Source organism: Carcharodon carcharias, chromosome 14, assembly GCF_017639515.1.
Source record: "Carcharodon carcharias isolate sCarCar2 chromosome 14, sCarCar2.pri, whole genome shotgun sequence".
NCBI lineage: Eukaryota > Metazoa > Chordata > Chondrichthyes > Lamniformes > Lamnidae > Carcharodon > Carcharodon carcharias.
Window position 1 is genome coordinate 39,729,552 of NC_054480.1, and position 144,179 is coordinate 39,873,730.

The 144,179-nt window shown below is 43.1% G+C and overlaps 1 protein-coding gene and 1 long non-coding RNA gene across 3 annotated transcripts; one reads left to right on the plus strand and one right to left on the minus strand.

Moving 5' to 3' along the window:
- Window positions 1-8,894: 8,894 nt before the first annotated feature.
- Window positions 8,895-9,620, minus strand: LOC121287021. The gene is made up of 3 exons (XR_005945143.1): window positions 9,551-9,620; window positions 9,224-9,389; window positions 8,895-9,037 (listed from the first exon to the last, which is right to left on the minus strand). It is a non-coding gene; the product is annotated as an uncharacterized LOC121287021 (long non-coding RNA).
- Window positions 9,621-18,605: 8,985 nt separating this feature from the next.
- Window positions 18,606-104,145, plus strand: ptgis (prostaglandin I2 (prostacyclin) synthase). Of its 2 annotated transcripts, XM_041204456.1 has the most exons (11): window positions 18,606-18,811; window positions 51,449-51,572; window positions 58,852-59,146; window positions 60,142-60,320; window positions 64,550-64,693; window positions 67,292-67,440; window positions 67,671-67,852; window positions 89,294-89,447; window positions 97,204-97,385; window positions 100,580-100,731; window positions 103,606-104,145. In XM_041204456.1, exons 2-11 carry the CDS (start codon window positions 51,556-51,558, stop codon window positions 103,751-103,753), a joined length of 1,602 nt encoding a protein of 533 aa, XP_041060390.1. In that variant the 5' UTR covers window positions 18,606-18,811; window positions 51,449-51,555; the 3' UTR covers window positions 103,754-104,145. The 2 variants fall into 2 exon arrangements, with proteins under 2 accessions (XP_041060390.1, XP_041060391.1); XM_041204457.1 differs by lacking the exon at window positions 58,852-59,146.
- The last annotated feature ends 40,034 nt before the right edge of the window (window positions 104,146-144,179 follow it).

Below are 144,179 nucleotides of genomic sequence, written 5' to 3' on the forward strand. Positions count from 1 at the left end.
AACACCTTGGCCAATCAGAGTCAACTTGCTAACTAATCAGCACACTTTTCTCCTGTGGTATAAATTGTTGTGATCATTTGAAATTTAGCATTCTTGCATTTGCTTTGATGAGTGCAAGGTAAAAAGCTGTGGCACCATGATTCTCTTTTCAGTAATATTCAAGTTCTGCCAATATTCCATATATACCATATATTCTACCAAGCAACTGTATTTAGTTAAAGAGAACAGGCTGATAACACACAAGACATCCCAAATTTCTCGTGTGACCTGCTGGGTTGGCAGCTAAAAATTGTGATATCGACCTTCGTTATCTAAATTGGCTAATTTCCCCTAGCATTCTGGAGTCCTTTGTCACAAGGCCCACCAGCAATCTTTGATTATTTGATTTATTGCTGTCCCAAACAGCAGACTGCCTGAAGAGACTCAACCACAAAAATTGATAGAGTCTTCCACTGATGCCATTTAGCAAGGGGATTGGTCAGCTCAAGTAATGCCCTCCCAATGTACGCTCCACACCAAAATTAAGGTAAGGGCCTACCTGCTTCAATTCAGTTTTTACTAAAGATAATAATAAAGATTTCACAAGAAGATGAGATTAAAAAGAATTTTAAGATGGTTGGGAAAAAAGGGAAAGCTTAATTGGCAAACTAGCAAAACTAAAAGAGGATAAAAGTCTAGGAATCCATGCAAATTCAAGGAAACCAAAGAGGAGATGGTAGAGACCTGGGGCTGGATTTTACAGGGGCAGGTGACGCATTGCTCACTAATCAACTGACTTAAAAAAAGGCCACCCTGCAGTAATAACATGCTGCCGGCAGCCTAAACAGCAGAGAGTGGGACTTCTGCCCCTCAGTGGGAGGAAGTCCCGCCCTCAAGAGCTACTGGCCAATCTGATTGGCCAGAAGCTCTAGCAGTCCCACTGGCATGAGAGCTCAGCAGTGGGCACTGCAAGCAGGCCAACAATAAAGAAAGCAATGTATCCTGGAGGATATGGACTTGGGTACATCCAGGATTTTTGGGTGGGCTGTGATCAGGTATCCTTGGGAGGGAGGGTTGAGAATGCAGGGTTTGGAGGCCAGGTTGGGAGACACAAAGGGGGATATCATCCCGAGGGATGGTGGGTGCCCCTGATGTGCATGGGGCAGCCTCCCACTGGATGTATCCCCCCTCCTTCCCACGTCTTCACCTCACTATCACCCGCCTGCCCATGCCAACTGCATTATGGCATGGCAGTGTAATATTCGGGTCAATTGGCTTGTTAATAAGTTCAGTTGCCCTTCATTCTTTTTTAAATGGCAGGTAGGCTGCCGATTTCGTTGCCCACCCACTCACCACATTATGGAAAACCGGCATCTTGACGATTGGTTTGCAACCCAACATCATCATATTGAATTCTGCACATGTGCAGAACAGCAGCAGTCCCAATTTGCAAATGTAAGATCCTGATCCTAGGCCAGGACTTGTTGCTGAGCAGGCAGACGCGCACCTGACCGGCTCAAGCGTAAAGTGACGTGCGATGATGTCAGGTGAGCATTCTGCGTCATCGCGCACATATTTGAGTCAGCGCACACACATGGGAGTCGGCAGCATGCCTGCCGACAATTTACTGACCTATTAAGGCCATTAAAGTAATAATTAAATGCAGTTTTTCACTGCCCGTCCTTGGCAGACAGGCGAATCAGCCAGGCGGCCTTTGAATTTTTTATGAAACCTCATCCATGGGCAGGATGAGGTTTCCAACAGGAATTAAAAATAAAATAAAAATGTTTAAATCTCATTTATAACATGTCCTTGCTCATGTGACAGACTCACAAGAGGGGACATTTTTAAATTCTTTATTTACATTTAAAAAATTTTTTTTACATTTTAAAATTTCAGTGCAAGCACCTGTGCGCATGCGCAAACGTCCACGCTCGCCCTCTTCCCATTCCCACCCCCCCGCCACCACTCTGGCAGTGCCCAGTGTTGCAGCGCGCGGTTGATGTTGGCTGGCCTTTAGTTGGCCAGATAGCATTAAATGGCAGTTGGGGCCCGATCGCAGGCCAGCGGTCAGTTTTCTGACCACTCCTGGGCCCACCACACCTGCCCAACAAGATAAAAACCCTGCCCCTAATATTTTTAAGATGCAGACAGCTAATGGTGTTCCTGTCTGTCCAAAGACAGATGGCACAAATCCTTGGAAGGTGTGACTTGTCAAATTAACATCAGTGATTGCATATATTCCAGGATATTTCCTAAAATGGCAGAAGGGTATCTAAAGATGGAAAATACGATAGTCAGCAAGGATTTCAATAGTATAATTCATGCTTAACTAATCTAATAGAATTCCTTTGAAGCAGGAATGGAAAGAGTAGTTAAGGGTACTGTATTAGGTGGCATATACAAAAAGCCTTCGCTAAAATATCACAGTGTAAGCTTGTGGCAAAGGTTAGGGAATGTAGAGTCAGGGCACAAATAGCTGAATGGATAGCAAATTGGTAAAAAAAAAATCAGACTAGGGATAAAGTGCATTTATTCAATTTGGAGGAAGGTAGAAATCATTGTAGGATCAATGTTGGATCACTGTTATTCATAACGTATGTTAATGGTTTGGATTTATGAACAATCAAAATTTGCAGATGATAGCAAACTGTGGGAATTAACTAACACCAGAAAATCATCATAATGCAAGAACGTGTTCAAAAGCATGTGGACTGGGAAGTTAAGTGGCAAATGAACTTTAACATAAATAAATATGAGGTGATTCATTTTAATACAAAAAAATAGAAGCATCACCTGCACCTTAGAAAATAAGTTATATAGGGCAGAAGAGCAAAGGGATCTAGGGATATAGGTGAACAAATCAATAAAAGCAGCATCACGGACCGGCAAAGCAATTGAAATGCTAGCAAAGTACTGGGACTTATTTCTATGCGTATAAAATTCAAAAGTACTGAAGCTATGTTAAACTTGTTGAGGACTGTGGACAGGCTTGTAACATTGCTGCTAAACAATAGACCAACTATCTATCCATTTTTATTTATTCTGAATTTATTACTTCTCTAACAGTTCAAGAGTGCTTAAGAATTACTCTATTATCTTCTTCTTAAAGGTTTGGAATGCAGCCATATTTGATATTGTGGCTGCCTAAAGGGCTGAGTTCTTGCTCACTGGTCTTGTCGTCAGTGTGCCTTGTTCTGTCAATGTACTTTTGTGTGGCCATTTGTGGTAACCTGATGTGTAATATACCTTTAAGAAGAATGTTATAATGGAACATCACATGATCTTAGTATCCAATAGCAGAGTAGTGTGGGCTACCTTAGTAGTCAGTAGTCTAGACTTAGAGTCTGAAATGTAGAGACAGAGTTTGAGTTGTAAGCACATAAGTGTTTCTGCTGAGTTCCTTTGTAAATAAATAGAATGTGTTCTACATAAGAACTGCCTGCTGATCTACTCGGTCTATGGTGCCAACTCGGTCATCCTGAAACAAGCGTGCAACCCGGATCCAATAGTCCAACTAAACTAAGGACCAGGATCCAACACATTGCTTTCCCTTCTCTTCTGTCTCATGTCTACACCTTGTACCTTTGCAGAATCTCATTCTCACTACTTTCATGCTACTGTTGCTTCTTTACCACCATCAGCTTCAATCTATGCGATTCAATCTCACAGTGAATATCTTATGGTTTGCAGTTGTAATGAAGGCTATGCACCCAAAGCATGAACTTCCCTTTACTCTGGCTGATCTGCTGTTGATTTCCAACTTTTTTCTGATTTTAATTTTATCTCGAATACCATTCCTCAGTGATTGTTGACTCTCCTCTGCTAGCAGTCTCGCCCTGTGTTTTTATAAGAAATCCAGCACCCATAGCCCAGTACCAGAATTATAGATCCAAGAAAAACTGGAAATATGAGTTGGCTGCCAGAGATGTGTGAGAACTGGACTTAACAATACAAATGATGGGAACTGCCTCACTGACATCAGTATCCTGAAATCCAAATTGAAATGCAGCCGTACAACAGGCTTAGATTTAAGAAATAAAAACAAAAAAACTGCGGATGCTGGAAATCCAAAACAAAAACTGAATTACCTGGAAAAACTCAGCAAGTCTGGCAGCATCGGCGGAGAAGAAAAGAGTTGACGTTTCGAGTCCTCATGACCCTTCAACAGAACTAGGTGAATCCAAGGAAGGGGTGAAATATAAGCTGGTTTAAGGTGTTGGGGGGGGGGGGTGCGCGGTGTTGGGGGAGAGAAGTGGAGGGGGATGGTGTGGTTGTAGGGACAAATAAGCAATGATAGAAGCAGATCATCAAAAGATGTCACAGACAACAGAACAAAAGAACACATAGGTGTTGAAGTTGGTGATATTATCTAAACGAATGTGCTAATTAAGAATGGATGGTAGGGCACTCAAGGTATAGCTCTAGTGGGGGTGCGGGGAGCATAAAAGATTTAAAAATATTTAAAAATAATGGAAATAGGTGGGAAAAGAAAAATCTATATAATTTATTGGAAAAAACAAAAGGAAGGGGGAAGAAACAGAAAGGGGGTGGGGATGGAGGAGGGAGCTCAAGACCTAAAGTTGTTGAATTTAATATTCAGTCCGGAAGGCTGTAAAGTGCCTAGTCGGAAGATGAGGTGTTGTTCCTCCAGTTTACGTTGGGCTTCACTGGAACAATGCAGCAAGCCAAGGACAGACATGAGGGCAAGAGACCAGGGTGGAGTATAATTTTATAGTATTTTAGTATTTTAAGTATAATGACAGGGTGTCGCTGTCGCTTGCCATTTTAACACTCCACCCTGCTCTCTTGCCCACATGTCTGTCCTTGGCTTGCTGCATTGTTCCAGTGAAGCCCAACGCAAACTGGAGGAACAACACCTCATCTTCCGACTAGGCACTTTACAGCCTTCCGGACTGAATATTGAATTCAACAACTTTAGGTCTTGAGCTCCCTCCTCCATCCCCACCCCCTTTCTGTTTCCCCCTTCCTTTTTTTTCCCAATAAATTATATAGATTTTTCTTTTCCCACCTATTTCCATTATTTTTAAATCTTTTATGCTCCCCCCATCCCCACTAGAGCTATACCTTGAGTGCCCTACCATCCATTCTTAATTAGCACATTCGTTTAGATAATATCACCAACTTCAACACCACGTGTTCTTTTGTTCTGTTGTCTGTGACATCTTTTGATGATCTGCTTCTATCACTGCTTATTTATCCCTACAACCACACCCCTCTACTTCTCTCCCCCAAACCCACCCCCCCCCCCCCAACCCCCCACCACACACACACACCTTAAACCAGCTTATATTTCACCCCTTCCTTGGATTCACCTAGTTCTGTTGAAGGGTCATGAGGACTCGAAACGTCAACTCTTTTCTTCTCCGCCGATGCTGCCAGACCTGCTGAGTTTTTCCAGGTAATTCTGTTTTTGTTTTAGATTTAAGAAAGTGAGTGGCGTTCATCCTAGGCCTGGGTTACAACAGCTTTTAAGTATAATGACAAACCTAACAGGATGAACCTCTAGTACTTTTCACAATGGATTTAAAATAAACAATAAAAAATGAATAATTGTCAGAATTTATGATGCTAATGCTAAACTTAATCACATTACCAATGATTTTCCATCCAGCTTAATGGATGGAAGTTGTGTGGGAGCACTCTCAACAGGTGAAACTCCACAACATTAGTGTGTATTCATAAAGTTACCCCATTATAGCTCACTCTTTTCAGGCATTAAATATAATCATCCAGGACAAACAGTCTATTTGCTTGGCAGCCTACCACCAGCTTAAACATCCAGCCCCTGCACAACTGGTGTGCTATTGCTGCTGTGTGTACTATCCACTGTATGCACAGCAGCAAGTCAACACGGTTTCTTCAGCAACAACTCTCGAACCCATAACGCCAACCACTGAGAAGGGCAAGGCAGCAGATGTATGGGAACATAACTTGCTCCATGTCACATACCATCCCAGCTTGGTTATATATCCTCTCACCATGCCTTCATTGACACTGCAGCAAACAAGTTGTACTAGTATCTTCACCATGGGAAGAATTTTCTCTCTGTTGAGTGGGTGGGCTGGTCGGAAGCAGGCGGGAACGGACCCGATCGCCGCCCGTGATCTGCTGCACGCCGCCATTTTATGTGGGCAGGCTAATTTCGTGCGCATGCGCCCGTGGATGAGGTTTCATGAAAAACTCGAAGGCCGCCTGGGCACTTCACCTGCCCGCCAACCTTAAGGTTGTATGGGCAGCATTGACAATCGGTTTAATTGGTTTATTAATAGCCTTAACAGGTTTTATGTAATTTGGCGGGCGCGCAGCCACCTCCAAATGAAAGATCTGAATGACATGCAGGTGATGTCAGGACACACGCTCGACATCACCACACGTCATTTTACACGTCCCGCACGCCCACATGAAAATTCTCCCGCCATGAAGATTGTGTTGGATTTTTGGATGGATTCCAATTGAAATCAACCCAATTCACCAGTAATTCATTTTAACACTCAGGTTCCAAACGAGACTTTAAACCCACAAGACAAGGCGTGACTCTTTAAATAAAACTTCTTTGAATTCACTATCTAAAGAAGAAGAAAAAATATTACTGAGTTGTAATGAAGAATTATGGAATTATAAGACAGAAGTAGTTAGATCAAAATATCTAGGACTCATACATCCATACAATTAAACATTTTCACAAGTCTTTCTTTGACTTCTTTCTACACTGAACTAATTCAAATACATAAGCCAAAAGGGTAAAAGCATACTCATGATATCCAAAAGACTTGTACGACTTTTAATGAGTGATCAGTTCCCCAAAAGTGTGTAGCTTCTTATCTTCAGTCTGAATGTAGGTAGCTAACGGTGTTTCTGGAAATGGGATTTTTAACTCTTAGAGAGGGTTCAGGACCCTCTCTCTCCACATGTTAATGGGGCCTTGTCACCCGTTGATTGGCTGACATATTCCTTAATTTAGCTTAATTGATCTTAGCCTTTGTGCGTAATTAAGCTTGATAATAGAACCATGAGCTTGTTCAGTGTGTTCTTTTAATCTTATTTCTGACATGAGACTTTATATTTTGCACAACTTTGGTTTCTATTTTGTATAGCTGGTTTCTAAACTTTCTTCTAATCTGATATAAAATTGCTCTGTAGCCATTTTGTGTCATTCATATGAGTTGATGCATCAAGGTCTCAGCTGTCCTTATCTATTTTTTGCTAGCTAAATACACTCCAATAGTGCAGACCTGTCTTGTTTGTTTTAAAACTACAAAAGTAATTCTAGCGAGTTAATTGATTAAGATCTTAATTAAAAATGTAAAGACTAAGAAAGTAGCATACCACAGCCAAAGTTATATAGAGGGTGAACTAAAAATGCCAGTTCTCTTAATGATCCAGGGTTAAATCTTTGATTGTTATTAAAAGACAAACTGCTTGTAATTTTGATGTTACTGGCACACGTTTCTATACATTGTGATACATTGTATCATTGTAGGGTATACACTGCAATAATCTTGAATGCTGACAGAAGTTTTCAATATTACAGTGTCATGCATTTTGATAAAAGACTTCCTTTTAAATAAGTAAGTCAAGCCTTTTAAAATGACTATTGATCCATTCTAATGTTCTTCAAAATTGAGGCTCAGTATCTTAAAATCATCAGTTGCTGGCTTGTCTAATTCATTATCAGTATAACAATATCTAAAGTGATTACCATTAAGGAATCACATGTTACTTCTAAGATGGCTTCCTTCGGGCCCTGTTAGTTTATTTAGTCTGAGAATGATTGACTTTTACTAAAAATCACTATCTTATTTTACATACAATTGCAACACTTCAAGAAGAAGGCCCACCACCACCTTTTTTAGGGTACCTAGGGATTGACAATACAATGTCAGCTTTGCCAACAATGCCCATATCCTAAGAATATTTTTATTAGAAAGCAGGGCCCAATGGAATCACTTCATTATCCTTTGTGTGTTATCTTTCCTTTTTATGCTGAAACCTTGTGCCGGAAGAGATGATCCACAAATTATTATGGGGTGTGTTAGCTCCCATTAAGATGGGAGCGGGGAGAGGTGCAACACAAAAATGTCTAAACCACGCAAAGCATGGATGACTGACAGCTATGCAAACTGATCCGTTTGATGTATGAGCAGCAGCTACAATTTAGATTGAGCTGGAAAGACTACACCGCACATGTGAAGGGGAATCCTAGATCAGCTTTCAAGGCTTTGCATAATAGATAGTTCTAAATAGCAAGCAGTATGACTGAAAATGGCAAATACTGAGCACTGTTATTTCAGTATGAATCCTGTTTAATGTAATTAATGAGAACAAAAAACTTTAAATGTAAAAGTCTTTGAGTAAACCCACACAGAAAGTTTCCACCTGAGGTCTGGCAAATAATTAAATTGTAAGTTTATAACAAACTGCTGTTTGAATTAAAAGCAAAGGATAAGACTGAAATGTAGTACCTCAGCTTGTCTCAAATGCTGTAGTGCTTTAAACCTTAGCTCAGTATTTGTGTTCCTCCTTCTGAGACTTAATATTATGGGTTTAGGCCCCATTCCAAAAACTTGAGCCTGTAATCTAAGCAACCAGATATGCCTGTACTGGCTCTTTGAAAGAGCAGTTGTGCTGAGTCCAAAAGCCAGTGTTGTTTATCCGTAACCCTTTAAGTTCTTCATCCACAAGTACCTGTCCAAGTCCCTTTTAATATTACTTATAGAATCCATTTCCACTAAATTTTCAAAATTCAGAAAGCTACAACTGCCGATCCTAGAATTGGTGCAAATCTAGTCCTAAGGAATTGTCAATGGAGGTCAACAAACTGTTATCGATCCTCACCATACACTGCTTTGTATGTATTCCTGTCGCAGCCTCAAATCAACAACTTGGCCTTTGCATAACATATTAATTTAATTTGGGGCTACATACAGTTAGACAAACTTTCCAACATCAAACGTTTTTAAATTGTTCAGCGTGATCAGGGAAAATCATGGACAATGAACCAATAATTCTTCCATACCACTTCTTTCTTGTAGGACTGAAAGTGGAAAGAAAGGAAATTACCTTATAGTCATAGAACATAATTGGATCCATGATTAAAAATAGCTTCCCTGCAACTTAAAATAACAAATGACATAACTATCAGAGATCTTTCAGAAAGGAAATCAGTGTAAATGTCTCCTGGATTCTTTGAGGCCATTATTCATTTGAGCCATTGACTCACCCTTCAACTTTGTCCTGTAGCTTCGGTGGAATATTGGTGGAATCCCTGAAGAAATGAAGTAAATGGTTCATTGGTAGTCATTTCTGCTGTCTGTTTGAAAGTTTCACTGATCCTTTGCCAGAAAATGTACATGGGAATTCCAGGCAGCTATTTTTTTCACAATATCCTGTTCAGGGGAAATTTTCACAGAAGATTATTTTCTAGAAGCCAGAATTTGTTACTACAGTACTATTTAAAATACTCCTACTATCCTATCGACTATGTTTATTGTAACTTGGTGGATTGCTGATTGGTTTACTCGCAGGTAAGCCAAGCACTAATTTGAACCTTTTCTGTGCCTGGCAGGAACTGGCCAATTTCAAGTTGGATGTCCATTTTACAGCTCACCCGATTTTACTCTCCACTGATCTGTCTGGCAGCTTGAGATTTAAAAAATTACAGGACTCAGGGCGTAATAGTTGTGATCCTGTTTCCCTCCAAGTAAACAGTATCATGAATATCATGCCCTGAAGCCTGTACTTTTAACTTAACTTTTTCTTGACAAGAGTATTAGTATATGAATAAAAAGAAATTTTAAAAAGCTGCAAATGGTGGAATCTGAAATTAAAATAGAAAATTATGGAAAATTCATTAGGTTTAAGAGTACATGTCGATAGAAAAGTTAATTAATGTTTGAGCATGGGGATCTTTCATTAGAATTGAAAACTGGAAGTAAAGCACGCTTTTATTTGGGACAAAACAAAAGAGGAGGGAAGAACAACAGATCCCCTTATCACTTTGTAAGTCTTCATCACGATGCCAAGCATGCAGCAAGTTGCACGTAGCATCAGAGTGGTAATACATTAAGGAATATGGGAGGTATTGTGGAGCTTAGCACAGGCATGCTGAAGCAGTGTTTGAGTTTCATTGTTTTGTATGCTTCAGAAGTGTGTTGCTATACAGTCCAGTCAACAGGAGTAAGATCATAATTCTTCACAATTTTACAACCAGAAGAGATTTATGCAGCTAGCTGGGAGATTTATAACTCTCTGGGTGAGTAGGAGGAAGAGGAGGCATCTTACGTAAAGATAGCTGACGTGCAGGCAGACAAAGGAAAGTGGAACACTCTGATTGTCAGTTATGTTTTGTAAAGGGCAGCTTTTGCCATAATGCAGCTGTGGTTTGTCATGAAAGCAAAATATTAAAACCACAGTAAGATAATTGAACCTGAATTGCCTGTTTTTACCACATACTGTCATGAAGAGCTTTTCAACCTCCCATATCGCTCACAGTACTTCACCTTGCCAGAAATATTTGATAAAGTGTGGTGAAGTTCCAAAAGGTGCACAGATAAAATCCCTCAAGCGAGTGGGGAACCGTAAACACACACCTGCTGATCCCTACCAAAATCTCTGGTGTCTGCCCATCCATGGGAGGTGTGTTGCCCAGTATTCCCACAATCCTCACAGTAGCTATATTGGTTCCCTGAGCAAATGGACTTACCTATGATGTTTTTTAAAAAATCTATTTGGGTGTCCAGGCTGATTGCCTGGCCTAAACCCAGTACAACATAGGGATTTTTGGAGGTCTTTCCATACACTTGGCATGCTGGCCACTATTGTAAAATTGGGCCTTGACTGATGCTATTTTTGGAACCCTGGCTTAGGGCTTCTCTGGCTTTGGTTTCACCCTTGGCCATCCCAAAGGGGTAGAAGCACCTCCTGACTTGTACAAGCTCCCTAAAACAGCAGCAATCCAACATTACTGGGTTTTATTCATTTTCCTGGGTCGGTCTTCTACCAGAGCTAGGACTAGAAACCAAGGGAGGTGTTTCAGGACCATTCTTATGGACAGGAGGGTGGTTAATTTAAACAGCACTAATTTCTCCTCACACCACCCGTCCGTAAACAGAAAGTGTTTTGGATTTGCTTTTCCCTTTATAAGCATATTTCCTGATCCCTCATTTTTAGTATAATCCAATTTCTATTAATAACTCCAAAGCAAACTTGAGATAGGATGAACTCAAAAGATTAGTTTGTCTGCACACACTCAAACATGGGAGGAGGGTTGTAACTTTGCCTCCTTTGCACTCATACATCAAAAGAAGGGTAGAGAAAAGAAGCATTTACAGTGCAGGGAACACAGAGGAAAGAAATAGGGCAGGATTTTCGGATCGGTGGGCCCGGAAGCAGCCAGGGAACGGATGGCTGACCGCGATTGGCCCCCAACCGCAATTTCACGCTGGCTGGCTAATTAACGGCCAGGCAACGTGAAGCACCCACTGAAAAGCTCAGTGCTGCCAGGGTGGGGGTGGGAGGAGTGCGAGCGCTGAAATCAGCGCAGGCACATGGGAGTGCGGAATGAAAGCTCCCTGAAGGCAGAGAGCTGCCTCAGGAAGCTGAAGAATTTAAACTCAATGAAAATAGATTTAAACATCCGGAAAACATGCCCAGGCTTCAGAATGAATCACCTAAACATACGGATGCTGAAATTTGTGTCCAAACATTTTTACCCTTTTTAAATTAATCTCAGAAACCTCTTCCCACCCTTGGATGAGGTTTCCTCAAAAACGCAAAGACCGCCTGGCTAATTCACATACCCACCAACTATAACATTGGACAGGCAGTGAAAAATCCCTGCTAATTGAAACTTTAATGGCCTTAATAGGCCTCTTAATTGTCGGTGGGCATGTTGCCGACTCCCGCACGCTCCGCTGACTGAAATATCACGCGAGTGTGCAATGACATCAGGACACTCACCTGACATCATCGCACACTATTTTATGCCTGATCGGATCAGACACATGCCTGCCTGCGGGAGTAAAATTCTGCCCATAGCATTTCACATGGGTTTCAGGGTCCAGGATCAAAGTCCAGTGAGGCATCCTTCATGTAAGTCGGCAGGTTGAAAACCGATGCTGTATAATTCACTTTTCTGGTGGTGTTGACTTCACACGGTGAGATGGGCATGCAGAGATAGGAAGTAAAGAAATATGCCTTAATTCTCTCATTCACACCCCATTACACACAGTTAGCAGAGGAAAAGACAGTTCCCTGCTGCATTTTCCTTTTTTGGAGGTTTAAATCTGGGTTAGTGCATCAGTAAGCACATTGTCTGGTCCTGGGATGTGAAGTGTTCAGGTGACCTGGGAAGTCTATGGAGAAGTCTATTCGGAGCTAGAGTTCTGAATTTTCCTTTGTTGGGGATCAGGCCTAACCAAAGCCCTTGGTTTCAGATCTCTTCCTGTCCAACTCCTGATTAAGTATCCTCTAAAGGGTCTGGGGTTTTACAGGGTGGTTAGCACTCAGGGGATGAGTGATGATCAAGCTATCTGTAGGGAAATACTGGGTATCTCACTCTGTGAGTGTCAGGCCCTTCAGTCATAGGACTGAGCTGCTCGGGTCCAGCTTGGCTTCTCCCTGGAGGCTTGGCCTAAATAGCCAAGTGGTTATGGTACTGGGTTTGTAACCCTGAGATCAAGAGTTCAAATCTCACAATGGCAAACTATGAAACAATGTAACTTCATCTGAAACAGATGGAAACGGGTTTGTACTTGAAAGAGTTACAGATGCTGCCAGACCTGCAGGAGTTAGGAGGCTGGTAAAAAGACCTTGGCTTCTCCCTGTCCACCTTGGTAATCAGTGGGTTCAGCTGTTCAAATTCAGGGACAGTCGTTAGGCTGATTGTCAGGAGATTGGGGTGTTTTAATGGGTCTTTGGCCTCTTTAGGGGATTCTGGTTCAATGTCCAGATCATGCGCTAGCACTGCTGAGGTGTTCCAGTTTCAGTTGTTGGGTGTTTTAGGTTGGCATGGCAACAGGGGGGTAGGCTGCTGCTGAACCTGGGCCTGTCTTTCTGGGCCCAGATGATAGGAAGATTGCCTTCTAGAAGAGGTCTCTCCCCCACCAATACCTGATGGGGCTACAGTGCTGTAGCCTGAGGGGTTGTTATGGATCATTTTAAATGCAATGGGCAAACCTGTCAGGTTGCCTTGTGATTCTGCATTGAGGTGATTGGGTATGGGATCTAATCTGGTTGGGACTCCTCTGCTAGACAGTTGGGTAGTAGGCTCCATGTCTTTCAGAACATTACCACCAGTAGATAGCCAGCTCTCACTGTGCCTCCTGGTGGCTTTTCAACTAAGTGAGGCATCACCCTCATTCTTTTTGGGCCAATTTGGGAACTTTCCTGGCCCTATTTAAATTCGCAATAAAGCTACTGGCCAGAACAATCAATGGCTTCTCAGCTGGGGCCTTTGGACTGGGTGCGGGCACTCTCCTAACTTGTTCCATGTTCCCTGGAACCTCACTGCTCTTGAGTAGAGGGGCAGAGCCAGCTATACTCCTTTGTGGCTTTTCAGCCATGGGAGGTATCTCACTCCCTATATGCTCATCTATTTGGGAACTCCCTTTGTCCCTAATTAGTATCAGGAATATGGTTTCTGGCAGCCATGCTTCTGGCAATTTTTGAAACTTTGTCTTTCCTGGTTTAATAGCTTGCTTTCCTTCAGGCTCTTGGACTACGTGGGGCATCTCCCTCACTATTTCTTTCTCTGCTCTAGGACTTGCCTGGTCCCTGTTTAATTCAGGGATGTTCTGTTAGGCTGTTTCCTCTTTTAAATTTACTGGCCAGGCTTCGGCTTTGCTAATTTGAGCAGCCCTCACTCAATATTTAGGGGAGCTATTTCACCTTTTTTGGGCCTCTGGACCTTCCCCAGCTTCCTGCTTGCATGCAAATGTCTGCTGGTTGATGTTGGCTTCTTTTCTTTTGCTGACTAAAACCTTGCTGCCAACCAAATTGCTTCCAAGGAGGAAATCAATTCCTGCTACTGCTAGTTCAGGGGCAATTCTTACCATGACAGGGCCTGAAACGAGGTCACACTACAGGTGGACCCCAGGGAGGGTGCAAACACAGATCTTTCTCCCACTTCACTGATCAGGGCTTTGGCCTTCAGGGAGGACTCGGTGGGGTTGGGGGGTTGCGGATAGGCTTACATTTCCCTCCAACATCAAGGACTGAGTGGCCCATGTGTCCTGGAGCAGTACAACAGACTTGCTCACATTTTGGGATGGGTAGGGGGACACCAATCCTGAAAGGACAAAACTCCAGAAGCTCTCTGGGAGTTTGTCTGGCTCAGACACACATATTGTCATGCCCTCCAAGGGGTAAGTTTCTGTAGTGAGAGTCTCTGCCTGCTCTGCTGCACTATCCATTGGGACATCCTTCGGGGGACTAGTCATATAGAGCTTGATGATGCCAACAGGCCTCCCACACCAGCTCCAGCACTCAGGTCTGAAATGGCCCATTTTATGACAATGAGAACACATTTGTCTCCAGGGGTTATCCTTTGGACTGCAGGGGTGGGGGGTGGGGGTGGTGGGGGGGTCCTCACACACACTCCTTTGGGCTTCCTTTACTGGGTAGGGGGGGTGGTCTTTCTTATCTAGATTGCCCCGCTTATCTTTCCAATGCTCATGGGAATGGTTTGGAAAGGGTCTGTCTGAGTTTCCAGGCCCATGGAACTCATAGCTGTCTACTATGACTGCTGCACCCCTGGCTGTGAGGATTTTCAGCTCCTCCAATCTAGAGTCTGCAGGTTGGAGGGTAAGCAATTTTTAAATTCCTCTAACAATACCAACTCACACTGTGCCTTATAAATGATTGGGATTCTTTGGGACCTTGCCCATCGGTCAAACAAGATTTGCTTCAGCCTTTCAAACTTGATCTAGGTTTGTGTGGGCTTCTTACAAGCATTCTGGAATTGGTGCTGATATGCCTCTGGGGCTAACTCTAGGGACTTGGGATGGCAGCCTTGGTCTGCTCATAATTTATGGACACATCATGAGTCAGCAGTGAGCAGACCTCTTGGACTCCCCCTGATAGCTGCCCTTGAATTAAAAATGTCCAGATATCTGATGGACATTTTAGCTGTCCTGCTACTTCATCAAAATTGGCAAAAAAAAAGCCTCCATGTCACTCTCTTCAAATTTGGGAATGAACCTGGCATACTTGAGTGCCTCAGAAAGTGGTTCTGGGTTAGGACGATAGGGGGTGCTGCTGGGTAGCAAGAGATTTTCCCTCGCAGCTGCCAGCTGTTTGGTCTCTTTCTCCCTTTGAGCTGCTAGCTCCAATTCCAATTTTCAGAGGTGGAATTCTCTTTCCTTTTCCTGTTCCTTCTCCTGTGCTTCTCTTTATCTCTCTCTTTTGTATCCCCTTGCTCTCTCTTTCTCTTTCTTGCTCCCTCTCCTGAAAATCTTCAGAGATAACGGGGTGTGAGTTTCATTGATGCTGCCAGGTAGCTCCCTTTGTTTGAGGGTTACAAACAGGCATTTTTGGTGTTTGAGAGACGCACTTACTCATACAAGAACATTAAGTGCTTACAATAAGTGAAGACAGCCTGAGGAAAACAGATCATTCTGAGGACTGACACTGAGCCAACACGAGCAGAGTTGGAGTTGACCTTTTGCGTTTTGTTTAAGTATTTTTCAGAAGTCAATTATTGTATATTTAAATATTTGAATTTGACTGGCCTGAGTAGCTTACTCAACATGTGTTGATAAGTTGTTTATCAACAATGGCTGCCTCACTGATGAGAGTTGTAAGTCATTTTTAGGCCAGTTTTAAGCTAATTCACTTACCTTTCAATGACTTATGTCAACACAGCTAGAAACAATCATCTTAATTTCAGCCAATGACATGGAGGACAACATAGAATGGATTTTTGTATTTCTGTGGGTCAGCAAAACAATACACACCCTTAATATTTAATGTAATTAGCTGTGGAAACAATGTAGATATTGTAGTAGCATCCGCAGTTTTTTGCTTTTATCTTTTTGTAGTAGAAGTATCTGGTACGTAAAGGGTTAACATGAGACTGAGTACAATACTGCCTACATGGTGATGTAAGAAGGCAATGACCTAGAGCTGGGGCCAGTCTAGAGATGTGCAGCAATATATAAGGAACTAGTATGGAGTCCTCTCCATGCCAACTGTAAAGATGTACATAGTTCAGTATTGTTAAAAAGGATGTCCTTGTAACTTATTCAAGACTACTTCATGATGTCCAAGCAGCATCCTTCATGTGTAGTGATAACAGAATATATCATGGTAAGAAGGGTAGAATCTATCAGATATATGTGTACCTATAACTGTGATACCATGTAAAATGTGCCAGAAGAAACAGAGTAATTGAAAGCAGTGTACTTTGGCGGCAAACTGAGAAATTAACCCTAATTAGCAGAACTGACACTGCATTCAAACTTTTACACTTAAATTAAGTTTTATTTCACCTTTTTAAGTTCTACACTCAGGATAGAATGGTTTCTAAAGACTTATATACTCCTTATAGAATAATTTCATGTTGTATTCAGTGTAATAAGCTAACAAGGTCAAAGCACCACCTCCCGCTTGCCGAACTCAATATCCTGCCCATTGTTCTTTCAAGAGAAGATGTACATAGGTAGTCAAACTGCAATTGCAACAAACTAATAATTAAATTAACAAATTATGAAATTACACAGACATGCCCAGGTTTTTGTGGCTAGGTTGGGAGCACAGAATTGGGTGATTTACCAACTTAACGAACCAGACATTTAAAAATGGCCCACCGTAGATGGGATTTTTGGTTGGGTGAGGTGGGCTAAAATAGGAGTCAGGGCAGGTGGCTCAGAATGAATCCACAGGCTGCCAGGCACGGAGGAGGGCTGGGTGTATGGCCTACCTCTGTGCCCCAGAACTGTATTTAAATAAATAAAATAATAATAAAACAAAAAACATCCCTCCAGACCTCACCCCTCACCACCAGCCCCATCCTCCTACACACTCCCTATGCTCAACCCATGTCAACCCATGCCCCCGCCCACCCTTCAAAGCACCTAGGCAAACTTAGTTAGCCTCTATCCACCCCCCTTGGCCCCTCATACCCCATTGCCAACTTAATGTTCCTCTATCTACCCCATTGCCTCATACCTCCTTTGCCAACTTAATGCCAACCCATGCACCCACCACCCTTTGTCCTTACCCCTCCATGTCAACTCACCTAGTATCCTTGAACCGTTTCTTTGACAGCTTTTACATTCCTAGGTCAGAATCTTGGGTCAGCAACCTGGTATGGGTCCCGCTCGCTGACGCGTAAAATGAGGCACGGCGTCTTTGGGCGTGCGGCCTGACTTCACCATGCGTCATTCAGATCTTGAATTCTGCAGGCGCGTACCGGAGTCGGCTGCGTGCCTGACGATCTGTCAAAGGCCTATTAAAGCCATTTAAACAGCAATTAAAATAAATAACTGAGCTGCCTGTCCAACCTTAAGGTTGATGGGCAGGCAAGCAGCCCAAGCGGCCTTCGCATTTATCATGAAACCTCATCCACAGGCGGGATGAGGTTTCATGAAGGTTTTTAAACTTTAATAAAAACTTTCAAAAAAATTCATAGACACTGTCACATGAGAGGACATATCTTAAATTTTTTTCCCCCATTATTTAAATTTTAAAATATCAAACTGATCTCCCTGAGACAGATTTCTGCGCTATTTTACGCATGCGCAAACGAGCGCAGGCCCCAACTCAGCCTACTCCCCCGCCCATAAAGGGAGCGGTGGCGCTTCCAGGTGCATGTCACGCTGGGAGGACCTTAGTTGGCCCGCCCACATAAAATGGCACCGCACAGCTGATCGCAGGTGGTGATCGGCTGCATGCCCACTCCCACCCAAAGCCCCCAACGAGGAGAAAATTCTCCCCCTGGATAGCTTTGATAGGTTTGACATTTCCTGGCTTGCTTTGACAGATTTGACAGCTGGACCTTGCCTGGACAGCTGACATCTGAACAGTTTCTGGACACCTGGGCATCTCTTGGACAGCTGGACATTTCCTGGATGGACCGACAGTTCCTGGACAGCTAGCCATCTTCTCCACAGCTGGATGTCTCCTGGACATCTAGAACTTAGAAAACAAAGTTGTTGAAACCTAATTTTCTCTATATTTGAATATCAAACATTGATTGATATAATCACCCAAACAGAAGTTCATACTTATTATTTATAGTTTTCTCAGCTTTTCTCAGCTGATGTAAATTATAATATTTTAGAATTACATGATTCTGATACCTTTACTAGCCATCTCATAGTTGGCGTAATCTGTACAGATTTTTTTACAGGTCAGGAACTGCAAGTTTTTTTTTAACTAAATCCTCTATCTCTGAGTTGCCTCTTCAGGGAAATATCCAAAATTAGCAGATTAGTTCTGGTTTGTACGTCATGTAACAAGACTTTTCATATTTTTTTTAAAAAACTTGAATCTTACAGCATGTCAATTTAAAAGGGGAGGGCTCAAGTAATGGAAAGATGCCATATTCTGAAGTTAAAAATCTCTGTTATAAAGGCTGCGTCATTTTGCCCTGTGCCACTTTGACTGTCTGAAAGTCACAAGGCAAGTCAAACCTGTTGCTGTTTGGGTTATCAACCTTTAGATTTAAACCAGTTCTTATAATTGGAATTCAAAAATCCCACACAAAGAAGTGAAGAAGGCATTTTTGTGGGACAAGAATGCAGTGGTACACTTTGTTCTTTGCAGCTATTCTGTTAGTTATACTCTACTTTAAACGGCAGAGGGTCAGGTAAGATGAATAACAATAAATAAATGTTCTATTTCCTTTTGTAGGAAAAGGAGAGTAGCAGGTGAATGTTTGAATTGGAACTTAAATTCCAGGGCACGTATCTTTTCTCATGTAATTTAATCTGTTGATAAACCCACTGATGTTTTTGTATTTTGATTATCCAGTTTAGAAAAAAATTAAATAGTTACAAGTACTGCAATGTGATTCAAAGCTCTAAAAATTAATAAAAGTTTTCTGGTACGCTGTTGCAAGTTTTCGTGATAGTCAAGTATATAAATATATATGTGGTGCGGAGTTATTGCATGCATTAGGCTTAAGGTGGTCTATTTTTTTTCAAGATTCTCAATAATTAATGGGACTCTGACCTGGCAATAACTACTGTGAGGAGAGTTTCCTTCCATATGTTTTCGTCACTTAGTTCAACTACTTGAAATAACAGGATTTGATATGTTTGAAATGATAAGCATCACAGTGATCTGTGTCGGTATTTCTTCATAAAGTAAAGCAAATCCTCCTGAGTAACACATTGCATTTCTTAATTCCAGGGATGGTTCCTCGTTTTTACTGTTATGACACAGCAGTTGGTAAAGGCTGTGTTGTTTAAATCCCAGAGGGAAACTTGAATAACCTTCATAATCTATATTTTCAATCAGTATGTTTGAGAAGCAGAGATAAAAACAAAAAAACTGCGGATGCTGGAAATCCAAAACAAAAACAGAATTACCTGGAAAAACTCAGCAGGTCTGGCAGCATCGGCGGAGAAGAAATGAGTTGACGTTTCGAGTCCTCATGACCCTTCGACAGAACTTGAGTGAGTCCAAGAAAGGGGTGAAATATAAGCTGGTTTAAGGTGTGTTGGGTGGGGGGGTGGGGTGGGGGGGGGTGTGGTTTGGGTGGGGGGAGAGAGAGAGAAGTGGAGGGGGTTGGTGTGGTTGTATATTTCACCCCTTTCTTGGACTCACTCAAGTTCTGTCGAAGGGTCATGAGGACTCGAAATGTCAACTCTTTTCTTCTCCGCCAATGCTGCCAGCCCTGCTGAGTTTTTCCAGGTAATTCTGTTTTTGTTTGAGAAGCAGCTCTGAATTCAGGAATAAGGCCGTTGAGCCTCGAAAGGTTTTTTATATAAAACTAAATCAAGCATGTATTAATTTAACAACAAATCAAACACGTAGGCCAGAAATTTCCCCCCCGTCTGGGGGGTTGTGCGGGGGCAGGCGTGAATCCAATTGGCACCCCCGATTGGGTCCGTGCCGCCATTTTACGTGGGTGGACCAATTACTCTTTTCCTTTTTAATTACGTAGAAATTCTTGCCACCCGTTTTTACATTTCTAGCTAGCTTCCTCTCATACTCTCATTTCTTTCTCCTGGTTAACCTTTAAGCGATTCTCTGTCATTTTTTATATCTGTCTACAATATTTCCACATTCATATTCTTCAGGACTTCATCAGAGAAATGGCATTATTCTGTTGACCAAAATAAAATGATAAAAATGTATATACAAAAACTATATGGGGTGAAATTTTCATATGGCATGCGGGCACGGAGCCAATTGCAGCCCGCAATCGGCTGCGCCCAGCCATTTTATGCTGGAGGGCCAATTAAGGCCCGCCTAGTGTAACCCACGCCCGGTAGTGCTTCAGCATGCCAGGCGCCATTTTTAAAGTCCAGCCACACGCACACCTCTCGGTGCTTCCAGCCCATGGCTGCTGCGGGGAGGACATGGCCCTGGGGGGCAGGGGGACTGCAGCCCCCAGGTTCAATGACATGTCCGTCAATCGCCTTTTGGGCATAGTGGAGGCTTGCCGTGGTGTCCTTTATCACCGCTCTGGCTGCGGGGTGGGTGGCAGCCTCGTTAGTCCAGCTTGGGAGGCAGTGGTCAGGGCCAATACCCTGCAGGGGAGGACAGCCGCTACAGGATGAATGGTCTCATTGAGTTGATTGTTCTCATCACTCTCAAGTCACACGTTCACAAGTGCATCACATAGCCACAGGGAGCTCACACTTTAATGTCACTAACTGGAGATGTGAGGGTGTGTGTGAGAGTTAGTGGCATTGTCCCTTGAGGTGTGAGCTCTGTCAAGTGACCGATCCCTCACCCAGCCAGTCCCTCAGTTCCATCCACATCCTCACCTCCAGCCAAGAGGACGCCTCAGTAATCAAGGGGCAAAATGGGGGGAGGAAATAAATACAATAACTATCACTAGAGAAAAAGTACTATGGAAACTAATGGGGCTAAAGGCTGAAAAGTTCCCTGGACCTGATGGGTTGCATCCTAGGATATTAAAGGAAGTAGCTACAGAGATATTGGATGCACTCATAGCAATCCCTTAGGTTCTGGAAATGTCCCAGAGGATGAGAGAAGGGCCAATGTAACACCCTTATTGAAAATGTGAGGGAGACAAAAAACAGGTCATTATAGATCAGTTAGCTTAACATCTGTCATTGGGAAAATGTTGGAGTCTATTATAAAGGATGTAATAGCAGACCATTTAGAAATACATTATCTAATCAAGCAGAGTCAGCATTGCTTCATGAAGGGGAAATCATTTCCAACAAATTTATTAGAATTCTTTTAGGAGCTAACAAGCAGGATAGATAAAAGGGAACCAGTAGATGTAATATATTTGGATTTCCAAAGGGCATTCGATAAGGTAAGGTACATAAGGCAATTTAATAAGATAAGAGCCCGTGGTGTTGGGGCAGTATATTAGCATGGACGGAGGACTGGCTAACTGATAGAAGACAGAGAGTTGGGATAAGGGGGGCATTTTCAGGATGGCAATCTGTAATTAGTGGAGTGCCACAGGGATCAGTGCTGGGGCCTCAATTATTTACAATATATATTAATGACTTAAATGAGGGATGTGAACGTACTATCACCAAGTTTGTTGATGACACAAAAATAGGTGGGAAGGCAAATAGTGAGGATGACACAAGAATTCTACAGAGGGATATCGACAGGTTAAATGGGTGGGCAAAAAGTTAGCAGATGGAATATAATGTGGGAAAGTGTGAGGTTATGCACTTTGGCAGGAAGAATAGAGGAGCAGAAGGCTGTAGCACAGAGGGACTTGGGAGTCCTTGTGCATGAATCCCAAAAAGGTAACATACAAGTTCAATAGGTAATAGGGAAGGCAAATGGAATGTTGGCCTTTATTTCAAAGGGAGTAGAGTATAAAAATAGGGAAGTCTTGCTAAAACTATACAAAGCACTAGTTAGACCACACCTAGAATACTGTGAACAATTTTGGTCCCCTTATCTAAAGAAAATTTTACTGGCGTTGGAGGCAGTCCAGAGAAGGTTCACTAGGTTGATCCCAGATATGGAGGGATTTTCTTATGAGGAGAGGTTGAAAAGGTTGGGCCTGTACTCATTGGAGTTTAGAAGAATGAGAGGCGACCTTATTGAAACATATAAGATTGTTAGGGAGCTTGACATTGTAGTTGCTGAAAGGTTGTTTCCCCTTGTGGGAGAGTCTAGGACAAGAGGGCATAATCTCAGAGTAAGGGGGGCGCCCATTTAAAACAGAAATGAGGAGGAATTTCTTCTTAGAGGGTAGTCAATCTGTGGAATTCTTTACCGCACAGGGCTGTAGCAGTTGGGTCATTAAGTATGTTTAAGGCTGAGATAGACAGATTTTTAATCAGTAAGGGAATCAAGGGTTATAGAAAAAAGGCAGGAAAGGAGTTGATCTAATTGAATGGCAGAGCAGACTCGATGGGCTGAATGGCCTACTTCTGCTCCTACGTCTTATGGTCTTATGGTCTTATCGTAATCCTCAGTGCTACCTGTGTGGGTGGGAGGAGCCGGGAGAGTCAGAGCCTGCAGATGTGGTTTCCTGAAAAACACGAAGTTCCGCTTGGGCTCTTCGCCTGCCCAACAACCTTAAGGTTGGACAGGCAGCGATGTTAATAGGGTAAATTACTTTTTAAATGGCCTTAATAGGCCGTTGACAGTTCGGTGGGTGCGCAGCCGACTCCAGCGTGCACCCGCCAATCAAAATATCGAAATAATGTGCGATGACGTCAGGACGCATGCCCGACATCATCTTGCATCATTTTACGCATCAGCGTGTCGGGCCAGCCCCTGCAGGCCGACGGCAATATTCTATGGGAAATAACAAAGACAAAAAGCTTGAATTTCCAACCATGCCATTGAAACAGAGGTAGAGCAAGACTTCCATGACGTGCAAGTCAGCTAATTTATATGGGTAGAGTTTTGCAATAGTGTCCCGCTGTACCTCCTATATTCTGTGAGTGACAATGGTCAGAGCTAGGCCCCAAATGGTTATAAATAGATATTAGAATGAACTGGAAGGGGTAGGGGGCAGGAGCGATGTGCAGAGTTAGATGGCCATGGGTGAGAGAAGGCTGGGTAGGAAAGAATTAGGGAACAGAAGCATGGGGAACCAGTGAGGACAGTAGGAGCTAGACAATACTTGGGGCGGATGTGGCAGGTGGGCCCGTAAGCAGTCGTGACCACCACTCACAATCGGGGCCCAACCGCGATTTCACGCTGGTGGGCCAATACGTGAAATGCACGCTGCAGCACTCAGTGTTGCCTGCGTGTGTGGTGGGGGGGAGGAATAGGGCACAGGAGTTTGCGCATACGCACAAGAAAATCTCCCTGAGGCACAGAGCTGCCTCAGGGAAGATGAAGATTTTTGAAAATAAAGAAGAAAGATGTTTTAAAATATTCGCAATGTGTCCCCTCAGGTGACTCTGTCAGGCGAGCAGGGGCAAGTTAGAAATTAGATTGAAAAAGTTTACATTTTATTTTAATGACTGATCGAAACTGCATCCCGCCCGTGGATGAGGTTTCACAAAAAATCCAAAGGTCGCTTGGCTTTTTCGCCTGCCTGCCAACCATAGTGTTGGGTGGGCAGCAAAAAATTTCATTTAATTTGATCCTTAATGGCCTTAATAGGCTTGTTAATTGTCAGTGGGTGCTCTACCGACTCCTGTGCACACCCGCCGACCAAAATATTGCGCGAGTGCACAGTGATGTCGGGACGTTCGTCTGACATCATCACGTGTCATTTTACACTCGTTAGGGTCCAGTATGTGTCCACCCGATGAGCGCAATATTCTGTCCTTGGAGAAGAGGCACATACGTATGTGTAAATTTTCTGGTCCCAGCCACCATGGGAAGCGTCGCAGGCGGAATGGATAATTTGACGGACCAGCAAAAGGTCCATTGACTTCAGTGGGGCCACGGGACCGGAAAATCCAACACTTAGGCCGGGATTTTCCTGCCCTGTTGCGGGAGAGGCGGCGCCCCAGCCAGAAGTCCTTTGACTTTCAGCGGGACCGGAAGATGGCGGGCGGGTCCAGAAAATCCCGCCGTTAGTGTAGGAAGAGGGTATAAAATCTACCGTTGCTTAATGGGACATTAACCATGTTGCCATCCAGTGCTACCAAAGAAACAAGCAGTACAATTCATACATAAAATGGTGAATATCTAGAACAGCTTTGGGTCTCATTGCCCTGTAATTTTCACACATACATCACTTTGGTGGCCTGCTGCCACGTCCTTGTTATATCATGTTAATTCTGGTATATCTGATTTATACCCAAATCCTGACCATTTTTACCAGAACGATCACACATATGCATGAAACTAAGCAACTCAGAATTTTGGACCCACTCAGAATTTTGGACCCAGTAGTTGTAAAAGCGGAAGTAATTTTACTGAGTCTTTTCAGAACAGTAAACTTTCAAAATGAGCTCTAACGGTTAGAAGTAACAGCGGGAGATGTTATCACATAAATCCTTAATGAACCCATACCAAATTCCTCTCTCAGCTAACTAAATGGAGGTGTTAATCCATTTAAATTGAACAGATTAATTCCTCTGTTAAAATAGCAGAAAGAGGAATTTGGTACGCGGTATTAATCATTTATGTGATAAGATCCGTGACAGCAGAGAAACAATAGTCGATTAGAAATTAAAGGTTCTTTTGTATTTCAGCAAAACTGCTAAAAATGCAAACTGTTAGTGATAAGTGGGATCCACTATCTTTTCCTAGTTATTAATGTAATGTAATATATTGCAAATAATTCTGATTTAATTAGGTTTACTTTTCAAATAATGCCTAATACCTTGATATTTAACTACTCATGTATCCCAGTTCTGAGCTGAGAATCTGTACTGTAATGTAAATTGGTGTTTATCAAAATAAATTAACCGACATTTTTCCTCACAGTACACTTTGTTCCTTGCCTGCAACCCCAGAAGAGATGGACATGACCTGTCCTCAGGTCATTTGCACAACTGCTTTGAATCTGCCCACTACAAAGGAAATGAGAGTTGCCTGGGGAAATCCCCTTTGATTTCTCAGTCTCTGGTGAAGAGGCAAGTACGCTACTTGTCATCTGTCACAGGGATTTCTTCTGTTTAATTGTCAGGGTACAGTAGTGGCAACAAAGTTGATAACTGGATAAATTTGACTGTGAATTAATCTACAGTCAAATAGCATCATAACTATTTATTTTAGCAACTGAAGTACAAATTCAATTCAGCATCGTAATTTCAATTATTGTTTTTTTAACCCAGGCTTTTGTGTTTTTTATTTTGAAAATGGTGCAATGCGGGATTGTTTCATATCTTCAAACACTTTTTTTCCTTTTGGTACTAGTGAGCAAGCGTTGGAAGAATTAGCAGGCTGATTATCATCCTGCATGAACTGTGTCATGAACACACCTTTCATGGCGAACAAGTCCTGGGGCTGAATTTCGGGGGTGTGTGGGTGGGGGGAGAGGCAGTAAGGTGTTCCTGCCCCCCTCCCCCAGAACAAATGTCGGTGCTGCACCAACCGAGATTCAATAGTGCCGTTAATATGCGTTAACACTCTACAAGTGGCTTTGAGAAGGTGAGAGTCAGACTTCCACCCCCCAGTGAGATGATGTCCCACCCTCAAGACCGGCCGTCCAAGCTGATTGGCTGGCTGCTCTTGCCGTCCTGGCAGTGCCTGAACTCCATAGTGTGCACTGCTGGGATTAAGCAGGCCCATGATGAAAAGCAGTGGAACCTGGAGGACCCAAATAAGGGAAGTCCCGGGATTTTAAAGCGCGAAGGGATCGGGGAGCCTAGGGAGAGGAATAGGGAGTGGGTTTTGGAGGCCAGGTAGGGAGGCACAAAGTGGGGGGTGCCCCTGATGCACACTAGGCACCACCCCCAAAAGATGAACACCCCTACCAATCCCCAACTTTTCCACAAAGTTATTTAAAAAATGACTTCTGAATCGTGCCCTACCTGCCCACACCAACCGTATTATGGCATGGGCAGAATAATATTCAGGTCAACTGGCTTGTTAATAATTAATTTTTTTGGAAATGGTGGGCGGGCTGCTGATTTTAGCACCCACCCACCATCTGTATTGTGGCAACTGGGTTGGGAGTGGATGGGAAAGCGGTTTATCATAGTTTATGCCAAAAGCATGCCCAGCAGGGGTGGGGTGGGGAGCATTGTGTGGTCAGTAAAATCCTGCTTCTAGCTCAGAGGCAGGACTGCTGAATGACAAGACGTCTACCCTACAAGGGGGATGAAGCTGGCCTACACCAGCAGTGTGGAGTGATCTCAGTAAATTAGCAGCCATGAAAAACTAAAAAAAGCAAAGGATTAACTGAACAGCTAGTGTTAAAGTCATTTGTGGGTGAGGCTTTTGACAATGGTACTAAAAGTTTGCTCATTTCTGTGTTAGGTGTGTCTATAAGTTATGTTTAGATCAGCTGTGAGTAGGCGTCGTTTTTATTTTTGTTGTCATGTCCCTGTTTTGTTGTTAGGTGGGTGGGTGAATGGTTGAGTGCACATGTAACCTATGGTTGAACTGAAGCTGCTACTTTTGCCAAGTTCCATTGTAAATTTCTCAATTTATTTTAACAGAGCTCTTATATTGCCACACCAACCAGTAAAAACTTTATCATATATTTCTCTTCCTTGAAATGTCATTTCATTATTGAAGCAAGTTCATTAGATTTATGGGGTTGAACTTTATGGATTTTATGGGATGGGCTGGGAGGTGGGAGGGCTGGCTAATTGGCGGGGGAAAGCGCTGGAAGGTGTGCCCAATATCTTCCCACCGCCATGGCACATTACCAGCAATGGGAAAGACGGCTGATAGGAGGCCAATTGAGCTACTTGTGACCAATTAAGGGCCACTTCCTGTATTTTGCCTGCATATAGAAGGCGCGTCGCCATGTGGGGAAACTGCCCAATGAAGCCTGGGGACTTCCCAGAGGGCCCTCAAAGGCAGCCATCCATAAGGGGACTACACAGAGGATCAGCACCTCATCTTCCGATTAGGCACTTAACAGCCTTCTAGACTTAACATTGAGTTCAACAATTTCAGTGCATGAACTCCATTCTCCATTTTGATTTTTGATTTTTTCTTTGCCGAATGTGCCAGCCTGTATCTTGTTTTTGCTTTCAGATTGAGCTGACCTTTATCCTGCTATAAATATCTACTCTCGACCTATGCTTTGCTTCTTTACTACAACCACTTTTTACCACACCCTTTGCCTTTTGTTCCATGACATCTTTGGTATTTATTTTCTCCACCCTCTAACCAATACTTGTCCTGCTTTTGTTCCACCTGACAAAGGAGAGTCAATGGATGTTATCTACTTGGACTTCCAGAAGCCTTTGACAAGGTGCTGCACAGGAGGCTGCTCAGTAAGATAAGAGCCCATGGTGTTAGAGGCAAGGTACTAGCATGGATAGAAGATTGGCTGTCTGGCAGGAGGCAGAGAGTGGGGATAAGGGGGTCCTTCTCAGGATGGCGGCCAGTGACTAGTGGAGTTCCGCAGGGGTCAGTGTTGGGACCACAACTTTTCACTTTATACATTAATGATCTAGATGAAGGAACTGAGGGCATCCTGGCTAGGTTTGCAGATGATACAAAGATAGGTGGAGGGACAGGTAGTATTAAGGAGGCAGGGAGGCTGCAGAAGGATTTGGACAGGTTAGGAGAATGGGCAAAGAAGTGGCAGATGGAATACAACATGGGGAAGCGTGAGGTGATCAAGCAGGCTGCTTTGTCCTGGATGGTGAAAAGCTTCTTTGGTGTTATTGGGGCTGCACTCACAAGGTGTGCAGAGGGTGGTTCCATCATATTCCTGATTCATACCTTGTAGTATGGATAGTCAATGGAGACCCAGCCTCTGACCTGCTCTTGTAGCTATAGTATTTATCTGTCTGGTCCAGTTCAATTTCTGGTCAGTAACCCCCAGGATGTTGATGATGGGGAATTCAGTGATGGGAATGCTGTTGAATGTAAAGGGGAGATGTTTAGATGATCATGATGATGCACATGACACAATACTGGTTTAGAAACATCTGGCCACACCAAATTTAATAGTTGGCACTCACTGTTCAGCCTGGTTTGGCCAACTTGTGATGGGAGTTTTGCATGGATGGTGGTTGTTGGGGTGGGGTTGTTGCTTGAAATCAATATTTAGCAAATCATAACGGTGGTAAACGTTACCTGCCTAAACCTCACCAGACATGAATCATGTTAGCCTAACCCTTACTAGCTACAAACACTGTTAGTGGTAAAACCCACCAATGATAAATCATAACAACAATAAACCCTACCAGCTATCAATGATAAACAGTACAGTCATAAATCTTGCTGGTACCCAAAGGACAACTTCTTCAATAATTTCTCCAACAATGATTTGTTAATATATTCATTAGGGGTAGCTGCATGCTTTAAATGGGATAGCTTGCACAGGAATGAATATAAATACTTTGGAACTTTATTAAACGTTATGACAAGCAACTTCTAATGTATGGATTCACATCATTTAACATTGTAAGAGCTTGGCATAGGGAAAGAATGAGAAGGCTCTGGGAGCAATTTTTAACTAACAGTTGTCTGTTTTGCACTAGAAAAATGAGCAGTAGGCCTCCAAATTTTGTGCAGCCATCATCGATCAGCTCTCATTTTGACTTGCGTGCATTTTAGTAAATCCAGTGCACCCACCACTGGGTGGGTCAAGTTGAGGGAGCAGCTGTAGCAGTAGCAGTGTTATTTAAAGAGAATAGTTACATGCTGCATTGCTCCTAGCCAGTACGTTTGAAATGTATTGTGTGCAGTACAGGTATTTCCACAGGCTTAAAACAGTTACATAAGTTCTTCTAAACTGGTAAAATATCTAGAGACCCAACAGGCACTACCTGACCAACCAGAAATCAATGGCCACTTACTTCATCAGCATGCTGCCTGGGGCTGCAGAGCTTAACAGTCTAATTTAGATGAGGCCCAAAATTCAATTATGATCAACCTTGGACCTAACTGTTCCATTGAGTTGAGCATTCTGTGCGCCCAGTTCATGCCACATTGCTTAATCTAATTTGTCAGCCATTAATTTCTCCACCATTTTATTCTACTGCATCCCACTAAGGTGAGGTAAAAGCATCATTCTGGATTTATAATACAATCTTTGCAAATCCTGAAGTGGAAGGACATTACAGTGATGCAAAATTGGTATGATAACTATACTCTTAGTAACCCATAAGGTGGTTTCCATGCTCCACAACTGGTTGTTAGGGAATCTGGGCAGACAGACTTAGTATCTAATAGGTTCTGTTTGATGGGTGTTTAATACCAAGAGTTGAAGGTAATAAGGTGAACAAGTGTATGGGTATTGATTAGTTATTGTGGATATAAAGAAGAGTCAGCCAGTACTGGGTCTCTGGAGTTAGAGTGGAGAAGTAAGCTCTGTGGCAAGTAATAAACAGTCTCCATCAAAGCATCTTGGTCTCCGTGTCTTCTTCACAACCAGGCTTGGGAATTGCATTGACACAGGTGGGTCTTGGTTCACATCATGAATAAAAGGCAGGAGGAGAGATACTATTATCTAACTGGAGCTGCTTGATGTCTTATCAGACTGATCACTTCTTCTTTATAATTTTATCTATGAGTGACACAAAATAATATATTATAAAGAAGCAAAAGTAGAGATCTTGTGCAAACATGCACATGCTTGACAGCTACAAATTGTTGCTGTAAGTAATGCCTATTGCCCAGTTTGAGTTAGTCAAAATTAGGATAATGTGAGCATTACCACAGTTCTCCCACTCTTGATGAGAATAGTCTTTAACTGAATCTCATGTAGGTTTGGAAGAGAATTTCCAGGATTGCTATTTCTATGGTTTAGAAATTAGATCTATATTATAGTTGTGGCAACTGCCAAAGTTGCTAAATATTAGGGTCTGGCATCAGGTAGCATGCTGTAAAACATCCCTGATGGTGGAGCATTAACTGCAAATCTAACTGTCTGGTTGTCTGAAAGACAATCAATGGAGGTAGCGATGAAAGAAACAGCATAAGCTGGAAGAGAAAGATAGAAATCAATGTTTGAGAGAAAGAGTAAAAACAGTAAGGCAATAAGCCAGAAACAATAAAGTTAAAATAGAAGAGTAGCAAAGAGCCTGAGAAAAGAAACTAAAGATGAGCATCTGGTTAGAAAAGTCCCAGCACCAATTAAAATAACTCTGGGCACAGAGTTGTGTATTTTGGCAAACACTGCTTTTCGTTCCCTATCCCTGCTCTGGTATGTGTTATAAAAAGCACAAGTACCCATTGGCAACAGAAGAATCAATGAACCTCCCCCAGAGGCTGCATTGCAGGCTTAACCTGAGAATGAAAGTTTACAGGTTGTTGTCTCCAGGTTTTCAGATTCAGTCCCATGATTTTGCAGGACTTCAGCTGCCTTGAGCTGAGAAAGTGCGATGTAATTTCTCGTAAGAAAGGGAGGCTTTGGTTTCCTGGGGGGTGACTGGGCGAGTGGATTTCTCAACTTGACTCTGTTCACATCTGTTATTGACCTCCAAAGTTCCCCTCCTGCAGAATGAACAACCCATTTCAAATTTTTCTGCAGAATATCCAACACTATGAGATGGTGATAACCCAGGACATTTACTGTCTTGAGGAGACACTATCTTGTAATGAGCACAGGTAATGACAAACATGAACATCTTGAGGAGATTAGCTATGTAATTTATTCTGATCTTCATCAACTGAAATTCAGAGTTCCTCCTGAGGCCCACCTATCATTAGCAGAATAGACATTAATGCATTTGAACCAAAAGGAGGTGCAGGGAGCTCGGGAGCAAGGAATGGAAGTGGTGCTCCAGGACATAGGCTTCTTTAAAACTGATAAAACACCTGAAGTACATGCCTTCCGGACAAATTCTACAAAAAGCTGGTCCCAGAACTTCTCTTTAAAGTTTTCATCTTACATTTACTCTGGTTCAGAACTGATACCTGCAGATATCATTCATCACCTTTATTTTGAAATGGAGCGAGCCATCTTCAGACAGAGCCACCTTCAAATATTTTCCTAATTAATTCAAATTCTACCTAATAAATTAATTGCACATTGGTTTACCCTGAGTCTGATGGATTTTATCAAATGTTAATAAAAGCAGAAAATACTGGAAATACTCAGCAAGTGAGGCAGCATTTGTGGTTAGAAGAACAGAGCATAATGGGATGAATTTTCATTTGGAAGGGGAGTGGACATGCAGCAATTTCTCATCACCAGTCTACATATCCGTCTGACAGTGTGCTTCCGCCTCCAGCCTATTTTCAGGGAGGCAGCATCTTGGGAGGTGACGGCAACCCATCTGCCAGCGAATTAGGACAATTAAAGTGCCAGTGGAGGGCACTCTTCATATCCTACCTAGAAGGTCAAGGAAGCAGATGCATTGGAACACCACCACTTGCAAGTTCTCCTCCAAGCCACTCACCATTCTGACTTGGAACTATATTGCCGTTCCTTCACTGTCGCTGGGTCAAAATCTTGGAATGCTCTCCCTCACAACACTGTGGGTGTAGCTACACCACATGGACTGCAGTGGTTCAAGAAGACAACTCACCACCACCTTCTCACGGGCAATTAGGGATGGGCAATAAATGCTGGTCTAGACAGTGAATCCCAGATCTTGTGAAAGAATTTTAAAAATGCTGTAGGGATTTTCCACTTGTCAGATGGGCAGGGGATGGAATGGTGGTGGCTTCCCAGCAGCAGGCTGGAGAGGGGAGAGGTGCATAGGAGGACCACAGCTGCGGCTGTAGGCATTCCTTTGGCGGGCCTCCCCCTTTGCTATGATGGACTGCCAGCTGTGGCTATGGTATATTTTGTACAAATCTTCAGAGGGCATCTTCAGGTACCCTTGCTGTCTAGACTTGTAGCGGCAGTGCCCATTTCTCCACATGGGGCTGCCAGCTGCCTAGAACCTTGGCCGCTCCCATTGGCCCTCCTGGTTGTGAATCCTGCCCATCATCTAATTGGGCAGGGTTCCCAGAGGTAGCCTCTTAACTGGCCCCTTCAGAAATATCCTCCAGTGGCTCCCACAGCCACTTCTGGGTTCCCGACCTGGAATTCAGCCTAGTGTTGGGATCAGGACCCTGGAAACAAAATCCAGTCAAGTGTTTCAAGTTGATGATTTTATGTCATGCTGAGTATTTCCAGCATTTCCTGTTCTTATTTCAGATTTCCAGCATCTATATTTTTGCTTTTGTTCACAAATTATAGTGTTTTCTGATTTTTAGATTTTGGACATATTGCAGCTCTTTAGAAGATATCATTTTGGCCCTCTCTCTCTCTCTCTCTCTCTCTTAATGCTAAGCTTCTGATTCAATTCACTAGTTTTTCTTAAAAACTGCACAAGAAGCAGTGGGGTTGATCAAAACCTTCATTGGATTAATTGTACTCTTACCCTTGATCTTCCGTGGTCACCAGTGAGATTGCGTCTTCTTCCTTTGATAAAAACAAAAAACTGCGGATGCTGGAAATCCAAAACAAAAACAGAATTATCTGGAAAAACTCAGCAGGTCTGGCAGCATCGGCGGAGAAGAAAACAGCATCCGCAGTTTTTTGCTTTTATGTCTCTGCATCTGATCGATTCCAGGTTGCACAATACCAAGATTGTTATCAGTGCTCTGAGGTTTCTAGGTGTTGCAACTTTACTGAACGCTTTCAGTGATCTTGTTTTCTCTGCATACTGTTGAATCCCTCTGATGGCTGGGAGGTATTCGTACTCACAACAAAGATAACAAATATAGCCAATGCAAGAACAGAAGATTTGGGGTGTGGATAGTATCATCTTGTTAAGTACTTTAAACAGTTCAAAGGAAGAAGAAACAAAAACAGAATTACCTGGAAAAACTCAGCAGGTTTGGCAGCATCGGCGGAGAAGAAAAGAGTTGATGTTTCGAGTCCTCATGACTCTTCAACAGAACCAAGTAAAAATAGAAGAGAGGTGAAATAAACCAGCTTATATTTTACCTCTCTTCTTTTTTTACTTAGTTCTGTTGAAGGGTCATTCGGACTCCAAACGTTAACTGTGCTCCTCTCCGCAGATGCTGCCAGACCTGCTGAGTTTTTCCAGGTATTTTTGTTTTTGTTTAGGATTTTCCCTTTATCTGGCGGGCGAGGCGGGCGGGCTGGGAGCGGCCGCGAAACGGACCGCCGCCTGTAATCGGGCTAATTAATGGCCAGCCAGCATGAAAGGTGCGCTGAGAATGTCAGCGCTGCTGGGGTGGGGGCAGGAGGAGGGCGAACACCAAAGTCTGCTCAAGCGTGGGGGAGCATGCACTGAAAGCTCCCTGAAGGCACAGAGCTGCCTCAGGGAGCTGAAGAATTGTGGACACAAAAATAAGCATGTTAAAAATGAGAGAAAAATGTCCCCATGTGTGACTCAGTCATATGAAGAGGGACATGTTTAAAATGATGTTGAAAAATGTTTCTTTTTTTTTAATTACTTCTGGAAACCTCATCCCGCCCATGGGTGGGGTGTCATAAAAAATCCAAAGGCTGCCTGGCTAATTCGCCCACCTGCCAACCAAACGGTTGGACGGCCAGCAAAAAATACAACTTAATTACCTGCTTAAGGGCCTTAACAGGCCTCTTAATTGTCCGCAAGTGAGCGATGGTATCAGGACGCTTGCCCGACGTCATCACACACTATTTTACACCTAATCGGGTTGGACACGTGCCCGCCCATGGGACATAAAATTCTGCTCCAGGAATTGAAGTCAAAAGATGCTGAATTGTTGGCATTGCTTCACCTCATTCATTTTCACTGCTGACATGGGCTATATTTAAAATACAAATTTAATACCATGCCCCGTTGGTCAGGCGATAAATGGGATTAAAATTCTTCTCTTTGCTGATTTTAGGCCTGCTTACTTACCTCCTTTTTCAATGAAATTATCAAAGATGAGAATTTCACTGGTTCCTCCTACATTTTTTCAAATCTAGATAGCATAATAAATAACTACTAATGTCAAGAGCAGGAAATCTAATAGTTATATTCAAACATTTATTTTAGAACTATTGGCAAGCATTACAGTTTTATATACAGAGGAGGTGACGTGTAAATTCTCATAAAGACCCGAATCACTACAAGGTCAAAACTTATTGAAAGTTCTCTAGATATTACACATGTTTTCACTGACTGACATTAATTGATTGGCTATTCAGATTAGGCCCCTTAGTGCTGAACGAGGAGTGGAAAGCTGAAGAGGTGAGCCAAAGTTTTAGGATGTATCAACATTTAATTGTAACAAAATATTAGAATCAGATGCATGGCAGCTGATTTCTCTATCCCTGTGCCTGAACATTTTGGATCACCTGGACACAGTACATAGGAAAGTCAGGTGAGGGGATTATGCAATAATAAGGGGGCCCTGTCCAATTTTCTACCACTTAACGTAATGGCCAAGTGATTCCACTCTTTCAATTTTTTAGCTATGCACTATGCCTAAGGGCTCCAATGACCCCAGGCACAGGAAAGCAAAATCTACTTCATTCATTTTAAATCACTTATAATTCAGGTAGTTGTTTTTTTGCTGCAAAGAGAGAAATGTTGCTGAAGCTTTTGGTCTTACACTCATCAGGAAAAATGCAAGAATGCCAAATTTCAAATAATCACAATGGGTGGAATTCTCCTATCCAGTCTGCAGTGGGTTTTGTGGCAGGAGTGGAGAATCCAGTGGCAGGTGACCTTGGCAGGCATCATTTGGCCCATGGAGAGTGTGCTGGCCCCAACTAGGAGGAAGCAGCCTTTGGCATGGCTGCATCTCCCCAGTTGCCACAGCCTCATCAGATGCCACGGTCACTGGCAGAGGGGCGGAGGAGCTGCTGCTGTCATCTGGAGCACCCTGAGAGGAGCCTGAAGAGACAACAGGCAGCTGCTGCGCCAAGGTGAGGTCACTTTGGACCCCCCTTCTTACTATTGATGGATGGTCTGTGCCTCAGGGAGATTGCTGCGCTCTCTCACACGCATGCAGGCCCTGACTCTCCCTCTTCCCCCTGCCTGCACAGGTAGCGCTGAGCGCTACTGGCCATGCATTACGCTGGGTGGGCCTTAATTGGCTCATCCACGTAAAATGGTGGCGCGCAGCCAATCATGGGCGGTGATTGGCTCCACGCCCACCCCACCCAGCCTGCTGCCATAGGAAAAATCCAGGCCCAAGTCTTTTTTTTTTGTCTTTTTAGGTTTCCCACTGAGGCAGGTCCACTGGTAGAACTAGACTGGCACAGGACTTCCACCTGCTGCAGTGACTCAGACACATTTTCATGGGTTGGGTCTCATTAGGAATTCAATATTGGCTCCCAAAGGGATTGTTGCCACACTGAGGGAGCTTACCACTACCAGCCAGGGAAATGCTACAGTGCTACGGCATGACCTGAGGCACCAAAGATAAGAAAGGGAGCCCCCCCCCACCCACCCCCCAACTAAAGATTAAAGCTGCAATTTTATTTAGGGCTTCAGAATGAGATGAAATCTGTATCAGGTTAGTAACTTGTACAGAAGAGGAAGGGATGACTACTCTTTGGTGCTTCTCTCACAAAAGAGTGGCATGGATTTATATAGTGTCTTTCACCATCAAAGGACGTCCAAAAGGGCTTTACAGCTAATGAAGTACTTTTGAAGTGTATCAACGGCTGTACTATTGAAAACATGGCAGCTAGTCTGCACTCGGCAAACTCCCCCAAACAGCAAAGCGACAGCCAGATAATCAGATTTTTCAGTGATGTTGATTGAGGGATAAATACTGCGCAGGACACTGGGATAACTTCCCTACTGTTCTTTGAAATAGTGCCATGGGATCGTTTAAGTGAGGGCAAATGGGCCCTTGGTTTGATGTTTCATCCAGAAGCAGGCCTTTCAAATGATGCTGTTACTTTCCATCATTCTCAAAGCTGGACCTCTGATCAATGAGATCACGTAGCCAATCACAAAACAATAGTAGCCCATTTACTAGCAACTCATTTTGTACTGACAAACTACAAGAATTACTAAAATATTAACGTGGTATTTCCTGCTGTCTGTTTTGAACTTGAAAGTATGATGAAATCTGCTGATTAATTAATACACATTTCTCAACTCTCTAAACAAAAACATTAATTTGGAGCTAATGCTATCTTAATTACTGATCTAACAATTTGAGGCATGGGTGAAATTTCCCCAACCATACAAGAAATTGCATCTTGCCCTCTCTATAATGTGTCTGCTGAAGTTAACAGAAGGAAAGCACACCCTTGATTTCACAATCTTTCAATTTATCATCACAATGAATAAACTTTTCTCTGTCACAGTATCATATAACTTTAAACCTTCATCAATTAGAAAAGAAATTAATCATCATAAAAATTCAGTTACTTGACAAAAGTTTTGTTGTGTTCAGTGTTCACACACATAAAATCTGAAGGGGAACATTTATCCCCCCATGATTGCTGTCAGTTCCAGAAGACCAATGGCAGTGAATGCTGATACTTTTGCTATCATTCTTACGGCAATATCCAGTCCATTAATTGAGATCAATCAATGTCACAACCACGAACCCTCCTCCAACCATATTCCTGTTCGTTGTGGGGAAGGGGGAAGGATTAAAATTAATCTCAGTATCTTGGAGTAGAAAGGATTGTGATTCCTATTAATTTTAATGATAGTCATCTAGAGAGAGATCTATTACACAAGATGGGTTTGGAGGCAGGGGCATTTAATCGGGCGGGGGGGCGGCAGGGAGGGGTGGGGAGTGTGGCAGGTGGAGTCCCCACTCCGTTTGCGCTGCTGCCCTGATGGACAGCCATCCCATCCCACTGCTAATTCAAGCCCTTAAGTGGGCAATTAATGCCCACTTAAGGGCCTCACCTCGCTGTCGCTGGTATTCAACCACCCTGTCAGGTTTGCTTGTAGCGCTCCCAGGGAGGGGGTGGTGCCTCACTGTCAGGTCCCCAGTGCTCAATCGAGGGACCCAGCATCGGGAAGGGGAGAGGTCCACTGAGAGCTAACCCTGCCCTTTCTTCCTAGCTCCCTGTCACCCCCAGCCATCAACCCTCATCCCATGACTTCCATCTTGCCCTCAATCACCTGTGGCCTGGGTCCGTCACTGATCCTGGGCCTCTGGAAGGTACCACCGCTGTCCTGGTGATGCTGACAGCAATGAGGAGCTGCCAGCCTTTGATTGGCAAGCAGCTCTCAGGAGTGGGATTTCTGCCCCCAGAGCCCTTGATCCTGGGGAAGGCTCACTGCTGACCACTTAAGTGCCTAACTGACAACAATTTGGCAGGCCTTCCCCAAAGGAGGTGATGCAGTCTCTCACCAGCTCTCCAGCAGCACGCAAGACTGTCACCTAGATTAAATTCCACCTATCATCTGAGTAGAAACATTCCAGATTAGCAGCACAACAGTCTTCACAAGGTTACTTGTAAACTTGCTAAAAGATCTCATCTTATGGGTACATTTCTATACATTGATTTTACTTCCTGTTAGAATGATATTGGTTTTAACTATTATGACTCTTAATTTGGCATGAACATGTTCCCATATGTTTAATATCAGCTAGTTGAATTGCCGAACGTGTGTGTGATTGTTTACTAGTCTAGTCAATATTTAGCATAAAATATTAGAAAAATCCAAAATCTAAACATTTCTCCAACTAAGCAGATGTAAAGCAAGTTGTTAAAATACATGAAAATATTTGTCAAAACGATGTACAAAATTGTTCCTCTCCATTTATTGTGATAACTAGAATATGAAAAAAGCATTATGCTGTATATCATGGCCAGAATTTTTCCCTCTTCAGGAGCGGGGGGGGTGGTCCTGAAGCCGACCGGCTCCCAGGATCAGCTCCGCACCGTGATTTCACACGGGTGGGCCAATTAAGGCCCCCTCTGTGTGGAACGTGAGTGGCAGTGCTCACTGCTACCTGTGCAGGCAGTGGGGGAGGAGGGAGAGCCAGGCATGCGCAGTCCACGCATGCGTGTGAAAGAGTGCTTCAATTCAATCCCCCGAGGCTCAGAGCTGCCTCAGGGAGATTGAAGCGCTTTTTAAAAAAATGAATAGAGAGTAAAAATTTTTTAAAAACACGTCCCCTCATGTGACTCTGTTACGGGAGAAGGGACATGTTTTTAATTCCAAAATGTAGTTTTTATTTAATGTTTATTTGCTTTAGGAAACCTCATCCTGCCCGTGGATGAGGTTTCCTAAAAAATGTAAAGGCTGTTTGGCCTTTTTGTCTGCCTGCCAACCGTAAGGTTGGACGGGCAGAGTAAGTTTGATTTTTATTAACTTGTTAATGGCCTTAATAGGCCTTTTAATTATCAGCGGGCACGCAGCCAACTCCAGTGCGCGCCCGCCGAATGAAATATCACGCGAGTATGCGATGATTTTGGGGCAAACGCCCCATGTCATCGCGCATCATTTTACGCTTGGCGTGTCTTTCATAGTACCAATTTTATTAATAATATAAACATATTGCTTGTTGTCTCCAAGCTAGGTGCAAGATTTCACCCCCAGTCTTTGAATGGTTTATTCAACAAAATGCAAATGTACCCTCTACCTTACTGTTTAACATCGCAAAACTACTATACATCAAAGTGCCCAGACGAGAAGGCTTTAATCCAGTTAAGACACACACACTCATACCCACAAACACAGACCATGCATCAAGTCCAATTTAAAATAATTTCTAATAACATTATATACATTAATATCTTCATGACAGCCCTGAGGATGTAGAGCTTTTGACAGCAAACTGCTAGCATTCAACGGTCATTACCCGTCTGAATCTGACCGCAACTTCACGATAAGCGCAGAGTAAAGTGCAAATTCTGAAGTTGCGATTTATCATTCACTGCACCACTACAGGCTGTGGACCCCCAAGCTATCCCAAGGCGGTAATCAGTGAAATCAGTTAATGATGAAACCGTTCCCTTTTTTGCTCTAACATCACTGTTAGAAATCCCATAAAACGTTAAGCCTTGTTCAGTGAGGTGTGATTGGGTTTTTAACAGTAACCTGGGTAATAACTGTTGCTGAACAAATAATTTCGCTTTGAAACAGTCAATCGTTTGTGGGAAGTTGTTAACTATGCTTAATGAATTACTATGGGCTGAATTTTGCCCTTGACGGGTGGGCCCGACTGACCCAGCGGCAGGCGGGCAGCCGATTGCCGCCGCCGAAACGGGCTGCGCCGCCATGTTGCGCAGGCGGGCCAATTAAGTCCCACCCAGCGGGTTAGCAACTCCCGTGTAGAACGGGAAAATCATCGCGGAGGCGGGCATGCTCAGACCGCTGGGTCCAATGGGGAACCGGCAGTCTGTATAAAGAGTGGCCAGGCAGCCTCATTTAGGCAGTGCACCATGGCCACTCGAAGAGAGAGAGGCTGCTCTCAGAGGACAGGAACAGGAGCAGGAGGAGGGGGGCAAGCTGCAGGAGAGGCCAGCGGGGGGCCAGTGTACCCCTCGCTTCGCAGATGCATGCCTTGCTGTCCTCCTCCAAGAGATGTCCAGCCATCAGGATATTTTGTATCCAGAGGATGGGAGGAGGAGGGCCCCCTACATCACCAGGCAGGCGTGGGAGGAGGTGGTTGATGCTGTAAGTGCCCATGATGATGTACAGTGCTCAGGAAGTAGTGCCGCAAGCGCTTCAATGATTTGCTGCGCTCTGGAAGGGTGAGTACCATGTTGGCCTTGACCATTTGACCCAGCAGGTAGTCTTAGGCCTTAACCTTTGAGCCGCTGCCCCTTCCCCCCCCCCCGACCCACCCACACCTTACTGTCGTTACTGTATTAGGCATTTGGCGCACGCTGGGTGGGCAAACAGTTAGTGACCATGCTTACATCAGCCTTAGTGGTTGATGAGAAGATGGGTTCTCCCTGCAGTATATGTTGGTGTTTGCCACATTAGAGTAGTCTGTGGGCAACCTGCTGGGGAGGCAGCTAGACACGTACTCAGAACTCCAACACATATCATACTGATGGTGATGAGATGGTGGAAGGGGAGCCTCAAAGTGTCGTGGCCAAGAGCCATCTGCTGGCCTCAGCGCTGCACCTAGTTGCGCCTCCTTGCCATGGGCGCTAAAACCCGTGTGTTATTCAAAGTGATGGACACCGAATGTGTCCAAGGCGGCCGTTGGGGGAGGGGGTTGGGACCAGCAGTACTATCTTCTGGGGACCGATCACCAGTAGTGTGGACAGGAGCCACTGGAGGCCTCAGATGGGCCACTGTCGTTGGGGTGCGGCGAGCGTGTGCAGAGTACATGAGCGATCAGCCCCAATAAGTCCTCTTCTCTGTTCTGCAGGCAAAATCTAAGCACAACCAAAGGGAGCGTCAGCGTACTGGTGGTGGGCACACCGTGCTGCAGCGCCTCACCACCTTCGAGGAGCAGGCCATGGAGCTGAAGAAGAGGCAGGTGGCAAGGGCGGCAGGTGGCGGCGAGGCTGGGGTCCACCGGCCAGGTACTTGAGGTCCACAGTCCCATCCACCCTGTCTCCCCACTATCCAAAGCACTGATGGTTGCTGCACTCGTTAATGCTGAAACACTGCTCATTCACAGACTGATACAGTCAGATGTGTGGGTCATACACAAAGATCCCTCAGCCCCTTGAAGATGCGCATCTCCAGCACCTTCCAAAGTCGCCTTATCCCATTTCTGACCACTATCCCCATGGCCTAACATGCCATGGCATCGCTGCTGCACAGCCAAAGACTGATTGCATCTTAGGAGGGTGTGTACCTCCACCACCCTTTCAGCCAGTGCGCCCCACATTACTCTGTCCAAAAGGTCCTCAGCACCTCACCTGTCAACCTCATGGCACTCAACTTAAATAAATGCCACCACGTTACTCATCCCTGCACCAAGGGGAAATGTTGCCTTCTGCCCACCTGTTCTATGCCCCTCATAACGGTATGAAGATCAATAATGTGGCCTGTCAATCTCCTGTGCTCCACGGCAAATGTCGCAAGCGTTTGCAATGTTTCCTCTGCACTCTCCACACTCCAATGGCACATAACATGCCATGTGACATTCCTGAGGTCATCTGACCAGCCTGTCTGTATGTGCGTCTAATGATTGGGCCTCCTCTTGACTCTTTTCCACCCCACAAATGTTTGTCTCCTTAGGTTCTTGAAGGGTGAGCGACTTATGAGGCTGGGGGGGGAAAGGGATGAAATGTTTACTGACTGAACGCTAACTGATGCACTGTCCTTGTTATTAATTTCAGCATCACCACCGCATGGCCATGCCCATACACACCGCAGTCCCCCCTCCACACCTGAGGGCCAAGATGTGCAACTTGCGGCACATCATTTCAGCCAGCCAGGCACCAGCGCAGACACAAACACTTCGGTGGGGAATTTAACGTTGGCTATTGTCCCAGGTCACAGTGGAGAGGGCACTTCACAATCGCTGGAGGAGATGGCAGGGACAGAGAGTGCCAATGGCGCCAGCAGCCAGAGGGCTGTAGGGGACCAGGCACATGCAGAGTCGGGCAGTGATGTTGTGCCTTGGAGTTGTCACCAATGCAGCAGCTGCAGGACAAGTGGCAGGGTGTGCGGGAGCATCTGGCAGGGTTGCATGAGGGTGTGCTTCAGTTGGTCTCTGTGGTAGAGGAATCCAGGCAGAACGTAAGTGAAGGCATGAACCACAGGACAGAGCTTCAGGCTTCCTCCGCTGAGAGATTGGCGACTCTCATGGAGAGTGGTTTCGATCGGATGGAGACTCTTCTGATTGGGTTACGCTCAGACCTGCAAGCCCTCACAGCGCTAGTGGCCACGGGTGGTCATTCGCAATGTGGGAGATGTTCTGGGCACCAAGTGGCAACACTTGGTGCCCATGCATCTGCGGTGAGTTGGGAGGTCAATGTGACCTCACGTCGGCGCAGCAGCTGCCTGTCGTTGCTGCGGGCTCCTCTCCAGGCGCTCCAGATGAGGGCAGCAGCTCCTCCGCCCCTTTGCTAGTCAACATTGCATCCGTTGAGTTCTGGAACTGGCCACTCCCTCCCAGGCCGGGTCAGCACAGGCTGCACGGGCCAGAGGACGCCCACCAAGGTCATTGAAGCCAACAGGACAGCAGAGTCAGCAGACTGTCTCACAAGACACTCTGAGCGATGGGGCAGCACCTAGTCGTAGTACCTCAAACAAAAGCATAAGGCACATTAGGCACTCCACGGGTTTGTCACTGGTGATTTTGTGTTGGCCTTAGATTAGGGAACAAATACTTATGTTTGTCATAAAGATGCTTCTGTTTTATGTTGGACAGAATAAAGTCCACTTTTCTGACCATGGCTGAGGGTATTTCCTTTGTGCTGTCTTTTTATGTTTCACAGACATCTCATGAGTGTTTGAGTGGACAGTGATGTTTCTGTACTAAACCCTTAGTTGCAGCTGATGAGGTGGAAGATGTAGCACCTAAGTGCCACGTGTGGAAGTGCCAGGCAATGCTGGTCCTGCTGATCCATGTGTGTGGAGCTTGCTGAATGTTCGTTGGATTAAGTTGTCCCAGGTGTCCCTGCCTTCTTGGTGTAACAGCAGGTGGGCATGCTGCCCCTCATCATCGCCCTGTGCTTCCTCATCCGCTGAGCCACTGCTGGATTCATCATGTGCAGCCGCATCCACTGCATCAAGGTCTTCATTGTCAACTGCATTCCCCCTTTCCAGCACAAGATTGTGCAGAGCGCAGCATGCTACCACTATCACAGAGACGCGATCTGGGGGGTACTGGAGTGCGCCCCTTGAGCGGTCCAGGCAACGGAAGCACATCTTGAGAAGACCGATGGCTCTCTCCACCACAGCCCTTGTGGTGCTGTGGCTCCTACTGTAGCACTCCTCAGCTTCTGTTCTTGGATGGCGGAGAGGTGTCATGAGCCACCTTCTGAGGGGATAGCCCTTGTCACCCAGCAGCTAACCATCCAGCCGAGCTGGAGCACTGAAGAGCCCCAGCACCTGGGAGTGTCTGAGGATGTAGGCGCCATGGGAGCTGCCTGGGTACCTTGCACAAACTTGCAGAATCTGCATCCTGTGATCACACACTATCTGCATGTTCATGGAGTGGAAACCCTTCCTGTTGATGAAGGCACCAGGCTCACCCGCTGGCGCCTTGATGGTCACATGTGTGCAGTCTATTGCACCCTGGACGCGGGGGAAGCCAGCAATGGCCGTGAAGCCTCTGGCTCACTGTGCCTGACTTGCCTGGTCACAGTGGAAGTGGATGAAGGTCAATGCATGGCTGAACAGAGCGTCTGTAACCTGCTTGACACAAGTGTGGACAGCTGATTGGGAGACACCGCAAAGATCACCCACCAAGTCCTGGAAGGAGCCAGATGCATAGATGTGGAGGGCAACTGTGATCTTCAGAGCTGCTGGCATGGGGTGTCCACCCACACAGTTAGGAGATATCTCAGGGCCAATCATTTGACAGATATAGTTGACTGTTTCCCTTGAGAGACGGAGCCTCCTTCGGCACTGCAGCTCAGACATATTGAAGTAGCTGCTTCGCCGCCTGTATACCCTGGCAGCAGGATAGTGGCATCTTCTGTGGCCCCCTGCACCTTGGACAACCTCTTGACCCTGCGCCCCTTGTGCTTGCACTTGGCCTCCCAAAGGTGGCTCTCCTGGAGACTGATTATCCCCTCCTGGCCTCCCCCTTATTCTAACCCTCCCTTCCTCCTCAGAGGAGCTGCCTCCAGTGTCAGAACCCATACCCAGGCTAAATAGAGGCCACTGGAAAGCTGCAGGCCTGAGAAAGATTACTGTCTGCAGACCGGTTTCAAAGAACACAAAAAGCGTTTGGAAATCGATCTGAACTGCTAACAATCACACAGGCAAGTTTAATACACGTTCTGCATTAAATACTTAATGAAAAGCGTGAACAACCCCTCTGAGTCTACATATACCCCCAGTGCATGAGTTTTAATAAAAAATCTCCTACCTGCTTGCCCGTTGGGCCTATGCGCCGAGCCAAAGTTCGCACGGGCCCCTCAAAATCCTCGTCGATTGGCAAGTTAAGGGCCTTAACGAGGCCTTTAATTAATGGCGGGCGGGCGTGCGTCCGGCTGCTGTGCGCACCCGCCGACCTAAATATCGCAATGCCACACGTTGACGTCGGGACGCTCACGCGATGTCAGCACATGACATTTTAAGCGCTGACGTGTGGGCTCCACCCTTTATGTTCTAAACTAGGTTTTAAAAATATTTTTAAAAAATTGTTCTCGATATTTCAGTTTCTACCTTAACCCTACGTGCATTCCCCCAATCCTTATTTTGTTTTACGCAAAAATGTGCTTGGCTGCTTGGATAGCTTGGTGATACCACTGCAGTTTGACACAGGAAAAAACAATGAAAGAATGTTGCAATCATTTGCCTTTGGCAACTCCTTCCACAGAGATTACTTATTCCCTCAGGGAGGCTTCATTCAAGGTCAGCAGCGAGTATACTTAAAACACAGACTCCAGGATGGAGGCAGGAAATTTGCCTCCATGACTTCTGTATTTTGGGCATGAAATGCACATTTGAACAAATGTAAGGGCTGTTGAATATGCTAGTCATGGGCTTGAGGCCTGTTTAAAGATCCCACCATCAAATTTTCCAGAACTGGATACTGCATGTACCGCACATGCTCCGCTCAATCTTTCATCTGAAGGAGGGCTTCTTCTGCCTTCACAGCAACACTATGAGGCACTGTCTCCTTGTGCTCACTCCTATGCTCCCCATTCTCCCATTCACCTCCCCTCCCTACCACCACAGGGCTTACTAGTGGCCCAGCTCAGCATCCAAGCCGGACAATTTTGGTAAGGTCTTAATTGCAAGATGGACACTGACTGGTACACAGATTAGGCTTGAGGCCAATTTTGACAGAGCCTCACTGAGGAAAGAAATAAGCCAGTTTTTATTCACAGCTAATATTGTGAACCTACGAATATTGTTCTGGCTGTTTCAGTCGGAAGGAAGTTCCCAGCTGTATTTCACCCATTTCTTTCCATTCAGTTTCCGTCAGCCAGAAATCTGCTCAGTGGAAATGTCCAGCTGGTTTTATCAGCACATTTGAAAAGGCAAATTGGAACAAACTGACATTGTTGTTTGAAAAATAATAGGATAATATGACAGAATGATTGGTTCCTGTAATTTTGGAATGTAGGCCCGCTCAAGTAAATTTGCAATTCCTAACATTTAGCTATCTTAGAACATTTCCCTTAAATGGAACGATCAGTTTGAAAGCAGACATGATGCTATACTAGCTTCATGCTCTTAGTTGTTTGAGAATTGAATTTCATTAATATTAAGTAGAGCAACAACTTGAATTTATATAACACAAATAATGCAAAACCCGCTGATTGATTTTTCCTTATTTCCTACCTACCAGGCACTTGAGCATTCCCATGATGATGTGTTTGATGTGTGGGGCATTTAAGACCTAATATCATATCCAAATGACACAAAAACAGAAAATACTGTAAATACAAAGTTGATTGATTAGCATCTGTAAGAGACATTGTTTCCAATGTAGACCTTCCCAATATATTCATCTGTCTTTTCTCATTGCAGATGCTAATGGATTGGTCATATATTTCCACATTTTTAATTTTAATTCCAGGTTTCCTGCATTTATATTTTTTATACTTCCTACAGTAAGATTTCATAGTTTACCACATCATCTGAAGTTTGAAATTGGATTACTGATGTATACTTCAATATGAGGTATCCTTTATTTTTGATATAGGAAGCACCAGTAAATTCCTCACCTCTTGCTATATAATATTGGGGTCAGGAACATTTTTTATTGTAGTACACTGACTGATAACACGGTTTGTCTCCACGCTCGCCATTTAAATAGAATGGTAAAGTCTTGCTGACCTTATGATTTTACTCTTGTTGTTTATAATATTAAAGCTCCCTTGATTGTGGTCATATTTTTGAACCATACATCACATTCCCAATTGCCTTGTATTCTGTCCAGGCTTAAAATTCTGATGCTGAGATTAGCACACGGCTTCATATTAAATTTCTCTGTTTGCTTTCTTAATGTCTTTATTCCCACCAGGGTCATGTCCCGCAGTTTTATACATTTTGCCTCAGCATCAGAGCAGTTTGCAGGATTTGTGATTATTTGAATACTGTTTCCAAGTAAATGCTTGAACATTCAACTGATGTTTCAAACATTGAAAAATATATTTGGGTAGTTATATAGACTTGGCTCCTTGAAACATTGTCATGAAACTTAAGTAATAAAGAATACTATGGGCAGGATTTTTAGCTTGGTGGGCATCCGCGATTGGAGGGCCTGGGAGCAGCTGGGAAACAGACCACCGACCGCGATTTCACACAGGCTGGCCAATTAACGGCCAGCCAGCATGAAAGGTGCACTGAAAGGCCCAGCTTCGCTGGGATGGGGGCGGGAGGAAGGCGAGCACTGAAGTCAGCACGGGTGCAAGGGAGCGCAGAATGAAATGTCCCTGAAGGCAGAAAGCTGCCTCAGGGAGATGAAGAATTTAAATGCCAAAAATAAAGATTGTAAAAAGTGGGGAAAAATGCCCATGCATCAGAATCAGCCACCAGAGCATATACCAGATGAAAATTCTGTACAAACATTTTAATTTTTTAAATTAATATTGGAAATCTTATCCCACCCTTGGCCGATTCACCTGCCCACCAACCATTGGACGGACAGTGAAAAAGCATGGCTGATTAATACGTTAATGGCCTTGATAGGCCTCTTAATTGTCAGCGGGCACGCTGCCAACCCTTGTGTGTGCCCGTCGACTGAAATATCGCACGCCCGCCGGACATCATCACGTGCTATTTCACGCTCCAGCGTGTTGGGCATACGCCTGCACACCAAGCAACAAATTCTGCCCTATATTCCCAGCAAAACAATAGCCCTTTACATTTTGGTAACATGACACAGGTGGGCATATTTATTGACCAAAATATTGATACAGAATCAAAATTACTTTGTTGGTGAAGTTATTGTACAAAGAGTAAATCTCCATTAAATTGCTAAAGTTTTCTGATTAGCATGGTGGTACTGTGGCCCTAATTACCAAATCACATAGTGGGGCTGAATTTTAAGACCCTGCTGGGCATATTTTCAGTTGGGTGTTGGGGGGGGCGGGGGGCATGTAAAATACCAAGGATGGCAAGCCCATTGTCTTCTTGCCCACCCCCAAGCTGTCCCCCATAATATGGAGGATGGTCGGGTGCAGAAATCAGAAGCTCGCCCACCATATGTACATAAATAATTAAATGTCAATTGTGCTTGTTAACGAGCCAACTGACTTCAACGTTATGCTGCCCACGCCATAACACGGTTGGGGTGGGCAGACACGCAAGGGTGAGCAACCTGTTTTTTCAAAACATTTTGGAATGAGCAGGAAGGGGGTGCTATCTTTGAGGGTAGCCTTTGCTCATCAGGGACACCCTCCCCACAAAAATCAAAGATAGTATCCCCTTCTTTCCTCCCCACCAGTACTGCAAAACCTACCCCCCACCCATCTTTGCCCCCTCCCTAAGGTGCCTGATTCCTCTCTGCCTGATATCCCTCACTTGCCTGTGTCTGGGATCCATCCTGAGCCTGCTTGCAGTCCGAGCAGTGCCCACTACAGATCTCTGGTGCTGCCAGGACAGCAAGAGCTCTGGCAGCTCCCAACAGCAGTACTTCCTCCCAGGGAGAGACAGAAGTCTCACACTCTCCTTGCTGTTGCTGCCTGCAGCGTGTTATTGCTGCGGCGCAGACTTTAGTTCTGAGAACTTTTTAACCGAGGGTTGGGGGGATGCGCGCAGTCCACCCTGCCCCTCTCTCTTAAAATCTTGCCCTTGGTCTCTCCTGCTACACCCCTGGTGCCCCCCTCTTCTTCAATCAACTCTCCTTTCTCCACCCTATTTATCTCTCCTTTAAAATCCTCTTTCTCTGTGCCCCTCTGAAGCCTCACCCCCAGTTTCTCACTAAAATATCCTTCTTTGTTTCCTCCCTCAGCTTCTCTCTGAGCGGCTTCTTTCTTGGTGATTTCAATCTCCATCTCAACTCTCAAGCACCATAGCAACACTAGGTGCCAGGGAGTAACTAGCAGGAAGTCCATTAGAGGATGCATTTTCTTAATTTCTAAAAAAACACCCTGCCATATATGAGCAAGGCGTATTGACAATTCCAGTGCTTAACAGGAAGTAGGAAAATCAAAATAAAAACCAGAAATGCAGCAAAGCATGTCACTGAGTAATTTTCAGTGTGGTCAATTCCAGTTCAACTGAAAAATCTGCAAGGTAGAAAATCCCTGTTCCCTTCTCTTCCATTTTTGTCTTTCTCCTTGCTGGTTTTCATTGCTTCATTATAACGTGAGGCAGCATTTTCCCCCTATTGGGAGGGTTGTGTGGGAGTGGGCAAGGGCGGGCGAGTTCCCGATAGGCACCCCCAGTTGGGGGCGCACTGACATTTTATGTGGGCGGGCCAATTAAAGCCCGCCCAGCATGACGTCCACCAGGAAGCGCTGTGCGCTCCCTAAGCGGCCGGGGGTGGGGGGAATTCCCTGAGCCAGGAATGCACGCGAAAGAGTGTACAGATCTCCCTGAGGCAAAGTGCTGCCTCAGGGAGATCAGCTCAAGTGTGAAAATGTTATCAAAGGCAGAAAAAAATATTCCTGAGATGTCCCCTCATGTGATACTGTCACATGAGCTGGGACATGTCCATTATTTTATTTAAAAACTTTCCAAACATTTTAAATCCCTCATGAAACCTCATCCCACCTGTGGAGGAGGTTTCATGTCTTTTTGGAAGGCCGCCTGGGCTCTTCGCCTGCCCACCAGCTGTAAGGTTGGACAGACAAGCCCATTAATTAGGTAAATTACTTTTCTAAAGGCCTTTAGTGGCCGCTGACAGTTCGGTGAGCACGCAGCCGACTCAGCTGTGTGTCCGCCAAACTGAGAATCTAAATGACACGGGGTGACGTCGGGATGCACACCTGACATCACCCCGTGTTATTTTATGCATCAACGAGTTGGCCCAGGCCCCACACGCCCACCGAAAATTGCTGCCCATGGAACAATGGATGGCTGACTCAGACTGTTGTGATTGTCCAGTGTAGGTATCTTTGTTGTTCAATGTTCCCTAAAGTGATCACCTTTTTCTTTATGTTCTTGATATGATAGGCACAGGCTCAGACATTTACCAAATTTCAGTTTAATTTAGTTGTTCATTTTATTTTTTGTGGGTTCCTGATATATCACAAAAGTGCTTGATGCTTTCTTCTTTCCTACCAATTTATTGTGGATTGATATAAACATACAGTTCTGCATACATTAATATATTATATATTATTTAACATTTTAAATCAGTCACACATCATATTATTTTTTCACTTCCAACACATATCTATCAGCGTCTGCTTGAAGCAGTTTCATTTAAAGTCATTAATGGAGGAACTGCCAATATATTATGTACTTCACCTCAATCTTAGTCTAAAAGAAACTTTGGGAGGTTTGCAGTGTAGTTTATTTCAATTGAATGATAATGTTGCGTTTCTTCATCAATTTGTAACTACTTTGACATAATTGTGCTATTAAAAATTATCATGCTAAATGCACCCATTAGCAACCACTTAGGCTAGCTCTTAGAATAAGTTGCCGAAGGCTTGGGATTGGCCGGACTTGAGCAGGGAATGGAGCCACTCTATTTAAACCATTCTCCCACTGTTTTCCAGCTGATTTTGGAAGAGTTAAAATACCCCCTTAAGACTCAGCTTCAGCCTTGTGGCTTTTCTTTGCCTCCAACTGCTTAAATATCTCCCTTGTTTCTCAGTGATCGGAACTGAATGTAGTTCTCACTGTCTGTTTTCTCAGAGTGACGCACAGCATAATTGTGACTTCATCTGTTTTGCATTAGGACTGCTTTCTTATTCTATTTTTTTCATCACTTTAAACACTGGAGCTCACAGGCACCCGTTGTACCAACCGCAGAATTGTATCTTTACGTAGCTCATGTTACGCAATCCAACATGATTGCTCAGGCAAATCATTCCATGTGATTCCAGTATGCTTACATGATTCTTTATTAAGTCCACAGTATAAGAACTCAGATACATGGCACTCCATAATCCAATGTGGCTACAACATACAATGATTCACTCAAAATTCTTAGACCAACCCTACAATCTCTGCATTTCTACATAGTGGCATACTACCAATAACACGTAATACATCAACAGACACAGAATGTGACATTGAATGTATCACCATGGCACCAAGAAGATACACTTGTTCATCTCAACTTCTCCTAATTATTCTGTTACCGTGATTATATGGTCCACTTAAGCTCATCAATCACCTTTATTACTATAATCACAGTGACCAAAGCAACTCCTACCCTGACCCTCAAGACAAGAATGAATGGCATTCACATATTCCTTCAGCTCCTCATCCTTGCCTTCGGTCTACTTCACAAATCATCCCTGCTCAGCAAAGCTGAAAGCTATTTTAACTTATTGTGTCCTAATCCCATTAATAGCTAAGACATTGAGGTACACAGGTGGTGTGAACCCATATTCCCACAATTTATATTCTGTTTTGACCATGTAGCTGAATGTTCAATTGCCTTTGTGAATCACTGCTCCTTATTGGGTGAACATATTGGGTTTTGAGTCAACAAGTTTCTGTTCAACTTCATCCATAGCCACATTAGCACCATTTATGAAGAATGTCTGTTGCCCATTATATTACTTATGTGCAGTAGTTTACTTTTTATCCATATTAAATTTCATCTACTATACTCTTCCCACTTGCTTATTTTGACCGTCTTTTATAACTTTTAAGCTGCATCCACTGATTCCATTGTCCCTTTCCTGGTTTTGTATTAGCTGCAAATTTAACCAGTTTGCATTGGAATTGTGAGTCCAAGTCATTGATGTAAATTAGAAGCAGCAGCATCTTCACATCCAACACTGGGGCAGCCCACTCAGCACTTCCCCATCATCCCCCAACATGTTTTGACTACAGTAGGATTCCTAACAATTTTTCTACCCTTCAGCCAATCTCAAATAGATTAACTCTGAATCCCCACAACATTGAGTTTAGCTAATAGTGTTGCATGTGAAGCTTTGCCATCTAAAAGTCAAGGTTGATTGAATTTACCACAATCCACTTGAGGTGTTACAGCCCACAAAGAATTCAAGGAAGTCATCAGGCAGAGTCTTCCCCTTCTGTAAACTAGGCTCCCCTGTGTGTTTTAATTCAGGTTTTAACCCATTTATGTTAATGTTTTCTTTCAGGCATACATGTTTTCATTTCCATATGAGTAATAGTGATAGTAGTAACAGTAAACTTAAGAATTAATATTTTAATTGTTCCTATAGGTTATCAAATGAGCCACCTCTTGATAAAGGTATCGTCCCATGGCTGGGGCATGCCTTTGAGTTTGGCAAGGATAGTGCCAAATTTTTATTGAAAATGAAGAAAAAATATGGAGACATCTTCACAGTAAGAGCTCTTTCTTTTTGATACTGAACTCTATATGCAAATTTCCAAATATACTTGTTTCCATTTAATGCTGCTTCTATGGCAATTTTATTTTTATTGTTACTGCTATACCAACAGTACAGCAGATCTCTCAAACAGTTGGCCTTGGGTACACAACCTAAACTCATCCACATTCTTAATTGAAGAATAGGACAGTGTTATGTTTTAGTACAAAGAATAAATCAAATATAAAATTGTAAAAAATACAATAACCTAAACCATTCTAATGTGAAGAGAATTATTATCACTATTATCAACTGGTATGTTTATGATATTATGATTCGAATTTGAACTTGTATGAAAGGGAAATATATTAAAATGTATTATCATGCCCAGCAAGGCAGATAAATTGGAAAACTATTTTTTGCTATCATAGTCACTGAAGCAGTTGTTAAATGTTAGTTATGTATAATGTTAAAGCTCAGCCTTATAGAAGGTTCTTCAAGGCAGATGTACACAAGAAGACCTCAAAGAAGGCTAACTTTCACTGCCATCTGGTGTTACTAAAAGTTACTCCAGAAAAGTAGGGAGAATGAAGAAAAGATGCTGAGAATCATTGGCAAAATGATGTGAAAACAAAACAATTGAAAGTTAAAAAATGTTAAATAGTTCACAGAAAGTATTTATTTCCAGCTAATTTTTCATTATTACAGACTTGTAAGATTAAATTTTACAATCGTTATTGTTTATATATCACTGTTAACTTATTCATGTTAAACAGGTTAATAAGTGTTAAATTAATACCTACTGAAAGGTCTAGTTGCAGTGTCAAAAGTAATGTTAATTTATGCACCAGGACTATGTCATTGTTATATTTCTTGCATGCTGTAACTCATTGATTTCTGCTTTTTGGTGCAGTGGACTGTCATTCTATTTTTTTGCTTCCTTTAATGATCTTTCTGTAGTGATTGTAGGTAAAACCTTTCCTACTGCCTTTAGCGGTCATGTGATTGTGCTGATGAATGAGTCCTAATCCTGGGGGCAGAGCTTTCTAGTCATGGACCAGGTTCAAGCATGTAGTTTCTAAAAGAGTTCTGTAATAAAGTTAGCTGTTTCGAATAAGAAACCTGTCCAGTACATCAAGTTCATTACAATTGGCAAAGAGGGTATAATAGCTCTGACACTGCGCCTCGCCTTGAGAATGTGAGTACTTCAATTCTTGAGGAAAGTAAGAAAAGTAAACTCACCAGTCATTCCACTCTTTGGCAGAATCGACTGTTATGACGCATTCATGGAAGACTGGAACCAGTACATAAAGCGCCTTGGTTTTTATTGTGTAGCAACTGGAATAACAGCAGAGGAGAAGCAGAAAACAATTCTTTAAAGTGTCTGTGGTAGCAAGGCATATAACCTCATCCGCAGTCTGACAGCCCCGAACCCGCCCAATTCTAATTCTTTTAATGAGTTGGTAGACTTTGTGAAGATGCATTTTCAGCCAAAGCCATTGGTAATAATGCAGAAATTTAAGTTTAACTCCAGAATAAGGGACCCAGGAAAGTCCATCGCAACTTATATAGTGAAGTTAAAGCAGTTGACTGAGCACTGCAACTTTGGAGATAGACTCAAAGACCTGTTGCGGGACCGGTTAGTTTGTGGCATTCACGACGATTCCATTCAGCGCCATTTACTTGCAGAAGTTAACATCAATTTGAAGCGCGCCATGGAAATAGCGCTAGCAATGGGAAGTACTGGGTGGAACCCACAGGCTTTATAGAGTGTGCAACATGGCACCATTCTTCAGTTGGGGCGGGAACCTACCACCGGGCATGGCGCAAAAACCGGAGAGACAGCAACGAAGTGAAAGACAGTCTTTGCTGCTCGAAAAACAAAAATGCCTAGTGGAAGCATCACAGCAGCAATGCAGAAATTAATCTGTTACCGATGTGGGGGTAACCATGAACCGGAAACCTGCAGATTTAAGGAGGCAGAATGCCATTACTGTCACAAAAAAGGGTAGGTAATAAAGCAAAGCAGGGCGAAATTGAGACAGCCAATCAGACAGCAGACCAAGATGACTGAGGTGCACAATATAATTGAACCAGAAGCTGCTGAGACTGATATCTAGCCCTATACAATGTCAAAGCAGTAAAAACTGAACCAATAGCCGTCACCCTTCAGGTCAGTGGGAGGCCTCTAGTCATGGAGGTAGAAATGGGAGCCTCGGCCACAGTGGTGGGGGAACACACATTTAAATACTAAATCAAGGTACCCAGCCATTGAATCTGGAGCAAACCGCGGCTCCAAATCTACATATATTTTTGCTTGTAAGCCTTTACCTGTATTGACTCTCCAGAATCAAGACATGCACTGGAGAGTAAATATAGGTAAAGGGTATCGTCAAAGTACCTGTGCCCTATGAGCAACAGACAGCTTAGCTTCCAGTGATCATAGTAACAGGTGAAGGACCTAGTCTTCTGGGCCATGATTGGTTACAAAAAATTAAGCTCAACTGGTCAGAAATATTTCAAGTGAGAGCAGATGGAATTCCTGAGCTGTTAAGGAAGTAAGACAGTGTATTTTGTGATGAATTCAGAAAGATAAAAGGCTTACAAACAAAAATATATGTAGATTTGGAGGCAACACCTCGGTTTTTAAGGCCAGACCTGTGCCCTATGCCCTAAAGGAGAAGGTGGATGAAGAATTGAACCATTTGGAGAAGCTAGGCATCATCCAACCAGTTCAATTTTCAGAATGTGTAGTGCCCATGGTCCCTGTGATGAACAAAAACAATAATACCTGGAAAAACTCAGCAGGTCTGACAGCATCTGCGGTGAGGAGGCAGATGCTGTCAGACCTGCTGAGTTTTTCCAGATATTTTTGTTTTTGTTCTAGATTTCCAGCATCCGGAGTATTGTGCTTTTGTCCCTGTGATGAAACCTGATCAAACTATTTGCATTTGCGAAGACTACAAATTAACCATGAACTGCTAAAGGCTAAAGGCTAAAGATAAATATCCTAACCCAGGGATAGAAGATTTGTATATTAAACTTGCTGGAGGAAGATCCTACACCCAACTGGACATGAGCCATGCATACCAACAGCTAGAGTTGAACAGTTCATCTAGAGGGTTTCTAACCATCAGCACGCATAAAGGCATGTACCAATATACACGCTTACCCTTTGATGTATCATCTGCATGTGCAATCTTCTAACGGACTTTGGAAAGCCTATTGCAAGGACTTCCCTGAGTAGTAGTGTATCTGGATGATGTTCTGGTCACAGTATCAACAGAAGCCGAATATTTGGCCAACCTTGAGGAGGTTTTTAGAAGATTTTTGGAAGTGGTTATATGATTGAAGGAAGGAAGAGAAATGTACATTCCAAGCGATAAGAGTCACTTACTTGGGTCACTGAGTGGATGCCCAGTGGCTGCATCCTGTAGAGGAGAAAGTCAGGGTAATCAAAGAGTCACCCCCTCCAACCAGTGTCACTGAACTCAAGTCCTTTTTGGGCATGATAAATTATTATGGTCGCTTCTTGCCAAATTTGTCAACAGTGTTAGCATCTCTACACTTATTATTGAAAAAGTACCGTCGTTGGTCATGGAATGTGCAACAGGAAGAAGCCTTTGTAAAAGTCAAGAAGCTATTGCACTCATCAAGTCTACTAGTACATTATGACCCATCAAAAGAATTAATATTAACTTGTGATGCATCTCCTTATGGGGTGGGAGCTGTGTTGTCATACAGGATGAAACATGGTTCCGAAAGGCCAATAGGCTATGTCCCCAGAACCCTCTTTGCAGCCAAGAAAGGTTATTCACAACTTGAAAAGGAAGGTTTATCCATAATATTTGGAGTGAAGAAATTCCATCAGTACGTGCATGGATGACATTTCACCATAGTATTGAACCATAAACCACTAATGGGTTTATTCAGTGAGGATAAAATTCCGCCAATAGCCTCAGCAGGAATTCAACGTTGGGCTTTGATATTATGTACCGTCCTTGTGTGCACATTGCAAATGCAGAAGCACTCAGTCGTCTTCCATTGCCAGATAGCATTATACATGCCCCAGTGCCACAAGAAGTTGTGCTTTTGCTGAACTTCTTGGGCTCTTCACCTGTCAGTGTGAAGCAATGAGGAATTGGACAAACAGGGATCCAATTTTGTCAAAAGTCCGAGATCTGGTATTGCAAGAATGGTCAAATACACCAATGTCCAATGAGATAGACCATTCCATGCCCATAAATCACAGTTAAGTTGTCAAGATGGAATCTTGTTGTGGGAATCAAGAGTCGTTGTCCCTTCACAAGGAAGAGAACCACTCATGGCAGAGTTTCACAGCGTGCATTCAGGCATATTGAAGATGAAGATGCTTGTGCGAAGCTATATCTGGTGGCCAGGCATTGACAGTGACATTGAAAGCAAGGTCAAGCACTGTATTCAATGTCTGCATTAACAGAAGTTGCCCTTTCAACTCCACTGCATCTGTGGGAGTGGCCTGGTCGACTCTGGGTTAGACCACATATAGACTATGTAGGTCCATTTTTAGGTACCATCTTTTTATTGATCATCGATACGCATTCTAAGTGGATGGATGTGTATGTATGAAGTTAGATCACTGACATTGTGTGCAGCTATTGAAAAACTGCGCCAATGTTTTAGTGTACATGGCCTACCGGAAGTCATTGTCGCGGATAAAGGTACTGTCTTCACTAGTCCACAATTTCAGAGATTCACAAGTTTAAATGGAATTAAGCATAATAAAACAGCACCATATCATCCCTCATCAAATGGGTTAGCAGAAAGAATAGTGCCAACTTTCAAATCAGGAATGAAGAAGTTATCTGAAGGTACTTTAGAAACTTGACTTTCACATTTTCTTCTCAATTATTGTATGACTCCTAATGCAACACCGTCTGAATTACTGATTAAATGCCACTTTCGTACAAGGTTAAGTCTGGTGTTTCCAAACTTAGAGGGGAAGGTAGAGAAGAATCGGAGCAGTCAAAAATTGAATCATGATATTCATAGCAAAGCTCGAAGATTTACTGTGGAAGATACAGCTTTCGTGCGGAATTTTGGAAATGAACTTAGCTGGGTTCCTGGTGTAATGGTCTCTGAAAATGGACCTTTGTCATTCCAAGTGGAAGTGGAAGACCGGATTGTTTGGAAACATGTGGGTCATCTAAGGAGTAGTGGAACATTCCAACAACCAGCTATTCTGCCTGTAATTGATGTCGATCTTTTAATCCCTAAGGTGACAGATCGACCTAGAATAGACATATCTGATGTCTCTGTTGAATTATCTAATCCTGTACTGCCACTGTTTAAGGATGTCCCTGATGCTGCAGCTCCTGATCATGTCGATCCAGTGGGAGAATCCCAAGTGGTAGATCTACACTGCTCTAACCAAATTAGAAAACCACCTGAGAGACTTACTCTTTAGTCACATGACCTGGATTAAAATACTCTTTGTAAATAGGAAATATAAAAAAAAACTAAAGGGGGAGGAAATGTAGTGATTAGTGGTATTACCTTTCCTACTGCCTTTAAGGGTCACATGATTGTTCTGACGAATGAGCTGTAAGCATGGGTAATCCTGGGAGTGGAGCTTTCTAGTCATGGACCTGGTTCAAGCATGTAGCCCCTAAAAGAGCTTTGTGATAAAGTAATCTGTTTCAAGTAAGAAACCTGTACATCAAGTTCATTACACTTCCCCTTTTCAATGATTTTGGTGTCCTCCTGATTATGTTGGGCGGTGTGCTGGGAGCCCATTTAAAATCCTGCCTGAAAGTTGATTCAGGCAGACAAGATTCCCATCAGACTTTCAATTGCCTTTAGCTGTTTTTCGAGCAAGAAATAGGTGATAGTCTTCCACTATAATTGATAAAGAATGTGAGTTGGCCCTCTCTTCAGTAGGTTCTTGCTCTAACATTGCAATTTTCTCTCCATCACTCAAGAGAATCACTAGAGTTCCCTGCTCAAGCTCAGCACCTAAATTCCCAAGGAATAAATCTATCCATGCTACCTATATCAGGCCAGTGTTGTAAGCTACTTGTTTGTTCTGTACCACAGGCATTGGTGCCTAGCTCTGCTTCTAAAAACATTAAAAGATCAAAAGTTACAATGCTACTTTTGGAAGCTGTCTGAACATCCATTAACATAGCAAAGTTGGTCCTAAGGTGTCTAACATGAGAGTTTTACTGCAAATGTCCCTAGAACTGCTGCAGGGTAGTCTGCAGTACTGTTAGATCAATTTTCAAACTGCTGCATGTGCTGCTGGTAGAGTTCTCCACCTGAGACACCATCTACACACATTGATAATGACCCCTAAGACATGGGCTTGGATTTTCACCATAATGGAGAGCCTCTCTGTCATGGCAAAAATGGAGCAAGAGGCCAAAATATACAGGTCCTGCCCCCAAACACAGCACCTACCACTATCCTGGGCCAGGAATGGGCCCAGGACGGGACTTGCATATGTACATTTTTATGGAGGCAGCTGCCCATAGAAATCAGCAGCTACCTCCACTTGGGTGATTTTGGTGGGTGAGGTGTTTGAAGCCCGACATGTGCAGATTAGACCTGGTAGGAGCAGGTCTGAACTTTGTGAATTCATTTGGATAGCCAAGGTACCCTTTTGGAGAGGTAAAGTATTACTTTGGAGGTGGTCCCGGATTACCTTTGCGGGAAGGTATGTTGCCTTTTGGAAGATGGAAGGTGGTACTTGGGAGAGGTCAAGTGTCCTTTGAGAGAGATAAGATGCCCTTTGTGATTGTTAAAAATAGGCATGAATGTCTGTAAAAAGTGCATAAACAACCGGAAGTGAAGCTTTATGGACAGAAACCTATGTGCAGATTTAAGATTTCAAAATGTTTCAATTTGTCATGTAAATCTTTTTCATAATACTTGCAGAGATTTCCTAAATAGCAATATTTTCTCAGTTAAAAATTAACAAATGAAACTGGAAAGAAAAGGGTAGATACTCTGAAGACTGTCAAGTTTTAAGTATCACAAAACTCCCTTTATTGCAGTTTCAGGGGAATATTAACAAGATGGAATGGACTATTTAAACTTCCAATGTGCTTAAAACTAATTATCATAATAGAAATTATAAATAAATAAATTTTCACGGATCTATAATTATTTTAAAATATGTCACTTTCAAACCATCTCAAGCATTTTCTAATACATCTCTTGTTTCTTTGAAAACAAAAGTCCCTGTATGGTGGAAAAATTTTTTTAGAAACACCCACACTGTCCACTCTAACCTCCAACATTTTAACAAAATATAGGGTGGAATTTTCCATGCCTGTTGGCGTCAGACATCATGGCAGGCATCAGCGGACAAAATGGCAGGAAGGACAAAAATCAGTTTCACGTCGTCGTGAAACCAGTTTGCAAACGTCCGCTAAGCCTGTCAAGAGCAGGCCGTGTTTCCCACCACCGGACGTCGGGAACTTCATTTTCATACATCTGCATATCATTATAAGACCAGCTGACCAGAATCATCCCCCCACGATGGAGCATCTATCACATCGATGTATGTACATAAGTGATGTGAAGCTGCACTTCGCTCGGGACTTCGAGGTTTGTTTGTCTACCTTGCTTCGGGCAGCACTCATAGTCATCAGCGCCAGGCTTCTCAGGCAGCACCACATCGTTTTTAGGGGAGCTCACGGGCAGGTCTCTATCCACCAGGCCAGGCAGGAGTGTCTTTTTAATGGCTGCAGGCCAAGGGTTTGTTTGGGGAAGAGAACAGGCTGCAGGGCAAGGACTGTACTGGGGAAGGGATGTCCCAGGGTGTATGTGGGGGCACATGGTGATCTATGTAAATGGCCTCAAGATGGTGAGGGCTGAGGAGGTAGTCTCCAGAGGAGATGAAGCGAGATGGAGATGTGAGGGTGTGTGTGAAAGAGTGAGTGATGGTGTCCCTTGAGCTGGCAGTGAGTGAGATGCCAGTGTCTGTGTGATGGCTTTGTGACTGTGTGAGTTTAGAGTGATAAGCTGGTTCCTTAAACTGGCGGCACAGATGATATCATTCACTCTCTTTTTGCACTGGATGGCCAACCTCTTCTGTGCAGCTTTGGCATTGACCACCACTGCCATCGCCTCCCAAGCCAGAGTGGTGAGATTGCTGGACCTCCTGCAGCCAGAGCTGGGGTGGAGGACATCATGGTGGGCCTCTAAAAGGCATTCCAGTGATGGGTCACTGAACTCTTCTTGGCTTTCAGGACCATGACTTCACTGGAGCAGTCCTGGGCTGTAAGCATTGAGAACTGTGCATTTTAAATATGGCACCCGGAGCAAGGAAATGGTGTAGTAAAGGCATGGCAGGCAATTCAGAGGCCGCTTGCCAGTGAGATGATGAAATGGTGTGTTTCCTGTGGTTGCATAATTAATGAGGCGGGAAGCAGACAAAGAGGCATGAAAAGCTGCCGTTGCGGCCAGCAGGTAAAATGTCCTTTTCCAAGCCCGCTATCGCACTCAGTGCAAATGTGGGACAATTCTGCTCACAAGAGCAAACTGTGTGGATTTCATTATGGGGAATTCTAATACAAGGCTGTTGATTTTTTTTCACTTAGATCCAAATAGCAGGACGATTTATAACGGTATTACTTGATCCTCATTCATTCGATTCAGTTGTGACAGAATCCAGTGCAAAGCTGAACTTCACAAAGTATGCATTACTTTTAATGGATAGAATCTTCAACCTTCAGTTTCCTAACCATGATCACAGCAAAGAAAAAGCTTTGATGAAAACGTAAGTATCCTGCAGTCACGGAATATATATTATAAAGATTTCGAGAAGGAAATCAATGGCATGGTAATAGATCCATTCTAATTTCCACTGAAGTATGTGATGGGCTAAATGACTTTATTGTATGGAAATGAGTTCCATTTCAAATAAAGCAATAATTCAGATAAGTGAAACATAAAAACAATGGTTAGCTACATAAATTATCATTTACAGTTACATAGGCACATGCATCTTTCCAAAATGTAATTCAAGCTTGGTACTGAATTTGCAGAGGCAAACAAAATATTTTGCAATTGATTTTCAGGGTTTTTGTCACTCATTTTAATTTTTTTTCTTTCTTGACACTCTTGAGGATTAACTTGATTGATTGATTCCTTGTCATTGGTGAGACCATGACACACTCTCAAAATATCGCTTTCCATAGCCATCATTGTTCGCATTCAAAATTCAGCCGAAATTGGAGCTGAAGATTATTTTTCTAAAATGATGGGAGTTTAAAATGCACAAATATATCAGGAAGATGTGAATGAGGCTGCATGCACAACAGTCTGTTGGCACATGTCAATATTTCTTAAATAGGATGATTATGTGCCATCGAGACAGTTTTTCCCTTTCACAGACGTGCTTTTCTTCACTATCCCTGTCCAGTCATATGATGGAGTAAGTGAGCTAAAGTTACATTTCCTGTTTCCCATGTTAGCCCAGGCTTCACTTGGGCCTGAATCTTACATTCGTCAGGTGCGTGTGATCAGCTGGCCCGGAAGTGGGCGCGAAATGCGCTTCTGCCACAATCAGCCCCCGAACGCAATTTCACGCTAGCTGGCCAATTAACGGCCAGCCAGTGTGAAACGCACGCTAAGAAAGTCTCAACACTGCTGGGGGGTGGGGGTGCAGGAAGAGGGCAGGCGCCAAGAGAATGGAAGGTGTGGGCTTGCCCTCCTTGAAGGCTGACAGCTGCTGTGGAGCTGCCTCAGGGAGCTGCAGTAATTTAAAAATGAAATGAGCTCAATAAGCTGCTGCAAAGTATGACAATATTGTAAATACAAGCACCTGGCAGCAGACTACATAGCAGATCATTCCTCCAACATCTTCTTTTATTTTATTTAGCCCCAGACTTTTCATCACGCCCTGGATGTAACTTGTAGTGAAAATGTGAAGGCCGCCTGGCCGTTTTGCCCATCCGCCAACCGTAAAAGTGGACAGGCCACGTAAAATCGCTGACAAGTGGCTCCCTAAAGGGCTTAATTTGCTACTTGATTGTCAGCAGGCATGCTTCTGACTCCCGCGCCAGTCTGCCGACCGAAATGTTGTGTGTGAGGCGATGACCTTGGGATGCACGCCGGCCCGACATCTTCTCGCGTGATTTCGGGTCGGGTGCGTACCCACACAAACAGCATAAGATTTTGGCCTTGATTTTGATGCATCCTTCCAAAAGTTATATTGCAAAAATAACTCGTACTTCCCATGTAACTTTTGTTCTGTAGAGCAGCAGCTATGACATAAATGTTACGAGGTGAACTTTAATTCAGAATAATACCTAGAGTGTGTAGGACAATGGAATTCTCCATACTCAGGAGTGATGCTATGAAAGTTCAGGAGAGCAGAAATGTTCAATTTTTTACTTAAAGTGACTTTTCTCACATTGGAAAATCATTTGCCATTGTGAGCTGGAGAGTTAAAATGTTCCTGAATGCAAAACCACGAGGTAGATATTCAATAGTAGTTATACCGTCATTGGTGTAAATCCTACAACATTTCCATCTCAATTGGTGCAGAGACTATTAACAAGAAACAATGTGGGGAATTGTGACAGTGAATAGTGCAGTTTGGGTTCAGGAGGGTCACTAAAGTCAGTGAAAATGTCAACTCCTCCAGAAACCTGCTCCAGCATGCCATCTTCCAGGTTTAAATCAGGCACTTTCGATGCATGTGCATAATCTCATCCACCAGACAGGTCCTGCTTTTAATATTTAAATAAAGAAATTTGAAGATTTTCAGAAGGATTTAAATCTAACATGGCCTGCAAGGGTTTTTTGGTCTTCATGATACTTGCCATTGAAATGAAGGTTAGATGACTGATCACCATTCATGGAGCTCATTAAAAGACAGGCTTGCAGATATCAACAAATGCTCTGTGCTCACAGTTGCTTTGTTACCTCCCATTGGGAAAGGATTTATTGAGAATACTTGCATTGAGAGGCTAATTTGCACACTTTGGAGGTATTAAGGCTCACGATCAGGATGAATGGTGCCATGGCTTCCTTTGATTGGATCTCAGACAAGGAGCATGATGACCATTAACAGCAGCAGGAGCCTGCTGTGGAGCTGTAGGTGACAGACAGAGGGGAGAAGCAGCTGAAAGGCTGAGGTTGCAGAAGATACTTCCCAAGTAATAGCGTGAGACTAACAGATACTCGGCAGTAGAGGAGCAGTGCAGAGAAAGTTGAGATTGGCATTTTAGGTGGTTGCAAACATCTTCTTCCTCTCGAGGAAGACCTGTTCCCTGCTGGAGCTAGTGGCCACACATCACCAGTGCCTGTCAAAGTCACCACCACCCTCAAATTATTTTCTTCTGGATCCTTCCAAGGCCCTACTGGAGAGATATCCAGGATTTCAATCCATTTTATATAAATGCTAAAAGCATGTCATTGAAAGGACATTTGCCAGGTTCAGTAATGATGTCACTTTTGTCTGTGATGGCATGAATGCTTGGGTTTGCTTCCCACAGGTGCAGGCGTCATCAAAAACACTGAACCTGCCTCTGGCTTGTTATCAGGGTCAATGGTTCCATGTGGTGCATAGATATGCATTCTGTTACTTTAATGAATTTGTTATATCTCTGAGAAGTTGAACATAAAGGGGAAATTAACACTTCTGCCTTAATATTAGCTCCTTAAGTCACATTTTAAAATAAGTGATCAGTGTGACCAGTAAATTCCAGCCCATCAAAACCACTCTGGGAGCTACAAACCACTTTGCATGGCCACTGTCTTCAAAAATCTGGTTCAATCTGATTAGCAAAAACCATTATAAAGTTATTTTCAAACTGTCTGTTTACCCCGATTTCATAGCATTTAAGATCACCTTGGCCTGCTAATATGATGCCAACAACACAATAATGAAATATAAAAATATTCTGTGATCCAACCAATGCATATTTGGGACATTTGACAATCTAGTTTACTTCAGAATGAGTTTTATAAGCTTCTGAGTTCTATTCGGAGCAGACATTGATTGTTCCTTAGGGGGACAGCAATTGTTCAATTAAAGTACTTTATTATATCCTACGAGGAAATATGGAGGTAAAAAATGACAAATAAATCTAAATAAAACTTGTGTAATTAAAAGTGCTCACCTTTGCTTACCATTGATTTACAGATTTAAATTTCACAATAGGTTTAAATGCATATGATTATCATTCATCTAAAATGCTTGCAGGATCTATAGCTTTTTGTTAGCTCACTGAGTTTTTTGCATATTTCATTCTGCTGATTATTTAATGGCACACAAATTTAGTTCATCCCTTGAAAATGGCAGTGTTTGTATCACTGCTGCTCGTGGCTAGCCTTCAGAGAATTAGTGCCGCCTGTCAGAAGAGGCAGAGAGGTGTTGTGGAAATTTGGTGAGATGATGAATCTCAATTGTTATCCATATTTGAAAACAACTGCTTTCACCTCCTTTACAGTGCCAAGATATCCAGGGAGGTAAACAGGGATATTTGTTCCAAAGAATGATAAAAACTGAGTTCTGAAGTAAATTTGGTTTTGCTCCAAAGATAAAATGTGTGTAATATAAATCGGGTGTGAAGGAAAAATCCAAATCTCTCTCTACTTTGTTTTGGAGCCACTATAGTTGCATCAGTATGAAGCAAAACCACAAAGGTTACAGCTATATGTAAAGCAGCTTACAATAGGGAACAATTATATAGTGACTTCCCTGTAAGCAAGTTTTAATCAGTGTGAATGTTGCTTTATAAAGTTTTGTAAGAAGGTTAATAGTTACAAGAAAGATAATGGTGCATTCACAGCTCATTATCAAACTTCCCCTTGGCCATTTGTAGCCTCACATCATGGCTTAACAAAAAACAGTTCATTTATAACACATTTAAGAGGTATTATAGTCCAGGAAAATTAAAAATTATTTATTGAGTTACTGCTTGTTCAGGAATCTCTAAATTATGAACTTAAAGGCATTTTGTGATTGTTAATGCTGATTATTTTTGTTTATGTCAGGCAACTTCAAGGGAAAAACCTTTCTTCATTGACACAGGCATTTCTGTCTAATCTTAAAACAATTTTACTGATTGATGAAAATGGAACAAAGAATGCCTGGAAGAAAGAAGGGTTATTCAACTTCTGTTATGATGCTATGTTCAGGTAGGGTTATGATGACCTTCTGCACTTAGGTGCATTCTACTCTGAAGCTGAGTGTGTGAGCTTGTTGTGTAAGCTATTTTTCAATGTCAAATTTATTTCTGAAAAAGAGAATATAAATGTATGTACAAGTTAGGCTAGTCTTTGTAAAAAAAGTTTTGCATTCTGAAATAGTTGCTTTGTAGGACATACTATTTTTCAGCAGTAAATACCAATGTGCTGATATTAGAAACTAAGCAGAACATAAGGTTATTTTGTAAAAATAGTAGTAAAATACATTAACTGATATGGTCCTGAGCTTTACAGACTAAAGTGTCTCTGGTCAGAATCTTGAATCAGTAGAACTTTGAAATTAATTATGACAGATAAATTGCAGCTTTGCTGGTTCTAAACAGTGCATAGTTGAATCATGGAGACCAGGTGGATCCCAAATTCAATCTAGGTCTATACTGAGAAAAAAAGAAAAGAGAGTGAAGTTGCATTTATATAATGCATTACACAGTTTTAGGACATCCCAAAATGCTCAACAGCCAATTAAGTACTTCAGTTTCCTGACTGCATGGGGCCAGCTTAGCATCACAATAATGTATTGTCCATCTATGGTTATGGTTATGGAAAAGCATAGCATCCAATTTAATATGTTCACAGGTAATCCATAAGTACAAATTATTTAAAAATCATACTTCAGCACAAACAGATATCACACTTACTCGGGCTACACCAGCCAGGACAAAGCAGCCGGCTTGATTGGCACCACATCCACAAACATTCACTCTCTCCACCACCGACGCACAGTACCATTTACTAGATGGACTGCAGGAATTCACCAAGGCTCCTTAGACAGCACCTTCCAAACCCACGATCACTACCATCTAGGAGGACAAGGGCAGCAAACGATAGGAACACTACCACCTGGAAGTTCCCCTCCAAGTCACTCACCATCCTGACTTGAAAATATACTGCCATTCCTTCACTGTCACTGGGTCAAAATCTTGGACTCTCTCCCTAACGGCACTATGGGTGTACCTACACTACATGGATTGTAGCGATTCAAGAAGGCAGCTTACCACCACGTTCTCAAGGGCAATTAGGGATGGGCAATAAATGCTGGCCTAGCCAGCGAAGCCCACAACCCATGAATGAATAAAGAATGTCACACTCCAGCTGCAGGATTTTAGGTTTTGGGCCAGGTCTCCGATGTCAGGATCAAATGAGGATCCCGGTGTTGCACTGCATCGGGAGCAGTCATCTGGCAAAGATTTTCCTTGAATTGACCAATTCCTGGACAGAGGACATGCTCTCTACCCAATGGATGGCAGGCAGGCTCATAAAACTGGAGGGCCAATAGGAAACCCTCCAGCATGGAAGGAGCAGCACTCTGCCATTGTGGGTAAGGGAGAAAGAGGATTCCTCCATCTTGAGGTGCTCTCTCAGCAACTTTTAAAACTGCTGAATTAAAAAATGGCCACAGATGCCAAGTCACCATTGTGAAGGAAGTCATTCTTTTGTGTGGTTCAAGAAAGCACAGCATTGTAAACTGCCTTAAAATGAAAATCAAAAACTCAAAACTGTGACAACCTTGACAGTAACACACAACTCATTGTGATGGAGATTAAGTGGAGGTCAGTTTCTAGCTGATCCCACTGCTAGCGCTGCTCCTCAAATGTCTAACAAAAAAAGCTTTCCTCAAAAACGCCAATGTGGGTACGCTTCTGCCTTAGAGACAGATAACAATGGAAAAAGACAGTTTGTCCCAAGTGTAATCTCATTTGCGATTAACTTGAGATTACATCCTCCAAGCTGTCTAACATCCCTCCTTTTCTCCTTTTCTTCCTCCGAATAACATAAAATTAGTGGGGTTTCCTACTGCAGGCCCATGTTGTAAATTATAGATGCAGTAACTAAAAAAAATTTCATCCAAAGCTGTTACCGAGTATCTAGAAAAATAATTTGATAATGATAATTCTTTTCCTATAAATCTTCACTAAATTGACAGTTTCACATTGTAGTGTTTGAAAATCACAGATCTCTGTTTAAATGCTGATTCCCTGACCGTGTTGAATGACACTCCCTGAAAGGCCTGGTTTATATACATGAGATTAACCCAGTGAAAATGATGGGAAGTTGTTTAAATTCTGATTCCTTATCTGTGTTGAATGAAACTCCCCAAAAGACCTGGTTTATATACATGAGATTAACACAGTGAAAATGATGGGAAGTTGTGTATGAGTTTGTCCACATATCATTACCAATGAGTTTAAGATTGTAATAAAGCCTCTGCTCCTTTTCAACAACAGTTTCATCCATCGACTTACAATACATCTTAATCATGACGGGCAATAGATTTGGTTTCTGTCCAATTTCAAACTGTTTGTTTTGCTAGTGCTGATGATCAGAAAATAGATCCTTGCATTATATGCTGTGAAGATGTGCTTGCATTTATGAAAAACAGGAAATTACATATGAGCAATGTCACTTCAAAATAAAATGCCCTGATGAATTCCAAAGCAGTTTTTAAATCACTTGGGAAAAATGTTAATTTTCTTGTCAAGAATCAGTACCTGAGATAATGAATGGCAGACGCTTTTATTGTTTAATTAGGGCGGGATACCTTGCGCTGTTCGGAAATGAAGCTGCACAAATTAATGAGCAAACATCAAAAGTTAAAGATGGAATTCATTCAGCACAACTCTACAGTATATACAAGAGACTGGACCAAATCTTGATAAAATCATCAACGCTATCAGCTGGTAAGTCACCATTAGCAAATCATCTGTGTCATATTAACCAAACGTGTAATGACACTGAAGGAAAATTGTCTTGAAACTAAATATATTAGTATATAATTTAAAATATTTGCAGGTCTAACCGACAGTTGTTTTTAATTTTTGCTCATCATAATTTAATACTTTGAAATCATCTTTAATTAATATAAATTAGAGCAGATTGGTAAATAAATTACTTATTTTACTTTTGGAAGGTGAGAAGAAGGAGGCTGCCTTGGTGAAGAAAAACCTATGGTGGTTGATGTCTGTGGAGAATCTAAATTCAAGAGTGAACAGAAGCAGCTGGCTTGAAAGCTACCAGAACTACCTTCAGAGACAGGGCATGCATCCCGACATGCAGGCACGAGCAATGGTACTACAGCTGTGGGCCACTCAGGTAGGAAACCACTGCAAAAGGAAATGCCTTTCACTGTTGCAAACCTACACTTAGATTTAGGTAGCATAATGTCTGCCCCAAATATCTCCACCTTATCTGAATGCAGTAATAACATTTTAAAATCTTCACATTCATGTATAGGTAGGATATCTAAGCCTCTTAATATTTTAACAGAAGAATTTATTGATAAGCAATTACTTCTAGTATCCATGTGACAGATATACCCAACACCGTAAATTGTAAATTGGATTCTGTTGAGTGTACTTTGTCCCCTAAATGCATCGAGATTAAAACTTTCATTTATCAATATTTTTAAAATAAGGATACACATTTTTAATTAATTGTTAATTATGATCTTCTAAATTTAGTAAATTACCATTTCAGCAGTTTATCTGTGTTAAAAAAATGCAACTTAAGACTTTTAGAGGAATATTTTACAACTAATAAAATTCATATATGAATTTTAAATTAATTTACTGTGGCAAAGTGAGGTATCCTGTCCCTTTAACAGAATGCAAATATACTGATCATGTGATAGCACTGACGAATCCTGTACAGCACGGGCAACTGAGAACTGTAAGTCTATTTCCGAAGGTTTCTGAGTGAGCATGTATGATCTGGTGCTCTGCCCTATGTCTCAATTAACCATCACTGTTTATTCTTACATCGGTGTCTCCCCATTATTAATTGCAAGCAGAAATTGATGAGAACATAGGAAGGCATGCAGTTAAAGTTTGGTTGGCCAACAAACTCATTTATTCAAGACATAAAAGTGGCGACGAGGATGGGATTGAAAAAATAAATTTCAAGATGAGTAAGCAAAGCATTGGAAAGAGCATCTGTACTTAACTTGTAAAATAGGTGACAGCTGGCAATTAGAACAGAAAGCAGTGCTGCTGTTAAAAAAAATTTTAAAACTGCAGAATCGCGATCGCGGGGATCCCAACAAAACTCAAAAAGAGTGCAAAACCCAACAGAGAAAAGCCGACAGTATAGAGACAGAGTTAAAAAAAGGTGACTATTCTTAAAGTGGCAATGCATTTAAAAAGGTAATATGTGAAAAATGGCTATGGACAGAAAATTATAAGAGATCTCAGAGAGCGCGCAACTCCGCGGTAAGCCAAACACCTAAATTTGTCATTACCTGGAAAGCCTATCAGAAGTGCAGTCCCCTTGCAGGTGTTCCTGATGCCACAGTTCAGGCATGTCGATCCATTCGACCCCATTTCAGGTGATTGTCTCAGTATGTCGAATGCCTAACGCCATACTGCTAACGACATCGTGGGGGAGGAGAAGAAGAGGACAATTCTTTTGTGCTCATGCGGGAGAAAAATGTACAGGCTGATCCACAACCTTACGTCACCTAGCGCCCCAGACGCGAAGACTTTCGACGAGTTAATAAAAATCATACAGAGCCACCTGAAACCAAAGCCCTCAGTTACTATGCAGCGCTTCAAGTTCAGTTCAAGGAACAGGCTTCCAGAGGAGACAATAGCTGACTATGTGGCCATTTTAAAGGCATTGACTGAGCATTGCGAATTCGGAAAGTCTATTAGTGATATTTTGAGATACTGATATGTAGGATTGGAGATGATACTATCCAAAGGCTTTTGCTAGCCAAACCTAGTCTAGACTTCAGTAAGGCATTAGAATTAGCTACTGCGATAGAGAGTGCTGTTAGAAAATCCGAAGTTATAAAAGATACACAAAACGGCGCCATCCATCTGGTCGAGTGGGACAATCCAGCAACAAATGGCATGAAAACTTCAGACTCCATGGAAAGGCGAGAAACACTGTCTAGCTCCAGACCACTGAAAAACAACGGTATTGAAGTGAAAGCCCACAAAAGGAATGAGAAAAATACATCCAGGCCTCCAGTGAGCGAATGGCAACTCAAAGAAGTTGAATGCATTTTCTGCCACCGCTATGGCCACATAAGGCAACACTGCAGAGAAAGGCTAAAACAACACTATAAAGGCAGAAGAAAAAATCGTGAAATATGCCTCATTGAAGAGCCAGAAGAAATAGAATCAGACATCCATTCGTATTTAACCTCAAAGTGGGTAGACCCAAATCAAGTAGTCATTACAGTTAACGGACAACCCATTAAGATGGAAGTTAATACAGGAGCGTCGATGTCCATCATTGGAGAACATACATTCAGATATCTGAGTAAAGAAACCCATCCTTTGAAGTTAGAAATTTCAGACGCAAAGCTGAGGACATACCCGGGTGAAGAGATAAATGTGAAAGGGGTATGTCAAGTCAAGGTACAGAATGAGGAACAGTCTGTAAAATTACCCCTATTTGTACTATCAGGCAGGGGACCAAGTCTCCTCAGAAGGAACTGGCTGGGAGAGATAAATCTTGAGGCCCACTAAGTTCTAAATTCGAAACTGGAAGTTTTGCTGCAAGAAAAAATGAGTACGGAAAGACCCAATGGGAGAAGCCCATAGAAGTGTTACACCAGGTCAGAGTTCAAGCTGAAGTCTGCATCCTTCGAAAGGAAATGGAAAATCTATTAAAGGACCTTCATATGCTACAAAATTCAATCAGCTCCCAATTTTGTGCCATGAAAATAATATGAAGAAAAGGAAGAGTTAAGCCTGTCTCTGGCCGAGATAAGGAACAAATTAGCTAGGAAGGGGCAATGATATGCGATTCTCCAGGAAACTATTAATGAGAATAGGAAAGAATTGACAGAGCTGAAGCAGCAGCTGCATAAAAGCCCTGAAGTTTTAAAGCTAAAGGGCACTGAATTTTCAGAAGAGGTGTCGGAAAACCCAACTACTGAGCTCATTCACGTTCAGCTCGTGCCTGAGTCTAGTCCAGCCAACAGCGGAATTAAAGAGAAGACAGGGATATGGGTCAGTGCTACCAAGAAAAGGACATGTGGGAAGAAAAAGAGAAATTATTGATATTAATCAGAAAGAAAACCAAAAAGATTTTTTTTTCCTTTTGCTCTTTCTCCTCATACATCATGTAGCTCATCGCTGTATTGCTTTGTGCTTGTTGCCCTTTATCTGTTTCAGCTTGAAGGGGAGGGGCAGCAGGAGTGATTGTGTCTGCACCCGGAAGATGGTGAAATCATCCACTGAGGGACATGGTGGGCAATTGCCCCTGGAAAGGAGGTCTCGGAAACACCAGCCAAGGTTGTTGGGCTACGATGCTCAATCCATCAAAGAAGGCTTCCTGAGAGATTTGACCTGTAAATAGTTTTTGTGTAAATACTTAATGTGTTTCAAGCTTGTTAGCTATACTTTTAAGTAAAGGGGGTGGGGGGGGGGCTGTGGCAAAGTGAGGTGCCCTATCCCTTTAAGAGAATGCAAGTGTACATGTGGCAGCACTGGCGAATCACTGTACAGCATGGGCAACTGGGAACTGTAAGTGTAGTTCTGGAGGTTTCTGAGTGAGCACATATGATCTGGTGCTCTGCCCTATGTCTCAATAAACCATCACTGTTTATTCTCACATCAGGTTCACTCCCCGTTATTGATTGCAAGCAGCAAATATGAGAACATAGGAAAGCGTACAGCTCGAGTTTGGTTGGCCAACGAACTCCTTTACTCAAGACATAAAATTTACATAATATTCTCCATTCTAGGCAGGCATTAACACTTTATTCTAAATGGGTAAACACTTATCTGAAAATGTTCAGAATGTTGTTGGAGTGCATTTAACCATTTGTAATGATTGGAAAATATATCCCTTGATGTCTAACATGCTTTGAAACAACAAAACAACCCGCATCTTGGAACATAGAAATCAACCATTTTATTTATGAGACCTATGTTCTCACAAAAACTAGACAATTTGAATGAGCTGAACATCAAAATATGGCAGATGATACTGTTTCCAGCAGTGCATCCCCTCTACTTATCCTGGGGTAGTGAAAGATAAATTTAGTACCATTATATTATATTAAAAGCTGGCAAGGATTGAGTCAAATAAAATGGGCTCTTCAATCTATTTCTATGAGAAGCTAGTATCTGTATTTGAAGCATTCTTTCTATGGAAGCTGACTGAGGCTTTTTGCTTGCATTTTCTGGAACTTACAGTTTTTGGATGGTCTAGCCCCTTGTCAGTAACCCAGGAAATACAGAAACTTTGCACATTACATGAATACTTTCTATTATGGGCTTTATATTAAGATTAAATAGTCCAATATGTGTGGGAGAAACTGAGATGTCTGAAATGAAATCACATTCTATGAAGGGATCTTCATGCTCATTACTAAACACAGCTTTCTGATACTCAGCTGCACTGGAAGAGAAGCAGTGTCACAGGTTGGTGGAGTATCCCCACAGGTTCTGTTTACTGGCACACATACTGTGAGCAGTTCCTTGGCAGCACATATTGCTTAGGGGAGCACAGATCAGGCTGGAACCAGTGCTATTTTAAACAGAGATTGCATGATAATACTAGATCTTGTTACATTGTGCTGCAGTGTTAGTCCCTTATATTGTAAAATGATCCCAAACCATTTTTGCCTTTAAAGATTTCCCTCTTATCCTTCTACTATTTCATGACTATTTCAGGCACAAATAAAAGAGAGGATAGGATACCTCTGTCAAAGACATTGAGCCCATAAATGTACTCATTAAAGTAGTCTGAGTGGTAATTATTCATAATTCCATAGATAAATATTATACAATATTTTATATTTTAAAGCAATGTTGCATAAAATAATGTTATGCAATTGAAATCTTGCCTTCTACATTTTCATTATGCTTCTTGGAAGAATTTGCCTTTTGGCTTACATTGAACAGGAAATTATTGGAAAGTTGGAACAGATGCACAGTGCAATAAAATGTTGTGCCAAAACGTAGTAGAGCTTGGCAATTTCTTTGTGATTCTCTGCACGGTGGCCTCTCAGAGGATAGTTTGGGATACCAACAGCCAGCAGAATGTATCTTCCTAGAAGGAGTGAGGAAAAGTCAGAAGGACAGTAAATAAAAAGGTCAATAGAATGTTAGTCTTTATCTCAAGGGGGTGGAATAAAATACCACAGTTGGGCCCTGACAACTACTACTAATACTATGGGCCCTGACAACACCCTGGCTGTAGTACTGAAGACTTGAGCTCCAGAACTAGCCACATCCCTAGCCAAGTTACTCCTGTGCAGCTATAACTCTGGTATCTATGCACAATGTGCAAAATTGCCTAGGTATACCCTATCCACAAAACCCAGCCCCATCAGCCTACTTTCAATCATCAGCAAAGTGATGGAAGGTGTCTTCAACAATGCTACCAAGTGGCGCTTAACAGCAATAATCTGCTTACCAATGCTCGGTTTGGGTTCCACCAGGGCAATTTGGCTCCAGGCCTCATTATAGCTTTGATCCAAACACGGACAAAAGAGCTGAATTCCAGAGATGAGAGTGACTGTACTTGACAAGAAGGCAGCATTTGACTGAGTGTAGCATCAAGGAACCCTGGAAAAGTTGAAGTCAGTGGGAATCAGGGGAAAACTCTCCACTGGTTTGAGTCTCACCTAGCACAAAAGGAGGTGGTTTATGGTTTTTGGAGACCATTCATCTCAGTCCCAGGACAATACTGCAGGTGTTCCTCGGGTAGTGTTGTGGGCCCAGCCATCTTCTGCTGCTTCATCAAAGTCCTTCCCTCCATAATAAAGTTAGAAGTGAGGATGTTCACTGTTGATTGCACAATGTTCAGTACCATTCCCAACTCCTCAGATACTGAAACATCCATACCCGCATGCAGAAAGACCTGAATAACGTTCCAGCTTGGGCTGATAAGTGGCAAGTAACATTTATGCACACAATTACCAGGCAATGACGATCTCCATCAAGAGAGAATCAAATCATCTCCCCTTGACTTTCCATGGCATTACCATCGCTGAATTCCCCCACTATCAATATCCTTTCGTTTGCCATTGACCACAAAGTTAATGGACCAACCATATAAATACTATGGCTACGAGAGCAGGTCAGAGGCTAGGAACCCTGTGCAAGTAACTCAGCTCCTGACTCTCCAAAGCTTGTCCACCATCTACAAAGCACAAATCAGGAGTGTGATGGAATACTCTCCACTTGCCTGGATGAATGCAGCTCCAACAACACTCAAGAAGCTCAACACCATCCAGGACCTAGCAGCCTGCTTGAGCAACACCCCAACCACCATCTTAAACATTCACTCCCTCCACCACCTAGACACAGTGGCAGTAGTGTGTACCATCTATATGATGCACTGCAACAACTTGCCAAGCTTCCTTTGACAGCACCTTCCAAACCTGCAGCCCATACCACCTAGATGGACAAGGACAGCAGGCACATGGGAACACTACCACCTGCACGTTCCCCTCCAAGCCACACACCTACCTGTCTTGGAGTTATATCACCATTCCTTCACTGTAACTGGGTCAAAATCTTGAAACTTCCTTCCCAATAACACTGTGTACCTACCTTCACCAGAGGCACTGCAGCAGTTCAAGAAAATGGCTCACCACCACCTTCTCAAGGGCCGATTAGCAATGAGCAACAAATGCTGGTCTTGCCAGCAATGCTCACATCCCAAGAAATGAAAAGAAAAGTTGCATAATACTCTGGTTAGACTGCATCTGGAATCCTACAGTTCTGGTCACAAAGGAGCTATTAACCTTGGAGTAGGGCAAGACAGATTCACCAGAATTAATGCAGAACTATATTATGAGAACAGTTTGCATAGATTAGCTTGTATTCCCTTGAGTTTAAGGATCTGATTGAAGTTTTTAAGATAATTAAAGGTTTTTATATGGTAGATAGAGGGAAACTATTTTGTCTGGTGGAGGAGTCCAAACAAGAGAGCATAACTTAGGTCTTTCAGGGACGTTGTCAGGAAGCTGTTCTTCACAAATAGGGTAGCAGAAATCCAGAACACTCTTCCTCAAAATACTGTTGAGGTGGGGCACCAATTAAATATTACAAAATGAAATTAGGTAAGGGAGTTAAGAGATATGGAACCAAGACAGATAAATGGAGTTAAGATACAGCTCTAACTGAAAGGCAGAATTAGCTCAATGGGCTGAATGGTATACTCTTATTGCTATGTGGTTATATACTATACTGCCTTATAGGGAAAAGGAATTTACATTTATATAGCTTGTTTCACAAATTCTGGTCATTTCAAAGCACTTCATACCAACTAGGTACTTTTGGACAGTTATTGTTATAATGTTGGGGAATAATTTGTGTATAATGAGGCTCCACAAATAGAAATGAAATAAATAACTGTATAGTCTGTTAAGGTGGTGCTGGTTGAAAGATAATATCGGCCAAGACACTTAGAGCATTCCCTTCTTTTTCTTCAATAGTGCCATGAGATCTTTTATGTATACTGGAGAGGGCAGATGAGGTTACCCTCTCACCTGAGAGAAAGCACCTCTGACAGTGCAGCAATCCAACAGTAACACATTGAAGTGCCAGGCTGGATTATCTCCTGGACTGTGGCTTGAACCTATAAATCTCTGACCAGAGGTCAAAGTGCTACCACCAAGACAAAGTTAACACTTTAAAGCTTAGCTTCAATTACCATTATTGGCAAATCTGTATTTCACAAAACTTATTCCCCGTAATGGAGCATAATTCTTTTTTGGAACCTTCATAAGAAATAAATTTCTTGCTCTGGTAATTATATTTTATTTGACGTTAAACTACCAGTGAGCATTGAGCAATAAGGCATTTAACAATTATCTAAAAGTTTTGAGATAAGGTTCCTGAAGTGATGCCTCACTCACTAGCAGCACAGGTCAATGCCCAACTCACAACACTTCCATTGGCTGGTCCCCCACCCAATCCTCTGATCCACGATTTCAGCAAGCTGGGGTGTTGACTGGGAGCCTCACCTCCCAAAAGCAACTTATTAATTCTGTCTTAACATAGCTATTATATTGGGGTGTAAAACAGTCACTTCTTTCTAACATTTAGCAGCAGTTAGAACCTGATTTTTGGAATTCAATTTGCAACAGTAAATTAGTAAATTAATTCATTATTTAACAGAAATGGTTGAATGTAGAGTTATGTGGAAGAAAGAGCAGTAAAACGTTTTAGCAACCATGGCCCAGATAGGAGCTATTAGCTAAAGTGTTAAATCCTAAGTTAGAAAAACCTTTTCAGTTTCTAATTCCAAGCAAGTTAAAGGACGAGGAATGATGTTTCATTGAGTTCACGGCAGCAGCTGTGTTTTCTAATTAAATTCAACGATTATAATCATCTTTTTTTGGTCTGTGAAGAACAGGGAGTTCTATTTTGGTATTCTGGCCAGCATCTCACCTCCAATCAATAACACCAAATAAAAATAGATTAACTAGTTGTTCAGCTCAGTTCTGTTTGTGGGATCTTGTAAAAGGACTAGCCCATTGGCTTATAGAACAAAAGTCACTCCACTTCAAAATAACTCATTGTGTGAAGTTTTTTGGGACAATGCTGAGAGATGGTGTAAGTGGTTATCTTAATGCAAGTCATTCTTGGCTCTTCACTCATGCTGTGATAAGTGCTATTATTCTCCCTTGAGTGGTATCTTATTAAAAAGCTATTTTTGTCGTGATCTGATCACTTGAGAGAAAAAAATAGCAATCTCTGATTCATCCTCTGCCTATTCAATGTATGAAAATTGAAGGGCTTGCTTTTATATTGTCAGTACTGTTTCATAACCACTAGGTGAAGCTTTACAGTCTTGGAATAGATATACATGTCCTTGACCATGGTGTTGCAATCTCAGAAGGTAAAACATTCAGTTAGCATTACGTATAGTACATGACATTTTGTCTGTTATTATTAGCATTATGTATTCTCATTTCCTCTGGGTGTAAGTCTTTTTAATGATTTGAATTGTTGTTTCTATTCTAATACATGAAGGTTAAAAATATAAAAGCCAAGGACAAAATTCATTGATTCTTTTTGTTTTGTTAGATAACCATATGCATTTTATAAGAATCTGCAGCAAATGTATCCCTTTACAAATTATGAGTATCTCATTTTAGCAAAAGAAAAGGTGAAAACCAGCAGGGTGAAAAGAAGGGAAATTGTCCTTTGTGAACAGTTACATCTATAACAATATACTGTATAATGCACCATGGGTTACCTTACCCCTGTATTGTTGCAGGTGGGGGCAGGGATATTTAATGCAGATGAAAGTTTTGTTTTGTGACACTGAATGATTCCTAAACATGTCTTACTCCTGCTGATTCTAGCAAGCAGCTGTAATTGTTATCATCAAAGCTACTGCCACTGCTTGTACATGTACAGCAGCTTCAATCTATTTTCACCTATTGATGCCTTTTTCTAGAGTCTCATAACCTTCAGATATAATTTCATCCATTTGTAACACCTATCCGGTGTCAGCTGTGACTCTGTCATAGCACTACCTCTGAGTTGGAAAGTTATAGGTTGAGCATATAATCTAAATTAACCCTTCATTGCAATGCCGATGAAGTGCTGTATTGTTAAAGATTCTGCCTTTCAGCTCAAACATTAATTGGAGCCTCTGCCACCCTCCATAGGTGAATGTAAAATAACTCAAGGCATTATTTGAAGCAAGAATAGGAGAGTTTTTTGACTATCATTTATCCCTCAATTAACATCATTAAAGGTGAGGTGAGAGTGACTGCCTTTGACATCAAGGCAGCATTTGACCATGTGGCATCAAGAAGACTTAACAAAATTGAAGTCGGTGGGAATCAGGGTATAGTTCTCCATGGTTGCACAGTGTTCAGTATCATTCACAACTCCCCAAATACCAAAGCATTCTGTTCCTGTATGCAGAAAGACCTGGACAACAGTCGGGCTTGGGCTGATAAGTGGCAAGTAACATTCACGTCTCACAAGAGCTAGGCAGTGATTATGTCCAATAAGAGGGAATCTAACCATTTCCCAGTGGAATTACTTTGAATCTCCCACCATCAACATGCTGGGGGTCACCAATCACCAGAAACTGAATTGGACCGTCCATACAAATACTATGGCTACATGAGCAGGTCAGAGGCTAGGAATTCAGCAGTGAGTAACTAATCTCCACCACCTACAAGGCACAGGTCAGGGGTGTGATGAGACATTGGCTTGGATAAATGCAGCTCCAACAACACTCAAGAAGCTCAAGGCTATCCTGGACCAAGCAGCCTGCTTGATCGGCATCCTATTCACTAACTTAAACATTCACTCCCTCCACCACAGTGACAGCAGTATGTACCATCTACAAGATGCATTGTAACAACTCGCCAAGCCTCCATCCGCAGCACCTTTCAGCAACTTCTACCACCCAAAAGAACAAGGATAGCAGAGGCAAGGAAACAGCACCGGTGGCAAGTTTCCCTCCCAGTCACACACTATCGTGACTTGAAACTATGGGCAGTATTTTCCGGCCCCGACCACCACCGGGATTGTCCGGTCCCGCCGAAAGTCAATGGACTTTTGGCTGGGCTGCCAAATCTCCCCGCCACAACAGGGCCGGAAAATTCCAGCCTATATCACTGCTCCTTCACTGTCGCTGGGTCAAAATCCTGGAAATTCCTCCCTAACAGTACTCTGAGTGCACCTACACAACATGGGCTGTAGCAGTTCAAGAAGGTAGCTCACCACCACCTTCTCAAGGGCAATTAGAGATGGGATTTAAATGTTGGCCATGTCAGTAACACTCGCATCACATGAATGAATAATAAAAAAAATCTTTAAAACTAGATGAGCTGGTCATTTCACAATGACGTTTGTCAGATCTTATCCTTTATTACAACAGTCACTCCGCTCACTTCAAAATTACTGAATTGTTTGTGAAGTACTTTATTAACTACATTATATAAAATTAAGTTCTTTCTTTCTATATATGGCTAGAATTTCTGCAAGCGTTTTCCAAATTACCAATCCATGTCAAATGAAGACCAGCAGAATCTTCTTGTAGACATTTCTCTCGGATTTCCACCAATCTTCTGTTGAAGTTACAATGGGAGATTGGGAGAACCCCATGGAAATTCTCTACATTTGATTAACTGGAGCATCCCCCCATTTTTCACCTATTTCTGAGGGGCCTTTTGTTGTCTGGGCAGTGAACATATTGACATTGATGGAATATTGACTCTAGATTGAGGAGTTGAGTAGTGGGAAAGAGGAGGGAATATCTCCTTTGTTTTCCATTTGCGAAATAGATACATTTAATTGGAATTGGTGAATTCTGCTCCCCCATCCCCCTGCCCCTGCCCATATACTTCATAAAAATTCCATTAATGACTAAATTCAGCCATTTATTTTGATTCCCGGTGGTTTTCACAATTTTCCATAAACGTTCAGCAGGAGATTGGAAGAACCTGGAAATTTTCCCCATGTCCTTAATTTTCACCAATGGTAGTGATGACTCAAAAATCCCTGCCTAATGATATCTGAACTCCTAAACTCAATTATCCCCTATATAACAATCTGCAGTAAAGTCTATGATATGGGGAAGGAAGGAAAATCATAAGGATGCTACAATTAATAATTCTTTGGAAACTGCTCAGCTATTAAGTGGGGTCCTGATAATGAGACGCCCTTTTGGTATTCTGCAGATTGAAGTGGAATCTGTTCTTTCCATTGGCAAACCGTAAGTGAAAATAACTTGAGTGCACTTGATTAAGTGAGTTTTCATATCTAGCAATTTCAGATAAATTTGATTAAATTGTGTATTTCTAGTCTCTATGAAAGATAATTATAGCAAAATGTGTTCAATATTTTAATGACACTTTCAATTTATAACCATTTCACTGAAGACTGTAAAGTCTAAATGGTTAGAAAGAGGAGTAGACTGGTTTGATGGAAATCGAGGACAAATTGCCATTTGGAGTGATCTGATTGATTAGACTTGGTGCATTACCAGTGCTGTAACTGGAAACCTCCATATTAATTCCATGACAATGCATGCACTTCAAGGTTACCAGTTTCCTAGGATATTTATACGAAACAAAGTTGCTGACCAATTTAGAATTTATTCTAAACTGAAAGACAGTGGCTGGGAATTTCCATGCCCGCTGGTATCTGACATGTTTGGTGGCGTGACCGGAGGAGATGGAGCGATCTGCTTCATGACGGCGCGAAACTAGTTTGTGATCGTCTGCTCAGCCCGCTGATGGTGGGCCGCATTCTCTGCCATCAGATGTAGGGCACCTCATTGTAATAGATCAGCATATCATTATAGGGCCAGCCTGCTGGAATCATTCCCCCTCCCCCACTGCTGGATTATCCGCCCACATCAGCGGGAAAACATGCTTGCGTAAAATATATCTTGACGACTACGATGTGCAGAAGACAGGACTCACCGCCAGGGTCTTGCTCACATCGCGGACATCCAAGGAGCAGAAGATGCTGGAGCCTGACATCAACGACACACTGGAGGAGCATCCAGGGCATGCTGGGTGGATTCTCATGGTCATGGCTCTACTGCGAAGCAATTCACGGAAGTTGGATACTCACCATTGAAGGTGTCAGGGGGTGAGGTTGGGCGGGAGGGAATGAAGGTGTCGGTGGGGTGAGGTTGGGGGGTGGTGGGATAAAGGTGTCGGTGGGTTGAGGTTGGGAGGGGTGGAATGAAGATGTTGGGAGGTGAGGTTGGGAGGGGGTAATGAAGATATCATGGTGGGTGAGGTTATGGGGAGAATGAAGGTGTTGGGAGGTGAGGTTGGGAGGGGGTAATGAAAGTATCATGATGGGTGAGGCTGTGGGGAGAATGAAGGTGTCGGGTGTGGAGGTTGGGAGTTGGGAGAGGGAGTAACCGGGAGGAGGGGGTAACAGGGTAGAAGACAGCAATTGGGGAGGTAGATGTTAGGGAGGTGTGGAAGGTGCAAATGAAGCAGTGTGGAGAGGGGAGGGAGGAAGGAATGTGGAGAGGGGAGGGAGTATGGGGGGAGGAAAGAGTGCGGAGACAGGAGCTAGTCCAGGACGAGGAAGGAGAACGGAGAGGGGAAAGAAAAGGGGGGGAGAAGAAGTAAGAGTGGAGGAAGGAGTAAAACTGGAGGAAGAAGAAAGAGTGTCTAAGGGAGTCAGTAAGGGGGAAGGAGTAAGGCTGGAAGAAGGAATGAGGTTGGAGGAAGAAGTAAGGCTGGAGGAAGGAGTCAGGAGGGGGGAAGGACTAAGGGTGGCGGAAGAAGTAGGGGTGGAGGAAAGAGTTAGGAAGGGAGAGGGACTAAGCGGGGGGGGTAGTACAGGGGAGGTGGGAGGACCAAGGTGGGGGCAGGAGTTCCAGGGATGGAAGGGGTTCCAGGGTGGAGGAATGGAGCGTGAAGGGGTGGAGGAGTTCTAGGTAGGAAGGGGTGCGAAGGGCAGAAGGGATTCCATGGAGGTAGGGATGCAAAGTGGGGGAAGGTTGTGAAGGGGGGGAGATGCAGGCGAAAGTGCAAGGGAGGGGTCTGACAGGTCCATGTCTGCCTCCAGGGGTGCGAACTGAGGGTGGGCATGGTAAGAAGGAATAGTAAGAATGACTGAAGGCAGAGCGAGGCGGCAGGGTAGGAGGGTGAGGGTTCAACAGTAGAGATAGAAGGGACAGTGAGGGTGGTTGGTGGGGACTCGGAGACAGACATCGACCCTGGGGGTGGGAAGGAGGAGGTCAGAGAGGTTAATGTGGATGGGCGTGAGATTTTGAGGAAGGAAGGGAATGTGCACATTCACCTGGACATCCCCGAAGGAAAAGGGTTGTGGCTGATAGGTCACAGAGGAGAAGTGGAAGGTGATGCCAGGGGAAGGGGTCAACTGTGTTGTGGGAAAGGAAATGGGTGACTGGGAGAGGGGAGAAGACGGGGAGCTTACGAAAAAGCGAATCCAGACCATGCTGCCCAAATCAAAAGTGAAACGACAATCATGGTGGGTCTGGTCAGGTGCTGCATGGGAGTGTGATCATTGGGTGGGCAGAGATGCAGGTCAGCTCAGATGGACAATTGAAAATGAATCCCAGCGGGCAGCATTGCAAATGCTCAGGACATGAGGTAAGTGTGATACCTGAAGGATCGTGTGCATGTGAGAGTGCTTGAACAAGACTCTGAAAGGCCCTGCCACACATACACTTTTCCCTCCAGAATCATTTGTGGGCTAGCTGCTCCCTCTGTGGTGACAGAGGATGAGGTTGAGGGGGTCACAGGCAAAGGGGACTCGGAGGGTGAGGACAGCCTCTGATATTCCTGAGTGGATGACCCAGCAGTGTCCAGCTGCTGCTCCTCCTCCCTTCAGGTGCCCGAGGCTCCTGGCCTGACTTGTTGAGGGGAAGGAGCACCTGGAGGGATGTTGAGGTGCCCAGTTTCCCTCTTGCGTTGCCACTGCAGGAGCTCACCCATGGCTCCCATGATGGAGTGCAGATATCTCAGCATTCCACTGGACTAGGATCTCCATGGCGTCTGCCATCGTCCCCATGGAGAACTCCATGCATGCACATGTGAGCACCACTGCATCAGAGAGCAGGTGGCCGTACTCCTCCAACTCGTATGCCGGTCTGTTGAGGGCTTTCAACAGCTCTGCATGATGTTCCCCCGCCATCTGCTGACTGTCCAGGATGAGTTAGAAGGCCAAATCCAGTGATGAGAAGAGTGACTTTCCATGGCAGAACGGATGAGACCATTCATCCTGTAGCATCACTGGGTGGCTGTCCTCTTTTGAAGGGTATTGGCGCTGAGTATTTGGCAGAGGTTCATCATCTGCCTCGGACCTCACAGATGCCTGATCCCCCGCAGTTCTCCGAGTGCCGTGGAGCTTGCACAAAACTGCCTCCTCCTGCTGTGGACATGTGTCCATGTGGTGACCACCAGATTGTGAACCCAAGCTTGCTTTAGATCTAGGTCCCACCGAGGTGTGTGACTCTGCACTGGTGGATGGTGTGGATAAGTGGTGTGATGGGCCTTCCAGGCTTCTTATTTCCACCTCTTCACTTCAGAGGTGGTTTCCTCTTGGCTGCAGATGAAGACCTGGATGGAACTGAGGGACTGGCTGGCTGAGGGTGTCAGTCCCTTGGCAGAGCTCCCTGTGAATCAAAGTAGGGATAATAGTGCATGGCAGCAGAACCAAAAGCAGGAGAGAGAGCACTCACAGTTGTGTTGAGGGAGGGGTGATGTGATGCAGGATCCTCAGGTGGGTCTTCACCCCTGACCTCACTGTCGCTGCAGGCAGGGTCCACATCCTCACCTGTCAGCACGATGGCACGCTCCTCAAAGTAAGTGGGGGGGCCTAATGTGGGCCACTCCACCCTCTGTCTGGGACCTCTCCCTGCTGATGTGAGCAGGCTTCTCCTGCATGAAACCAGATGAAGTATAATCAGGACACATTGCACTGCTTAGAATGTTTATGTGGTGAGAGGAGCCATGGACAGGATGAAGATGCAAGCTCGAGAGGATATGAGCCTGATGGAGATGTGAGGGTGTGTGTGAGATTTAGTGGCGTTTTGCCTTGAGGTGTGAGATCCCTGTGGATTTGTGATGGGTTTGTGAGTGTGTGAGTTGAGAGTGATGAGAAGAGTGACTTTCCCTGGCAGAACGGATGAGACCATTCATCCTGTAGCGTCACTGGGTGGCTGTCCTCTTTTGAAGGGTATTGGCGCTGACTACAGCTGCCACCGCCAGCCATGCTGGTTTGGTGATGCCACTGCCCATCCTGCAGCCATGGCGGGAGTAGAGGACATCGCAGCGGACCTCCACAGTGTCCAAAAGGCATTCCAGTGAGGTATCATTAAACCTGGGGGCTGCAGTCTTTTTGCCTTTTGTGGACATCTTCCCTGCAGTAGTCGTGGGCTGGAAGCACTGAGATGTGTGCGCGCGGCTGGACTTTAAATATAACGCCCGGAGTGATGAAGCGGAGAGGTGATGGTGTGGCGAGCGAATGAGAGCCCACCCACCATTGAAATGGCATGTTTCCCAAGAATGCATAACTGATGCAGCGGGTTTGGGACGATACAGTGTGAAAACCCGCCAGTACGGCCGACGGGTAAAACAACGTTTTATCTGCCCACCACCGCACTTAGCGCAAATCTGGAACAATTCCACCCAGTATTCACACTGAATTCAAGATTTGTATATTTTAAGAATTTATAGAATAGTGAAAAATATAACCAAAATATTGCAATTTGCTTTGCTTTTAAATCCAGATGCAGCTTTGTTGGGACATTAGATAGTTTATGACAATAGTTCTCTACTGGAGATTCTCATCACAAATAATTTTAATGATCACAGGATGAAAGGCAGCTGAAAGTATTTATCAGATTATGGCTAAGTTTCATCAGTGCACACCAAATAAGGTCTAAAATTACTAGTTAAACAAGGTCAATCAGGTTGGGCAATAATGATTATCTTTCTAAACTGGTGGAAATATAAAAGTCTCCATTCCTGTCAAATGAACTTTTGGACGTGAAACTCTTTTCACTTCCAATTTCTCCCTGTCTTTCTCTGAAGGTTGCTGTTTCTTGCTGGAATACTGTTTCACAGATGATGACACACCTTGAACCTCTGTCCTCAATATCTTTATCTACTTGGCCATTTGAATGGGGGGAGTGGGGAGGGAAAGGCAGACATTATACTTTTTTTTTAACCACTTAATGCACAATTTCAAACTAACACGCTTCAAAAGGTGTGAGGAAACAACAATAGAGTGTATTTATAGTAGGCTTCAGCAGAAAATAAAATGTCCCATTGTTCTTCACAGAGCCAAAGGAAAAAACTACTGCTGAGCCAGAGAAAGAGATATTAGGATCTATGACCAAGGGCTGAATTTTGAAAAGGTTGGGTCAGAGGCACACATGCAATTTGACACTGCCAGCCTCTGTGCAGGATCGGCGCCACCATCTTGACCCCTAGCTATTTTGAAAGGGGGTGGGGAGCAGCCCAATTGTGTTCATATGCTGACTAGGATTTTTGGTCGGCAATGCAGGTAGCATTGGACCATGTCTAGGCCTACATGGTGGGTTCAGGGCAGTGGGGTCTGCAGGGGGAATAATAGATCATGTGAAATACTCCCCCAGCAGACCCATAACGGCCTCTAGGCCACATCCTGGGGATTACCATTGACCAGAAACGGAACTGGGCTAGCCATATGAATACTGTGGCTCCAGAACACCATTCATCGGTATGGCTACTGGAGAGAGATGACCCCTTTTTGTAACTTGTGTTCAGTCTCACTCTTGACTTTGTCTAAGAATGGGTGAGGGACCTTTCTTGCTGTGAAGGGACATAAAGGTTTAGCTTCCAACCTTAGGGTTACATGATATTCTGTCTTCAGAATATCTTCTGAAAAAAGGGATAGAAATTTGTTTCTGATTACATTACTCTACTGCTAATCAGCAGTTTCCACATTCTTGGGGTTATCATTGACCAGAAACTGAACTGGACTATCAATATAAATACAGTCGCTACAAGATCAGGTCAGAGGCTCGGGATCCTGCAATGAGTAACTCACCTCCTAACTCCCCAAAGCCTGTCCACCATTTACAAGGCACAAATCAGGAGTGTGATGGAATACTCCCCACTTGCCTGGTTGAGTGCAGCTCCAACAACACTCAAGAAGCTTGACACCATCCAGGACAAAGTAGCCCACTTGACTGGCACCCCAACCACAAACATTCACTCACTCCATCACTGATGCACAGTAGCAGCAGTGTGTCCTATCTACAAGACGCCCTGCAGAAACTCACTAACCCTCCTTAGACAGCAGCTTTCAAACCCACGATCACTACCATCTAGAAGGACAAGTGCAGCAGATAAATGTGAAAACCACCACCTGTAAGTTCCCCTCCAAGCTATTCACCATCCTGACTTAGAGAGATATCGCCATTCCTTCACTGTCGCTGGGTCAAAATCCTGTAACTCCCTCCCTAACAGCATTGTGGGTGTACCTACACCACATGGACTGCAGCGATTCAAGAAGGCAGCTCACCACCACCTTCTCAAGGGCCAATTAGGGAAGGGCAAAAATCGCTGGTCTGGCCAGTGATGCTCACATCCTATGAATGAATTTTTAAAAACTATCAACCCCTGGAGGGGTTGCACCTCCAGAATCATGGCTGGGCATCTGGCTTTTTTAAAAAAGACAATAAACCCAGCTCCAATCATCGCTCATTTCCATCTTCAGAGCTAGTGATGCTGTCAATCACTGGATGTTGGAGGGCCTCCCACTGGCCCTCCAGTGTCAGAAGCCCAACTGGCATCCATGATTGGACACCGAGCCCTGACCTTTACTTGGCTGCAGAACTGAAAATTGTGGCGAGGCATGCCTAAAGCACACTGTGCAGGGTCAGGACCTGGAACTAGACTCCATGTCCAGTTCTCAACTCATTTAAAATGCAGCTCCAAAAGCTTGGTCAAGGATTTTGGGAATTAATTTTGACATTGCTGCAACTGTTTTATGTTTTATAGCAGTGCAGAAACCCAGACCCAATCTGCATGAGAGTTCAGGCCACTGCTAAATTGATTCAGACCTAGACTCCTAAATTTGTTGGCCCTATTCAGAGTCTTTACTTCAATTCATCCATGGGATATGGGCATCGCTGGCAAGGGCAACATTAATTGCCTATCGCTAATTGCTGATGAGAACATGGTGGTGAGCCACCTTCTTGAGCTGCTAAGAAATCCATTTTGCGATAGTACACCCACAGTGCTGTTGGGTAGGGAGTTCCATGAAGGAATATATTTTCAAGTCAGGATGGTGTGCGACTTGGAGGGAAACTTCGTGGTGGCATTCCCATCTGTCAGCTGCCTTTGGCCATCCAGGATTAGAGTTTGCATGTTTTGGAGATGCTGTCAAAGAAGTTTTGGCAAGTCACCATAGTAGATGTTATACACTGCTGCCACTGTGTACCTGTGGTGAAGGGGGTGATTATTTATGGTGATAGTCGGCATGCCAATCAAGTGGGCTGCATTTTCTTGGATATTGTTGATCTTCTTGAATGGTGTTGGAGCTGCACTCATCCAAGTAAATGGCGAGTATCCCATCACATCCTGACTTGTGCCTTGTAGATGATGGACAGACTTTGGGGAGTCAGGAGGTGAGTTACTCACCACAGAATTTGCTGGCTGTCTTCCTCTTAGAGCTACAGTATTTATGTGATTGTTCCAGTTAACTTTCTGTCAATCATGAACCTCCAGATGTTGATGGTAGGGAATTCAATGATGGTAGAGTTGTTGAATGTCATGGGGAGATGGTTGAATTCTTTCTGGGTGGAGATAGAGTTATTGCCTAACACTGTGTGATGCACATGTTACTCACTATACTTACAAGTCCAAACCTGAATGTTGTCCAGGTCTTGCTGCAAGTGCGTGAACTGCTTCATATTGTGATGAGTTGTGAATGAACTAAACACTGTGTAATAATGAGTGAGCATCTGCACTTCTGACCTTAAGATGGAGAGAAAGTCAATGATGAAGCAACTGAAGATGGTTAGGCCTAGGACACTACCCCAAGGAACTTCAGTAGTGATGTGCTGATGCTGAGATGACAGACCTTCAGCAATTAAGGCAACCTTCTTTCTTTGTGCTAGGTATGACTCCCATCAGTGGAGAGTTTTCCATAGACTTCCATTGACTTCAATTTTTCTGGGGCTCCTTTATGCGATACTCAGTCAAATGCTGCCTTGATGTATAGGACAGTGGCTCCCACCCGATGGTAGAGTGAGGAATATGCTGAGCCATGAGGTTGCAGATTGTGGTGGAATACATTCTGTTGCTGGCCCAAAACACCTCATAGGTGCCAGTTTTCAGCTGCTAGACCTGTTCTGAATCCATCCTATTTAGCCTAGTATTAGTGCCACCAAACACAATGACACTTGTCCTCAGTGTGAAGATGGGACTTTGCAACCCCACAAGAACTGCAACCAATGCTGTTATGGACAGATGCATCTTTGATTATTGAAGACTAGGTCAAGTGGGTTTTTTTCCCTCATTTAGGTCCCCTCACAGCCTGCCACAAGTCCAGTTTGGCAACTGTGCCCTTCAGGCTTTTGCTAGCTCTGTCAATATTGATGCCATTGAGCCACTCTTGGACACTGAAGTTCTGACCAAGAGTATAATCTATGCCCTTAGTGTCCTCAGTGCTTCTTCCAAGTAATGTTGATCAGCTGAGGGAGTGTGGTAAGTTGTAATCAACCAAAGGTTTCCTTGATTATGTTTGACCTGATGCCGTGAGACTTCAAAGGGTCTGGAGTCAATGTTGAGGACTCCCTCCCCCATTTGTATACCAGTGTGCCGCTACCTCTGGTGAGTTTCTTATGTCAGTGGGACAGGACATAACCAAGGACGGTGATGGAGGTAGCTGGGACATTTGGCTATAAGGTACAATTCAGTGAGCATGACTATGTCAGGCTGTCGAACAGCTCTCCTAATTTTGGCACAAGTCCCCTGGTATTAGTGAGAATGTTGAAGGGCTGAATGGGCTGGGTACTCCTTCGCTATGTCTTAATTTTATGACTAGATCGATACCTAGTTTTGTTGTTATGGTACACCAATTTGGCATAACAATGCGGCTTGTTAAACCATTTAAGGGGTTGGTTAAGAGTCATTCACATTGCTGTGGCTCTGGAGTCACATGTAGGCCAGACCAGGTAAGGACAGCAGGTTTCCTTCCCTAAAGGACACTGGTGAATCAGGTATGGTTTTACAACTATTCATAGTTTCATGGTCACCATTATTCTTCCTCGCTTTTAATAACAGATTTATTTAATTAACAGAATTTAAGTTTGTCAGCTGCTGTGAAGGAATTTGTATTTATACCTCTGGATTATTAGTCCAGACTTCCAGATCACTAGTCCAGTAAGATAACTGTCAAACTGCCTTATGATGTTGGCATATGAACCAACTTGCATTTCGAAGGTTTGAGCAGCCTAAGCAGTGGTCCTTAAAGGAAAAGGAAGAGGTGCTCAAAACAGTGAGATAATAGTTGGTGCTTAGGAAGAGACACCAAACTGGAGATGCTTTGGATATACCAAGTAGTGAAACCAAGAAACCTAATATTCTAAATCAGAAACTCAGTGGCAGAATCAGAAGAGACAAAAATAAATGAAGTTGCCAGGGCTAATGGAAGATTGGCACCCTCATCAGACGTTATATGTATTAACAGTACTGGGAGTCACAAACTGACACTGCAAAACATAAGCCTAAAAAATACAGACCTGATACGTTGCAAAGAAAAATAAGTTTGGCTCTTTTATTATGAATGGCTGTTTCATTCCCTACTCTAAAAAAACACGTATACCAAATTAAAATTGATATAGAAAAGGCAACTGTGCAGTTCATTAGATACTGTGAAGGTTTCTTAGTCAGAGAATGTATAGAAGCTCAATCTTTTTCTGTCTTGAATCTCTGACAGTTTTCTAAAGGGTCTGTCAACAAAGATTCCTCCAAGCTGTGTCCTACATGTCTATTTATGGCCATTGACACTTCACATTGGCACATGTACTGAAAAGCTCAATAAATAAAAACTTTCCTGTCAAAAGATGTAACAACATAAATTTTTGATTTTTTTTTAGGGTAATGTTGGGCCTGCAGCATTTTGGCTCCTATTATTCCTGCTGAAACATCCAGAAACAATGTCTGCAGTCCAGGAAGAAATCAAGAAAATTGGCTTTAACCATGCAATGTCTACTATTAGCCAGGATGTTCTTGACAATACTCCAATTTTCGGTACCATTTACTTTACTTAAAATGTTGCTTTATTCATTTCATAATTACCAAAAGTTAATAACCAATTATAAAAATAGTTTTTGTAAAATAGTGTGAGTAGCTCTTAGCCAAATGTAGCCCATGGATCCAACTCTATTTCAATTTTCATAGGAATATCTTTAATTTATGGTTTGGAATTTGTGAATTTACAGTCTGTTGTAGTTTTATTTTCTGATGTGATTTTTTTCTAATACTGACTAAATTTGAAGATTAAGTGCACTGACGTTTTCATGTTTCCTTTTTGAGGTCTATTTTCATGCATATGCAATGTTGTGGATCTGGCAAGTTTATTTTTGTGTTACTGTTGGGTGCATGAGACCCACACATTGGGAAGCATTGGTACAACTGTCATGCTAAGACTAATGTAAAAATGACTATTGTACAGGTAGTGTTTGGTCAACTTGTAATTAATATTTGATCATGTGAACTTCTCATCTCAATTAAACACAGTTGAACTTTATTGGGACCAGGGAATAAGTTCATACATAGTCCTTTGACTGTAGCACTTGCTTTCAAAGCTAGTCAAGAATGCCGGATGAAATTATTCTCTTTGTAGTAGTTGAAAGGGTCCTACATATACAGTTCAAGTGAGTGGGCAACAAGGTGGCAGATGAAGTATAATATGAGAAATGAGGTTGTTCATTTTGGTAGTAAGAAGAGAAAAGCAGGTTTTTTTCAAAAAGGCATGAACTTTTTAAATGTTGATGTTCAGAGAGATTTTGGTGTGTTTGTACAAAGAACACAAAGTTAGCATGCAGATACAATGAGCAATTAGGAAGGCAAATGGCATGCATGGCCTTTATTGCAAAGGGATTGGAAGGCAAGATTAAAGAAGTCTTACTCAATTGTATAGAGCTTTGGCGAGACCACAACTGGAGTACTGTGTGGAGTTTTGATCTCCATATCTACAGAAGGGTAAACTTGCATTGGAGGCGTTACAGTGAAGGTTCACTAGTTTGGTCCCTGGGATGAGAAGGTTGGTCTATGATGAGAGGTTGAGCAAATTAGGCCTGTACTCTCTGGAATTCAAAAGAATGAGAAGTGATCTCATTGAATTAGACAAGATTCTGAAAGGGCAGGGTTCTGGGGGACATGGTTTTCAGGAGAAGGGGTCAATAATTTAGACCTGAAATTAGAAGGAATCTCAATACACAGGAGTTTATGAATCTTTGGAATTCTCTGCCCCAGAGGGGATGCTCCATCATTGAATATATTCACAGCTGAGATAAATAGATCTTTGGTCTCTCAGAGAATCAAGCAGATATGGGGAGTGGGCAGGAAAGTGGAGATGAGGCAGAAGATCGGCCATAATGGCATTGAGCGGTGGATCAAATTCAAGGGGTCATGTGTTCTACTCCTGCTGCTTTTTCTCATTTATCTTATGTTTACATGAAATGAGTTTAAGCAGTCACTTAAGTTTCATATGGAGTCAACCTAATTGTCACAATGTGGAAGGGCAAGGTTTAGAAAGTTCAGAAGGTAAGTGAAAAAGGGAAAAAGAGCAGGAAAGAATTAGTATGAGAAAAGACTGACAGCCATCATGATAGGGAATCCAAAGTCTTTTATAGGCATATAAATAGTAAAAAGGTAGCAAGAAGAGGGGTAGGCCAGTTAGGGACCAAAAAGCACATCAATCATGGAGGCAGCACTCATGACTGAAATATTAAATGAGTACTTGGCAACTGTCCTTAACAAGGGAAAAGATGGTGCCATAATCACAGTGAAAGATGGGGTGATTGAGATACTTAGGATGGGCTAAGAGTTGACAAAGAATTAGAAGGAAGGCTGGCCGTACTTAAAGTTGATACATCACCAGAACCATCTGAAGATGCTGTGGGAATTAAGGGTAGAAATTGTGGAGGTGGTAGTCATATTCTTCCTTAGATGTATGGGTTGTACTAGGAGACTGGAGAATTGCAAATGCTATGCACTTGTTCAAAAAAGGGTGTAAGGATAAACCAAGCAACTACAGGCCGGTCAGTTTAATCTCAGTGCTGGGAAAGCTTTTAGAAACAATAATCCAGGACAAAATTAATGAGTCACTTGGATAATTAAGGGAAACCAGCATCAAATTGTTAAATGAAAATTGTGCTTAAGAGAGAGTTGATGAAGGTAATGCAGTAGATATGAAAACAAAAACAGAATTACCTGGAAAAACTCAGCAGGTCTGGCAGCATCGGCGGAGAAGAAAAGAGTTGACGTTTCGAGTCTTCATGACCCTTCGACAGAACTTGAGTTCGAGTCCAGCAAAGAGCTGAAATATAAGCTGGTTTAAGGTGTGTGTGTGGGGGGCGGAGAGACAGAGAGACAGAGAGGTGGAGGGGGGGCGGTGTGGTTGTAGGGACAAACAAGCAGTGATAGAAGCAGATCATCAAAAGATGTCAACGACAATAGTACAATAGAACACATAGGTGTTAAAGTTAAAGTTGGTGATATTATCTAAACGAATGTGCTAATTAAGAATGGATGGTAGGGCACTCAAGGTATAGCTCTAGTGGGGTTTTTTTATAATGGAAATAGGTGGGAAAAGGAAAATCTTTATAATTTATTGAAAAAAAAAAGGAAGGGGGAAACAGAAAGGGGGTGGGGATGGGGGAGGGAGCTCATGACCTAAAGCTGTTGAATTCAATATTCAGTCCGGAAGGCTGTAAAGTGCCTAGTCGGAAGATGAGGTGTTGTTCCTCCAGTTTGCGTTGGGCTTCACTGGAACAATGCAGCAAGCCAAGGACAGACATGTGGGCAAGAGAGCAGGGTGGAGTGTTAAAATGGCAAGCGACAGGGAGGTTTGGGTCATTCTTGCGGACAGATCGCAGGTGTTCTGCAAAGCGGTCGCCCAGTTTACGTTTGGTCTCTCCAATGTAGAGGAGACCAAATTGGGAGCAACGAATGCAGTAGATTAAGTTGGGGGAAATGCAATTGAAATGCTGCTTCACTTGAAAGGAGTGTTTGGGTCCTTGGACGGTGAGGAGAGAGGAAGTGAAGGGGCAGGTGTTGGATCTTTTGCGTGGGCATGGGGTTGTGCCATAGGAGGGGGTTGAGGAGTAGGGGGTGATGGAGGAGTGGACCAGGGTGTCCCGGAGGGAGCAATCCCTACGGAATGCCGATAAGGGGGGTGAAGGGAAGATGTGTTTGGTGGTGGCATCATGCTGGAGTTGGCGGAAATGGCGGAGGATGATCCTTTGAATGCGGAGGCTGGTGGGGTGATAAGTGAGGACAAGGGGGACCCTATCATGTTTCTGGGAGGGAGGAGAAGGCGTGAGGGCGGATGCGCGGGAGATGGGCCGGACACGGTTGAGGGCCCTGTCAACGACCGTGGGTGGAAAACCTCGGTTAAGGAAGAAGGAGGACATGTCAGAGGAACTGTTTTTGAATGTAGCATCATCGGAACAGATGCGACGGAGGCGAAGGAACTGAGAGAATGGGATGGAGTCCTTACAGGAAGCGGGGTGTGAGGAGCTGTAGTCGAGATAGCTGTGGGAGTCGGTGGGTTTGTAATGGATATTGGTGGACAGTCTATCACCAGAGATTGAGACAGAGAGGTCAAGGAAGGGAAGGGAAGTGTCAGAGATGGACCACGTGAAAATGATGGAGGGGTGGAGATTGGAAGCAAAATTAATAAATTTTTCCAAGTCCTGACGAGAGCATGAAGCGGCACCGAAGTAATCATCGATGTACCGGAGAAAGAGTTGTGGAAGGGGGCCGGATTAGGACTGCAACAAGGAATGTTCCACATACCCCATAAAGAGACAGGCATAGCTGGGGCCCATGCGGGTACCCACAGCCACACCTTTTATTTGGAGGAAGTGAGAGGAGTTGAAGGAGAAATTGTTCAGCGTGAGAACAAGTTCAGCCAGACGGAGGAGAGTAGTGGTGGATGGGGATTGTTCAGGCCTCTGTTCGAGGAAGAAGCTAAGGGCCCTCAGACCATCCTGGTGGGGGATGGAGGTGTAGAGGGATTGGACGTCCATGGTGAAGAGGAAGCGGTAGGGGCCAGGGAACTGGAAATTGTTGATGTGACGTAAGGTGTCAGAAGAATCACGGATGTAGGTGGGAAAGGACTGGACAAGGGGAGAGAGAAGGGAGTCAAGATAACGAGAAATGAGTTCTGTGGGGCAGGAGCAAGCTGAGACGATCGGTCTACCGGGGCAGTTCTGTTTGTGGATTTTGGGTAGGAGATAGAAGTGGGCCGTCCGAGGTTGGGCGACTATCAGGTTGGAAGCTGTGGGAGGGAGATCCCCAGAGGAGATGAGGTCAGTGACAGTCCTGGAAACAGTGGCTTGATGTTCAGTGGTGGGGTCATGGTCCAGGGAGAAGTAGGAGGAAGTGTCTGCCAGTTGACGCTCAGCATCCGCGAGGTAGAGGTCAGTGCGCCAGACAACAACAGCACCACCCTTGTCAGCGGGTTTGATGACAATGTCAGGATTGGACCTGAGAGAATGGAGTGCAGTAAGTTCAGAGAGAGACAGGTTAGAATGGGTGAGAGGAGCAGAGAAATTGAGACGACTAATGTCGCGCCGACAGTTCTCAATGAAAAGATCGAGAGAAGGTAAGAATCCAGAGGGAGGGGTCCAGGTGGAGGGAGAATATTGGAGATGGGTGAAAGGATCCGTTGAACTAGGAGAGGACTCCTGCCCAAAGAAGTGAGCCCAGAGACGAAGACGGCGGAAGAAGAGTTCAGTATCATGCCGAGCCCGAAATTCATTGAGGTGAGGGCGTAAGGGTATGAAACTAAGTCCTTTCAAGTGAAGCAGCATTTCACTTGCATTTCCCCCAACTTAGTCTACTGCATTCGTTGCTCCCAATGTGGTCTCCTCTACATTGGAGAGACCAAACGTAAACTGGGCGACCGCTTTGCAGAACACCTGCGGTCTGTCCGCAAGAATGACCCAAACCTCCCTGTCGCTTGCCATTTTAACACTCCACCCTGCTCTCTTGCCCACATGTCTGTCCTTGGCTTGCTGCATTGTTCCAGTGAAGCCCAACGCAAACTGGAGGAACAACACCTCATCTTCCGACTAGGCACTTTACAGCCTTCCGGACTGAATATTGAATTCAACAGCTTTAGGTCGTGAGCTCCCTCCCCCATCCCCACCCCCTTTCTGTTTCCCCCTTCCTTTTTTTTTCCAATAAATTATAAAGATTTTCCTTTTCCCACCTATTTCCATTATAAAAAAAACCCCACTAGAGCTATACCTTGAGTGCCCTACCATCCATTCTTAATTAGCACATTCGTTTAGATAATATCACCAACTTTAACTTTAACACCTATGTGTTCTATTGTACTATTGTCGTTGACATCTTTTGATGATCTGCTTCTATCACTGCTTGTTTGTCCCTACAACCACACCCCCCCCCTCCACCTCTCTGTCTCTCCGCCCCCCACACACACACCTTAAGCCAGCTTATATTTCAGCTCTTTGCTGGATTCGAACTCAAGTTCTGTCGAAGGGTCATGAGGACTCGAAACATCAACTCTTTTCTTCTCCGCCGATGCTGCCAGACCTGCTGAGTTTTTCCAGGTAATTCTGTTTTTGTTTTGGATTTCCAGCGTCCGCAGTTTTTTTGTCTTTATATCAGTAGATATGATGTATCTGAACTTCCAAAATGCATTTGGTAAAGTGCTGCATTATAGGCTTGTCAGGAAAGTTGCAGCCCATGGAATAAAATGGACAGAAGTAGCATGAATACAAAATTGGCTGAGACAGGAAATGGAGTATTGGTGAACAGTTGTTTTTTTGGACTGTAGGAAGTGAAGTGCCCCAGGGATTATTTCTGAGAACACTGCTTTCCTTGATATATATTAATGACCTAGGCCTGAATTTCATGCCCTGCCGCAGGTGGGTTTTTATGTCCGGGGAGCGTGAATGGGTTTCCTGCTGGGTTCCCTCCTGCCCCAACCTCTCAGTGATTTTACGCTGAGGTGGGCAAGGTCTCAGAGCAGGAGAGGCTCACCTTTGCCCCAACTGAGGCCCTTAACTGTTAATTATTAGGCTGGCGGGAGGATTTCCTGAGTATGGGGGAAACCCGAAAATGATCAGGTTTAGGCCTCAGGCAGGAAGGGAGAGGCACCTACATCAGAATCCCCCTTCTAACTTCAGACAAAACACCCCCCCGCCCCCCCTCACTTAAGGTCTGGTAGCTACTGGACCACCCTCCCCACCCTGGCCTCTCCCCCGACAGCCCAATCCTCCACCATCCATCCCCAGGCCTTTCTTACCATCCCCGCCCTGAATCCCCGAAAACTCACCTGTTCCTGCACTCCTGGAACTTACGCTCCATGAGCTACATGAAGTTCTACTTCTGTCCACTGCAGCTTCTGGCGTTGCAGGGACCAGAGAGCTGCCGGCCAATCTGATTGGCCAGCAGCTCGCTAAGGCAGGACTTCCTCCCGAGTGAGGGGCAGAAGTCCGTTCTCCAGCCAATTGATGCTCATTCGAATGCGTGAAATGGCTGCAGGGCAGGCAGTGTCGGCAGGGCTGTGTACTGCCGATGCCAGAGTGGCAAACTCTGCCATCCAAAATATCCTGGCCTTAGAGTTGGGCACGATTTCAAAATTTGAAACAAAACTTGGAAGTATTGTGAACTGTGAGGAGGATGGTCGTAGACTTCAGGAGGTTATAACCAGGCTGGTGGGATGGGCCAGTGAAATTTAATGGAGAGAGTGTAAAGTATTTTGGTAATAAGAAGAAAGGGAAGCAATGTAAATTCAATAACATTCAAAAGTATGCACAACCCCAGGATAAACAAGGATAAATCGTTGAACATGGCTTGAGAAAATGGTTAAGAAGGCATAGCAATCCTGAGTTTTATAAATATAGGAGTAGAGTACAAAAACAGGGAAGTTATGATGAACCTTTATAAAACACTGGTTTGGCCTTACCTGGAGTATTGTGTACAATTCTGAGCACAATGCTTTAGGAAGGAACCAAAGACCAAAGAACCAAAAGAACCAAAGAACCAAAGATAGAATGTCAAAAAGATTTATGAGAACAGTTCCAGGGATGAGAAACTTGCGTGGATAAATTGGAGAAGCTGGGACTGTTCTCCTCAGAGAGGAGTCTAAGAGGAGATTTGATAGAGGTGTTCAAAATCTTGAGGAGGCTAAATTTAGTAGGTAGGGAGTAACTGTTTCCATTAGTGGAAGGGTTGAGAACCGGAGGATACCAATTTAAGAAGATCAGTTAAAAGGGCCGAAGTTGACATGAGGAAAAATATTTTTACGTAACAAGTGGTTAGTATGTGGATTGCACTGCTAAAGGGAATTGGATAAGAATCCTGAAGAGAATAAACTTGAAGGTCTCCTGGGAAAGGGCGGAGGATTGGGACTAGGTGAGTTGTTCTTGCAGAGAGCCGACATGGACTCAATAAGCCAATTGTCCTCCTGTTGTGCTGTAACCATTCTATTCTAAGAGCTTGCAATGGCTTAAAGGAGATGGTGATCTCTCCTGGTGGCTTCAGAATCTGCATTAGAATACATTTTGCTTATTTGGGGATGACATTTTGCAACCAGCAAATCCACCCTTCAGTGTAATTTCAGAGCAAACAGTCCTAAATTCATGATAGTGTAAAAATGATAATAAAATTGATTCTTTGTGTGTTATCAGTATCCCTATTATTTTTCACTGGAAAATTTAACAGAACAGTGTGGGCAAACTAGGTGGATTAATTTACTTTAATTTCAGAAAATGCAGTAAAGGCCCTTCCTTTTTGTTAACAGATAGTGTTTTAAATGAGACTCTGCGGCTGACAGCAGCGCCATTTATTACCAGAGAAGTTCTACAGGACATGATACTGCAGCTTGCAGATGGCAGAACATATCACCTCCGCATGGGAGACAGACTCTGCCTGTTTCCTTATTTAAGTCCCCAGATGGACCCAGAGATCTATGAAGAACCTGAGGTAAGTTAGATTCATCTAATCGTGCATTTCATAAATGGCTGAGAAACCATTCACTCATGAAATTCTACATGGTATAAATATATTACTAAAATGAGATCAATTCAACAGTATTATCCTTTACCAGCTGACAAAGACCGTAGTTCAAAATCATTAAATACCAAACATAATTGAATGATGTTTTAAAAACTTACTGTAACTAAAGCAAAGTTCAAGCTATCAATTTGGTTCAATTGCTCATACTTTTGCTGCTGAGACAGAAGTCCCACTGGTCCAGTAATTGACTTCAATTCAATTCAGTACTAAAGAGATGTTGCATTGTGGAAGGTGGTGTCCTGTGGACCGTTCTGTCGAAGGGTCATGAGGACTCGAAACATCCACTCTTTTCTTCTCTGCCAATGCTGCCAGACCTGCTGAGTTTTTCCAGGTAACTCTGTTTTTGTCCTGTGGACAAGTTGTTTGGATCAGTTTTAGCTTCTGGTGGGAAACCACATGGATCAGTTAGTTTGACCCAAATGGTGGCAGCGTGAGGATGATCAATCATAGCAGACTTCATTACCATGTTGCTGGCCTTCAGGATATTGGATGTTGCATAGTTACACACAGGCACACAGATAATTCTGGGAAGAAGATGCTGTAGTGGTCTCGTGGGAGGGAAGCTGGGGGCCAGTGGTGGGGGTGAGGGTGGTGGTGGGGTGGAGTGTTAGAGTGCAGGTATGGGTCTGAGGTAGGGGAAACCAAAATATTCCTTGTGGGGTCTGGCAGAGTACCCCTCTGCCACACAAGCAAAAGTAAAAACCTACCTCACAGCACCTCTTCACATGCCTGACCTGCTTCAGGCTAACAGAGAAGATGCAGCAGCTTTGTTGCACAGGCCTTAGTTAAAATTGCAGTCAGGACCTGATGAAGTCATCTGCATATTAATGAAGGAAGGACCTTCCTGAATTTAGATGGATGCCTTTGATAACTGCTCAAAGGAGCAGGTTAAAATCAGGATTGTCAGAGGGAAGTGGCAGGTAAGACACTTCCTGAGCATTTTAACTATTTACCTGCTCTGTTTCCACCAGAAGGCTAGGGTTAAAATCTCCCTGGCTAGAATTACCCTCCTTAGGGGCAGTGCTCTGATGTCAGGTAGTATGACAGAGGAGAATATTGGCTGTTAAAAGACATTACTATAATTTTGTTCTCAGGATTGGGAAATGCTGGCAATGCTATATTTATTTTGCATCCATAGTTTCTGTGAGAAGGGGGTGATGAGCTTTTTCCTTGAACTGCTGCAATCATTTTGGTGCATTCAATATGGTGGCAGATGAGGAATTCCTGAATATTGACTCAGCAACAATGAAGGAGCCACATTATGTGTTTAAGTCGTGACTTAGGGACAATGGTTCCGACCACATTGCTGCTCTTGTCCTTCTCGGTGATAAAGGTTGCAGAGCAGGGCTGCCAAAGCAAACTCTGCATCCTGTAGATCGTTATATGTCCTTATTTTCTTTTACAAGAATACCAGCTGAAAGCAAATCAAATACAGACTTTACAAGGACAACGTTATATTCTCATTGATATCCCTCATAGTGCTGTAATTAGCACTGTTATTTCTGGTATATTTACTGATGACTTCATCTGGGAGTCTCCTTCAGCTAGGAGGGCAGTCTCCTGACTGGCACAAATACTGCTCTGTATCAGTCAATGCTGACTGAAATGGATGTCCTACTCCTCAGGGAAGAACAACATTGCTTCAAAGCTTTTCTCATAATTGCTTACTTTTTGGATATATAAAAGGCATGGCTGGAGCCAAGTAAGCGAATATTGTGACTTAACTATTCAGCAAATGAAACCAATTATTTTTTACTGATCAATGCCAAAGCATTTCACTGTGGTGGCTAGGGTTAGAAATTTAACTGATGCCTCAACATTAATAATTCATTATTGTCCCTGTCAATAATTGCCAGTCAAACAGCAGTAACAGAATTGTAACCGAACAGGGGCATTGGAATGACAGCATTAACTTATTATGTGGCTTTAACTGAAAACAAGACGACTTTGACTATCAGACCAAATGAAATTCGAAGCCATTTTAACAACAACCTTATTGAAGGCCATGACAATACAAGCCATTATTGACTCTGCCACAGTAAGTCTTGAAGAAAACAGTTAAGATTAAACTCTAGCTGAGATCATTGACCATAAGGGATACCAAAAATGGTAGAAATCACATTTCTGTGATCATCACTGCATAGAAACAGGAAGTTACATACCTGGACACAATCATTATGCTGCATCAGGCAGATCCTAGGATCCAGAAGATAGCACCTACTATGCCGCCCCTCTTGACTTTCAATCACTTCACTTATTAAATATCCATTCAATTCCCTCCTTATTAACACAGTTGACCTCCTTTGCCTCTTACACAAAAACAAAAATTGCTGGAAAATCTCAGCATCTGTGGAGAGAAAGACAGAGTTAACTTTTCGAGTCCGTATGACTCTTCTTCAGAACTAAGGAGAAGTAGAAATGTGGTGAAACACATTTGCAAAAGAGCGCAGGCCCCAACTCAGGGAATCATCCCCCTCACTCCCGTCCCCACAGCACTTGATTGGCCCGCCCACGTAAAATGGTGGCATGGCCCCAATCGGGTTCATGCCTGCCCCCTCACAACACCCCCGACGGGGACAAATTTCTGCCCAATAACTACCTGTAATAGGAAGTTACAGAGACCTGTGGTCCACTTTTGAATTCTGCACTGCTCTGGTCTCAGTTATTAACAATGCCACCGCACTGTTTACATATCTTCAGTTCTCATTGGCTTGCAATTTTTTTACAATAAATGCCATTTTCCACACGTTAGCCTACTTTTTGAAGATCTAGCCCTATCTATCTAGATTACTTTGTGCTCTGGCACCTCTTACCTATTCTTTAGAACCAATTTGTTGTCATCTACAAAATTGGATAACTTTATTTTTATGCCTAGTTCTATACAATTTATATATACTGTCAATGGCAATGTTCCCAGTACTGACATCTAGGGCACCCTTTGCCATAGAACTGAGCTCTCTGTGGCATTGCCAATTTTCAGTCCTTCTCAGCAGCTTGCTCTCTATTCCATGCCTTCCTTTCTTGTGAACTATTTTGCTACTGCATCACTAAACTCCAAGATATATGACTTTAGCTGTGACATTTTCTTATTGAACTTACAGAAATTTAAGTATGACCGATTTTTGAACCAAAACGGAACAAAGAAAACAGATTTCTTCAAGGGTGGAAAACAGCTGAAGTACTACAACATGCCTTGGGGTGCAGGAACCAATGTTTGTGTTGGACAATCCTTTGCAATAACTAGCCTAAAAGTGTAAGTGTCATATAGATTCACAGAAAACTCTCATATGTCATTTGCCTATAAAGTGCAAATATTTCTGTATAACTCGCCTTGAGAAATTACCAGGTTCAACTGTAACAAGCTCACAAAGCAACTAATGTACCTTGAGTGACAGGAAAGCCAGCAACGCCATAAAACTGAGATGCCATAACTTGTGGCTGTCTGGTTGTAATGCAAAACTTGATGAATTCCCCAGAACTCTCCTGAAAAATCCATTTGTCACCTGACAAATACATGCCTATATTGCAGAGATCCCCATGCGGTGGTGGTATGTTACAGTTCACTCAGGGATGGAGAGTTGTTGTGACAACATGCACTTTTACCTACATGCTGTAGGCTGGAGCTATGGATAGTGATGATAGAGGCTCCAACTTTCTTACCATCACATGGCTGAGCAGGAATCACTCCTACTCTGCCTGCGGCATGTGTCGGAAGGATTTGTAGGTTGATACTCAAACTGTTTGACTGCATTATAAACACACCTTCCTTGGCCATCAGGTCCTGGAGTGGGACTTGAACCCAGAGCTTCTGCCTCAGAGACAAGGATAAGACCATCTGTGCCACAAGACCTCCTGGAAAATCCCTTAGCTGCCTGAAATGGCTGTGTCACATAAGTTTCATCACCTTTATAGCACCTACAAGAGCAGGCAGATGACTATGGTTGAAAGCCAGTTTGAATTGTATTGCTGCCTATCTCAGCTAAGAGAGGTTTGTCTGTTTTAGACTGGAGTGCTATATGGTGCAAACAAGTGCTAGGAATCAATGGAACTCCTGGAGGGACAGCACAAGTGGCTAAAAATGGATGCTTGCACTGTTTTTCCAGGACTTCTGAATTTGTGGCAGGAAATTGGGAAAATTCTGAGAAATCTCTGCCCAAAGTTTTCTTTCCCATGGTAGTAAAAACTTATGCCACCCTTCCTGCTCAGTTTGAAGTGGTTAACTCCATTTACTTATTTCATATCCAGGCTATTCTATCCACCTAGTTCATGGAGAAGGTGAAAACAGAAAGGAAAATGTCAGTCTACAGATCAGGCAAACCAAGAACACCAGTGACTCTGGTCCAGATTTTCATGGAGATGGGCTGAATTGGGAGGACTTTAAAAATGGGGGGGGGCAGGACCTGATTCCGGGGTTCCCACCCCAGTTCATGTTTCCAGCAACTTTTTCTGGTGCAGGGTAAGGGTGAGAACAGCCAGTCTGCATGTAGCATTTTCACCCTTGCCGACACTATTGCATGGCATTTCAACCTCTCCACCTCATGAAATTTTGATGGAGTTGGGCTTGTTCTGTTAGTAAATATGAAACGCGGTGCCTCAGAGGAGTTATGATCCATGGAGAAACCAAATTCTGAGTGGGAACCAAAAAAATAATCCATTTGACATTCCTTTTGAAATACATTGCCCCTGACCTTCTCATAAAGCTGTCAATCAATCACAGCCATTCATAGTATCAATGACAAAAGTGCATTTATACGCTTCACACCTCTTAACCTTGTGTAAATAAACACATGAGCATTGAAAAAACTCTTCAAAGAAAGATAATGTTTTTACAAGGTAATAAAGATGTCAATCAAACAAAGCTGTCACTCCCCTGTGGTTGTGGAGGCACTTGTCTCAGTCCCAGGAGCACAGCAGGAGTTCCTCAAAGCCATGTCCTAGGCTCAACCATCTTCAGCTGCTTCATCAATGACCTTCTCTCCATCGTAGGTCAGAAGTAGGGATGTTCACTGATGATTGCAGAATGTTCAGTACCATTTGCAACTCCTCAGATATTGAAGCAGTCCGTGTTCATATGCAGCAAGACCTAGACAATATTCAGGCTTAGGTTAATAAGTAACAAGTAACATTTGCACTACACAAGTGCCGGCAATGACAATCTCTAGCAAGAGAAAATCTGACCATCCCCCTTGACATTCAATGACATTATCATTGTTGAATCCCCCACCATCAACATCCTGGAGGCTAGAACCGACCAGAAACTAAACCGGACCAGCTATATAGATACTGTGGCTACAAGAGCAGGTCAGAGACTTGGAATTCTATTGCAAGTAACTCACCTCCTGACTCCCCAAAGTCTGTCCACTATCTACAAGGCACATGCCAGGAGTGTGATGGAATATTCTCCATTTACCTCGATGAGTGCAACTTCAACAACACTCAAGCTCAACACCAACCAGGACAAAGCAATTTGTTTGATTGGCACACCATGCACCAACTTAAATATTTGCTCCCTCCACTACCAACACACAGTTGCAGCAGTGTGTGCTATATGCAAGTACATTGCAGCAACTCACTAAGGCTTCTTCAACAGCACCTTCCAAACCATGACCTCTATCACCTAGATGGACAAAAACAGCAAACACATGGGAACATCACCACCTGGAAGTTCCCCTCCAAGCCACTCACCATCCTGACTTGGAAATATATCACTGTTCCTTCACTGTTGCTGGGTCAAAATCCTGGAATTCCCTTCCTAACAGCACTGTGGGTGTTTCTGCACTACATGACCTGTAGCGATTTAAGAAGACAGAGCACGACCACCCTCTCAAGTGCAATTAGGGATGAGCAACAAATGATGGCCTAGCCAGCAAAGCCCACACCCCATGAAAGGATAAAAAGATAGCAAGTGGAGGTGTGCTTTGTCATGCACCGCCTCCGTTGCCACCTCCTTAACGAAGTCAGGTTTGTGAAGTCGGGAACTCATCTGACTCCTGCTTCCCGTCTCCTTCATGAAAATCTGGCCCCCTGTATCAGAGAAATATCTTTAACTGTAAACATTCAACTGCATCACTTATCTAACAACCTTCATTGAATTTAACTGAAATTAATTGTATATTTTGTTTTACAGGTTTGTTTTTATCATGTTAAGCTGTTTTGATTTTCAGCTTACTAATCCAAAGACAGACATCCCAGCCTTTAACACAAGCAGATACGGATTTGGACTGATGCAGCCAGAAAATGATATCATGTTTCAGTATAAACTCAAGGTTGAATAGCCCAAAGGACAACAAAGCAACAGATATCGGAATCCTCCAGTGTGCAGGGATTTTTATCACGCTTGTTTTTGCAACTCAAACATCCATATTCACTTGATGAAAATTTATCTTTTTCTGTTGTGTTCAGCAATTGTTTTCCTTTTACAAAGACCAGTTGATGGAGAGAGGAGTTAACAAGCGACCTTTTTGGAAAATTGTTATTATAGTTCAGAACAGAATTTCTGTGAGAATTACATACCAAGAAATAATGAGTTTTTCTTTTAAGTAAGCTAACCTCTGTTAGAATAAGTGAATGAATTGGAGGACTGGAAAATAGTTTTAGCCAAAACACTTTCGAGCCTTTTTATTGTCCCTGTTTTCTTTAATATTTAAAAAATTGAAAAACTGCAAAGCATTTTACAACAATAATGATCATTTTTTGCTGTGAAAAGAATGACAGAATCTCAAATAACAGGTTTAATCCAACCCCCATCTATTGTTATGTACCAATGACACATGTTGGTTAACTGACCATTTCAGAGTTTGGCATCATAGTATAAATGAGATAACTCATGAAATAACTATAGAATTAATAACTCATATCTTATTATGAGTAAATGAAGAAGTATTAGCCAGTTAGAACTCTGCAATGTCAGTTCAGTAATGTGCCATTTTTGCATGAAAATAGACAAAGTATCACCAACATGCTGCTTTTAATTGGAAAAGCTGACAAGTTCCAGTGATGTTAGCTAAGGAGACTGCCTGGAGTGCATCTGCCTGGGTGGTATTGATATTTCTAGATCAATAGTGAGCTGTCTCCTGTTTTATTGTTCAGTCTCAACTGCATTTTACTAGCTTTGCAAAGGAACTCTCAGTCAAGAGGGAAAAAAAAATTAATGATGGCTTATCATCAGTCAGAAAATAAGGTGAACAGTCAGACTTCACCAAAAAGTAAGCATGTTTAATGCCATCAGAGAAGTGCATCTACCTTTTTTATTCAAACACTACCATTTCTCAGGGTATGTTGAAGGAGCAAGTTCTCACTGTTCAATGTACTCTCAGAACTACCTTCTTGGCCTGAATTTTTCAGATGGTGGACTTTCCCTTCCTGCCATCTGAACAGTCAGCAGGGAACACATCTCCGCCAACTTCACACTCGAATAAGCATCAATTGGCTGCAAACGGGAGGAAATCCCATCTTTGGGAGATACCAGCCAATCTGATTGGTCGGCAGGTCTCCAATCCCTGCAGTGATAAGAGCTGCAGTGAACTAAAGAACTTCAGGAAGATGCCTGAGCCTAAGCCCCGAGACCAAGGGACAAGGTAAATTTAAGGGGTCCCAGGGCGAGGAGGGTAGGGAAGTCCTTGGGGGAGGGTGGGGTGCAAAGGGTGCCATTGGGATATCAGAAGAAAGGCTGGGGCAGAGGACAGGGAAGTCCAGCAACCTCTGGGCCTTAAGGAGGGGGCACCCGTAGTCAGAAGGGGACTTCTGATGGTGGTGTCCCTTCCCAAACACCCTTCCAGCCGCAGTTCTAAGCCCATCCTTTTTTAGGCTTCCCACATGCCATGTAAATCCTCCTGCCAGCCTAAAAATTGAGGTTGGGTGGGAAACGGCCCTTAAGTGGTCAATAATTGGCCACTTAACAGCCTGAATTTGGGCAAGGGCAGGCATCCTGTCCAAAGCCTTGCTTGCCCCAGCATAAAATTGCTGTAACGTCGGGGCACGCAGGAACCCAGAGGGAGTCCAGTTATTTCAATTTTACGTCTCCCACCCGTCTAAAAACCCACTGGAGGGTAGCATGAAATTCAGGCCCTTGTTCAAGCTTCAGATTTTTCTTGCTTTGGCTTGTAAATTTATTCAATATATTGCCACTGAACACAATCAGAAGGAACTGACAAAACTCGTGAGAGATTAAAATTTTAAAAATATGCTTTTATAAAGCACCTTTCACAACCTCAGGACACTCCAAAGCACTTCCCAGTGAATGAAGTGCTTTTGAAGTGTATTGCTAATGTCCCCTCTGAATTTCCCTCATTGTGCTAAGCCTGTTCATTTGAATGTGTGATACCTTTAAATATTTTGCTTGGCTGTGCAGATGCAGTACATTAAAAGGGCTACCTTTCAGGTTGCTGTGTGCCGTGCATGCATACAGAATAGAGGAATATTTGTAGGTGCTAATGTAATATAGGAAATGCAGCAGCCAATTTGCACATAGCAAGCTCCCACAAACAGCAATGATATAATGACCAGATAATGATTGGAAAGATAAGTAGGATCAAACAAAGAAATCAATCTGGAATATAGGTTCAGAAGATAAGTGCCACATCAGTAACGCCTATCCTATTGTCTCAGAAGTCAAGAGACAAACTGTTAAAAGTCGAGAGATTTGGTTTATACATCATAAGTTGCTATTTTTTCAAACATAAATCAATATAGAATGACACCTGATTTATATACCTCAATAGTGTTCAGAGCTCTTTACAACAATTCTATTAATATATTTGAAAATACTTTACAAAATTAATAAGGCAGTAAGGAGAGGAACCAACAACATTCTCTCATGAAAAGTGGTGGCTAGCAAAAATGGAATTCATGACACTAAACAAGTTTTCTGCATTTATCATGTTATGTACTTCCATGGCCAAGAGGTCACTTTTTACAGTTTTAAAAGTCTGATGAGAGTACCTAATGATAATGCAAACCTCCTTGTTCACTGCAAACATCATTACTCTCACCCACCATTAAAGTAATAGGGCCTGTTTTGGTGTGAGTTACAACTGATTCAGAATGGAGATTGGCAAGAGCTTTTGTTATTGCAGTGTTTTTTTTGTTTTCCCTCAGGAAAACGTTTCTGCAATGTTTGAATCAGGAAACGTCAGCTTTACGAGTTTTGTGAAATGATCTGCATACACAATCAGCATAATCCATGTTTTGCAATGACTTGACAAAAAGTACATGAGTATTTGCAATTCTCTGATGTAAAGTCTGCTGTATTAAACTAAAAAAGCCTGTTAACTACTGTTGCATTTTCCAGGCCACAGCTCAACTTAAATGTTTATAAGTTTCCAGGGGAAGTGCAGGAGCAGGCTTGGCAGGCGCACCTCCGATTGGCGTCCCCAATTGGGGGCATGCCACCATTTTAACTGGGAGGGCCAATTAAGGCCTGCCCAGCGTGATGTCCCCCAGGAAGCACCCTGTGCGGGTAGGGGGGGATTCCCTCAGCTAGGATTGCGCTCTTTCACACATGCGCGTAAAAGAGCACACCAATCTCCCTGAGGCTAAGTGCAGCCTCAGGGAGATCAGCTCAGAATTAAAACTTTGAACTTAAATGTTGAAAAAATTTCCCTGACATGTCCCCTCATGCGACACTGTCACATGAGTTGGGACATGTCCATCACTTTAACTCAAACATTTATTACATTTTTAAACACCCTCAAGAAACCTCATCCCACCCGTGGATGAGGTTTCATGCTTTTTCTGAAGCCTGCCAGGGCTCCCAGCCTACCCGCCAACCCTAAGGTTGGATGGGCAAGTCCATTAATTAGGTTCATGACTTTTTAAATGGCCTCAGTAGGCTGTTGACAGGTCAGTGGGCACACAGCTGATTCAGCTGCGCCCCCACCAACCTGAAAATGGAAGTGACGCAGGGTGATGTCGGGAGTTCCGCCCGACTTCATCCCGCGTCGTTTTATGTGTCAGCGAGCGGGCCCCATCCCTCTGCTCACCAACCTAAAGATCCTGCCCCAGGTACTTTTTGAGGTTGTTTATTCCCAAATTTCCAATGCTGATGTCCTTAGAACAAACAAGGCAAATTGAGCATTCACCTAAAAGTCTGCTTTTATTTACTGGGTAGGGAACTCCTCTGGTCTGCATTATATTTGCACCTGTAGTAGCGCCACTTAATTTAATTTATCTTTTCCGACATGACTAATAGAAATTTTACACAACTCAAGCCAGTCAAAAAAAACCTTGAAAAGACGGATAAAAAATTGTCAGAAAGAAAAACATATCTCCATGTAAACACCTGTCAAATGTTAACAGCGTTGGAACTGAAGACTGCCCTCTAGGAAAAATGCCATGGTAATATGTACACCTAGGCAATACTTAACAAATTAAAAGTTCTACAAGGTAATATTAATAAATCTGTGGATTCAGTGAAGCAGTGTATATTATACAATCATAGCATCGTGAAATGGTTACAGCATAGAAGAAGGCCATTCAGCCCATTGTGCCTATGCTGGCTCTCTGAAAGAGCAATTCACTTAGTGCTACTCCCCTCCCTGTAGCCCTGAACATTCTTCCTTTTCAGACAATAGTCCAATTGCCTTTTGAAAGCCTCAGTTGAACCTGCCTCTACCACACTCACAGGCAGTGCAATTCCAAATCCTTGCCACTTGTGTGAAAGAGTTTTTCTTCATGTCATCATTGCTTCTTTTGCCTATTACCATAATTCTGTGCCCTCTGGTTTTCAATCCTTGCACCAATGGGGACAGTTTCTCTCTATACTCACGCCAGACCTCTCATGATTTTGAGTAACTCTATTAAATTTCCTCAGACCCTTCTCTTCTCCAAAGAAAACAGTCACAATTTCTGCAATCTATCTATGTAACAGAAATTCCTCATTCCTGGAACTATTCTCATGATTTTTTTTTGCACCCTCCAAATGGGCCTTCACTTCCTTCCTAAAGTGTGACTCCCAGAACTGGATGTAATACTCCACTTGAGACCAAACCCAGTGTTTTACATAGATTTAACATAGCTGCTCTGTTTTTTTTATTCATTCATAGGACGTGCACATTGCTGGCTGGGACAGCATTTATTACCCATTCCTTGAGAATGGTGTGGCTTGCTAGGACATTTCAGAGGTAACCACATTGCTGTAGGTCTGAAGTCACATGTAGACCAGCAGATTTCTTTCCCTAAAGGGCATTAGTGAACCCGATGGGTTTTTATGACAATCAACAACGATTTCACGGTCATCATTAGACTTTGCATTCCAGATACTTTACTGAATTCAAATCTCATCACCTGCCATGGATGGGATTTGAACCTGGACCCCCAGGGAATTACACTGGGGCTCTGAAGTACTAGTCCAGTGACAATTCCACTACACCACTGCCTCCCCTCTGCTCTGTACCCCTATTGATAAAGCCTAGGATGCCGTATGTTTAATAACCACTCTCTTAACTTGTCCTGCCACATTCAATGCACATATACACCCAGGTCCCTCTGCTCCTTTAGAATTCTACCCTTTATTTTATATTGTCTCTTCAAGTTCTTTCTACCAAAATGAATTACTTTGCACATCTCTGCATTAAATTTCACCTGCTACTTGTCTGCCCATTCCACCAAACTGTCTATGTCCTTTTGAAGTTCTTCACTATCCTCCTCACAGTTCTCAATACTTCCAAGTTTTGCATCACCTGCAAATTTTGATTCTGCCCTGTACACCAAGGTCTGGGTCATTAATATATCAGGAAGAGAAGGGATCCTAACACCGATCCCTGGAACTCCACTATAAACCTTCCTTCAGTTCAAAAAAACAACCATTAACCACTACTCTCTGTTTTCTGTCACCTAGCCAATTTTGTATCCATCTTGCTCCTGTCCCTTTTATTCCATATGTTCTAACTTTGCTCACTGGTTTGTTGCGTGGTACTTTATCAAACACTTTTACCACATCAACAGCATTAACCTCATCAACCTTGTCTGTTACCTCATCAAACGACTCAAGCAAGTTAGTTAAACACTGAACTGGAGAAACAAGTCAATGAAGCTTGTAAGCCTCCTGAATTAAAAATGCTATTTGCTCTATATTAGCTTCTCCTGTGAGGGCTGCGTGATTTTCAGCCCAATAAAATATTTAGTGTTTAACCCTTACCAAATAAACTGTAAAGGTAAAATATAAACAATTTCAGAGAAATTGAATGAAATGTGTTTCAAACTTTGCAACATTTAAAACCAGTTTTACCGCTTTTAATCATCTTCTGTAAGTGACCAGTCTCCTAGTGATCGGATCTGCACAGGTTTTAAAAATGTAAAACTTTAGATAGGTTTAATCACTTTCTATGAATTGTCCATATTGTACACTGAAAGATGGCATAGTGTCCTTGTGCCTTAACTGGGCAGATTGCCAATCCCACTTGAAAATTGGTTTGAAGTTAGGCTTATTCTTCGTCCTGATGTAGAAATTACCTTCAGATCACTGTCAGCCACAACTCAGCGCTAACTGTCCACTGACCTGGTACATTTAGGGAAAAGCCTTGGGATCTTTGCAGACAAGTGTCTGCAAAGGCAAAAAGAATCATGAGTTTGAAAGTCCCAGTGCGAGATCTTGAGTGATGCTCAGAAATCACATCTCTCATAATAAGCTTGTGAGAGTTGACATGTCCACATCAATGAGCTGGATGGAATATAAGGGTATTTCATGTGACCATTATTACTCCCTCCAGGATCGCGTGTGCAAATTGGCTGCCATGTTTTTTACACTACAAAAATCATTAATCTTCTGAAATACTTAGTTGACATTGTGATATCCTGAGGTTGTGAAAAGTGCTTTATAAATTCAAGCCTTTTATTTAACTGATACAATCATATTCTCATTTAGTACAGCAATGAAATTTATGCATTTACACAAGGCACATATTTGTAACATGTATTTGTTAATACTTTATTCAAACTATTTAAATATTGACTTTATGTATGTAATTTTATTTATACTTTTGAGATAATCTATAGAGATAAGGAAAGAATTTTAACAGTAAAAAGTGTATGGCTGGCTCAGGAGGGTGGTTAAAGTCAGTGGAAATATCCATGTATCTGGAAGCTGGCTCTAACTTGCTGACTTCTGGGTTTAACTCAAATATGTCTCAATGGGCATGTGTAATTTCCTCCAGAGAAGCAGATTACTGCTTATAATATTTAAATAAGGGCTTTGCCCGAGATTTTGAAATGGGGTTTAAGTTAAATATAAAAACAAAAATAAAAATACCTGGAACAACTCAGCAGGTCTGACAGCATCTGCGGAGAGGAACACAGTTAAAGTTTCGAGTCCGTATAGCTCTTCAATAGAACTAAGGAAAAATAGAAGAGAGGTGAAATACAAGCTCATTTAAGGGGCGGGGGGGGGGCGGTGGTGGGACAAGTAGAACTGGCTAGAGGGCCAGTGATAGGTGGAGATTGCCAAAAGATCTCATAGATAAAAGGACAAAGAGATGTTGACGGTGGTGATATTAGCTAAGAAATGTGCTAATAGGTGACATTAAGGGTAGAAAGCAGGACGAGCAAGGTACAGATAGCCCTGGTGGGGGTGAGGTGAGGGGAAGGGATCGAAATAGGCTAAAAGGTAGAGATAAAACAATGGATGGAAATACATTTAAAAATAATGGAAATAGGTGGGAAAAGAAAAATCTATATAAATTATTGGAAAAAAAGGGGGGATTGGAAAGGGGGTGGGGATGGAGGAGAGAGCTCATGATCTAAAATTGTTGTACTCAATATTCAGTCCGGAAGGCTGTAAAGTGCCTACTCGGAAGATGAGGTGCTATTCCTCCAGCTTGCGTTGAGCTTCACTGGAACATTGCAGCAGGTCAAGGACGGACATGTGGGCATGAGAGCAGGGTGGAGTGTTGAAATAGCAAGCGACAGGGAGGTCTGGGTAATGCTTACGGACAGACATGCGTTTCTCAGACTTGCTGAAACTCGTCATTGAAATGAAGACAAGATTTTCAATCCACGGAAGTCATTAAAAGTCAAGCATCTGGACATCAACAAATGCTCAGTGCTCACAGCTGTTTTCTTATTTCCCACTGGGAAAGGGTTTGTCGACATTACTTCTACTGAGAGACTAATTTGCACACTTTTGAGGTATTGAGGCTCAGGATCAGGATGGTGGTGTCATGGCTTGTTCAGATTAGACCTCAGACAAGCAGAATGATGACCATCAACGGCAGTAACAGCCTGATGTGGAGAAGCCTGCGGATGATGAGCAGAGGGGAGAAACAGCAAAGAGTTTGAGGATGTAGGAGATATTATCCGTGTAATTGAGTTTACAAGCAGGTGCAGCTTCCTTGGCTTCTCAGAAGGGCAGTGCTTCCAAAGACTGAGTTTGTCATGTCATGTGGTGGAAAACATCTGCTTCTATGAAGATACTAGAATTACTTTTCAGTGAGGTGACACAGTTAGTGCTGTCAGCATTATTATGTCAGAAAAAGATTACTGTTGTAGGGAGCAATGTTTGTGAAAAGTGAAAGTTTTTGGCACTACAGTTAATGTACAATTTTACACTTTCAAGAGGTCCTATGATTAACATACATTGCCATATAAAACAAATATTGATGAAGAGAAAAGTCCACTTTGTGGAACTCCCCCAAGGTGCAAAAGGTCAGAAGTGAAGATAAGTTGAATCGAGAGGTCAAAGTAAGATGACCAAATTTGAGTTTTAAAAACCTTCAGATTGTAGAAATTATTTGTTTCCAAATAAAATCAATTTTTATTATCTTTATGATAGTGGTTTCTGTTTTTTAATTAAAATTATTAATATATGTTTTTGAATTAGAAAACTTAGCCCTTGTTTATGGGTCAGAAAATTATAACAGAATATAGACATTCTGATATTTGTATAATGAATTGTGTATGATTTGGGATTTTAAAAAAATCTTTTGAACAATCATGTTATAATATTTTAACTTAAATAAATATTACTTCTCAGTGCAAATATTGATTTAAACATTGACTCTATTGTTCCGATCCAAGTGGAGATTGTGAAAGAATCAAACTTCCCAAATGAGCCCCAAGAGAAAAAAGAACGATGAACACATTTCACTTTTTAAAACTTTTACTGTAATCGTCAAACTAAAATCAACATAGATTAAACAAGAATAACAGGCAAATTATATTCAGTAGAAACTGTAACTTACACTTTAAATAGCTGATACAACAGAGTAAATCTCACTGCTTTAAAAAATAAATCAAATTTCTATCAGAGACATTTTTTATAAAGTAGCTGATAATGATAGATGCGATTAAAACTTTGAAAGGCATCACATAGCACAAATTAGTCTTGGAAATGCCACAAAAGACTGGTTTAAAGATTACCAGGTCAACAATACAGATAGAATATCCTGTGTACATGTCTGACAAAACTGAGACATACCCTTCTCATGTATTTGCATTCTGACATTAATCCATAAACCATACAGCAACAGCAATTTTTTTCAATGTGGTTCCACGCATAGATTGATTAACTGCACCAGTTGCTGCAATGTTCCAAAGGCAATTATGGTTACTTATCACAGCAGGAGGGCAACCCACTGCTGACTTCATATCCTTTGGCTACCACTCAGTCAGTGTATCCCTGATCAGCCTAATTAGTACTGCTGTGTAATAAAGATCTTGCCATTGATAATAACTGTTGATGGTGGTTCAAGGACATGCCCAGGAGTTCCACAATTTTTAGATGTGAATCTGTTGTTAGTATTTCAGAGTACTGCGCAGGAAGTGAGAGCAATTTGCTGCATAATAATAGCCTAACCCAGAAAAGTGCAGGAGCTTCCTGTCAAATGCTTGAACACCACATCAATTTTGTGATGTACTCTTTCACCACTTATTTGCTGGAATATTTATCATCACTCTCTTCAAGTTGTTATTAAGCATGCAGAAACAGGTTCACGATGTAATGTGCTGTGTTCATCATTCCTGCTGTCGGTAACTCAGTCAAGAAACAAGCTGCTTCATAACACACTTATGGATAGACCCGCAGGGAATGGATTAGTGGGGTTAGTTAGTTGTTGGGGGCGGGGTGCACAATTCAAGGTTTCCTCCACACCTTGTGGAACTTTAACTCCTCAGTGTGTCTCTGATGTCACAGATCAGTTTTTCCACCACACCTGGAGGTCCAGCCTGACTAACAGCTGGGCTTCCATTGGGTGAGCAGTGTGGGGTAGCAGAGGGGAGTTGGTCGCTGAAGGCCGCAGCAGCTGTTAAGTCCACACTGAGGACATACTAAGGGTCAATTTAGGGTGGGATGGTGGGAGTGAATAGCTGAAATGGTGGTGGGGGGGGGAGGTGGGACAGGGGGTGCATCTATTGGCAAGGGGTAGGGACAACCAGGGGAACGATCAGAGGTGGGGCTGGGGCGGGGTGACAATGAGGAGTCTGCTGATCCTGGGGGATGTTTCAGGAGCCTGGGCCTGTGCAGATGGTGGGGGAGGGGGGGCGGTGTAGGTGATAACTCAGGTGGAAAATTGATAAGGGGTCAGAGCTTGGTGGTGGTTGTGGAGGAGTGAGATAGGGTGGAGGCCTTTTGGTAGGATCACAGCCTAGTGGGGAGGAGGGAGTAATTAATGTCTGATCGCGAAGGCTCCTCAGTCAGGCACCTGGATCCAGGCAATAATATGAAGGTACTTACCCCTTGAACCTCTCAAGTCCTCACCTTGAGGAAGCTGCCAGGCTTCCCAACCCTGCGGAAACCCCGCTGACAGCAGTTAAAGTTCAAAACTTGCACGAAAATGAGGCTCCTTTCATTCACCTCCTTGGAGGGGATTGGCTGCCTACCCACTTCCTGATTTCAGTTAAAGCTGGAAATGGGCATGTTGGTGGTGGGTTTGATTCAGGAAACAGATTCCTAATGCTTTAACCCTCCCACCTGACCTAAATCTGCCATTTAAGTTAAAATTCAGCCCAGAGTAAATAGCTTTTCTATCATTTATATGTTATCAATTGCTTTGATCTCAGTTTAAATTATGTCCAAAATCAGGATAATTGTGCAAAAATTTCTAGACACTGATGGTTACATTTATAAGTCCTTCTGCAGACAAACATTTAGGTTTCCAGTTGAAGAACATGCATAGGCAGCCAACGAAAGGGAAATATGATGAGCAAGACACAGATTGTATTGTGGTTAAAAACAAAAACAGAATCTAGAGAGATATAAAATGGGCTGCTGACTTGCTATCACATTTTACAGAATTGCACAAAGTTAAGGCCTACCCTCATGGACTCTGACAGCTTTCTGGTATCTCCCCACTTGGCTACTCTTTGGGTTGAATTCTTGGGCCTGTCTGAGCTCAGGAACAAAGGTTAACAAGGCTCAAAAATACTGGCATCGGTGGCATGCCAATCTCCTGATATCATCCCCGGCACCAGATATTTTTCCAATGCATGTTCAGGGCATGCACAGCTGCCTTCTCCTGTGAGGCAGGCAGCCTATTAGGCTCATTTAGAGCCTTGTTAAGAGCAGCTAAAAGAGGCTCACAGGAAATTTCCCTCAGTTTCCGATGTAACGGGGGCAGTTTAACTGCCTGGAGGCATGCACCAGTGACAGGTTGGAGAGTGCCACCGAGACAAGAGGCCTCTAGGCCCTCCCTGCCAAAGATTGCTCCCCACAATCTCCCTGTCCCTTCACATTGTGGTAGCCTGGCTGCTGAATCTGTTATTTATTGAAAGTATTTTTTAAAAGTTGGTGAGACAGTGCCTTCATCTTGAAGCACCCTCTCAATTATTCACCCTCTATGCAGTCTGCTGCTCCTGTCAAGCTGGAAGGTCTCCGATTGGCCCTTCAGCTTTGAGAGCCCAGCCACAGCCTTTAATTGGACAGGGAACCTATCTTCATATCAATTAAGAGGGCATCCTGGTCAAAACCCAGGGGTGGATTCGGGACCTGGAAATGGTCACAACTCCTGCTTCCTGCCCAAAGCATAAAAGTCAGTCCTTCATTCCTGTGAATGACTGTCAATGGTAGCCCGCTATGCAATGATAAAGACAAGTCCTGCCTCAATAATGACCACATATGCAATTTCCATCTCTAGATATTGATGCGGAATAGGAACCTGCATGATTTTTCCCCTGCCTGCCCTAAGGATACTCAGGAACTATTGTACAGCCAAACTATCACCCTGCCGTGTTCAGCTCATCAAAACAATCCAGAGCTAGAACCCAGAGCTTTGCTGATCCTTTGTGAAAACCATTGGAAAAGGCATCGAATTATTGTTTGTGTGAGACCTGATTTTCTCTGCCTAACTTCTGTGTGTGCCAAATCCAAGGAATTTGGAAAAACAAAATAGGAGTGACGACCCTTTGCCAGCTCTATACCCCATTTAAGCTTGACCCACATTTCCTAGAAACTAGTGCGCGGATGCAGAATTCTCACTGCAGAAATAGGAAAGTGAATTCAAATTGCATGTAAATGTAAACACATCCCACTGCAGTCAGGAGACATGGATTCACAGGTCCAAATCTGCCTCATCTATTTAAAGAAGGGCCTCAATAGCTTTGGCCTGATGGCTTAGCCATTCACCTAGAAGCCTGCATAAAAATTGTGGGTGGTTTGAGAGCAATTTAATAATTGGGACGGGTTTAATTGCTCAATCACCCAGGCAAGATGGTTGTCATCATCTGTGTGTTCTGTTTTGCAAAGAAAAGGGGAGAAGGCATGAATCCTGTGACATTATGCAGCTATACCATCAATACAAGACTGCCTTTTAACAAAGAACTGTTTCTGTTGTATTCTCCTGTCTGTTAGATTGGTAGTAGCATGTAATAAAAAATCAGTTGTGGAAAACTATGCTATATCTGGTCCTCTGCCAATGCTCATCTATAAGCACAAAATCTTCCCACACAATTGTACTGTGCCAAAGCTTGCAGAATTCTGTAAGATATGTAATAAATTTTCTTCATTAATCTTGAGCTACTCTATGTCCATTGAGATTAAAGACATTAAATCTCATTTTCTTGGTGGGACGTAGATTTTTAGCAGCCCTCTGAAAGCAAGCAAGCTAATAGTCAAAATCATTGCTGTGATCCAGCATGTATGCTGCAGAGAGCAATTGCTTATATAAACCTTACAGGGTCAGGGTCCTGAATTTGCACTGTCGCCAGAGCACCTTTTTTTCCTTGGAGTGAATAACAGGAATCAATAGGAACCCTGCTCATAAACTTCCCATTCAGTGTTATGATGTGAGCTTCTGGTGGGCAAGGCTTCCCACCAGAAATGTGATTTAATCAAATGTTTCCTTGCATTTCAATCTATTTTCAATGAATTTCTCACCCCCCTTATATATTATAACCTGCATCTATGTGTACTTCCTGTGATTTTTTTCCATTATAAGTTCCGGCATTCTTATTTATAATGGAAACTACCAGTGGAAACTTATTAAGCTGTAATTATAACCTCCACCCAGTGGAGATGCTGGAGCATCATCCTGGCAGGAGGGTGTAATAACAAAGTTACATTGGCAACTTGCATTGGAAATGTGAATATGGGAAATTATAATATAACTATTAAAAATGACATGCATGGCTTAAAAATGGGGACTGAATTACATTTGCTTAAACTGGTCTAATTATTCCCTGACTTCTAACTCTCACCTTATTTGCAGACTGCACTTAGTATTGACTCCAGGTAGTAGCTTTTAATTTTCACTGCTGGGCCGTGGTGGAGCAGCCATCTGTCGTACACACTGATGGATTTTCCTTTAAAGGAAAATCAGGCGGGCTGTATAATGGCTGGTCAGCCCCTGCCACAGCAGCAAATGACTTTATCCCTTCCTCTATTTCCTTAGTGGGCTTGGGAAATTTAAGCTCTATCTCTGCTTTTACTAGAAAAGCTGAGAAGTCACTTTATTAACGTGAGTCATGACCAGGAACTCAGCTGTTGCTGGGAGGTTGTGGAATTCCCTAAGTGGCTGAGCCAACACAGCTGAGGGCTTACAGAATTTTACAGAGAAGGCACTGGACATCAAAGCAGAAGAGGAGGTAAGGGTATCATAAAACACAGAAGAGGGGTGTGCAGGGTGGTTATTTTCTCCCATTCTGACATATAGGATATCAAACAGGTCAATGATCACCATGAAGATTTCTGGGGAACCATGTGCAAGTTTATAATGGTGAAAAGATTTATGAGTATTATGACCTGTGATAAGAAAAATAGATTACAGACAGTTCTAGATATGGTGAGAAAATGAACCTGCATCTGGTGGGTGCCATTTATTATAGGTAAATGTGCTGTTATGCACATGTTTAAGGTTAACATCAAGCATGTGAACACCAAAGAGGGTGCAGGCTTAAGGCTGTTGAGTAGGGCTAAAATCAGAAAATGCTGGAAATACTCTCAGGTCAATGACCTTTCATTGAAGGTCGTTGACCTGAAGGGTTAACTCTGTTTGTCTTACCACAGATGCTATCTGACCTGCTGAGTACTTACAGCATTTTCTTTTTTTATTTCAAATTTCCAGCATCCACAATATTTTGCTAACTTGTATCGATGTTGTGCAGGACCTGGGTGTTGAAGTACATGTATCTCTGAAGGTCAATGACCAGTGTCACAAGGGGACTAACAAAGGTAAATGGAATGCTAGAGTATATTGCGAGGATGAATAAATGCAAAACACAAATTGCTACATTGTCCTTACATAAAACATTGGTTAGGCCTCACTTAGAAAACTGGGGCTAATTTTCATATTCACTGCTTAGATGGCAAAATGGCAGAGTAAATCATCTGCCTGTTATTGAACGCAGCTGAAATGAACACCATTCAGTTTCTATCATAGGCAAGTGATATGCTCCAGTTTATTGCCTAAAAAGTGAAGGTGAAAATTATCCCCATTGCATCCAGTTTTCTTTCCCTCACACAGAAGCCTTGGAAAAGTTTCAGAGGACAGCCACTAGATCGATACATAATTTTAAGGCTCTTATTTACCATAGTAGGCTTAGAGAGCTTGCGTTTTTTAACCAGGAAAACACAGATTTTGAGGAGGTTTGAGTGATGTCTTTAAAATAATGAAATAGATTCAGTCCACGTGGATAGGCTATTTGAGATTGATAAGTTAGGGAGAAGCGGGGAACATGAGTATTAGTCACTTAGATGTAAAAAAAAGTTTGATATCAGGTGGTATTTCTTTTGAGAGTTGCTACCTCGTGCAGTGAAAGCAGATTTGCAGCAAACATTCAGCAGTGACTTTGACTGCATCAATATACACAAATGAGAGGTGGGGTGTTGGGAGGTTGTCTTTTGAAGCCTATTTGATCACTTTTAATGAAATGAGGAATTTCCTATTGTTATACTTTTTCCCTACGTTATAAACTGGTTGATATAAACAGAGTTTGCTGCTGGGGCGGGGGGGTTCATGATTTATATAAGTTGCACCACAACAGTTTGAGACAGTCTTAGTGGTCCAGCTAGTATTTTCCTGTTCTTTGCTTTTGTTATGTTTCTTATAAATGGAGTTGCCAATTACAATATAAGTGCAGTGTGTGCATTAAGTAGTCGGGGCTTCACCAACATTGAGGTTTCAATTACAATATGAATCTGATATTCCAATGGCAGAGGCTCATTCAGTGTATTATTAGAAGTGACTCTGGAATGACACTTTCATGTGAAGTCATCATATAGGGGAAGAAGTGAATATTATGTCACCACTATACTCTGAGAATACCAATACAGTAATCTCACCTGCTCTGTTGCATCGGGAATGTGTTGCTTCACTCCAGTCTGGCCTTGCTATAAACAGTTAGCCTTTTCTGATCCTAACAGTGTGAAGGCCTGAGGTTTGCAATTTGGCTGAGACACCAATGGCATCATAATGGATGACATCATGGGCACCAGAAGCTGTGCAAAAGATGTAAATTAGGGGACGAGTCCTTAATGAAAATGAAACACCTGAGCAGCACTCCAATCTGCACAGCACCAATATAAAAAAATTACACCCCTTCCCTTTTGCTTCTTCACTATCCTTACTACCCCTGCTTCGTCTCACCCTTTATCTCTCCTGACTGGACATCTTTGACTCCATGAAGTACTTCTGAAGTATAACCACTGTTGTCTAATGTAGGCAATGTGGCATCTAATTCTCATAAAGTAAGGTTCTGGAAACAATAATGAAATAAATGATCGAATGACTTTTTTTTATAAAGTGTTGGTTGATGTCGACACCGAGTGAGCTCATTGACTCTTAAAATAGTGTTATTGGGTATTTTACGTTGACCTGAGAAGACAAATTGGGCATTATTTTAATATATTATCTGAAAGGCAGCATCATCAACAGAGCAGAGCTCTTTCAGTATTGCACTAAGGTTCCTGCCTATATTATGTAACCAGGTCTCTGGAGTGGGCCTAAATCCATGAACTTCCGACACAAAAATGAAATTATGACTACAGAGCCAAGGCTGACACCTGAGTACTGTTCTGAGACTAGCCCTTCAAGAGTTTTTATGCGGCACACAGTGAGCTAAGAGCACATCACCTTCAGGTTCACTGCAAGCTTGTAGAGTTGATTTACACTGACTCTTCCAAACGTATTATGACTTCTCCTGTCCAGTTAAGGCTTGTTATGTTTTAGCACCATAACATAATTGTTATAAGATTTCCTGCAATGGGAAAGAAGGTTTTCAGATCCAAACTTATTTACAGTGGCATCAGGGTTCTGCGGTTCCAGTTTGCAACCTCCAGCAAATGATAAGTGTCACTGAGTGTGTTCAGGGGCAAAATCGCCCCAGATTTGCACTAGCAGTAGCAGGTGCAGTAGCGGACAGGAAAAAGGACATGTTACCCGTCAGCCGCTGTGGCAGCTTTTCACGCCATATCTTCCGCTTCCCAACTCATTAATTATGCAGCCACAGGAAACACGCCATCTCGCTGGCAGGTAGTCTCTGAATTGCCCACCAAGCCATTACCTCACCATTTCCTCACTCCGAGTGCCATATCTAAACTGCAGCCGCACACACAGTTCTCAATGTTTGCAGCCCAGGACTGCTCCAGTGAAGACAGGGCCCTGAAAGCTAAGAAGAGTTCAGTGATCCATCACTAGAATGCCTTTTGGAGGCTGCCGTGATGTCCTTCACCCCAGCTCTGGCTGCAGGAGGTCCAGTAATCTCACCACTCTGGCTTGGGAGGTGGTAGTGGTGGTCAGTGCCAATGCTGCACAGAAGATGTTCGCCATCCAGTGCAGAAAGAGGATGAATGATCTCATCCATGCTGCCAGGGTAAGGCAAACATCTCATCACTCTAAACTCACATACTAACGAGGCCTTCACACATTCACTGGCATCTCACTCACTGCCAGCTCAAGGGACATCATCACTCAGTCTCTCACACACATCCTCACATCTCCATCTGGCCTCATCTCCTCTGGAGACTGACCCCTCAGCCTCACCATCTTGAGGCCTCTTGCACAGATCAACATGTGCCCCCTTACACACCCTGGGATACCCCCCCTTCCCCAGTATAGCCTTTGCCCTGCAGCCTCTTCTCCCTTCTTCCCCAAATAAGCCATAGTCCTTCAGCTGTTAAAAAGCCCCCTCCACCTTACTGGTAGGTGCAGACCTGCCTGTGAGCCCCCCTGAAAGTGATGTGGCGCTGTCTGTGAAGCCTGGTGCTGATGACTGCAAGTGCTGCCCAAAGCAAGGTAGGAAAACAGACCTCAAAGTGCTGAGTGAAGTGCAGCTTGGCAAGTGCACGTTGCTTATGTACAGCTGTGAAACACGTAAGCATCTGGATGATCCAGCGTGGGGGCATGATTCCGGCGGGCACGGATTATAATTATATGCAGAAGAATTGAAATGACGCTCCCGACATCCAGCGGCGGGAAACAAGGCCCACCATTGACGGCTGGAGCGGATGATTGCAAACTGGTTTCACAACACCGTGAAACCGATTTTTGGCCTTCCAGCCATATTGTCTGCTCACGCCAGCCATGGCACCCAACGCTAATGGGGACAGAAAATTCCGGCCTAGAAGTCAGATTTTTTTTTTCACTCTTTCTACATTCCTACAATAGCATCACTGCAGTTTTAATGTCTCCTTGGGGCCCAAGTTCCGGAATAATTGCTTTGACAATGCATTAGGCTGGGCATTATAATGAGGTTTTAAGAGAGAAGGAAATATATACAGACTATGCAGATGTTTCATAAAACAGAACAAATGTTCTGAAACAGAGATTGAAAACAACAAAAAAGTGAAATTGTATTCCAGTCCAGCCAGGTGAGAAGCAGCCACACTCTCTGAAGACTGTTAAGCAAAATAGTTCCGCTACAGACAATTGTTTGCAATATTAAATGCACTTAATATTCTTTACATTTACTGTTAATTCATCAACCTCATTTTGTAATGACAGGATGTGATTAAAAATAATGCTAGTCAATTGGAACTGCCACAAACTCTGCTTGAGAGTGTGACTCATGGCTCCATTGCCAAGGTAATGGAAATAAAATCCTAAAAATTACTATGTGATATTATTGTGCAAATGCTTAATGCATGCATATCAATTTTCACTGTTCACTATTTCAATGACAGTATCAGCCATTTTATGAAGAAGATTAATGCTTTCTCTAAGGTTTCCTGAAAGCACATTAAAAATCACACAATAATACCAGACACAGTTATTTCTAAGTTCAAAAGAGGCAAAGTCAAACATTGGAAAGAGAGATTAAGAGCCTGGAGCAGTCTGTGCCTAAAATTCTTTTGTAGCTGATGTTGTTTAGTTGCACTGTAGTTTGGGCTCTGAACAAGTTCCATTGTATGTGTGCAATTTCTTTGAATTTTCATATTCTAAACTCAGCATTTGTAGGTGATTGTTCATTAATTTTCATTTCTAATATTATCAGTTCAAGTTGACTACAAAGATATTGACCCATGATATTCAAGCTATAGAATGCTTCACTAGTGTGGATCTGATATTTGTGTATTTCTATAAGTCAGTTCTAAATAATTAAATGGTACAGATCTTAACATGATGGTAACATGACAATCACACATAATTTTTCAGGATCATTCTGTTTGTATGAGCTGGATGAGTGCAGCTCCCACAACACACAAGAAGCTTGACACTGTCCAGGAAAAAGCAGCCCGCTTGATTGGCACCATATCCACAAACATTCACTCCCTCCACTGCTGACGCACAGTAGCAGCAGTGTGTAACACCTACAAGATGCATTGCAGGAATTCACCAAGGCTCCTTCAACAGCACCTTTCAAACCCCCGATCACTACCATCCAGAAGAACAGGGGCAGCAGATAGATGGGAACACCAACACCTGGAAGTTCCCTTCCAAGTTATTCACCATCCTGATTTGGGAATATATCGCCGTTCCTTCACTGTCGCTGGGTCAAAATCCTGGAACTCTCTTCCGAACTGCACTGTAGGTGTACCTACACAGGGACTGCAGTGGTTCAAGAAGGCAGCTCACCACCACCTTCTCAAGGGCAACTAGGGATGGGCAATAAATGCTGGCCCAACCAACAAAGCCCACATACCGTGAATGAATAAAAACATAATAATAATCATTCGTCGCTCCAGCCACAAATATGGACACAAGTATGCAGGGGCCACAGTAAATAGGAAATTCTGCAGCACTAAAATTTCAAATGAGTGTAAACAGTTAGAGGGAAAGTGGCAGAATAGAGCAACAAAAATCTGTTATGTCCTTTGAGCAGGATAAAAACACCTCAAATTTTTACACATTAAAAGTTTTTGTTTAAATGGGACAATACTAAAAGTGACAAAAACAAAGAAAGAAAATGAAAACCTAAATATAGGTCTGAATCTATAGAACAGTGACTGCACCCAATCGCACAATTGATTGGCACTGAAGTGGAGGTGCTAATTGTGAGGAAAATGACCCCATTTGCCAGTCCATAGCCTGTCTCCTTGGGTTAATATTACAGTATGCCTGGAAAGAGGTGGTGCCAGTGTGAAGGTTGCAATTGACTGCTGCTAATTTTAATAGACCTGTACAGGTGCCCTTACAGGTTAGTGCAGCAGTCGGACATTTGTTGGCTATTGATCACACTGGACCTCTCTTCTGTCATGTAAAATTGCATAATTTGATTGGGATGCTTTCAAACAGCCATTCTTCTATGACAATTATGGGAATGCATCATGGAATGCTTTTGCCTCCACTTGTACTTTAAGTGCTCTGGATATAATGGGCATCTGTGTACTCCTGGTATCTAATGTTGATAAGAGCATTCAAAGCCCCAGGTAAAGGGCCAAATTATGAGCAATTAAAGGTAGTCAGGCTTTCACACATCATATCTGTAGCATCAAGCAACATATTGTGATAACGATAATATAGAAAAGACATGTAAGGAACGAGTCTCTTGTCAGTTATACCTCTGCATGCCATTAAACACAGATGTCACAGATAGAATGCATGTGCTCTCTTGCTTCCCATGATCAGTATCTTTTGTACGGAAAGAGGTGCGCCTTTTCTTATCCCGTCTGAGTGTGCATCCCAATTAAATAGTTCAGTAGCAAGCTTTTGTGAGTTTAAAAATAAATAAGATTATTTATTCTCAGACTCCTGGAATTAAACTCACCATCGGACACACTCATTCTCTATACACAAAAATTAGATACAGATAAAGGTCATGCACTTTTACAGATTACCAGTTATCTTAGCTTGGCATTTTCCAGCCCCACCTGCTGCCAGGATTGTCCAGTCCCACTGAAAGTCAATGGACTTTTTGCTGGGCTGCCGTATCTCCTGCAGTGGGTCCTGCCATGGTGGGGCCAGAAAATCCCGGCCTTAGTCTTTGGTTTACAATTTCTGGTCTCCCATGTGGTAGGCCTCTGGTCTTTTGAATGGATTCAATGATTTAAAGTTAGAGTGAGGGTCTTGTAGTCTAGGTTGTGAGGCTTCTTGTAGTCTAATCGCTAGGAGGTTGGTTGAACAGGTTACATATTCTGGCTGCCTGATGTCTCCCAGCTTGTTTCTGAATCTGGTTCATAGACTGGCTGAACTGATGCTTCTGATGCTTTGGTGGAACTGTTTGCATTGCTCATCTTCTAAACAGACAAAGAAAACATGGCTTTCTCCATGTGACTTTTCACAAGTTCAAGGTCTTTTCCATTAAGATATGTGTTCATGTTAATTCTACACCCTGTGTTGTGGGTTAACACCTCTGAGGGTTTGAGACAGACAGTGTCTTTGTTTTAAAACAACCCTTGCAAATCAGATAATTACCCTTTGATTAGGTTCAGAGGAGCACATTGACCACATCGGTCTGGAATGTTCTTTAGTTCCCTCTTGAGACAAAGGAGTGGTTCTAATCCACAAAAGAAGTCAAGTGGCCTTGGCCGGCTATCTTTTCCACCCTTTTTGTCCAGTCTTTTTAACATATAAAATTAGTTTGAAGTTCAGTATATGAGCTAGTACTGGGCATGACACAGGATATAATAGACAGAAGAAAGGGAAAATGGCTTCAAAAGAAACTGGCCCACTTTTGAGACTAATGTCATTATCAATGTTATGGGCAGAATTTTCTGCCTGCCGGGTGGGTGGGCCCGACCGAATCTCTGGTGGCCGGGAAGCCAATCCCCGCTGGAGAAGCGGGACCCACCGCCATTTTATGTGGACGGGCCAATTAAGGCCCGCCCAGCGTGACGTCCGATGGGAAGCACCATGCACTTTCTGTGTGGGTGGGGGGAGGGAGGGGAGGGGAGGATTCCCCAAATGTGAGAGTGCGATCTTTTGCACATGCGCACGAAAGAGCGCACATCTCCCTGAGGCTAAGTGCAGCCTCAGGGAGAGCGCTGAAAGTTGTGTAAACATTAAAAATAGAAAAGAAAAATCCTTAACATGTCCCCCTCATGTGACAATGTCACACAAGATGGGACATGTCAATAAATTTCACCAAAACTTTATTAAACTTTTAAAATCCCAACATGAAATCTTATCTCGCCGGTGGATGAGGTTTCATGTTTTATCAATTCCCCGCCAGGGCTCCTGGCCTGCCCGCCAACCTTAAGGTTGGACGGGCAGGTCCTTTAATTGTTTAATTGATCCTGTCAATGGCCTCAATTGGCCATTGACAGTCGGCGGGCCCGCAGCAGTTTTCGCTGTCCGCCTGCCTTCCTGAAGATTTAAATGGGGCGGGATGACGTCAGGGGTTCCCCCTGACATCATCCAGCATCACTTTGCTCATCGGCGAGCGGGCCCCGCCCCCTACTCGCCGACGGCAAAATTCAGCCCTATATACCAGGAAAGCACAGTGTCCCTTGCATCAAGAATCATTAAAGTACACATGGGGCAGCATTTTCTGTTCGGCAAGTGGGGGCGGGCCCGCCCTGTAAAATGATGTGGGGTGACATTGAGCATCACCCCACGTCATTTAGCTTTTCAAGTTTTCAGGTCGGCGGTTACACAGCCGAATCAGCTGCACACCCGCTGACCTAACAACAGACACTTAAGGCCATTAGTGAGGCACTTAAAACACTTAATGGACCTGCCCGTTCAACCTTAAGGTTGACCTTCAGAAAAAAAATGAGAACTCATCCACAGGTGGAATGAGGTTTCATAAGGGTTTTAAAATCTTAACATACCCTTCAAATGAAAATTACGGACATGTCCCAGCTCATGTGACAGTGTCACATGGGGGGGACGTGTCAGTGAAATTTTTCCTATTCTTTAATCTGTTTTTCAAATTTTAGCCGGTATCCCTGAGGCAGCACATTGCCTCAGGGAGATCTGTGCGCTTTTTTGCGCATAGCACATTCCCGGCTCAAAGAATCCCCACCCCACACCCCGTGCCCACACAGGGAGTGCATAGCGCTTCCAGGTGCACGTCACGCTGGGCGGGCCTTAATTGGCCCGCCTACGTAAAATGGCGGCGCGCCCCCAACTCTGGGTGCCGATCGGGAACCCAATCCCGCACAGCCCCACAGGCAGGGAGGAAAATACTGCCCATGGAGGCAAATATATCACATTTCACCTATTGGCATAGCATTGTAATAGGCTGTTTAACTATGCCAGTTCTAATGAGGTGGGAAAACCAAGGAGGGAATTTGACTTCATATCGATTAAGGGATGTTGACTTTATTTGGCAGTTTTCTGGCAGAGAGGTTACTGGATTTCAGTTAATTCACTTTTTGGTTAGAGTTCAGCTGTTGGTTTGGAGGCTGTTTGTTGGTCAGTTTGTCAAGTCCCTCGAGGTTGCTGAAAATCTGACCTATTCTGGCTTGGATTTCATATTTTACCAAGTCAATAGACTTCATGCTCCCTCTCCAGCTGCCACAACAGCAACAGAAGTTTGATTTTTACAGGGACTTTAACCTACCAAAATGTCCCAAGGCAATGACAGAAAGCGATATCAGGACAGGTGTCCAAAAGCTTGGTCAAAGACATAGATTTTAAATGCTGACAGTCTAAGATTTGACAACACAGTTCTGAGAGTATTAACATTATACATTTAAAATAAATACTTGCTATTTCTGAGTTCCTCTAGTGCTAAAACGAAGAAGAAATTGATACAAAAACACTGTTGAGGCTTACCCTCTCCTCTCCACAACAGAGCAATTAAAATTCCCCACTACTATCAATAAATAATCTGTCATCGAGGCACCCGTGTTTACTCACTTAGTAAATGCAAAACATAACATGGTACTGTGGTACTTATAAATATATAATAGTTAACATACCTCACTCCACATGGTCTCCTGTTAGGACACAACCTGCTATGCAATATTGTGTTCCTAAATGTAACTATATGGCACATGTGCTTTGATGACAACGAGACAATTTCCCAGTAGTAATTAGAAAATCCATTTCGCATCTGGCTTTGTAGCTACTGGAAATATTGACCTTTAAAGGCATTTTCAAAGCTAAACTCTAAAGAAATTGTCATTCTCACACCACCGGCTAGTGGAAATACATTAAAATTTAACCTTTGTCTTTTGGGTTCATTACTACCACTAAACTATAACATAATATGAGTTCAGTTTAGTTATTTAAAAGTAGTTAAAATAGCTATTCGAGTTCCAGTACAAAAGAATGCTTCAGTGACAATCATTCCACTGTTGGACTGATTTACTGTTGCCTTGAAATCTATAGCGGACCGCTTCATATCAAACTGCTTCAAGGCTAACAGGCATTTGTTATTTCATAAAGGATTTACATGCCTTTCACAAGTTACATCAAGCTCATTTCTCTTCTTTGCGTGCAGTCTGCCCATTGCACTAATAATAGTAAAAAGTAGCGGAAGCCAGCTAGTCTTTCTTCTGGCTTGTACCCTCCACAGACTACTGAAAATATCCCCTGTGCAGGCAGGATGTTTGTTTATGTGCCTGAATATATTGGTCAAATAAATGTGAATATGACTGCTGAATTGCTTGAAGAATAGATGCCCTGGTGGCAGGCAAGCAAGCACACTTTGCGATCATGATTGGCAATCTTTGGCTCAGCAGGCTTTAGAACTGTGCATGGGAAATGGTGTCCTAGCAAGTCAGTGGGGTGTTCTCTACCTAGCATACAGTTAAGGGGGTCCAAAAAAATTCAGTGACAAAAATGTCACCAAGGTGAGTAACTGAAATGCACCTCAAAGTGAGAGGGCTATTTAATCAACCTATGGAATTAAAAGCTTCTTGTTCTGAAAGCCCCAGGTTGCAACTATGGCATGCCTTAAAAGAAAAAAGCACAAGAAAGTGAAACCGTCATTGCCAAAGCCAGGCTGTAAATGGAAGGGTTTGTAAATAGTGAATGGATGACCGCAGATCCTTTATTCTCCTTGTCTCAAAAGAAGCATAAGAACTTAAGATATAAGAGCAGGAGTGGGCCATTTGGCCCCTCATACCTGGACTGCCATTCAATATAATCATGGCTGATCTTCTATCTCAATTCTATTTTCCTGCCCACTTCCAAGAGATCACAAACTGTCAATCTTAGTCTTGAATATCCTGTACAATGGAAATTCCAGAATCCCCTGTAGTTGACAATTCCAATGGTTCACAATCCTTTGATTGAAAATATTTCTCCTCATCAAAGTCCTAAATGATCAACCCCTTATCCAAGACTGTGGCCCCATGTTCTAGATTCCACAGCCAGGGGAAACAGCCTCTCAATGTCACCAAAATCCTAAACAATTGTAGCAAGACCTCCTTATTCTTGTAGTCTAATCTCCTTGCAATAATAGCCAACATTTCATTTGCCTTCATAATTGTGCTTTCACATTAACTTTCTCTGTTCCTTGTATGAGTAAACCCAAGTCCCTCTGAAAATCGACAGTTAAAAGCTTCGTACCTTTTAAAAAATAATCTGTTTTTCTATTCTTATGATCAAAATGAATAACCTCACCTTTCTCCACTCGCTTAAACTGCCCATATCTCTTTTCAGCTCCTTTGTGTCCTCCTCACAAGTTACATTCCTACCTAACTGTGTTGCCAACAAATTTAGATACATTGCTGTCTGCTCTTCATCTAAGCCATTAATATAGATTGTAAATAGCTAAGGTTTCAGTACTGATCTTTACAGCACTCTAGAACATACAGTCTGTCAACTTGAAACAAGCCAATATATCCCCACTCTCTGCTTCCTGTCCACTAACTAATCCTGAATCCATGCTAATACATTATCCTTAATTCCATGAGACCTTATCATGTCTATTAACCTTTGGGGTGGCACCATATCTAAATGCCTTTTGGAAATCCAAGTATATTACATCTACTGGTTCCCTTTTAGCTACGCTACTATTTACACCCTCAGAAAACTCAAACAAATTAATCAAACATAATGTCCTTTTCATAAAATCATGCTGACTTTGTTCAATCATACTACGATTTTCTAAATATATTGGTAAAACTTCCTTTAGAATACATTCCAGCATTTATTCAATGACAAATGTCAGGTTAACTGGTCTGTAGTCCCCTGCTTTTTCTTTCCATCCTTTCTTGAATAGCAGTATTACATTTGCTAACAGGGGCCATTCTAGAATCTAAAGAATTTTGGAAAATCGCAGGTTGATTTTGGTGTTACTGCTACTGCAGAGGGTGCACCACCCACAAATGTGCTTTCAGTGTCCGTGACGTCAAAAATCAACGATGTCTCAGGCAGCTGCCTGCATCAAAGATGGTGCAGATCTAACAAAGGCAGAAGGAGGGAAGGAGTTTTAATCTGACATTTTAATGTCATGAAGAGATATTAATGTCTCTAATGTTATTGGAAATTATTTTTAAATTGGAATTGTAGTGGGGTCTGTGTCTATGTGTGTGTCTTAATTGGATTAAAGCCAGCTTGTCTGGGTGTTTTGATGTATAGTAGTTTGAGATGTTAATTGGGTAAACAGCAAGGAGAGTAGAAGGTAAAGTGTAATTTTGCATTTGTTGAATAAAGCATTCAAGAGTGGGAGTAAAATCTTGCACTTAGCTGGGAGACGCCAAGCAATGTATTTTTCTTACTAATGAAATTAGTGGGATGAAAATGTTATTGTTAGAAGATGTAACATTAAAAGCCTAGGTTACCATGGAAAATTTACATTCAAAGGAAAAGCTAGGCATAAACAGAAAGGAGTTTGTATGTGTAAGTCAGAGGCAGATCTAACCAGCTTGTAGCCTGTAAGCCTACAACTGTGTCTGCAAAGGAACCAAATTGTAAGGGACCTCATTTTGAATTTGTAAGGTCAAATGTGCTATGTCTGGTGTCTGTTTAAAGTATATGGCCAGGATTTTGCTGTTGGCGAATGGGAGGCAGGGTCCGCTTGCCGACACGTAAAATGACATGTGGTGACATCGGGTAGAATGCCTGATGTCACTGTGCCCCATTTAAATTTTCAGGTAGGCAAGGGCTCAGCAAAATCAGCTGTGTACCCGCTGACCTGTCAATAGCCAATTGAGGCCATTGACAGGGTCATTAAAGTAATTATTAGACCTCCCGTCCAACCTTAAGGTTGGCAGGCAGGCCAGGAGCCCTGGCGGGCATTAGAAAAAGCATGAAACCTCATCCACGAGCAGGATGAGGTTTCATGTAGGTTTTAAAAGATTTAATTAAAGTGCTTTTAACAGTTATGAACATGTCCCAACTCATGAGGGAACATGTCAGGGAATTTTTTTTCTTTTTTTCAGGTTTTTAAATGTACAGCAGATCTTCCTGAGGCAGCACTTTGCCTCAGGGAGATAAGTGCGCTCTTTCACACGCATATGCAAAAGAGCGCACTCTTGGCTCAGGGAACTCCACCCCCCCCAACCTGCACAGGGACTGCATAGCGCTTTCTTGTGGATGTCACGCTGTGTGGGCCTTAATAGTCTTGCCCACGTAAAATGGCGGTGTGCCCAATCTTCAACTTCCCCCCCAGTGGGGGGAAAATTCTGCCCTATGGGTTGTTGTTGCCTTGGTGCAGATTTACCTGGGACTGATTAATTTGGGGATTTTTTTAAAAGTTATTATGGTAATAATTTATAGACGTGTATGTGTTTAATTTGTTGTTAAATTAATAAATGTTTAGTTTTATTTAAAAATCCTCTTGAGGCTCAGTAGCCTTATTCCTGAATTCAGAGCTGTATCTCAAACATACCAAATGAAAATATAGGTTATGACAGTTGTTCAAGTTTCCTTCCGGGATTTAAAAACTCAACCTTTACCAACTGCTGTGTCATAACATTAGTACATTAGTGCATGTTAATATAATTACCCACTCTTGTTCGTTTCAGTAGATGCGCCTCTCACATTGCTTTCTGTATTAATATATTATCATATTACATATTAAAATATATTTCAAAACAATGGTACAGATTTTTGTTAACCAGGAAAACCTCCGCAGAAGCGGAGGTGCTATTGACTCAAATCTACACAATCAAGCTGTGTACAATTAATTGCTTTGTTTCAAGTTATTGAAAAGCTGGAGAAGTTAATGGTTCTGGAATTTGAAATCCTTTTGGTTTTGCAACAAGTTGGAACTCTTGCTGTGGAATGTGAACATGCTTGAAGAAATTAAGTTTTCAATCAACCAACTGAAACCCAGAGAAGAAAGCTGCTGTGTTTGGACAAAATAGAGGTTTTACCAGTGAATGGCAAGGGACAAGAGTCATGCAAGAATGGGCGAGTGAAAGGTTGCGGAGGTAGCAGGCCAACAGCAGACAGGTGAGCTCCCTGAGCTGCAGGCAGTGAGTGATGTCACTGTGCACAGACATAAACCCATGCTGGCACCAGATTCATGGGCACACACCAATGATATCAGCAGTGCAAGAAACCTTGCATGTGCCAACGTACGCAAATGTGAGCTGACTGCATGCATAAGTGTCTCTGGTACCTGGATCAATCAGTATCAGGAGTTACAGTGCAAATCATAGCCAGTGCATCAGCTATCTCTGCAGCTATCTCTCTTAGAATCCTAGGATTTAGGCCATTAGGTCCTGGGAATTTGTCAGATTTTTGTCCCTTACGTTTCTCCAATACTTTTGCTTTGCCGCAATTAATTATCTTATGTTCTTCACTATTATTAGCTCCTTGGTTACCCTCTATTTCTGGCATCTAATTTGTGTCTTGAACTGCAAAGACAGACACAAATTCTTTGTTCAATATCTTTGCCATTTCCTTATTTCCCACAATAATTTCCTCTGTCTCTGCCTCTAAGGGACTAACATTTACTTTAGCTAGAGCTAAAAGCTCTTCCAATCTGTTTTTGTATTTCTGGCCAGTTTACTCATGTTCTAATTTTCCCTTTTTATCAACTTTTTGGTCACTCTCTGCTGGTTTCTAAAATGCTCCCAATCACCAGGCTTACTAATATTCTTTGTAACATTATAAACCTCTTCTTTTAAGCTAAAGCTATCCTTAATTTCCCTAGCAAGCCACAGATGGAACTTTCTCACTGAGATTTTGTTTTTCAATGGAATGTATTTTTGTTGAACATTTTGAATTGTTTCTTTAAATATTTTCCATTGTTTATTTGCCTCCATACCTTTGCCTCTTGTGTACCCAATCAACCTTAGTTAGCTGTTCCCTCATACCTATGTAATTAGCTTCATTTTAAGTTTAAAATTCTTGTTTTGGGTCTGGAGTATGTCACTTTCAGCCTTAAAATGGATTTCACTTGTTTTCAGATCACCTTTCCCTAGAGGATCTTTAACTATGTGGAGAATTTTCTCCACGTTGGGCGGGCCGGTCAGGAGAGGGCGTGGAGCCAATCGCTGCTATTCATCTATCTACAACTGTTTCATACATTCAGAGTAAGAGCCTTGAATTTTTCTTGTAGAACTATCATTCTTTGCATGGACCTTATTCACTGATTCACTCTTACCATTAAACTCTCTGTCCCTTCTTGTCCCGCTCTTCTCATCTTTACCCAATACACCACACTGCTCAATGGCCCTGACTTTTCTCTTTAGATTTATTAATCTCCTTTCACTTGACCCTCACTGCTCACATTTTAGTTTAAAGCTTTATCCACAGTCCTAGGTATACAATTCACCAGGACACTGATTCCAGCTGGTTTAAGTGGGACCCATCACAATGGAACAGCTCCTTGTTTTGCCAGTACTGATGCCAGTGCCTCATGAATCGAAACCCCTTCTTCCCACATTACTCTTTGAGCCACACATTTAATTCTATAATCTGCTTGATCCTTTGCCAATTGATGCATGATTCAGGTAACAATCCAGGGATACTTACCTTTGAGGTCCTATGTCTTAATTTGGACCCTAACTCCTCAAACTCTCTCAGCAGAACATCATTCTTAGTTCTACCTCTGTCATTGGTTCCTACGTGGACTATGACAACTGAATATTCCATCTTCTACTTCAAGTTCATCTCCAGTCATGTGGCAATGACTTTAACTCTGGCACCGGGCAATACAACCTTCAGATTGCCAGCCGTGGTTGCAGGGGACATTATCTATCCCCTGTCCCCCATCATTACCACCTCCTTTTCACTCCCTCTACTTTAATGGTATCCTGCACCATAGTGCAATGGTCAAGTTTCTCATCCGCCCAACAGTCCTTTTTCTCATCCACATAGGTAGCAAGCACCTGTTCATCAAAGTCATGGGCAAAGGCATCTCCATCATTACATCCTGGATCTCCATTCCAGTCACACCCTGCTATCCCTGACCATTAACTGACTCTAGAGTTCTATTTAACCTAAGGGATGTGACTATCTCCTGGAAAAAAGTGTCCAGGTAATTCTCCCCCCTCTCTGATGCCCCGCAATGTCTGCAGCTTGGATCCCTAGCTCAGCAACTCTGAGCCAAAGTTGGTCAAGCACAGATATGGTTATTGGGGATAGCAGCGCTTTCTACAAACTCCCTCAGGTTGCCCTTATGGCACACTGCCTGTCCTGCCATGCCTGCTTAACCTTATTTATTTATTTGATTGAATGGTTAACTAGTTACTAGCTTAGTAAAATAATAGCAAGTTGCACGTTCCTAGTTTGGTGACAAAAGAAGAACTTTCACCAGCTATTGGAGGTTAAGCGAAAAGAATAAAAAGCAGAAACTTGCCTTGGACAATAAAAGATTCTATAGAAGACAACAGCTAGCCAGCCACCACAAAGTTCTTTTGAGGGAAATGTAAAACTTCTAAACACTGCCATTTTAGTAGCTTATTAGTTATATGCAAGTTCTTTGTAGACAAAAAGTAAAAGAAACTTATCTGTTACTGCATTATTCAGAAACCATCAGCTCATCCTAAAATGTTTGCCTCAAATTTGTGCATAGCCAATAATTAGGAGAAATAAATTGCATCTAACAGCTTGTATGTTTACTCTCCAGTTGATTTGGCTGAAATATATTATCAACTATGCCACTAAACTTGTTTGTTTTGTGTAATGCCAGCAAGCCAACACATAACATGAAGCTATAACCTAAGGCCTGTCAGTGGGCTCAGAGTGGAAGCCAGCCAATTCCTACAACCAGGGAGATACTACAGGGCATTAATTTGGTTCTAGCATATTGCCAACAGCATACAATTGAGGCTGGAACTGGAAAATGGTCTGGCCTTCTCAAAGTTGGCTTTGGCTGAGAGGTAAGGCTAACCCATAGACTTCACACCAATTTCAAGTGAGATCCAACATATTTTAATGGTTTTTTTGGCTAATCCATTGTAAATTAAGTTTCTCTGCATTGAATTTGATGTAGTTGTCTGTATTTTATTTCTGTTTTGGAACTACAGTCGGGAAAGCCAGACTCAAGCTTATTTTTGTAGAATAAAATTTGCAACCATGATATGAATTTAATCGAAGGAATATTTGACCAGAAATGTCGGGAAGGTGTCATGGTTTACACAATGCTGGGATTTTGGACAGTGCTAACAACTGTACAAGCGATGTCCAAAAATTATTTTTCTAGCTACATCTTTGTCTATTCATCACGATGTTCCAGTGGATGCTGAAGTTCTCAGTGCCCTGCATATTGTCTCACTTGATAACAATGTTAGGGAGCCTCAATCACTTCATCCTGCACCTCTTTGCTTATACAATCTGTAATGTACTCATAGCAATGTAATAATTATTTCAAAACTCCAAAATACTGCTCAATTCACACACTAGTTTTAGCATGGGGTATTGTAGTGCTTCTCTACCCTAACAGTTGCTAAGTGACTGATCACACCAGGCAAAATAGAAAGGGTTATGGGGCAGAATTTTTCATCCTGCGGGTGGATGTGTGCCCGACCCAATTGGAAGTAAAATATTGCACGATGAAGTAGGGTGTGTATCCCAACAGCATCACGCAGTCGCGCAATATTTTGCTCGTTGGGTGTGCATAGGTGCCTGCCATTAATTAAGCGGCCTCTTAAGGCCCTTGAGTCCAATTAACTGTGATTTTTCCTTGCCCGTGCGATTTTCTGTTCGTTGCATGGACAAAACGGCCAGGCGGCCAGCCGACATTTTCACAAGCCTCATCCAAGGACGGCATAAAAAGGCTCAGCAGCATTGCCAGTGTGAGTAGTGAAGAGTTTCGGAAATAGTTTGCAGGTGGTTGCTTATTGATACTTGGCAGCTTCATCTCTGTTTGGGGCTTCATTCTTAGCAATTCCAGGTTTCATTTCAGGACTCATTGCCTTCGGCAAGCCCTCATGGGATTCAGACCATGTGGACTCTTACAGATATCTGACAGCCTTCCATAACCCTGGTAATGGGGATTGTGGTCTCTGCTGGTGGCACTTCCTCTGAAGAGGAAGAAAGGGGCAGATGGGAGAGGAGGCCAGGTGTCCCAATGCAGCTTCCAGGGGAGGGACCTGTGGGAGGCCAGGCGCAGGCACAAGTAGTCCATGGTGGATAGGGCCACAGAAGATGCCACTATCCTGCTGCCAGGGTTTACAAGCAGCAATGCAGCTACCTCACTGTGTCTGAGGTGCAATACCAAAGGAGACTCCGCCTCTCAAAGGAAAGCATGACCTCCATTTGCCAGATGATTGAGCCTGAGATCAGCTTGGACTGTTTGGTGGACCCCATGCCAGTAGCTCTGAAGGTCACAGTGGCCCTCAACATTTATGCCTCCAGCTCTTTCCAGGACTCAATGGGGAATCTGTGCGGAGTCTCCCAATCAGCTGTCCACAGTTGCGTCAACCTGGTGATAGAAACTCTGTTCAGGTGGGTACTGACTTTTATTCTTTACCGTGTGGAGGAGGCCAGTCAAGCTGATCAAGCCAGAGACTTGCAGCATTTGGTGCATTCCCCTACGTCCAGGGTGCCATCCACTGTGGCCATCAAGGCACCTGCGGGTCAGCCAGGTGCCTTTGTCAACAGGAAGCGCTTCCACTCCATGAACGTGCAGATAGTGTGTGACCACAGGATGCAGATTCTGCAAGTTTGTGCAAGGTACCCTAGCAGCTCCCATGATGCTTACATCCTGAGATACTTCCAGGTGCCAAGACTCTTCAATGCTCCAGCCCAACTGGATGGATGGCTGCTGGGTGACAAGAGCTATCCCTTGAAGAGGTGGCTCATGATGCCTCTCCGCCACCCAAGAACAGAGACAGAGAAGCGTGACAATATGAGTCATGCCTCCACAAGGGTGGTGGTAGAGATGACCATAGGTCTTCTCAAGACCCACTTCTGATGCCTGGACCATTCAGGAGGTGTATTCAATACCCCCAAGGTTGGTTGTCATTCATAGTGGTTGCATGCTGCACTCTCCACAATCTGGCACTGGCAAGGGGGAACTCACTAGAGAAAGAGGATCTTGACACAGCTGCACAGGGCATAGAGGATGAGTCCAATAGTGAGTCCAAAGAGGAACCCAGTGAGGAGAACGCTGAAGGCATGGAGCCAGACCTCAGTAACCTCCAAGGAGGCAGGGACACCAGGGACACCTTGATCCAACGCTCCTTCAGCTAGGCTACAAAGTTCAGCTTCAAACGCATGCCAGGGCTGCCATCTCCATCCCTGATGTCTGAAAGGACTCTTTCATTTGAACACAAGGAACACTCAAGAGCCACATACGTCCAGCATTACATACTGGCATACTGTACACCAATGAAATAAGAAGGTGAAGTATACTCAAATCACAATGAGAAAATACAATTTATGTCATTCTGACAGTTCAATAATCTTAACAGAAACATTTCTGGCATTCAACATTAGACCAGTATACATAAAGTAAACATAAATGAACATAAAATCACCTGTGACCTGTCCCTCTTGTATTCATGGTGCCTTTAACTTCCATTTGCGAGTGCTACATCTAGGTGCTCCCCTCTCGCTAGCACTAGCGTTGGAGGCAGGCTGCTGACTCTGCTGTCTTGTTTGCCTTGATGATCTTGGCGGTCGTCCTCTGGCCAGTGGAGCATGTGCAGGCCCCACCTTGGAGGGTGCGACCAGTGGCACAACTGGCATCTCCCCAGTCATTGCAGCCTCATCAGATGCCATAATCACTGGCAGAGGGGCGGAGGAGCTGCTGCCGTCATCCAGAGCGCCCTGAGAGGAGCCCATAGAGCCAACAGGCAGCTTGTGTGCCAACAAGAGGTCTCTCTGGACCTCCCTGCACACCATTCATGGACGGGCACCTAGCTGGGATACTAGATGCCTCATCCATCCCCCACATTGACAATGACCACCTGAGGTCAATGCCTGTGTGAGGGCTTGCAGGTCCGAGCGCAATCCCAGGAACCCCCCATTCTGTCCCTGGAACTGCCTCTCCATGAGAGTCACCACAATTTCAAAGGAGGAGGCAGTGTGCTTGCCCATGAGGGTCAATGTCATGCTCATGCTCCGCATGGACTCCTCCATAACAGAGATCATTGCATGCAAACCCTCATGGATCTCTGCCAGATCTTCCCGCACATCTCGCTGGACATCCAACATCTGCCACCTAATGGACGACTCCAGAGGCTCATCATCAGCTTTCGACTGAGCATTGTCCTGGTCCCCAGCAGTCCTCTGACTGCTGGCGCTCTGGGCACTCTCTGCATCCGCCTGCACCTCAAGCGATTGTGAAATGCCCTCATCACTGTGCACTAAGATATTAGCCGCCTTTCTAATGTCCACCGAGGTGCTGGTATCTGCCCTGGTGCCTGCTTCAGAGAGCAGGTGTGACGCAGGTGCAAATGATGCCCGATGGTCCTCTGGTGTCAGGGGTGGCCCTTTGAGGTCTGGAGATCGAATGCCTGCTAGCAAATCTAAAAGGGTGAAGAAGGACATGTCATTAGTTTAAGTCATCACACTGGCACTGTGCATGGCAGGCAACCTGGTGAGACAATGGAGATCTGCATCATGGTACCCTCGTCTTCCAATGATCAATGGGGACTCTAAATTCGAGGCTCACATCGATGAAGAGACTACACTAGAATGGTTGCACAAGCTGAAAGTGTCACCTCTGTTCACCGTATCTTACCTTCGTCTGGGACCCCCACCTCTCCATGTCCAGTTGCACATGGGGCATGCAAGCTCAAGGGCTGAAGGGCATCTTGCTCATATCTCGAGAGAATTAGGAGGTTAATGGGGCCTCCGCCAATCCGTGACCTTTCTATATCATTATGGACCATCTTCTACTGGAACAACAGATGAGCATTGATTAGTCCACTCTATCTGCAGCCCCATTGCAGTCTGGCCAACCCCAGCTGAGGAGCACCTGGCAGGGCACATCCGAGCTGTGGCCCTCGAGCCACAAGGCATTCAGTCCAAGCAGCCAGGGCTCACCCTCTTGGTCAGATCTGGCATGATTGACAGTGGCACTCAGACTCTAGCACCACTGGGATCCACAAGGGGACAGCCAACATGGTACTCACCCTTCCTGAGCACAGCAGGTCATTAAAGCACTTCCGGCAGTGTACCCAGGAGTGCCGCACCACGTCACGGCTGCTGACCAGCAGTGCCACCTCCTCCCATGCCCTCTTGTAAGGAGTGGTAGCCTTCTCTTCCCATCCCTTGGGACAAGGATGTTCCTCTGGATGTGCAGGAGGACAGCAAGGCACTCATCCGAGAAGCGGGGGGCCGAGTTTCCACCCGACCTGCCCTCTCACCTGCTCTATCCAGCTGCACCGGAGATCCTTAATGCCGGCTCAGGGAACGTCCTCTGTGGCAGCCTTCCAGGGTCTGCCTGGGCCGCTTTTAAACTGGCCACCGAGTCGCCACTGGACCCGATGGCCAACAGGCCTCAACATGCCACTTGTCGATGAGTGAAGGGCCGTGTTTAACACTGGGCGGGCCTTAATTGGCCTGCCAGCGTGAAATTGCTCCCAGGCCCACCTGCCGCTTGCCCACCGAAGAGAAAATCCTGCCCATGGAATTTCACCAACTTCCATCCATTGAACTTGGCCACTCCATGGAACAAATCTTGAATGTTCAACCACAATGTGCAGTGCAGTGTGTACCATATGGTAGTGACTATATAGCGAGTACTATCTGGTGCATGCCATACAGAGTGTATCATAGATAGTGCCAGTTTGTGCATCGTATATTTGCACCATTAGGAGTGCACCATATAATGTACATTGGGTGTTATAGCCGAGACACACCTATATGATATGGTTATTGGCTTTGTGGTGACATATTTGGAAAATTTATTTCAGAAGAGTCTTTTTAAAATTTCTATATAAAAAAACACAAAAGGATACAATACAGATATACAGAATTATTGAGATTTTATCTGACTAAATTGTTGTATGCCATCAATAACTCCATCATCCTCTGGATAAATATTTTGCTTTTAAATGCCTCTGTATAAGTTCCAAATCTTGTGAGGTATTTACTGATTTTCTTATCAACACTTCAGTCAGAAAAATTCACAACAAAGGCACATTCATGAGATAAAACTTCTTTTTTTAAAGTACATCAAAGTACTCAACAGTACAATTTTATCTGAGTTTATACTTTGCTGCAATGGAAAAAGTCTGAATTAAATTTCCATTTATTAATCAGAAGCTTTGTTGCTAGGCAAATCCCATATTTATGACAACAAATGAATCAGAAATAAACTACAGGCTTACATATTTTCTTTTAAATCACAAAATTAACATATTCAGGATAATTTCATGTTTATACAATATGCACGGCTACTATAATGTTACTTACTATATTGCAAGATGCCTACAGATAGTAGGGAAGGAAAAGTAAGAGGGTGAGAAACTAATGAATAAATCCTTCAACTTGTGCTCTCAGAACAGCTTACTTATTTAAAATGCAGATCACCTTTCTGATTATTGGAAATTTAAGTTGTGTTTGGTTGTCCACCATAGCTCATTCAGCAGCTGAGTCAGGGTCCCAATCCAGGACCTAGGCACAAAAATCAAGGTTGACACTTCATGGCAGTACTGCTGGAAGTGGTCTCTTTTGGAAAAGATGTTAAACTGAGGCCCCATCTTCCCTCTCAAATGAATGGCACTATTTCAAAGAAGAGGAGGAGTGTTGTCCCTGGTGTCCTAACCAATATCTTAATCACTATCACAGAAACAGCTTATCCGGTCTTCATCATATTGCTACTTGTGGAAGCTGGCTGTGCGCAAATTGCTGCCACATTTCCTACATTGCAGCAGTGTCTACACTCCCAAAGTGCTTCATTAACTGTAAAGTGCTTAGAAACTTCTGGTGATGGAAAGCGTTTTATAAAGGCAAAGCTTTTCTTGTTATTGTGGCATCAGGTCTGTTACCACTGAGGAGTTTAGCTTCACATTTGTTCTATTTAAGGAATCTGGCTTCAGAACCTTTGAGCTGTTGTTTGATGCCTGATTGTTTTCTAATTAAAGGCTTTAATTAAATCCACAGTAAAACTCCTGTGTGAGGTTATTTTGTTCATTCAGTTCATATTTTTGTTAGAAGCTCAGAGTTGGGTCCATATTTGGGGTTTATTTTGAATGCTGCTCATTTGCTCTGTCCTTTTCTGTCATTGAAATTGGAATTTAACATTGTTTTCATTTTGATTAATTTTTACTGAATTTAGATTACATTGGCAATCTCAAATGCCCTAATTAGAAGTTAGTAAACTCTAGCCAGCCTATCTAGATCTTAAATGTGAGTCAACTACATACTAAATACAGAAATAGTTTTTATTTACCTACTCATGTGTCCTTTTACAGGAACTAAAGAGGGTAGACAGGCATTATGAAAATGTTTACCTTGTTTTTATTCACTGATGCTGACTTCTGTAGTATGTCCATGGATTTCTTGAGCAACAACACATCTACTGACAAGGGTTTTAAATGCTTGGGGACAGAAGTAATGACAGATGTTAAGATGCTACCAACTGAGCTAACCGGACACCATAATAGAGAAGTACAGAGCTAGGACAGGAGGGGTCAGTTTATATACCCATTCCATTATCAGCTGAAGTACAGAAAGAGATATTAAATTTATAGTGGTAAAATGTTAACAAAGGTCCGACTAGGAAATCAGGAATGGTGGGCAAAGGGCAACACCACCACCTCCCCGCAACCCCCACCGGTGTATTTGAAGGAGGAGGAGCATTTGTAAAATAAAATAGGTGACAGGCACACTGCCTTCCTGCACATCCCTGACCTGTCTCTCATATAACGTTGGGGGTGGGGGGGGGTGGGAGTCAGGGGAAGCGTCAGGCAGCTTGCCTGCCCTGGGCCTGTTGATGTCCATCGGTCACTTAAAGGCCTCATTCCACCTCTGCCGCTATATTATGTGCTGTAGGGAAAGGCAGAGGCAAGCCGGGCACCCCAGCAGCTTTCACTGTGTGGGCTGCTGTCGGGCAGGAAGGCGGGTTGGTGGTGGTGGTGGTGGGGTGGGGGGGTGGTGGTTGGTGTTTACCTCCTTTAGGGATTCCCTGTGCCCATTGGAGACACTCTCACTCCTTAAGTCCCTCACCCCCACCAGCCTCTAAAACATGGCCCACCACCCCCTCCCACCCCTCACTGTAGTTTGGTAGGCAGGCTCATCCAAAATCCTGGACTTGCCTGAAGTCTGAGACCCATGACACTTCTTCTTGGGGGACCATTGTAGTCCCAGCAGTGGCCACTACTCATTTCTGGCGCTGCTGGGCCTACAGAGTGTCGGCCAATCAAATCGGCCCCTAGCTCCATAGGGCGAGTCTTCCCCCCAGATGGGGGTAGAGGTCCCACTCTGACTCAGTTCAGGCTGCCCCAGCATAGAATCACTGTGGGACAGCTGGGTTTTGGGTGGGCAGGCTGACCAGGGACTTTTTGGTCAAGGGGTGGGGAATACGTCCCCCCATAAAATCCAGCCCAAAGGCTTTTTCCTTAGGGTAGCTAAAATAATATTTTATTTTATTTTCTTGACTAAAAAGTTATCTTTATAAAAAATATTGTAGAAGTATTTTCTAGTTACATATTTTAATTATGATGATGAATAGCAAAATTGTTATGCAATCTTAGCCCAATGCTAACAATCAACCACTATAAGTTTAATAGCACATTGTTCTTCAATTGGTAATAGGATGGGTTTAAAAACCAATCCTTCCTGCCCTAGTTCTTTTCCCCCATCTATTGTTATGGTGTCAGCTTAGCTCAGTTAATAACATCCTCACCTCCGAAGGATCAGAATTTATGTCCCATTTCAGGACTTGAACATATACTTTAGGCTGTTCAATGCTGTGCTGCATTGTTAGAGGTGTCATCTTTAAGTTAAGATGCTGCACCAAAACTCTGTGTACTTATTCAGGTGGATGTAAAAGATCCTGTGGTGCTATTCAAAGAAGAACATAAGTTTTCCCAAGGACCTAGCCAATGGGTCAGCATTCTTCCCTCATTAACAGCACCAGAACATTTTAATCGGTCATTTGTCTTTGTCTTTTGCAAAAGCTTGCTGTATGCAAACTAATTGCAGTAATTCATTTGCAATGAATTACCATGGGCTGTCTTGAGGATGTGCTAAGGTGCTATATAAATGGAAGATCTTTTTTCCTATGTTGCATTTCAGTCCTCGCAAAAAGATAGGAATATGAATTTCTTGTTTTTGCCCTACCTCTTCTCAGGTACATACTTCCCGCTACCCAGATTCATTTTGCTAGTCTGTAGTATAAACAAGGAAGCTCAGGGCATTGTAGCTGGTAGCTGGTGTAAATTGTACTGGACTAATTCCAGCTCAGGCATAAATTGGGCTTAGAGAAGTGTCTTCAAATTCTGAACCTTAGTCTAAAATAAATAGTGCTGCAGGAAAAACTGATTAAACTCCCTAGCCCAGCTATCACAATAGCTTTCACTCTGCAATGTGGAAAATTGCCCAAGTCTGGTCTATCTGCAAAAAGCAGGACAAATATAACCCAGCCAATTACTGTTCTATTAGACTTCTGTCAAGCATCAGAGAAGTAACGGAAGGGCCATCAATTGTGTCATCAAATGACATTCACTCATCAATAAACTGCCTGCTCATGCTCACTTCCAGTTCCAATAACAACCAGTATTTATATAACATAATAAAGCAGCCCAAAGTACTTCACAGGAGCTTTATAAAGCAGAATTAGACACTGAGACGTAAAAGCAATATTAGGACAGAAAGTCAAAAACTTGGTCAAAGAGGTAGGTTTTAAGGAACATCTTAAATGAAGGAAGAGAAGTAAAGAGGTGAAGAGGTTACAATCATGAGGTTTATATGAGTATTATATTTTGGGACTGTAGTTTAAAATTTAGGGTAAATAAAGTGGATCATATGACTTTTTCTGCAGCCTGCCTGACAGTAAGCCTGAGTAGCTTGATCAAAGGAAGGCTTACATTATATTACTGAGAAGAAAGTGCAAGGTATTTATACTTGGAGACAATGGCAGCAATCTCTGGGTTTGCAATGAGTAGACTCTGAGCCCTCCAAAGTCCCAGGAAGATGTTGAATGTACTGGGTTGTGAACAGTTATGTTGTAAATAGTCCATATACTACATAGACACAAGCTTGAAGTGTTTCACATTGCCATAGAGAAGAGGGCAGAGATACTAATTTTTGAGATCAGGTTTCAGGCTTCCCTACAAAACAACGAATATCACAGACAGCAGATGTTCTGTGTGGTAAGCAGAGAGACAAGGCTGCTTAACTTTGCAAGCTACACAGCCAGATGCAGGAAGGAGATGGTCTCTCATTTAGGGACACATCCTGTAGCCTTCTACAACTTCCAGGAGATTTGTCTTGGTGTAAAGAAAATATCATTTTTCCAAATATTATTGTGACAGGGTTGGGGGGGTGGGGGGGGGGGTGGGTGGGGGGGGTGGTGGTGGTGGTGTGTGTGTGTGTGTGTGTGTGTGTGTGTGAGAGTGACTAAATTAATTAAACTGAAGACAGTCAGATTGCAAGGTTTAAATCATCAAAGGGACTAGGTGTAAAAGCGGGCATTTTGAAATGGAAATGA

Bases quoted from the DNA above. Each gene is read 5' to 3' on its own strand.
- ptgis (XM_041204456.1), top strand. The intron at 59,147-60,141 runs GTTTGTTTGTCT...TTTTTCACTTAG, and splicing joins ACTTCGCTCGGGACTTCGAG to ATCCAAATAGCAGGACGATT. The intron at 97,386-100,579 runs GTAAGTTAGATT...TTGAACTTACAG, and splicing joins AGATCTATGAAGAACCTGAG to AAATTTAAGTATGACCGATT.